The sequence below is a fragment of the Salvelinus alpinus genome, chromosome 29 (genome assembly GCF_045679555.1).
Source record: "Salvelinus alpinus chromosome 29, SLU_Salpinus.1, whole genome shotgun sequence".
Lineage (NCBI taxonomy): Eukaryota > Metazoa > Chordata > Actinopteri > Salmoniformes > Salmonidae > Salvelinus > Salvelinus alpinus.
In genome coordinates this window covers 36,046,548-36,176,724 of record NC_092114.1, presented here as the reverse complement: position 1 = coordinate 36,176,724, position 130,177 = coordinate 36,046,548, and the positions used below count along the sequence as shown (strand labels likewise).

The window sequence follows — 130,177 nt, the reverse complement described above, 5'->3', positions numbered from 1 at the left end:
AGATAACAAACTTGAGGTTAGATGTCTGAAGTCTGCCTTCTTCCAGATAGCTCTTAGATATCTTATTATTTCACAGACATTGGAGAACCTGAACTCCTCCAGCACCTCTAGCTTGGTCTCCACCTCCCCGAATTCGGGCCGCCTGATTTCGAGCACCGTCCTGGGGTTGTGCTGTGCGCTGGGCCTCCCTGGTAACATAGCTGTCCTGGTGGTCATCCTGCGCCGCTCGTCCCGACGCCCCAACTTCACCCTGTGCCTCATGCTGAACCTGGCTTCCTCCGACATCCTGTGCCTGGCCACGGTGCCCGTGTGGATCTATACTCTCCTGCACGGCTGGACTCTGGGCCGTGCTGCATGCAAGCTAGGCACCTTCCTGCTCTACCTCAGCCTGTATGCTAACGTGCTAACGGTCACTCTACTCGGTGTCCAGCGCTACCTCCAGGTGCTATACCCGCAGATGTGGAACAGGCGCAAGGGGGAGGCGGTGCTGCTCCTGGCCCTGTGGGGGCTCGCCAGTGCCCTGTCTGCCCCCACCGTTGCCATCGAGATGTGGGCGATGACGAGCTCAAGTGTGTTGGGTGGTCCATTGCATGGGGTGATGTAAGTTGGGGCGGCAGGTTGCCTAGTGGTTAGAGCGTTGGGCCAGTAACCAAAAGGTTGCTAGATCGAATCCCAGAGCTGACAAGGTAAAAATCTGTCGTTCTGCCCCTGAACAAGGCAGTTAACCCACTGTTCCTAGGCCATCATTGAAAATAAGTATTTGTTCTTAACTGACTTGCCTAGTTAAATAAAGGTTCAATATAAAAAAGTTTAACAATCAGTCTTCCAGTTAGATGACACAGGAACCTTGATATAAAACTCAGATTCACATACAGAATACCTCAGTAGTCTATAGTAAAGATCTGTGTAGCGAAACAGGAGACCACACTCTATATACAACCTACCGTCAATCATATCTTAACATTGTTGCATTGGATTAGATACAAAGTATTTAAGATGAGAAAAACATGTCTAGACTGGTTTGTCACTCTACTATCTCGGCCTTGAGCCTGTGTGACTATCAGCAGGAGCAGACAATTCTCAGCCTGAGAACTAGAACATCTCCATTTACTCAGTACTTTTCCATCATTGCGCATTGCAAGCATACAAAGGTTATCACATATATACAGTAATCATGGCACTGGTGTAGCCCCACACCTGACCCCCTGGGTAACCCCCAACATTATCCCCTTTGAGACTACCTAGTCTCATATAACCATGTACAGATATTGACGTTAGACATCTGGAACTTTTAACCATCACATATAGGTAGTATAGGAATCATCCTCTCGGTCAGTTGGGCAGCGAGAGGGTCATAGTTGGGGTCAACACCAGTGGCATCATAGTATTCATCATAGGGGGCAGGTAAAGCCAATACCATTAAACCAGGCATGGTCTTCTTTACTGCCCATTTACCAAGACAACAAAAAATCTAAACACAGCAAAAGCCTACCAATAACAGGAACTACAAATGATAATATACCCATTAAAATCTGGCCCATAACATTTCCAAGTTTCCCAGTGAACCATTTACCCATCCTTTTCAGAACATCATCGTCACTAGGGCTGAGAGTATTAGAGAGCTTAGACATATCAAGCAGGATTCTGGTCATGTTATCGGAGGAGTCAGGAAGTAAAATTACGCATTCGCCATCGAGGTCCAGTCCCAGGGCCTTACACTCGCCTCCCTGTGCTGCCAGTGTAACCGGTGTGAAATGGCTAGCTAGTTAGCGGCTTTTGTGGAGCGAAAGGTAACGATGCTTCGAGGGTGTCAGTTGTCAATGTGTGCAGAGGGTCCCTGGTTCAAGCCCAGGTAGGGGCGATGAGAGGGATGGAAGCTAAACTGTTACACCAGCAGGTAATCCAAAGCCAAACTGTGCCTAGCTGTAACTGCCTTAAGATTCTGGACATCCAGGGAGAGCTGGCTAAAACCCTTGTAGGTCAAATTAATATGAGCTTGTAGTGCGTAAGTCAAATTTTTCATCCATTTACCTAAAATGGATACACCAATGTTAGGAATAATGGAGATACCGAATATCTCAGCTGGTTTAAGGACATGGCCATACGCCTCATTGTTAATTGGAATCAAACTTTTTATATGTGTGGAAATGGGATCAGTGGAACGGTTAGTTAGTATAGCAGAGGCGGGGACTGAGAGCATTGATAAAATAGTTTCACAGAGGAAACAACACCCGGGGCAGTTATTTGGAATGACCAGATAACCTCTACTGCCGCAAATCCACATAAACCCCCAGGGTGATCCCATACCATCGTTTAGAGCAAGATGGGTCACTCTAGTAATTAAATATGAGACATCCACTAAATGCCAGCCATAGGGTGTACTAAAATGTTGCCTGCGCTCTTCTTCTTCAGGGAGGTAGCCTGCAAAAGATCTACAATGCACTGTTACACCCACAGCCAAAGAGCCATTGTTACAGATACATAATGGCGGAACACGTTCTTACTTCAGATTCTCTAAAATTGGTTCAGCCACAGTGGTCCACATGTTTTCACTCCAACCATACGTTGGGTGAGTACACATAAGCCTTTTCCTAACTATCTTCCAATTATCATCATCCCGGGGATTATGCCGTGGCCAAAACCCACGAGTTACAGTCCCTATTTTATCCTCAGCTTCTGGATTCCCATTTGTCAAACACCCTCCCCATATATTGTATCCCCCAGTTCCTTTCGATACGTTCTTATTACCCTGATCAATTAGCTCATGTCCATAAAAGAGTCCTAGGGTACAATTACGCTGGCTCTGCTTGTCTTTTGCCCTCCTCATGAAATACAACGTTCCACAGACCTGATCTGTCTCTGCCATTGGTCTACTCATTGAACCAAACAACTCCCTCATGGATTTGGGTTTAGACAAAATTAACACTGCAGTCCCGTTTGGAGACACTTTTCTACCTAAGTCTCAAGCAAACTTTACCCATGTGTTGACAGGGCCGGCTTCACCAACACAAACAAGTAGTGTGGATAGAGCCAACACAGTCAACCACCAACGACCACATGCTGTCATCTTCCCTCTCTTATACCCCCTAATAAGGCTGGAACGAATTGCAAAAATCACTGAAGTTGGAGACTTATATCTCCCTCACTAACTTTAAGTGTCAGCTGTCAGAGCAGCTGACTGATCGCTGCAGCTGTACACAGCCCATCTGTAAATAGCCCATCCAACTACCTACCTCATCCCCATATTTGTTTTTTGTTTTTCTGCTCTTTTGCACACCAGTATTCCTACTAGCACATCCTCATCTGCACATCTATCACTCCATGTTAATTGCTAAATTGTAATTACTTCGCCACTATGGCCTATTTATTGCCTTACCACCTTACTTCATTTGCACACACTGTATACAGATTTTTCTATTGTGTTATTGACTGTACATTTGTTTATCCCATGTGTAACTCTGTGTTGTTGTTTTTGTCGAACTGCTTTGCTATATCTTGACCGGGTCGCAGTTGTAAATGAGAACTTGTTCTCAACTGGCCTACCTGGTTAAATAAAGGTGGGAAAAAAAGGGTTTGTTTATTTACAACATAACCTTGCTGATCATGTAAAACAGTTGGTTCTTCAGGGCTTTGGTCTTGCCCTTCATCTTTTTCAAGTCTTTGGTCTCGACTCACATCTGCTTCTGCCTCTTCTTTCAGGCTGTCTGGCTCCATCATCTCCTGTGGGCTGAACACCTTCTGGCAGTGGGACAGGAGGTGCCAGCCAGACCTTTCCTGAACTCTGACCGCCGTTGGTGTTGCCATTGTTACCTTGAATGGCCCCATCCATCTTGGCTGGTTCCATTTTCTCTTGTGGACCTGGATAACCCCATTACTCTGGGGGTGGTAGATGGACACAAACTTCTGGTTCACTCCCATCATTATGGTTACCTGCTTCATTACATCACCAGTTAAGTGTGTACCATTGTCTGCAGATAAAACCTCAGGAACACCAAATCTAGGTATTATCTCACACACTTGTAGCTTTGCTACTGTCTTAGCATCACAGTGTGTGGTGGGAAATGCCTCCACCCACCTGGTGAACCTGTCACTAAGGACTAAACAGTACCTTTTCCTTTTTTTTCTTTCTGCAAGATCTATAAAATCCTATTTGTAATAGAACTATAAAAGTCCTATTTGGCAAGATGGACAAATGGCAAGATGGACAAATGGTTCTCTTGGTGTAGGGAAATTACCTGGTTTCAGAGGTGTTCCTTTGGCAACAGAAACTGTTTCACATGCTGAGTCAAATTTGGACAAAACCAATCCAAAGAAATTACCTCTTTCATTTCCCCCCTTGACAAATGGGCCATACCATGGGCCACTTGGCAAACAGAAGCAATAAGACAAGTTGGCAGACACGGTCTGCCAAACGGAGTCTGTCTCCAAATTTTAGAAACCGGGTCAAGTTTACAACCCCGCTGTTGCCATACCAAATAAGAACCAACATTCCAAGCCTGTTTAGATGCCAAATCATCAGTGTCTTTCCCAACAGTAGCAGAGAAGAACATGGAGTGGCAATGACACTTTGAGGCAGCCAATTTAGCAGCCTCGTCTGCCATGGCGTTACCCATACTCACAAAGTCTTTCCCCCCAGTGTGAGCAGCAACCTTCACAATAGCCAAAGCAGAGGGCAGCATCATAGCCTCCAAGAGATCTAAAACCATAGTTCTATTACAAATAGGACTTCCACAAGCATTGTGAAAACCCCTACTCCTCCAGACACCACACCAGGAGAGACAAACCCCTATTGCATAAGCAGAATCAGAGAAAATTGTAACCCTTTTCCCTTCTCTCATTTTACAGGCAGTGGTTAGCGCCAAAAGTTCAGCCTGATGAGCTGAGAAAGTATCTGGTAATGGTTGTTGTATGTGAGTGGTTCTATCAATTGTCACAATACCAAACCCTGCATGTTTCTTCCCTGTAGTTTGATCTATATATGCAGAACCGGCAACGAAAATCTCCAAGTCATCATCAGTCAGGGCAGTGTCAGAGAGGTCAGGGCAGTGTCAGAGAGGTCAGGCCAGTGTCAGAGAGGTCAGGCCAGTGTCAGAGAGGTCAGGCCAGTGTCAGAGAGGTCAGGCCCAGCCTTAGAGTCAAGTTCAATCTGTGAAGTTTGATTATTGGGTCCTTTTTCCTATCTTCGAATATGTACTGGGGACACTGGAGGAAAGGGTCTGGTTCTCTTCATTGCTGATCGTCAGGAAAATAGGAACTGTTAGTGTTCTGATTTCCTTGTCACCAGACACCTCCTCTTCCCCCTTTCTGTGGTTGATTTCTTCCGCGTCCTCCTTGGTGGCCAGGACCAGGCTGGTAACCTCCTTGTGCCTGCTGGGGAGGTCCTAGGTTTGGGGTTGCTGCTGATATCCACCGTCTTGTTGATATCCTCCTCTGAAATGTCCTCTCCCTGTTCGGTTCACTCCAGGCGTTGTAGCCCATCCTTGATATTGAGGATTTTGTGGACATTGGTTCCTCATGTGTCCAAATTTTCCACACCCCCAGCATTGCATAGGTGGCATTCTGAGTGATGGTGAGCCCCATGGTTGTGGGTTCCTATAGGTCCGAGGGGGAAATTGTACAAAAGGCACAATGGGCTGTGGTTGAGGCGCAGGTCCACTTGGGGGCACTGTAGGAGCTTTTTTTTACTGCAACATCAAGCCCCTGTTGTCTTGATTTCTCTGCTTGTTCATCACAAAGACAGTTCTGGCAGTGGTGTCTCATATAATCCTCACGTTCCCCACCCGCCTTTCTATCCCAGCCCACGACATCCCTCAGTTGCGTCTGTACTTTTTCTGGGAGGTTGCGGCAGGCTCTGTCATAAAACATGTTCTTGGTGGCTTCAGAATGGTCATGGCGCTCTCCCAATTCCTCAAGCCATTTCTGTTTCAGGTTATCTATCCAATCTCCGAAATCTGAGTCGGGTCCAAATTTATAGTCAGATAGTCTACTCATGTCTCGCATGGTAGGGAACATATCTCTCAAGCAGTCCCATAGGTGTTGTCTGCACTGGCTTAACTCCAGCTCAGCGGGTTGAGCCATTAACCCACAACGGATCATTACGTCAGTGAACTGTCCATGGGTGAGTGCCCGGGATAAAATTCCCTTCATATCTCCAAGGCAAAGGGTCTGGTGGCCGTGTCTTGTTTCAAATTCTCTTATCCAGACTTCAGCTCATTTCGACATTCTTGGTAGGGATTTAGCAGCAATTTGCAATATCTCCAAAACTCCAGGGCTTGTATTCAGCATACATTTGCCCGCCCGTGCCTTGTTTGTACACTAGAAGGAACACGCCCTTTGGGTCATCATCCGAACTTCTTGCTCTATATCCTCTACATTTTTCCTCTTCGAGTTTCATTCTTTCCATTTTCTCTTCTATATCACCTTCCATTCTTTCCTCTTCCGTGAGTTGTTCTCTTAGTTCATCATATTGTCTCCTGTTTTCCTCAGAATTGTCATCCTGTAGTTCCCTCAGTTGTTTTCGGTGTTCGTGGACTTTACGCCTCAAGTCTTTCCATTGTTCTTCGAAAACACAGTATTCTTTTACTTGTTCCAAACGTTGCTCTTCCATCATATGTCTGGCAGTTCTCACTGGTTTGTATGAGATCGTTTTCGTACTGCCTGTTTCCCAGTCCTTCTCCGGATCCCAGGGTCCACTACTGCCCTTATATGAACTGCTGGCCATATGCGGAATCTTCCTGTCTTTGTCTTTGCCTGGGTTTCCTAGAGGGGTTGACGAGGACCAGGGGGACCCTAATTCCGCAATTCGCCAATTACTGAAACTATTTTCTCCGTCTCGCTCTATTCTTTTTTCCCCCGTTTGTAGACTCTCGTCCTCTTCTCCTTCTTTCATTAGTTCCCCCTTAATAATGACCTTTGTACCAGTAGCTATTAAAGGGTATAAACCTTCTCTCACTTCCACACCTCCTTCTTTATCTTCATACGGTGGGGGAGCTGTAGGTTGAAGGGGCCCACATCCTGGGTCTCTCTTTTTCCCTTGTTCCGCCATCCATTGACTCTTCAACTGTTTCAACTGACTTTGAGCATAAAACGTCTGTCCTTCAGTCCGAATGAGTCCCAATATAGTGTCTGACAGTATGGTAACCTTCTTATTACCCTTCTTCTTACTGCCTTGCCTTCCCTTGACTATGTCAATTATCACATCACACTTAGTCTTATCAAATGTTCCTTTTCTTCTTTGTTTGTCCATTTATTCCATTTACAAAACACCCAGTCCAGGTCGGTTTCAAGTAGGGATATTTGTCCTGTAAATATTGTTTAGGACTAGTATGTTTCATTGGTGTGGGACCCACTGTCTCTGCACTGCCTTTGGTTGAACCTGTCATGGTGCCCCGTGACTTTGTTTTAATCAGGTTCTATGTAATGTGGACTGAGTGACTTATCTGTATGGTAGTGTAGAAAACACCAGTTCTATCCCCGTATACGGGTAGTAAATCAAATCAAATCAAATCAAATTTTATTAGTCACATACACATGGTTAGCAGATGTTAATGCGAGTGTAGCGAAATGCTTGTGCTTCTAGTTCCGACAATGCAGTAATAACCAACAGTAATCTAACCTAACAATTCCACACTACTACCTTACACACACACACAAGTGTAAGGGATAAAGAATATGTACATAAAGATATATGGATGAGTGGTGGTACAGAACGGCATGGCAGATGCAGTAGATGGTATAGAGTACGGTATATACATATGAGATGAGTACTGTAGGGTATGTAAACATAAAGTGGCATAGTTTAAAGTGGCTAGTGGTACATGTATTGCATAAAGATGGCAAGATGCAGTAGATGATATAGAGTACAGTATATATACATATGAGATGGGTAATGTAGGGTATGTAAACATTGTATTAAGTGGCATTGCTTAAAGTGGCTAGTGGTACATTTTTACATAATTTCCATCAATTCCCATTTTTAAAGTGGCTGGAGTTGAGTCAGTATGTTGGCAGCGGCCGCTAAATGTTAGTGGTGGCTGTTTAACAGTCTGATGGCCTTGAGATAGAAGCTGTTTTTCAGTCTCTCGGTCCCTGCTTTGATGCACCTGTACTGACCTCGCCTTCTGGATGATAGCGGGGTGAACAGGCAGTGGCTTGGGTGGTTGTTGTCCTTGATGATCTTTATGGCCTTCCTGTGACATCGGGTGGTGTAGGTGTCCTGGAGGGCAGGTAGTTTGCCCCTGGTGATGCGTTCTGCAGACCTCACTACCCTCTGGAGAGCCTTACGGTTGTGGGCGGAGCAGTTGCCGTACCAGGCGGTGATACAGCCCGACAGGATGCTCTCGATTGTGCATCTGTAGAAGTTTGTGAGTGCTTTTGGTGACAAGCCGAATTTCTTCAGCCTCCTGAGGTTGAAGAGGCGCTGCTGCGCCTTCTTCACAACGCTGTCTGTGTGGGTGGACCAGTTCAGTTTGTCCGTGATGTGTACACCGAGGAACTTAAAACTTTCCACCTTCTCCACTACTGACCCGTCGATGTGGATAGGGGGGTGCTCCCTCTGCTGTTTCCTGAAGTCCACAATCATCTCCTTTGTTTTGTTGACGTTGAGTATGAGGTTATTTTCCTGACACCACACTCCGAGGGCCCTCACCTCCTCCCTGTAGGCCGTCTCGTCGTTGTTGGTGATCAAGCCTACCACTGTAGTGTCATCCGCAAACTTGATGATTGAGTTGGAGGCGTGCATGGCCACGCAGTGAGTACAGGAGAGGGCTCAGAACGCACCCTTGTGGGGCCCCAGTGTTGAGGATCAGCGGGGTGGAGATGTTGTTACCTACCCTCACCACCTGGGGGCGGCCCGTCAGGAAGTCCAGGACCCAGTTGCACAGGGCGGGGTCGAGACCCAGGGTCTCGAGCTTGATGACGAGTTTGGAGGGTACTATGGTGTTAAATGCTGAGCTGTAATCGATGAACAGCATTCTCACATGGGTATTCCTCTTGTCCAGATGGGTTAGGGCAGTGTGCAGTGTGGTTGCGATTGCGTCGTCTGTGGACCTATTGGGTCGGTAAGCAAATTGGAGTGGGTCTAGGGTGTCCGGTAGGGTGGAGGTGATATGGTCCTTGACTAGTCTCTCAAAGCACTTCATGATGACGGAAGTGAGTGCTACGGGGCGGTAGTCGTTTAGCTCAGTTACCTTAGCTTTCTTGGGAACAGGAACAATGGTGGCCCTCTTGAAGCATGTGGGAACAGCAGACTGGGATAAGGATTGATTGAATATGTCCGTAAACACACCAGCCAGCTGGTCTGCGCATGCTCTGAGGACGCGGCTGGGAATGCCGTCTGGGCCTGCAGCCTTGCGAGGGTTAACACGTTTAAATGTTTTACTCACCTCGGCTGCAGTGAAGGAGAGCCCGCAGGTTTTGGTAGGGGGCCGTGTCAGTGGCACTGTATTGTCCTCAAAGCGGGCAAAAAAGTTGTTTAGCCTGTCTGGGAGCAAGACATCCTGGTCCTCGACGGGGCTGGTTTTCTTTTTGTAATCCGTGATTGACTGTAGACCCTGCCACATACCTCTTGTGTCTGAGCTGTTGAATTTCGACTCGATTTTGTCTCTGTACTGAGACTTGGCCTGTTTGATTGCCTTGCGGAGAGAATAGCTACACTGTTTGTATTCGGTCATGCTTCCGGTCACCTTGCCCTGGTTAAAAGCAGTGGTTCGCGCTTTCAGTTTCACGCGAATGCTGCCGTCAATCCACGGTTTCTGGTTTGGGAATGTTTTTATCGTTGCTGTGGGTACGACATCGTCAATGCACTTCCTAATGAACTCGCTCACCGAATCAGCATATTCGTCAATATTGTTGTTGGACGCGATGCGGAACATATTCCAATCTGCGTGATCGAAGCAGTCTTGAAGCGTGGATTCAGATTGGTCGGACCAGCGTTGAACAGACCTGAGCGCGGGAGCTTGTTGTTTGAGTTTTTGTTTGTAGGCTGGAATCAACAAAATGGAGTCGTGGTCAGCTTTTCCGAAAGGGGGGCGGGGGAGGGCCTTATAAGCGTCGCGGAAATTAGTGTAACAATGGTCTAGTGTTTTTCCAGCCCTGGTAGCACAATCGATATGCTGATAGAATTTAGGGAGTTTTGTTTTTAGATTAGCCTTGTTAAAATCCCCAGCTACGATGAATGCAGCCTCAGGGTGTGTGGTTTCCAGTTTACAAAGAGTCAGATAAAGTTCGTTCAGGGCCATCGATGTGTCTGCTTGGGGGGGAATGTATACGGCTGTGATTATGATTGACGAGAATTCCCTTGGTAGATAATGCGGTCGACATTTGATTGTGAGGAGTTCTAGATCAGGTGAACAGAACGACTTGAGTTCTTGTGTGTTGTTATGATGATCACACCACTTCTCGTTAATCATAAGGCATACCCCCCCGCCCCTCTTCTTACCGGAAAGATGTTTGTTTCTGTCGGCGCGATGCATGGAGAAACCAGCTGGCTGCACCGACTCCGTTAGCGTCCCTTGAGTTAGCCATGTTTCCGTGAAGCAGAGCACGTTGCAATCCCTGATGTCTCTCTGGAATGCTACCCGTGCTCGGATTTCATCAACCTTATTGTCAAGAGACTGGACATTGGCGAGTAGTATGCTAGGGAGTGGAGCGCGATGTGCCCGTCTCCGAAGCCTGACCACGAGACCGCCACGTTTTCCCCTTTTTCGGCGACGCACAGGGTCGCCGGCTGGGATCAGATCCATTGTATTGTGTGGAAGGCAAGACACTGGATCCGTTTCGGGAAAGTCATATTCCTGGTAGGAACGATGATGAGTTGACGTTAATCGTATATTCAGTAGTTCCTCCCGACTGTATGTAATGAAACCTAAGATTACCCGGGGTACCGATGTAAGAAATAACACGTAAAAAAACAAAATACTGCATATTTTCCAAGGAACGCGAAGCGAGGCAGCCATCTCTTTCCGGCGCCTAGAACCTAACATCAGATGATATACCCAACCCAGTTCTATCCCTGTATACGGGTAGTAGAACCTAACATCAGATGATATACCCAACCCAGTTCTATCCCTGTATACGGGTAGTAGAACCTAACATAGGATGATATACCCAACCCAGTTCTATCCCTGTATACGGGTAGTAGAACCTAACATAGGATGATATACCCAACACAGTTCTATCCCTGTATACGGGTAGTAGAACCTAACATAGGATGATATACCCAACACAGTTCTATCCCTGTATATGGGTAGTAGAACCTAACATAGGATGATATACCCAACACAGTTCTATCCCTGTATACGGGTAGTAGAACCTAACATAGGAGGATATACCCAACGCAGTTCTATCCCTGTATACGGGTAGTAGAACCTAACATAGGATGATATACCCAACCCAGTTCTATCCCTGTATACGGGTAGTAGAACCTAACATAGGAGGATATACCCAACGCAGTTCTATCCCTGTATACGGGTAGTAGAACCTAACATAGGAGGATATACCCAACGCAGTTCTATCCCTGTATACGGGTAGTAGAACCTAACATAGGATGATATACCCAACCCAGTTCTATCCCTGTATACGGGTAGTAGAACCTAACATAGGATGATATACCCAACCCAGTTCTATCCCTGTATACGGGTAGTAGAACCTAACATAGGATGATATACCCAACGCAGTTCTATCCCTGTATACGGGTAGTAGAACCTAACATAGGATGATATACCCAACGCAGTTCTATCCCTGTATACGGGTAGTAGAACCTAACATAGGATGATATACCCAACGCAGTTCTATCCCTGTATACGGGTAGTAGAACCTAACATAGGATGATATACCCAACCCAGTTCTATCCCTGTATACGGGTAGTAGAACCTAACATAGGATGATATACCCAACCCAGTTCTATCCCTGTATACGGGTAGTAGAACCTAACATAGGATGATATACCCAACCCAGTTCTATCCCTGTATACGGGTAGTAGAACCTAACATAGGATGATATACCCAACGCAGTTCTATCCCTGTATACGGGTAGTAGAACCTAACATAGGATGATATACCCAACGCAGTTCTATCCCTGTATACGGGTAGTAGAACCTAACATAGGATGATATACCCAACCCAGTTCTATCCCTGTATACGGGTAGTAGAACCTAACATAGGATGATATACCCAACGCAGTTCTATCCCTGTATACGGGTAGTAGAACCTAACATAGGATGATATACCAAACCCAGTTTTATCCCTGTATACGGGTAGTAGAACCTAACATAGGATGATATACCCAACCCAGTTCTATCCCTGTATACGGGTAGTAGAACCTAACATAGGATGATATACCCAACGCAGTTCTATCCCTGTATACGGGTAGTAGAACCTAACATAGGATGATATACCCAACCCAGTTCTATCCCTGTATACGGGTAGTAGAACCTAACATAGGATGATATACCCAACCCAGTTCTATTTTCTCTAACCCCTCTTCTTCTTTAGTTTCACTACATTTATTCACTAACCACGCCACTGTAAATGGTTCCACATGTATGGTAAATAACCACAATTGGTTTCAATTGTTTTTTAACTTCAGTACGGGGGTCTCCCTATCTCCTCTCTTGTGGATGTAATGGAAGAGTAAACTCACAATATGTCTTTCCCAATACGCAATTCACAAATGTATCCCTTCTTGTACTAGTCTTAAAGACTTGTTATCAATACCAGTCTAGATTTATTTCAGTACATAGAAATTATTGATATTGACTAGCATATATTCATTCACTGTTATCAAATACACTCAACTCATACAACAATTGTCCCACACCAAATCTATAACCCCACCAATTATACATATATCAAAACAAAACCAGTGTCTCCCTCAGGTAAGAACACCATACATAAAACCAGTGTCTTCCCTCAGGTAAGGACACCATACATAAAACCAGTGTCTTCCCTCAGGTAAGAACACCATACATAAAACCAGTGTCTTCCCTCAGGTAAGAACACCATACATAAAACCAGTGTCTTCCCTCAGGTAAGGACACCATACATAAAACCAGTGTCTTCCCTCAGGTAAGAACACCATACATAAAACCAGTGTCTTCCCTCAGGTAAGAACACCATACATAAAACCAGTGTCTTCCCTCAGGTAAGAACACCATGCATAAAACCAGTGTCTTCCCTCAGGTAAGAACACCATACATAAAACCAGTGTCTTCCCTCAGGTAAGAACACCATACATAAAACCAGTGTCTTCCCTCAGGTAAGAACACCATACATAAAACCAACCAACACTTTCAATCACTTGTCACCCAGTACCTCAGTACTGACTTGGTTCATCCTAATCTATAACCAAGTTCCGCACACAAGGTTCCATTAGACCCTCAGGAATTTCAAACTATTACAATTTTATTTCTGGTGTCCTTTGACAGCTCTTTGGTCTTGGCCATAGTGGAGTTTGGAGTGTGACTGTTTGAGGTTGTGGACAGGTGTCTTTTATACTGATAACAAGTTCAAACAGGTGCCATTAATACAGGTAATGAGTGGAGGACAGAGGAGCCTCTTAAAGAAGAAGTTACAGGTCTGTGAGAGCCAGAAATCTTGCTTGTTTGTAGGTGACCAAATACTTATTTTCCACCATAATTTGCAAATAAATTCATTAAAAATCCTACAATGTGATTTTCTGGAATTTTCTTCCTCATTTTGTCTGTCATAGTTGAAGTGTACCTATGATGAAAATTACAGGCCTCTCTCATATTTTTAAGTGGGAGAACTTGCACAATTGGTGGCTGACTAAATACTTTTTTGCCCCACTGTACATACAGCCGGGCTTGTACATACATTTAGGTATCGACTGTTCCTGTAATTATCAACCCCATGAGTGAGCTGCCTCTTACTGTACATTCTGGAATGAGTCATCAACCACACAGTGCTTTTTCTCATTTCAGACTTTAGGTTTAACAGGCGTCTGCTTACCTTATAATTTGATGCGCTGCACAGTGGGACGAAGATCATCCAGACGCAGTGGTCACTCACTCCTGGCAAGCTCGCCAAATGTTGGCTGGTCCTTTGCATGAGGTGATGTAAGTTTCCTTTAACAATCAGTCTTCCAGATAGATGACACAGACACAGGAACCTTGCTATAACACTCAGACAGAGATTCACATACAGAATACCTCAGTAGTCTATAGTAAAGAAACAGGAGACCACACTCTATATACAACCTACCGTCAATCATATCTTAACCAGGCACTACATAATTTTGGTTCGGTAGTTATCATTTTTGAGCAGTTAGATTAATTAAGTGATAGTTAATTGCATTGTTAGCAAATTACAAGGAAATCATATCAGAAGTAAGTGAATATTTCATTTTGAACAGCAGATACAAATCAGCTGGGCTAGACAATCTGGACCCTCTCTTTCTAAAATGATCCGCCGCAATTGTTGCAACCGCTATTACCAGTCTGTTGAACCTCTCTTTCGTATCGTCCGAGATCCCTAAAGATTGGAAAGCTGCCGCGGTCATCCCCCTCTTCAAAGGGGATGACACTCTAGACCCAAACTGTTATAGACCTATATCCATCCTGCCCTGCCTTTCTATAGTCTTCGAAAGCCAAGTTAACAAACAGATCACCAACCATTTCGAATCCCACCGTACCTTCTCCGCTGTGCAATCCGGTTTCCGAGCTGGTCATGGGTGCACCTCAGCCACGCTCAAGGTACTAAACGATATCATAACCGCCATCGATAAAAGACAGTACTGTGCAGTCGTCTTCATCGACCTGGCCAAGGCTTTCGACTCTGTCAATCACCATATTCTTATCGGCAGACTCAATCGCCTTGGTTTCTCAAATGACTGCCTTCACCAATTACTTCACAGACAGAGTTCAGTGTGTCAAATCGGAGGGCCTGTTGTCCGGACCTCTGGCAGTCTCTATGGGGGTACCACAGGGTTCAATTCTCGGGCCAACTCTTTTCTCTGTATATATCAACGATGTCGCTCTTGCTGCGGGTGATTCCCTGATCCAACTCTACGCAGACGACACCATTCTGTATACATCTGGCCCTTCTTTGGACACTGTGTTAACTAACCTCCAAACGAGCTTCAATGCCATACAACACTCCTTCCGTGGCCTCCAACTGCTCTTAAACGCTAGTAAAACCAAATGCATGCTTTTCAACCGTTCGCTGCCCGCACCCGCCTGCCCGACTAGCATCACTACTCTGGACGGTTCTGACCTAGAGTACGTGGACAACTAGAAATACCTAGGTGTCTGGCTAGACTGTAAACTCTCCTTCCAGACTCATATCAAACATCTCCAATCCAAAATCAAATCTAGAATCGGCTTTCTATTTCACAAAAAAGCCTCCTTCACTAACGCTGCCAAACTTACCCTAGTAAAACTGACTATCCTACCGATCCTCGACTTCGGCGATGTCATCTACAAAATAGCTTCCAATACTCTACTCAGCAAACTGGATGCAGTCTATCACAGTGCCACCCGTTTTGTTACCAAAGCCCCTTATACCACCCACCACTGTGACCTGTATGCTCTAGTCGGCTGGCCCTCGCTACATATTTGTCGCCAGACCCACTGGCTCCAGGTCATCTATAAGTCTATGCTAGGTAAAGCTCCTCCTTATCTCAGCTCACTGGTCACGTTAACAACACCCACCCGTAGCACGTGCTCCAACAGGTATATCTCACTGGTCATCCCCAAAGCCAACACCTCCTTTGGCCGCCTTTCCTTCCAGTTCTCTGCTGCCAGTGACTGGAACGAATTGCAAAAATCGCTGAAGCTGGAGACTTACATTTCCCCCACTAACTTTAAACATCAGCTATCTGAACATCTAACCGATCACTGCAGCTGTACATAGTCCATCTGTAAATTGCCCACACAATCTACCTACCTCATCCCCATATTGTTTTTATTCACTTTTCTGCTCTTTTGCAAACCAGTTTCACTACTTCCACATCATCATCTGCTCATCTATCACTCCAGTGTTAATCTGCTATATTGTAATTACTTTGCTACTATGGCCTATTTATTGCCTTACCTCTTCACGCCATTTTCACACACTGTATATAGACTTTCTTTTTTTTCTATTGTGTACGCTTGTTTATTCCATGTGTAACTCTGTGTTGTTGTTTGTGTCGCACTGCTTTGCTTTATCTTGGCCAGATCGCAGTTGTAAATGAGAACTTGTTCTCAACTAGCTTAGCTGGTTAAATAGAGGTGAAAAAAAAAAGAAGAAGATAATTCGATTAGATATGCATCCAAATTGAAAAAGTGATATGTGACTTTGTTTGTTGTACTCAGTCAGTTGGAAATGTGCTTAGAGTTTTGAAACATGAGCCATTTTGATGATCTGTTTTGGTTTTTATGCTTAGATTTGTGAAACTGTACCAAATACATGATTGAAAAACACCATAAAGTAAAACACCCACTTTATCATCCAAACTCCCATAACACACTGTGGTCGGTGGAGGGCGACAGAGTTTCAGTGGGAGTGTATCTGCTTCTCACTACACTCTGACTGTCAGTGTACAATAATGGAATTGGTTAGACTTGTTTATGAACTATGTTACTGTACATATCTCTCAATGTATTCTGCAAAAGAGGACATTTGTGTAAACACACTGGGACCACTAAGGAAACAGAGATGTAAGAAATGATTGATTTTGTAGGAAATGTTGAACAACATTCAGAAAAACTCTAGATGTTTGTTGAAAGTTTTGATTTAACTTCATATTATGAAAATCACCCATTTCAGTTCACAAATGCATGAATATTGACCCTGTCCAAATCCAACTTCCCAACTATTCATCACCTACTCAACTTCTATACCCCTCCAACCTTGAAAGAGTGAATACAGTCATATTGATTCCATTCAAGAAGTACTACTTTGATATCACGATTATACATATCTGTCACAAATACATTTGGTTTACATATACAAGTTCATGAAAGATCTTAGATTGAAGTCCCCTATTTGAACATTATGCAAAGTCCAGTGTAATATCTGCTTCCCCAGCCCATGTTCAGTTCTCTAGTCAAACACACAGCTGCCCCAGTCCCAGAAGATTGAGGCTGAGAGATTGTGAGCTGTGGTGGGGTTGAAACTCAGATTTGCATGGGCAGGGAACTGCCATGCTCCCAGAATAGAGCAGCACCATAGCCAGATGTTCACCTGTCCCCAGAGAGTTTCAGTGATTTTAGAGCACATGGCTTCAGTATTAGAAATATCATGAAGACCAGTGATTTTATAGCGAATGGATTCAGTATTAGTAATATCATGAAGACCAGTGATTTTATAGCTAATGGATTCAGTACTAGTAATATCATGAAGACCAGTGAGTTTATAGCTAATGGGTTCAGTATTAGTAATATCATGAAGACCAGTGAGTTTATAGCTAATGGATTCAGTACTAGTAATATCATGAAGACCAGTGAGTTTATAGCTAATGGGTTCAGTATTAGTAATATCATGAAGACCAGTGAGTTTATAGCTAATGGATTCAGTACTAGTAATATCATGAAGACCAGTGAGTTTATAGCTAATGGGTTCAGTATTAGTAATATCATGAAGACCAGTGAGTTTATAGCTAATGGATTCAGTACTAGTAATATCATGAAAACCAGTGAGTTTATTGCACATGGTTTCAGTATTAGTTTCACTGTAGATCACAGGAGGCTGCTGAGGGGAGGACGGCTCATAATAATGGCTGAAATGGAGTGAATGGAAGGGTATCAAACACATAGAAACCATATGTTTGATGAGTTCAATACTATTCCATTTATTCTGTTCCAGTCATCACTATGAGCCAGTCCTCCCCAATTAAGGTGCCACCAACCTCCTGTGCTGTAGATATCCTTTTGACTGGTACCAACTTTGGCCCAATCAGCCAAGCATTCATTGAGCGAAGCTATTTAACTGAAATGTAATAGTAAAATCCTTTTCCATGGCAGAGCTCTCCATTCCTCATGAAACTAAACAAATCACAAAGATCTCAATGTCTAACGGTAAAACTCATTAAATAATGATATCCAGGCAAACAATTTTAAAGATTGAATGTCTTTATTATCTCAACATGTCAGAACCAACAGCATTACAGCAATAAAGGGCATCACACACTTGATTAAGAAAGCCAAGCAGATCTATGACATCGGAATCAGAGAGATATGGATTCCCATACAGGGTCCAGCCCAGCAGAAGTGTGCTAGTCACAGGAGGCTGCTGAGGGGAGGACGGCTCATAATAATGTCTGGAATGAAGTGAATGGAATGGTTTGGATCACATGGAAACCATGTGTTTGATGAGTTCGATAACATTCCATGTATTCCATTTCAGCCATAACTATGAGCCCGTCCTCCCTATTTAAGGTGCCACCAACCTCCTGTGCTGCTAGTAGTGCTGGATCAGTAAGACGGCGAGGACAGAGTAAAAAGTGTAGAACAGAATAAAAACAGTGGAGTCAGAGGAGGAGCTCATTAATCAGAACACTGGTCTCTCCTCAGTGTCTCCGAGAGTGGAGTCTGGGAGCCCTGGGTGGCCTCACAGGTCACAGAGCCCACCTTCCTCCACTGGTCGACAGGGAGGGTCAGGGTGCTGCTCCAGCTGTAGTGGCCGTCCTTCTCCAGGACCCCAGGGCTCCCGGTCACCTCCCAGGTGCTGCTACTGCTCCCATCCACCTTCCAGCTCAGCTTCCAGTCTGTGGGGAAGCCCTTGTTTGCCAGGCACATGAGAGTGGCCTTCCCCTGCTGCAGCTCCACCCTGGAGGGGGGCAGGACCGTCATGGTGGGACGAACGTCACCTAGCAGACAGGTGGGAAGTTAGAGAGAGGGGAGCTGTCAATCAATCACCAGACTGATATGACAATAATGATGCAGCAGTTTTACATCTTAGCTTTAAACTAGGTTGGGGTTTTTTCAGTAGGTTTCTGTCCCTCAAACACACAGCTTCTCAGTCTTTCTGTCACTCTTTCACTTCCCTTTGAGTAGTTACTGAAGCATATTATGACTATATGAGATTACTGAAAATACATTCAACTATCTTCAAAACTGAAACTTTTTTAAAATGAAAATATTTCAGCATTCCTCTCCCTTTTTTGTAATGGGATAAAATACTAGGAATCAAACTGCATTTCATTATTCATTATTATTATTATTTTGAAGAACATTCCACAGAACGTATGACCAATTCTTAAATGATGATGTTTAAAATAATGCTGAGGAAGTAAATTCCAGTTGACCGTAACCATGTCAAAATAATATTACATTTAAAGATGCATTATGCAGAAATCACTCCACCATTTCCTGGTTGCTAAAATTCGAATAGTTCACCTAACTTCAGTTTATGTGTGTCACGACTTCCACCGAAGTTGTTCCCTCTCCTTGTTCGGGCGATGTTCGGCGGTCGACGTCACCGGCCTTCTAGCTGCCACTGATCCATGTTTCATTTTTCCTTTTGTTTTATCTGTTTACCCACCTGGTTCCCATCTCATAATTATGTTCCTTATTTAACCCTCTGGTTTCCCTTTCTGTTTTGTGCGTGATTGTCTTTCGTGTGTTGGAGTTCGAGTCCTGTTTTGTCATTGTTTTATAACAGGATTTTTTGTTACGTTCTTGGATTGAGTAAATACAGTATTCTTTTACTCTTACCTGTGTCCTGCGCCTGACTGCTTCACGATCTTCTAGATAGACTCTGACAATGTGATAAAACAAACAAGTATAGTGTAAGAGCATGGGTCTCCAACCCTGTTCCTGTAGAGCTACTGTCCTGTAGGCTTTCACTCCAACTCTGCTCCTGTATATCTACTGTCCTGTAGGCTTTCACTCCAACCCTGTTCCTGTAGATCTACTGTCCTGTAGGTTTTCACTCCAAACCTGTTCCTGTAGAGCTACTGTCCTGTAGGTTTTCACTCCAACCCTGTTCCCCTAGAGCTACTGTCCTGTAGGTTTTCACTCCAACCCTGTTCCTGTATATCTACTGTCCTGTAGGTTTTCACTCCAACCCTGTTCCTGTAGACCTACTGTCCTGTAGGTTTTCACTCCAACCCTGTTCCTGTATATCTGTTGTCCTGTAGGTTTTCACTCCAACCCTGTTCCCGTAGAGTTACTGTCCTGTAGGTTTTCACTCCAACCCTGTTCCTGTAGACCTACTGTCCTGTAGGTTTTCACTCCAACCCTGTTCCTGTATATCTACTGTCCTGTAGGTTTTCACTCCAACCCTGTTCCTGTAGAGCTACTGTCCTGTAGGTTTTCACTCCAACCCTGTTCCCGTAGAGTTACTGTCCTGTAGGCTTTCACTCCAACCCTGTTCCTGTAGACCTACTGTCCTGTAGGTTTTCACTCCAACCCTGTTCCTGTAGACCTACTGTCCTGTAGGTTTTCACTCCAACCCTGTTCCTGTAGACCTACTGTCCTGTAGGTTTTCACTCCAACCCTGTTCCTGTAGACCTACTGTCCTGTAGGTTTTCACTCCAACCCTGTTCCTGTATATCTACTGTCCTGTAGGTTTTCACTCCAACCCTGTTCCTGTAGACCTACTGTCCTGTAGGTTTTCACTCCAACCCTGTTCCTGTAGACCTACTGTCCTGTAGGTTTTCACTCCAACCCTGTTCCTGTAGACCTACTGTCCTGTAGGTTTTCACTCCAACCCTGTTCCTGTAGACCTACTGTCCTGTAGGTTTTCACTCCAACCCTGTTCCTGTATATCTACTGTCCTGTAGGTTTTCACTCCAACCCTAATATAGTTCCTGTAGAGCTACTGTCCTGTAGGTTTTCACTCCAACCCTGTTCCCGTAGAGTTACTGTCCTGTAGGTTTTCACTCCAACCCTGTTCCTGTAGACCTACTGTCCTGCAGGTTTTCACTCCAACCCTGTTCCTGTATATCTACTGTCCTGTAGGTTTTCACTCCAACCCTGTTCCTGTAGAGCTACTGTCCTGTAGGTTTTCACTCCAACCCTGTTCCCGTAGAGTTACTGTCCTGTAGGTTTTCACTCCAACCCTGTTCCTGTAGACCTACTGTCCTGTAGGTTTTCACTCCAACCCTGTTCCTGTAGACCTACTGTCCTGTAGGTTTTCACTCCAACCCTGTTCCTGTAGACCTACTGTCCTGTAGGTTTTCACTCCAACCCTGTTCCTGTAGACCTACTGTCCTGTAGGTTTTCACTCCAACCCTGTTCCTGTATATCTACTGTCCTGTAGGTTTTCACTCCAACCCTGTTCCTGTAGACCTACTGTCCTGTAGGTTTTCACTCCAACCCTGTTCCTGTAGACCTACTGTCCTGTAGGTTTTCACTCCAACCCTGTTCCTGTAGACCTACTGTCCTGTAGGTTTTCACTCCAACCCTGTTCCTGTAGACCTACTGTCCTGTAGGTTTTCACTCCAACCCTGTTCCTGTATATCTACTGTCCTGTAGGTTTTCACTCCAACCCTAATATAGTTCCTGTAGAGCTACTGTCCTGTAGGTTTTCACTCCAACCCTGTTCCCGTAGAGTTACTGTCCTGTAGGTTTTCACTCCAACCCTGTTCCTGTAGACCTACTGTCCTGTAGGTTTTCACTCCAACCCTGTTCCTGTCGACCTACTGTCCTGTAGGTTTTCACTCCAACCCTGTTCCTGTAGACCTACTGTCCTGTAGGTTTTCACTCCAACCCTGTTCCTGTAGACCTACTGTCCTGTAGGTTTTCACTCCAACCCTGTTCCTGTATATCTACTGTCCTGTAGGTTTTCACTCCAACCCTAATATAGTTCCTGTAGAGCTACTGTCCTGTAGGTTTTCACTCCAACCCTGTTCCTGTATATCTACTGTCCTGTAGGTTTTCACTCCAACCCTAATATAGTTCCTGTAGAGCTACTGTCCTGTAGGTTTTCACTCCAACCCTGTTCCTGTATATCTACTGTCCTGTAGGTTTTCACTCCAACCCTAATATAGTTCACCTGATTCTAATAATTACCTGGTTGATTAAAAAAATGAAATTAGATGTAGATGAACTTACTTCCAACATCCAGTCTAGTGCCTCCACCAAAAGTGTACCACAGTGATACAAACTCATGCAACGGTCAAACAAAAACCTTTGAAACTGTAGAGACACGGCTCTCGCTCTTTGTAAACCTACATTTATCCAAACCACTCTCAGATTTCAACAATAACACCATTGTTCGAAACTAATACACACTTTATAAGCACCTTGTTTGATATATACTATCTTGAATAGGCATTTTAATTGAACTCAATATTTTTAAATACACATTTCTACTTTCTATTTAAGGGAGTTGTAGTAGTGTTAAGAAAATGAATTGGGATTTTGATAACAGAGGTCAAGATCGAGAATTGAATACTACTAACACTCAGTTTGGTCCACCACAGTGATAGAGTCTGATTGACTCGCAGTACAAAAACCTCCAGACAGACACAGAGGGGAACGTTTTTAACACAACATGGACCTGATCAATGAATCTTACTTTGCCACTGATGCCCCCTACTGGTATAGTCTGGAACTCCAGGAGATTGGACACATTCACGTTCCCCGTTCCCCAATAAACTTCAACAGTATGAAAACTGCTGTGCACTATGTTGATAATATTTAATCATATTGTAACAAGTAATCATGAAAAGAGCTTGATACAGCAATGATGGAATGTGTCAGTATAAATACTTTTTTGTAATGACTTTCAGACAACACATGGAGGAGGATTTCAGAACTTTTCTCAATGACAGTGCAGTGATTTGCCAGGAGGAACATTTCCATAAAGAGACACTTTGCATTGGCATCACATGCTTCAGTGCTCTGGGAGTGTTTATAGCCCTGTGAGTTGAACACTTCATGACTGAGAGCTGTATTTCATTTGAACAGAACCCAAGGCAACCATGACTTTCATCACCATCTTCATCTGGACTCTGGTCTGTTATGCACAAGGTGAGAGACATTTTGAACGTTTTCAGAACACAAGCATCATGTTGTAAATGAGGAATTACGGTTGTAATCTTACAAATATTTTACCTTCCTAAATGTGATATTTTCCTTCTTTCTCTCTGCAGGGTCTTGGGGCCAGTATGTACTGACTCAGTCTGCAGCTAAATCAGTCCAGCCGGGTCAAACTGTCTCTATTGACTGTAGCGCCAGTAGTAAAGTTACTCGGTACTCTGGCTCACAGTATTTCCTGGCCTGGTACCATCAGACGTCTGGAGAAGCTCCTAAACTCCTGATCTATTTCACATCAGACAGGTTCACAGCAGTTTCCACCAGGTTCAGTGGCAGTGGGAGAGGAAATGGTGTTGACTTCACTCTGACCATCAGTGAAGTCAAGGCTGAGGATACAGGAGTTTACTACTGTCAGAGTCACCACAGTGGTCCTGTGTTCACACAGTGATTTAGAGCCGCACAAAAACCTCCCTCAGTCAGAGTCCACTGCTGCAGCTGGGACTTACTGCAGGTGCTGAGGGTGAAGACAATGACATGCGTCACTGAGTTCTACTGTACAAACACTCAACCCACTGGGCAGAAACTGGTTGAATCAACGCTGTTTCCACATCAATTAAACCAAACAAATCTTTGTGATGAAGTTGAATCAACATGGAAAACCAATTGGATTTGCAAAAAGTCATCGGTGTAAGGGATTTCGTCTTTTTTTACCCAACTTTTAACCTAAATACAATGACATGGCAACATTTGTTGTTGATTTCACGTTGAATTCACGGTTAGTTGACAACTCAACCAACTGTAAATCAAAACTAGACGTTGAACTGTTGTCTGTGCCCAGTGTGAACCTACCATTCATTATACACTGTGACCACAGGAGTATTGTATCAGATATTGCCCTACTATAGTATGATACAGCACCACTGTGGTCTCCATCTTGTACAGTAAATATACAGTGAAAAGACTATAGACAGACAGTGCAACTAGTGCTCCCATTATAAACTCAAGCCTCCTCACACACAGTCATCTAAACACGATGGGCCATTAGTAGTCAGTATTACATGCTATCTATAGATCTGCAGCAAACCTGCAAGAAACCCCTTCCACCAAATACAACTAACATTTAGCTTCACTATAAATGTTCTCTCTGTCAGGACCCGGTGCGAGAAACAGTCACTAAATCGGCAGAACCCAGAAGATGAGGCAGACACAGCAGTACTAGAGATGGTGGTTTAATAAAAAATAGATATCTTCCAAAATACAAAGAAATCCACAAAGTGGTAAAAACAGCAAGGGAAAAACAAACCTTAAAAGACTAATCCAAAATACAAAAGAACAAAACCAGAGAACCTCTGGAAAATCCAACAAGAGAAAAATATATGTTCACAACAAGGCTTGGGCTGGGGCTGGGTGCTAACATACAGGTGCAAACAATAATTAGAGCAAGGGAAAAACAAAAGGTACAAAAAAGGTGCAATGGGGACATCTAGTGACAAAAAACCAGAACAGTCCTGGCCAAAACCTGACAGAATCCCCCTCCTAGGAACGGCTCCTGACGTTCCTACCAGCCTTCTCAGGGTGGAGGGCCCTGAACTGACGAATGAGGTCAGGGTCCAGTATGTCCTTGGCAGGAACCCAGGAGCGCTCCTCGGGACCGTAGCCTTCCCAGTCCACCAGATACTGCCAGGACCGCTGCACCCGGCGGGAGTCCAGTATCCGGTGGACGGTATAAGCCGACTGGCCTCCGATGACACGGGGCGGAGGGGGAGGTCTGCCTGCCGGAATAAGGGGAGAAAAAACAACAGGTTTTAATAAAGAAATGTGAAATGTGGGATTGATTTTAAGGGATCTGGGTAAGTGCAGGCGAAAAGTAACGGGATTGACTCTCCTGGCAATCTTAAAGGGTCCGATGAATCTCTGGGACAGCTTGCGAGACTCCACCCGTAGCGGTAAGTTTTTTTGTTGAGAGCCATACTCTCTGGCCGGGGTACAGGGTAGGACCGGGACGGCGACGTCTGTTGGCTTGTCGTTGGTACTGCTGTGAGGAACGCAGAAGATTAAGACGGACCTTCTTCCACGTAAGCCGACAGCGTCTGATGAACCTCGAGGCTGAAGGCACTCTGACTTCTGCCTCCTGGTCCGGGAACAATAGAGGAGCATAGCCAAACTGACACTCGTGCGGGGATATACCAGTGGAGGAGGAGCACAAGGTGTTGTGCGCGTACTCGGCCCAAACAATGAAGGATGACCATGTGGATGGGTTGTTGGAAACCATACATCTGAGGGTGGTTTCCAGCTCCTGATTCATCCTCTCAGTTTGGCCGTTGGACTCCGGATGGTACCCTGAAGATAAACTGGCCGTGGCCCCTATGAGTTGGCAGAAGGCCTTCCAAAACCTTGAGGCGAACTGGGGACCTCTGTCGGAAACCATATCTTGCGGGATGCCAAAGACTCGGAACACATGGTTAATCACCAACTCAGCTGTTTCCTTGGCAGAAGGTAATTTGGTCAAGGGAACAAACCTGGCCGCCTTAGAAAACCTGTCGATGATGACTAGGATCGTAGTATTACCATGGGACGGAGGAAGGCCAGTAATAAAGTCCAGCGAGATATGGGACCAGGGTCGGTGGGGAATAGATAAGGGGTGAAGGAGTCCTTGAGGGCGGAGGTGAGAAGATTTGCCCTGGCAGCACACGGAACAGGCCTTGACGAAAGTGGCAACGTCTTCTTTTATGGTGGGCCACCAGAACTTACGCTGGATGAACTCCAAGGTGCGACCTACGCCCGGGTGACAGGTGAGGCGAGAGGAGTGCCCCCACAGAAGGACTTGGGACCTTGCTGCCTTGGGAACAAACAACCGATTAGCAGGACCTCCTCCAGGGCCCGGTTCGATGGCTTGAGCTTGTTTCACGGTATCCTCCACTTGCCACGAGATCGGAGCCACGATCTTAGCGGCAGGAAGAACAGTCATGTCAGTATCTTCTCGAATGGCAGGAGAGTAGACTCGTGACAAGGCATCCGGTTTGAGATTCTTCGACCCGGGTCTATAGGTGAGAATAAACTGGAATCGGCTGAAGAAAAGAGACCATTGAGCTTGTCTGGAGTTCAACCGCTTCGCCTGCTGGATATACTCCAGATTTTTGTGCTCCGTAAGCACTTGAAACGGTTGAGAAGCCCCCTCGAGCCAGTGTCTCCATTCCTTCAATGCCATCTTAACCGCTAGGAGTTCACGATCCCCCACATCGTAATTCCTCTCGGCCGGGGTAAGCCGGTGAGAGAAGAAGGCGCAAGGATGAAGCCTCTTGTCTTCACCCCTCTGAGACAGGACAGCTCCAACACCAACCTCTGATGCGTCTACCTCCACCACAAAAGGTTCATCCGCCGTCGGTAGTGTCAGGATGGGAGCAGAGAGGATGCGCTGCTTGAGTCCTTGGAAGGCCGTCTCAGCTTCTCTTCCCCACAGAAACCTTGTGTTGCCACCCTTGGTTAAAGCTGAGAGAGGGGCTGCCACCGAGCTGAAGTTCTTGATGAACTTGCGGTAGAAGTTAGTGAAGCCCAGGAAACGCTGAACTTCCTTAACTGACTTGGGGGTGGGCCAATCTGCTACCGCCCCTACCTTCTTGGGGTCCATCTGGACTCGACCGGGTTCCACTACAAATCCCAGGAACTGTACTCGAGAGGAATGGAATTCACACTTTTCCGGCTTAACGTACAAATGGCTGTCTAGGAGGCGTTTGAGCACTTGTCTGACATGCTTAGTGTGTTCTTGAAGGGAGCTCGAAAAGATGAGGATGTAATCCAAGTAAACAAACACGAAAATGTTAAGCATATCCCTAAGCACATCGTTTATGAGCGCTTGGAACACAGCCGGGGCGTTGGTCAGGCCGAAGGGCATCACCAAGTATTCGTAGTGACCAGTAGGCGTGTTGAAAGCGGTCTTCCACTCGTCACCGGGTTTGATCCGCACAAGATGGTATGCGTTCCGCAGGTCAAGCTTAGTGAAGACCACTGCTTCCTGGAGCAGCTCAAAGGCTGTGGCCATAAGGGGTAGCGGGTAGCGGTTACGGACGGTTATGGCATTAAGTCCCCGGTAGTCGATGCAAGGACGTAATCCCCCGTCTTTTTTGGCCACAAAGAAAAACCCTGTTCCCGCCGGCGAGGTGGATGGACGCATGAGGCCTGCTGCCAGAGCGTCCTTGATGTAGGTATCCATAGCAGCTCGTTCGGGAGGAGATAGGGAAAAGATCCGACCCCTGGGAGGGCAGGTGCCCGGAAACAGGTCGATGGGGCAATCGTAAGGTCTATGGGGTGGTAGTTTGGTGGCCCTCTGTTTGCTAAATACCGGTTTGAGGTCATGGTAACACTCGGGAACTCGGGACAGGTCGATGGATTCTAGAGACTCGGGAGGGGAACTCGGGGAACTTGGGAAGATACAAGTGGCTTGGCACGTAGGACCCCACTGCTTGATAGTGCACACAGACCAGTCGATGTGAGGGTTATGGCTGTGAAGCCAGGGGTATCCAAGGACGAGAGGGAACTCGGAACACGAGGTCAGATGAAAGTTCATCACTTCCTGGTGTTGGGAAACTGAAAGACGCAAGGGGGTAGTGACACGAGTGACAAGTCCAGATCCCAAAGGGCTTCCATCCAACGTAGTAACCCTTATGGGGTCACTTAGAGGTTCAGAGGGAACGCCATTCTCCTTCGCCCAGACACCATCCATGAAGTTACCTGCGGCTCCAGAGTCTACCAAGGCTTGAAGGGGAAGCTCGTGGTTGTCCCAGGAAAGGGTAACTGGAATGAGCAGGCGGGAGTTGGATGGATGAGAGGAGGTTATGTTTCCCGTTACCGTCCTCCCAGGCCTGCACGGGAGAGTGCGTTTTCCCTGGAGCCCGGGACACGTGGAGAGGAAATGGCCCGGTTTGCCGCAATATAGACAGCATCGCTCCCTCATCCGGCGGTCTCTCTCAGCCTGGGAGATGCGTCCAACCTGCATGGGTTCCGGTGGAGTCAGCGGGGATAAAGGTGGAGACTCGGAGCTGGGACCGATAGGAGCTAGGGTGAGAGATCTACGGTTGAGCTCTCTCTCTCTCAGACGCTGGTCTATGCGTGAAGCCAACTTGATCAGGGACTCGAGGTTGTCCGGTGGTTCCCGAGTGGCCAGTTCATCTTGGATGGTGTCGGAAAGACCCTTCAAAAAGCACACTGTGAGCGCCTCGTCATTCCAGCCACTCGCTGCTGCCACCGTGCGGAACTGGATGGCATAGTCCGTCACGCTGCGCCGACCTTGGCGGAGAGTCAGGAGCTGTTTGGCTGAGTCAGGACCGCTGGTAGGACCTTGAAACACTCGCTTGAATTCTTCAGCAAAGGTAGAGTAGCTGGCACAGCAGGGACTTTGGGCATCCCACACAGCAGTAGCCCAGGCTAGGGCTTTTTCCGACAGCAGGGTGATGATATATGCTATCTTGGACCGGTCGGTGGGAAATGACGAGGGTTGCAGCTCGAAGGAGAGAGAACATTGGGTGAAAAACCCCTTACAACCACTCGGATCACCTGAGAACCGTTGGGGAGGCGGCAGACGAGGTTCAGCCAGGGGGTTAACTGCCACGGGCACTTGAATCTGATGAACTGGAGCAGAAGCGGTTGCAGGAGAAAGTTGATCAGAAATCTGCTTTATGGAAGTCATCATCTCCGACAGAAGTTGAGAATTTCCAGCCATTAAGGCCTCTTGCTGAACCAGAGCAGCTTCGTGACGTTGGACAGTCCCCTCGTGGTGGGACAGCATGGGAAAAAAGTCCTGGGTACTGGCTGCCTCTGGGTTCATTTTAATGGCTCAGTGTTTCTGTCAGGACCCGGTGCGAGAAACAGTCACTAAATCGGCAGAACCCAGAAGATGAGGCAGACACAGCAGTACTAGAGATGGTGGTTTAATAAAAAATAGATATCTTCCAAAATACAAAGAAATCCACAAAGTGGTAAAAACAGCAAGGGAAAAACAAACCTTAAAAGACTAATCCAAAATACAAAAGAACAAAACCAGAGAACCTCTGGAAAATCCAACAAGAGAAAAATATATGTTCACAACAAGGCTTGGGCTGGGGCTGGGTGCTAACATACAGGTGCAAACAATAATTAGAGCAAGGGAAAAACAAAAGGTACAAAAAAGGTGCAATGGGGACATCTAGTGACAAAAAACCAGAACAGTCCTGGCCAAAACCTGACACTCTCTCGTTCAAATGATGAACCTGAGATTGTAGAGTCAGAGATGATGTTAAGTCCATAGAGAATGACGTCATCTCTTGGTGGTGATGGTCATGGAGACAATAGTGTTCCTCTGTGGAGGAGGACCCGCTCTGGTGTTGCTGGGAAACACTAGCAATAACACGTCAATAACACGTCTCTCTTCAGTCTGTGCTGCTGCTGCTCTCCTCCAGCTGCTACTGGAACAGCAATACATACAGTTAAAGTTTACATAAACCTTAGCCAAATACATTTAAACTCAGTTTTTCACAATTCCTGATATTTAATCCTAGTAAAAATTCCCTCTTCGGTCAGTTAGGATCACCACTTTATTTTAAGAATGTGAAATGTCAGAGTAATAGTAGAGAGAATTATTTATTTTAGCTTTTATTCACATTCCCAGTGGGTCAGACGTTTCCAAACACTCAATTAGTATTTGGTAGCATTGCCTTTAAATTGTTTAACTTGGGTCAAATGCTTCGGGAAGCCTTCCACAAGCTTCCCACAATAAGTTGAGTGAATTTTGGCCCATTCCTCCTGACAGAGCTGGTGTAGCTGAGTCAGGTTTGTAGGCCTCCTTGCTCGCACATGCTTTTTCAGTTCTGCCCACAAATTTTCTATGGGACTGAGGTCAGGGCTTTGTGATGGCCACTCCAGTACCTTGACTTTGTTGTCCTTAAGCCATTTTGCCACAACTTTGGACGTATGCTGGGGTCATTGTCCATTTGGAAGACCCATTTGCAACCAAGCTTCAACTTCCTGACTGATGTCTTGAGATGTTGCTTCAATATATCCACATAATTTCCTCCCTCATGATGCCATCTATTTTGTGAAGTGCACCCGTCCCTCCTGCAGCAAAGCACCCCCACAACATGGCGCTGCCACCCCCGTGCTTCACGGCTGGGATGCTAATCTTTGGCTTGCAAGCCTGCCCCTTTTTCCTCCAAACATAACGATGGTCATTATGGCCAAACAGTTCTCTTTTTGTTTCATCAGACCAGAGGACATTTCTCCAAAAAGTACTAATGTCAGGCGGTGGGTGTAGCTGGTGCAAGAAGTCAGGCGCAGGAGAGCAGAGATGAGTGAACAACGCACTATACTGAATAAATAGCACAAAGTAAACATACCAATGTGCGAACAATAACGGTTACCACAAAACACGGGTGAAAACAGCACCCGGAAAAAAACTGCCGGAAACGTACCGACCTGAACAATAAACAATCACACACAAAGACATGGGGGAAACAGAGGGTTAAATACAATACCAGTAATTGGGAAATGAAAACCAGGTGTGTGCGAAACAAAGACAAAAACAATGGAAAATGAAAAGTGGATCGGCGACCGCCGCCCGAACAAGGAGAGGAACCGACTTCGGCGGAAGTCATGACAACTATCTTTGTCCCCATGTGCAGTTGCAAACCGTAGTCTGGCTTTTTATGGCGGTTTTGGAGCAGTGACTTCTTCCTTGCTGAGCGGCCTTTCAGGTTAAGTTGATATAGGACGCTTTTTACTGTGGATATAGATACTTTTGTACCTGTTTCCTCCAGCATCTTCACAAGGTCCCTTGCTGTTGTTCTGGAGTTGATTTGCACATTTCGCACCAAAGTACGTTCATCTCTAGTAGACAGAACGCGTCTCCTTCCTGAGCGGTATGACGGCTGCATGGTCCCATGGTGTTTATACTTGCGTGCTATTGAATGTACAGATGAACATGGTACCTTCAGGCGTTTGGAAATTGCTCCCAAGGATGAACCAGACTTGTGGAGGTCTACAATTTTGTCTGATTTATTTTGATTTTCCCATGATGTCAAGCAAAGATGCACTGAGTTTGAAGGTAGGCCTTGAAATACATCCACAGGTACACCTGCAAATGACTCAAATTATGTCAATTAGCCTATCAGAAGCTTCTAAAGCCATTACATCATTTTCTGGAATTTTCCAAGTTGTTTAAAGGCACAGTCAACTTAGTGTATGTAAACTTCTGACCCACTGGAATTGTGATACAGTGAATTATAAGTGAAATAATCTGTCTGTGAACAATTGTTGGAAAATGACTTGTGTCATGCACAAAGTAGATGTCCTAACCGACATGCCGAAACTATAGTTTGTTATCAAGAAATTTGTGGAGTGGTTGAAAAACGAGTTTTAATGACTCCAACCTAAGTGTATGTAAACTTCCGACTTAAAATGTATATATATATATATATATAATATATGCCATTTAGCAGACACATCTATGTAAAGCGACTTAGTCTTGTGTGTTTCAAAGGTCCTTTTGGATCTGGGTTGAGCAGGCAGAGTAAGGTAGAGACCAAACACAAACCTTATAGGAGGGACCTGCCTGAGGGGAGGAGGGACCCTATAGCGTCTATCTGAGGGGAGGAGGGACCCTATAGTGTCTGCCTGAGGGGAGGAGGGACCCAAAGAGTCTGTCTGAGGGGAGGAGGGACCCTATAGAGTCTGTCTGAGGGGAGGAGGGACCCGATAGGGTCTGTGAGGGGAGGAGGGACCCTATAGGGTCTGTCTGAGGGGAGGAGGGACCCTATAGAGTCTGTCTGAGGGGAGGAGGGACCCTATAGAGTCTGTCTGAGGGGAGGAGGGATCCTATAGAGTCTGTCTGAGGGGAGGAGGGACCCTATAGAGTCTGTCTGAGGGGAGGAGGGACCCTATAGAGTCTGTCTGAGGGGAGGAGGGACCCTATAGAGTCTGTCTGAGGGTAGGAGGGACCCTATAGAGTCTGTCTGAGGGGAGGAGGGACACTATTGTGTCTGTCTGAGGGTAGGAGGGATCCTATAGAGTCTTCCTGAGGGGAGGAGGGACACTATCGTACCTGTCTGAGGGTAGGAGGGACACTATCGTGTCTGTCTGAGGGGAGGAGGGACACTATCGTGCCTGTCTGAGGGTAGGAGGGACCCTATAGAGTCTTCCTGAGGGGAGGAGGGACACTATCGTGTCTGTCTGAGGGTAGGAGGGACCCTATCGTGTCTGTCTGAGGGGAGGAGGGACACTATCGTGTCTGTCTGAGGGGAGGAGGGACACTATCGTGCCTGTCTGAGGGTAGGAGGGACACTATCGTGCCTGTCTGAGGGTAGGAGGGACCCTATAGAGTCTTCCTGAGGGGAGGAGGGACACTATCGTGCCTGTCTGAGGGTAGGAGGGACCCTATAGAGTCTTCCTGAGGGGAGGAGGGACACTATAGCGTCTGTCTGAGGGGAGGAGGAACCCTAATAAAGGACATGGGAGGGATCTGAAATAATTTTCTGAGCTTGTCTGATGACGGTCTATTCAAAAATAGTCTGCATGGAGTGATGTTACCTCACACCCATGACCATCAGGGCAGTTTGATAAATTGCTAATCCAGACTGTGATGCCGTATCTCAGGATTCTCTCTATGACCGCATGGTAGAATAGGAGCATTTTTTTCTGGTCAACTCCAAAATCCCTTAGTCTAGGTAGGAAATAGAGGCGTTGTTGTACTCCTTGTCCAAGTGTACACCCAGGTACTTATATGCACTAACCTGTGCTATGTTGGCATTGTGGACAACCACAGACACGTGGTCACCGACAGATTTGGGGTCAAACACCATCTCCTCCGTTATCTTTACATTAAGGATGAGATGGTGCTCATCACACCAAATGACAAACCTTTGAATCTCTGACCTGTACAAAGTAGTATCGACATTTTTATATACATCAGAAAACGTGACAATATATCTATCAGGGTTACTGCTAGTGCAAAATAAAACTAACAAACAATCAAAGAAACAAAAAGCAACAGGAGGTGGTGCAGCCCAGGAGGCAGCTGTCCATCTTGTTTGCCGCAAACTCACAAGACTCCATTTCGCACATGCTCCAGTAAACCTCGATACCTCTGGACTGCATCACCTCCCTTGGGCAGCCGTTTGGAACAGATAAACAGGAGGGTTTAAATGCGCACATCTCAAATCACATGAGATTATTATCCAATGGAAGCTCTCGCTGGGTTAATGAGGAAACTAGTCACACCTGTGACTCTCACCCACTTTTCTTGTGGAAGCACACTACACCCCCACCACGGAGCCCCCAGCTTCCTCTTCCAGGGGCCTGAGCTGGCTTACGTTCAGGAGTCACTGGTACAACTCCGCTTCCTGGTCCTTCTGTTACCGCGATGACAGCACCGGCCCGATGCGCTCCTCCTCGGAAGAGTTATGATATCTATCCGTAAATAAGTCTATTCAATTTTATCTTTCACATATATGCCTATGTCTGTATTTAATTGTCACTTTCAATATTGCCAAGCCCACCTCTCTAACCTTATGTCACATCTAAAGACATGTCTCACTATGCTTGTATCCAACAGTCTCGCTTGTTATTGTCAGGTCCATCCCTCTAACCTTATCTCCCTATCCCTATCCTCTCTTCCACAGCGCGGTCCCCTCCGTTCCTGTGCTCTTCTCCCCGCAGTCACCCTGGGCCCGTCGGAGCTGCAGCGCGGTGCAAGCGCCCTGGACCCCCGCCGCATCGCCCCCAGCTTCCTCTCCCAGGGGCCTGAGCTGACCGACTTCCAGGAGTCCCTGGAGCAACTCCACCTCCTGGCCCGCTGTTACAGTGACTTCCTCGCTGTTAGTCCATAATGATTCTATGCACTCCATCCCATCTGAATTGATGGGTCTCGATTGACCTCGACTGGTATTGACAGACCCACCTAGTCCACATTGGATCTGATCACTTTCGGACTCCGTGACTCTTGATAAGGATTGTGTATTGTGGTTGGAATGAATGGACTGGCTGTTTGAGATGGTGACAGAAAACGGTTCTGGTAAAAGGTTGAGGTTTTAACTGACAAAAGATAATAGTTGTACAATGAAACTAACTCATTCATGATGTAAGGTTCCGTACTTATTATTTTAGTCAGACTTGTGTTCTGTTTAGTTGTGTTCTTGAACGTAGCCCTGTCTTTCATTTTTGTTCATTGATTTCACCTGCGTTAGTTACTCACCTGGTCTCATCAGCTCCTTATTTAGTTCAGTTCATTCTGTTTGTGCTTGTGTGAGGTATTGTTTGTTTAGACTCTACTAAGCCTTTTCCTAGCGCGTTTGTGAGAACGAGTATATTGCCTTCAGTCCTGGTTTTGATTCACCTGCTGATGATAATACTAATATTAATAATAATATATATAATAATATAGAAAATATAATATTTTTATTTATCGACGATATTTATCGACGATGTGAGGTAAAGAAACACGATAATGGAAGTATATGTGTATCTCCAAGTAAATGTGCTTTATACAAATGTCCAGTTGTTGTCAATAGCTTCCCAAATTAAGATAACAGAAGATAGCGGTCATGGTAGATTCATGCTAGAATCTGTTGCAGGGAAGAATTGTAGTTTTTCTAGCCTTATTTTGACACTAAATGGAAGCATTAAACTTTGGTCATACATTCAAAGAGAGCCAACAACACAGAGATGGATTAAATGCATTACACATCCATTTATCTGTCAAAAGTTCAAATCATTAAAACTTTTTGCACATGATAAAATCACATTAAAAAATGATTTATTTAATGGGGAAAAAGTATATAAAAACTGTGTGGCTTGCCCCTAGACACAGCTAAAATCTAGTTTATATGTTTTGCCTATAGCTTAAAACTATCTTCTCAGTGTCATGTGACTATTTATGAGAATCAGGTTGAGTGAAGCCTTAATGACAAAATTGGAAGTATCTAATTGTTAACCACAAATATCTCTCTCTCTGACTCAGAATCTCTATCACACACACACACACACACACACACACACACACACACACACACACACACACACACACACACACACACACACACACACACACACACACACACACACACACACACACACACACACACACACACACACACACACACACACACACACACACACACACACAGCTTTGTCAGGAGGAAGCTGGCCAGAGGCAGTTAACCCACATCAGTTTCCTCATTACTACTCTATGACAAGAGAAGATAACAGACTTGTGAGGATTTCAAGAACAAGAAACTAAAGAATTAGATGTCTAAAGTCTACTGTCTTCAAGATAGCTCTTATTCTTTCACGGACAATGGTGAACATGAACTCCTCCAGCAACTCTAGCTTGGACTCCACCTCCCCGGATTCGGGCCGCCTGATTTCGAGCACCGTCCTGGGGTTGTGCTGTGCGCTGGGCCTCCCTGGTAACATAGCTGTCCTGGTGGTCATCCTGTGCCGCTCGTCCCGACGCCCCAACTTCACCCTGTGCCTCATGCTGAACCTGGCTTCCTCCGACATCCTGTGCCTGGCCACGGTGCCCGTGTGGATCTATACTCTCCTGCACGGCTGGACTCTGGGCCGTGCTGCATGCAAGTTAGCCACGTTCCTGCTCTATCTCAGCCTGTATGCTAACGTGCTAACGGTCACTCTACTCGGTGTCCAGCGCTACCTCCAGGTGCTATACCCGCAGATGTGGAACAGGCTGGGGCGCAAGGGGGAGGCGGTGCTGCTCCTGGCCCTGTGGGGGCTCGCCTGTGCTCTGACTGCTCCCGCAGTTGCCACTCGCGATGTGCGCGATGGCGAGTTCAAGTGCCAGCGACACACGGGCTCCGATGCTGAAAGAGTTGCTGTCCTCGTCTTGGAGACCCTTTTAGGGTTTGTGGTTCCGTTCTCTGTGCTGGTCACGTCCTACTGCTGCCTCCACCGGCGGGTGAACCAGACTGCGCTGTTCAGCAGTGCAAAGTTGACGCGGCTGGTCACCAGTGTGGTGGTCACCTTTTTCATCCTCTGGATTCCTGTGCACATTGTCAATGTGGTGGACATCGCCGGCATTGTGCTGCAGACATCCTGGCCAGAGGCGTCGGCAGCGCTGCTGAGCCACAGAAGCGCAGCAGCGCGTGTCGTCCGGAGCTTTACGTTTTTTAACAGCTGCCTGGACCCCTTCCTGTACGCCTTCGCCTCGCGGAGGATCCGGGAACAGCCCAAGTCGTCGTCGAGGGGCGACAGCAGGATGCAGGTCACAAATATCTGATGTCTGAAGCTGTGCTCTGCTGGTGTGACTAAAGGCCAACCCCTAATTCTAACCCTCAGCCTACCCATAATCAACCCCCCTAACCCTAACCTTAACAAATCAGGGTACTCTAAAAAAATAAATAGCTTTTTTTAGGCGTTCTTGACTTGGTTTTTAGAGCAGCCAAATTAGAGTCCCATTGCACCTGCTATTTTGTCCTCAACAAAACCTACGTTTTGGGTTGCTGACTGTATAGGCTGTACTTCTAGGTTTCCATAGGTTAGCCTAGATTTGTTATTTCGGTGATGTAAGAAATTGTAATAGATACTGGTAACTTGTTTTTACAACTTCTCAACACTAGCTATACTTGACACAACATGCACCAATCCCCCACTATACCCCCACACTTCGTACCCTTATAATAACCACAGGCCCACACACACTCCCCTCCCCCATGAACAGGCCCCTGTTAAAACAAGCGCACATGCATTCTGCTCGAGGTTGAGACTCTAAGACAAAGAACTGTGTTAAGAGCCAATGGAACGTCGACATCAGGCCCGGACAGGACTACCCACGACCCAGATCGACCAATCGGAAGGCCAGACTACAAGATCAACCTACTTTACTTGTTGCATATATAATCAGCACAAATTGTTTAGAGGTCTCTTTTCCGACGATTCCATACGAGTCAGACAGAAGGGGCCGTGCTGCGCGATTGCTAAGATATTTTTACCTGTGAATAAACTGCCTTATTATACAAATATCCACCTCGTCCTATGTCTCAACTTGATCTCCTGTCTCCAGTAAACGTTTTATCAACAGTGATCTAACGCCCTTCAAGCTTGACCTCCATTGGTCAAAGCCTAAATTGTATTGCTTCTGTCAGTTTCCCCATGAATAAATACATATATTTGGTTACCATGAATAAGTTTCTCTTACAGTACATGTACTTCTGCTTTGGTTCAGAGGAGCTCCAACTTAGTGTGTTGGAATATTTCGTCATACTTGTGAAGTTGCCTCATTGTATGTCAAAATCAGGTATTTGAGCAGTGAGCACAATGGAAAAACACACTAGATCTATGCAACAACATTTCTACCTAAATTGATCAATTAAAGCATGCATTTCAAACCTTACACCACTCGGATACCCAATATGGGTTCAACCATTTTAGTTTCAGTCTAACCCGCAACAAGTAGTGAGCCAACTTGCCAAAACCGCGGGAAAAAAATATTTTGAACCAAATGAAGGTAGAACTTACCACATGTCAGATGTAACAACACATTTGGTACACGGACAAACAACTTTATCTGCACCCAAAGGAACATGCCTTTAGGTTCAAAATGAGAGAAAAAAGCTTGAGATTAACATACTGTAGTTTCAAACATATTATGAAAGTATAAACAGTTTTTTGGGGGTTATGATCAGGTGGTAAAAATCATGAGCTGACGAACACCCAGCATTTAATGTAGAGGTGCTGACTAACTGTATAAATAGAAAGAGAGAAAGTAGTACACTCTACATAGATATGCGTCGCACACCCTGCAAATGCTCCCAACAACTGAATGGGTATATAGAGTGTAACTTTCTTTTTATACGGTTCTGGGGAACTTGCACATTTTCAGATGTAAGTGGTATATTTTCAAAACTCTTAAGTACAAATCTCGAAATTCCTAACACTTGTAATGCCCTCTATCTTATGTTCAGAACTTTGATTGTGCATTCAGTGGGGTTTCACAGGCCTTTCACTCTTGAGTCATTCAAGCAAAAAACAAGTGATGAGACCGAACAAGACAAACAGTTCCCATTCCATCCCCGAACCACAGGACTTCCCCAACCCAAAGTTAGATTAGTGGTTCACAATAGCGGTCTTTTTACAGAGTCATGTTGTGTGCCATTTCTGCCCCATGCAACATTGTGCAAAATCAGCTTCTCTACTGATACAGTATCGCCTGTCTCTCTGCTTGAAATTCATCAGCTTGCAGTGTATCAATGAAATTCAGATAATGACTGGAATATATTGTTATATACAACCCAGGTATTTCAACAGTACATTGTACACTATAATTAAGCAATAAGGCACGAGGGTGAGTGGTATATGGCCAATATACCACAGCTAAGGGCTGTTCGTAAGCACTACGCAACTCGGAGTGCCCGGATACAGCCCTTAGCCGTGGTATATTGGCCATATACCACAAACCCCCGAGGTTGCTATTATAAACTGGTTACCAACGTAATTTGAGCAAATTAAAATGGTTGATGTAGAATGATGATGTAGTATTTACATCCACATTCATATATAGTTTGGTTTTACCTTCCAACATAAATTGATGTCAAATTTCTATATTTTCTGAGGTAAAAATAAAGAAATGTACAGTGTTTAGCAGTTATACATTAACCAGCCACTACATTATTTTGGTTCGGTAGTTATCATTTTTGAGCAGTTTGATTAATTAAGTGATAGTTAATTGCATTGTTAACAAATTACAAGGAAATCATATCAGAAGTAAGTGAATATTTCATTTTGAACAGCAGATACAAATCAGCTGGGCTAGACAATCTGGACCCTCTCTTTCTAAAATTATCCGCCGCAATTGTTGCAACCGCTATTACCAGTCTGTTCAACCTCTCTTTCGTATCGTCCGAGATCCCTAAAGATTGGAAAGCTGCCGCGGTCATCCCCCTCTTCAAAGGGGATGACACTCTAGACCCAAACTGTTATAGACCTATATCCATCCTGCCCTGCCTTTCTATAGTCTTCGAAAGCCAAGTTAATAAACAGATCACCGACCATTTAGAATCCCACCGTACCTTCTCCGCTGTGCAATCCGATTTCCGAGCTGGTCATGGGTGCACCTCAGCCATTCTCAAGGTACTAAACGATATCATAACCGCCATCGATAAAAGACAGTACTGTGCAGCCGTCTTCATTGACCTGGCCAAGGCTTTCGACTCTGTCAATCATCGTATTCTTATCGGCAGACTCAATCGCCTTGGTTTCTCAAATGACTGCCTTGCCTGGTTCACCAACTACTTCGCAGTCAGAGTTCAGTGTGTCAAATCAGAGGGCCTGTTGTCCGGACCTCTGGCAGTCTCTATGGGGGTACCACAGGGTTCAATTCTCGGGCCGACTCTTTTCTCTGTATATATCAACGATGTCGCTCTTTCTGCGGGTGATTCCCTGATCCACCTCTACGCAGACGACATCATTCTGTATACATCTGGCCCTTCTTTGGACACTGTGTTAACTAACCTCCAAACGAGCTTCAATGCCATACAACACTCCTTCCTTGGCCTCCAACTGCTCTTAACTTCTCTGCGCTACGGATCCCTTTTACGGGATCACTTTCCTAAACAACCGGTAGAATTGCAGGGCGCCAAATGCATAAATATTACAAAAAATATTTATAATCATGCAATCACAAGTGAAATATACCAAAACACAGCTTAGCTTGTTGTTAATCCACCTATTGTGTCAGATTTTTAAAATATATTTTACAGCGAAAGAAATCCAAGCTTTTGTGAGTGTAGCTTTCAATGCTACAACAGCTAGCCCCAAATTAGCATGGTCACGAAAGTCAGAAAAGCAATAAAATGAATCGCTTTCCTTTGATAATCTTCGGATGTTTCCACTCACGAGACTCCCAGTTACACAACAAATGTTATTTTTGTTCGATAAATATTACTTTTATCACAAAAAAACGTAATTTGGGTTGTGCATTATGTTGAGAAAACAAAAGCTGTGTTCCGTTCGACAAATTCCAAAAAGTATCCGTAATGGTCGTAGAAACATGTCAAATGTGTTTTATAATCAATCCTCAGGTTGTTTTTAACAAACATAATCGATAATATTTCAAACGGACCATAACCTATTCATTAAGAGACAAAAGGAAAATGGGGAGCCCCTCTGTCGCGCGCAGGAAACATTCAGAGGACACCGGACTATTTTTGAAAAATCTCATTCATTTTTCAAAATAAAAGCCTGAAACTATGTCTAAAGCCTGGTCACAGCCTGAGGAAGCCATTAGAAAAGGAATCTGGTTGATACCCCTTTAAACGGAGGATAGACGGGACAGGAAACACAGATAAAAAAATATATATAACTTCCGGGTTACATTTTCTCAGGTTTTCGCATGCAGAATAAGTATTGTTATACTCACAGACAATATTTTGACAGTTTTGGAAACTTTGGTGTGTTTTTTATCCTAATCTGTAAATTATATGCATATTCTACGATCTGGGCCAGAGAAAATTACTGTTTACTTTGGGCACGTTATTTAAAATAAAAAAAATCTGACCCCTAGCGCTAAGAAGTTAAAAGCTAGTAAAACCAAATGCATGCTTTTCAACTGTTAGCTGCCCGCATCCGCCCGCACGACTAGCATCACTATGCTGGACGGTTCTGACCTAGAAAACGTGGACAACTACAAATACCTAGGTGTCTGGCGAGACTGTAAACTCTCCTTCCAGACTCATATCAAACATCTCCAATCCAAAATCAAATCTAGAATCGTCTTTCTATTTCGTAACAAAGCCTCCTTCATTCAAAGCCCCTTATACCACCCACCACTGTGACCTGTATGCTCTAGTCGGCTGGCCCTCGCTACATATTCGTAGCCAGACCCACTGACTCCAGGTCATCTATAAGTCTATGCTAGGTAAAGCTCCTTATCTCAGCTCACTGGTCACGATAACAACACCCACCCGTAGCACGTGCTCCAGCAGGTATATCTCACTGGTCATCCCCAAAGCCAACACCTCCTTTGGCCGCCTTTCCTTCCATTTCTCTGCTGCCAGTGACTGGAACGAATTGCAAAAATCGCTGAAGTTGGAGACTTACATTTCCCTCACTAACTTTAAACATCAGCTATCATCAGAGCATCTAACTGATCACTGCAGCTGTACATAGTCCATCTGTAAATTGCCCACACAATCTACCTACCTCATCCCCATATTGTTTTTATTCACTTTTCTGTTCTTTTGCACACCAGTTTCACTACTTGCACATCATCATCTGCTCATCATCATCTGCTCATCTATCACTCCAGTGTTAATCTGCTAAATTGTAATTACTTTGCAACTATGGCCTATTTATTGCCTTACCTCCTCACGCCATTTGCACACACTGTATATAGACTTTCTTTTTTTCTATTGTGTTATTGACTGTACGCTTGTTTATTCCATGTGTAACTCTGTGTTGTTGTTTGTGTCGCACTGCTTTGCTTTATCTTGGCCAGGTCGCAGTTGTAAATGAGAACTTGTTCTCAACTAGCTTAGCTGGTTAAATAGAGGTGAAATAAAAAAAAAGAAAACATAATTCGATTAGATATGCATCCAAATTGAAAAAGTGATATGTGACTTTGTTTGTTGTACTCAGTCAGTTGGAAATGTGCTTAGAGTTTTGAAACATGAGCCATTTTGATGATCTGTTTTGGTTTTTATGCTTAGATTTGTGAAACTGTACCAAATACATGATTGAAAAACACCATAAAGTAAAACACCCACTTTATCACCCAAACTCCCATAACACACTGTGGTCGGTGGAGGGCGACAGAGTTTCAGTGGGAGTGTATCTGCTTCTCACTACACTCTGACAGTCAGTGGAGTCCAGGCTGAAGATGCTGGAGATTACTACTGTCAGCAGATGTACAACGGGTTTCACTGTGTCAGAGCATCGTACAAAAACCTCCCTCAGCTATAGAGGAACTGCTCTGACTAGACAGCTGCAGAGCTACGGAGTCTCCTGTATTCTAAAGTATTCTAAACACCATTTCATCAAAATATGAAACTACAATACAACAATGGAATTGGTTAGACTTGTTTATGAACTATGTTACTGTACATATCTCTCAATGTATTCTGCAAAAAAGGACATTTGTGTAAACACACTGGGACCACTAAGGAAACAGAGATGTAAGAAATGATTGATTTTGTAGGAAATGTTGAACAACATTCAGAAAAACTCTAGATGTTTGTTGAAAGTTTTGATTTAACTTCATATTATGAAAATCACCCATTTCAGTACACAAATGCATGAATATTGACCCTGTCCAAATCCAACTTCCCAACTACTCATCACCTACTCAACTTCTATACCGCTCCAACCTTGAAAGAGTGAATACAGTCAGATTGATTCCATTCAAGAAGTACTACTTTGATATCACGATTATACATATCTGTCACAAATACATTTGGTTTACATATACAAGTTCATGAAAGATCTTAGATTGAAGTCCCCTATTTGAACATTATGCAAAGTCCAGTGTAATATCTGCTTCCCCAGCCCATGTTCAGTTCTCTAGTCAAACACACAGCTGCCCCAGTCCCAGAAGATTGAGGCTGAGAGATTGTGAGCTGTGGTGGGGTTGAAACTCAGATTTGCATGGGCAGGGAACTGCCATGCTCCCAGAATAGAGCAGCACCATAGCCAGATGTTCACCTGTCCCCAGAGAGTTTCAGTGATTTTAGAGCACATGGCTTCAGTATTAGAAATATCATGACGACCAGTGAGTTTATAGCTAATGGATTCAGTATTAGTAATATCATGAAGACCAGTGAGTTTATAGCTAATGGATTCAGTACTAGTAATATCATGAAGACCAGTGAGTTTATTGCACATGGTTTCAGTATTAGTTTCACTGTAGATCACAGGAGGCTGCTGAGGGGAGGACGGCTCATAATAATGGCTGAAATGGAGTGAATGGAAGGGTATCAAACACATAGAAACCATATGTTTGATGAGTTCAATACTATTCCATTTATTACGTTCCAGTCGTCACTATGAGCCAGTCCTCCCAAATTAAGGTGCCACCAACCTCCTGTGCTGTAGATATCCTTTTGACTGGTACCAACTTTGGCCCAATAAGCCAAGCATTCATTGAGCGAAGCTATTTAACTGAAATGTAATAGTAAAATCCTTTTCCATGGCAGAGCTCTCCATTCCTCATGAAACTAAACAAATCACAAAGATCTCAATGTCTAATGGTAAAACTCATTAAATAATGATATCCAGGCAAACAATTTTAAAGATTGAATGTCTTTATTATCTCAACATGTTAGAACCAACAGCATTACAGCAATAAAGGGCATCACACACGTGATAAAGAAAGCCAAGCAGATCTATGACATCGGAATCAGAGATATGGATTCCCATACAGGGTCCAGCCCAGCAGAAGTGTGCTAGTCACAGGAGGCTGCTGAGGGGAGGACGGCTCATAATAATGTCTGGAATGGAGTGAATGGAATGGTATGGATCACATAGAAACCATGTGTTTGATGAGTTCGATAACATTCCATGTATTCCATTCCAGCCATAACTATGAGCCCGTCCTCCCTATTTAAGGTGCCACCAACCTCCTGTGGTGCTAGTAGTGCTGGATCAGTAAGACGGCGAGGACAGAGTAAAAAGTGTAGAACAGAGTAAAAACAGTGGAGTCAGAGGAGGAGCTCATTAATCAGAACACTGGTCTCTCCTCAGTGTCTCCGAGAGTGGAGTCTGGGAGCCCTGGGTGGCCTCACAGGTCACAGAGCCCACCTTCCTCCACTGGTCGACAGGGAGGGTCAGGGTGCTGCTCCAGCTGTAGTGGCCGTCCTTCTCCAGGACCCCAGGGCTCCCGGTCACCTCCCAGGTGCTGCTACTGCTCCCATCCACCTTCCAGCTCAGCTTCCAGTCTGTGGGGAAGCCCTTGTTTGCCAGGCACATGAGAGTGGCCTTCCCCTGCTGCAGCTCCACACTGGACGGGGGCAGGACCGTCATGGTGGGACGAACGTCACCTAGCAGACAGGTGGGAAGTTAGATAGAGGGGAGCTGTCAATCAATCACCAGACTGATATGACAATAATGATACAGCAGTTTTACATCTTAGCTTTAAACTAAGTTGGGTTTTTTTTTCAGTAGGTTTCTGTCCCTCAAACACACAGCTTCTCAGTCTTTCTGTCACTCTTTCACTTCCCTTTGAGTAGTTACTGAAGCATATTATGACTATATGAGATGACTGAAAATACATTCAACGATCTTCAAAACTTAAACTTTTTTTAAATGAAAATATTTCAGCACTCCTCCCTTTTTGTAATGGGATAAAATACTAGGAATCAAACTGCATTTCATTATTCATTATTATTATTATTATTTTGAAGAACATTCCACAGAACGTATGACCAATTCTTAAATGATGATGTTTAAAATAATGCTGAGGAAGTCAATTCCAGTTGACCGTAACCATGTCAAAATAATATTAAATTTAAAGATGCATTATGCAGAAATCACTCCACCATTTCCTGGTTGCTAAAAGTCTAATAGTTCACCTAGCTTCAGTTTATGTGACAAAACAAGCAAGTAAAGTGTAAGAGCATGGATCTCCAACCCTGTTCCTGTAGAGCTACTGTCCTGTAGATTTTCACTCCAACCCTAATATAGTTCCTGTAGAGCTACTGTCCTGTAGATTTTCACTCCAACCCTAATATAGTTCCCGTAGAGCTACTGTCCTGTAGGTTTTCACTCCAACCCTGTTCCTGTAGAGCTACTGTCCTGTAGGTTTTCACTCCAACCCTGTTCCTGTAGAGCTACTGTCCTGTAGGTTTTCACTCCAACCCTGTTCCTGTAGACCTACTGTCCTGTAGGTTTTCACTCCAACCCTAATATAGTTAATCTGATTCTAATAATTACCTGGTTGATAAGCTGATCAGGGTAATTACAACTTGGGTTGGAGTGAAAACTTACAGGACGGTAGCTCTCCAGGAACATGGTTGGTGAGCCCTGGTGTAACCAAAAGTATATTATTATGAACAGCAGAACTTTGTAAGAAAACAGCACTTTGCAAAAGATAGCAACTTACTTCCAACATCCAGTCTAGTGCCTCCACCAAAAGTGTACCACAGTGATACAAACTCATGCAACGGTCAAACAAAAACCTTTGAAACTATAGAGACACGGCTCTCGCTCTTTGTAAACCTACATTTATCCAAACCACTCTCAGATTTCAACAATACCACTATTGTTCGAAACTAATACACACTTTATAAGCACCTTGTTTTATATATCATCTTGAAATGGCATTTTAATTGAACTCAATTTACTTCTAAGGTTAATAAATACAACACAAATTCTTCAAAAATAAATACATATTTCCACTTTCAATTTAAGGTAGTTGTAATAGTGTTAAGAAAATGAATTTGGATTTTGATAACAGAGGTCAAGATCGAAAATGGAATACTTACTACCAACACTCAGTTTGGTTCCTCCACCAAAAGTCCACCACAGTGATAGAGTCTGATTGACTCGCAGTACAAAAACCTCCAGACAGACACAGAGGGGAACGTTTTTAACACAGCATGGACCTGATCAATGAATCTTACTTTGTCACTGATGCCCCCTACTGGTATAGTCTGGAACTCCAGGAGATTGGACACATTCACGTTCCCTGTTCACCATTAAACTTTCAACAGTATGGAACCTGCTGTGCATTATGTTGATAATATCTAATCATATTGTAACAAGTAATCAAAAAAAGAGCTTGATACAGCAATGATGGAATGTGTCAGTATAAATACGTTTGTGTAATGACTTTCAGACAACACATGGAGGAGGATTTCAGAACTTTTCTTAATGACAGTGCAGTGATTTGCCCAGGAGGAACATTTCCATAGAGAGACACTTTGCATTGGCATCACATGCTTCAGTGCTCTGGGAGTGTTTATAGCCCTGTGAGTTGAACACTTCATGTGAGAGCTGTATTTCATTTGAACAGAACCCACGGCAACCATGACTTTCATCACCATCTTCATCTGGACTCTGGTCTGTTACGCACAAGGTGAGAGACATTTTGAACGTTTTCAGAACACAAGCATCATGTTGTAAATGAGGAATTACGGTTATAATCTTCCAAATATTTTACCTTCCTAAATGTGATATTTTCCTTCTTTCTCTCTACAGGGTCTTGGGGCCAGTATGTATTGACTCAGTCTGCAGCTCAATCAGTCCAGCCTGGTCAAACTGTCTCTATTGACTGTAGCGCCAGTAGTAAAGTTACTCAGTACTCTGGCTCACAGTATTTCCTGGCCTGGTACCATCAGACGTCTGGAGAAGCTCCTAAACTCCTGATCTATGTCACATCAGCAAGGTTCACAGGAGTTTCCACCAGGTTCAGTGGCAGTGGGAGAGGAAATGGTGTTGACTTCACTCTGACCATCAGTGAAGTCCAGGCTGAGGATACAGGAGTTTACTACTGTCAAAGTTACCACAGTGATCCTGTGTTCACACAGTGATTTAGAGCCGCACAAAAACCCCCCTCAGTCAGAGTCCACTGCTGCAGCTGGGACTTACTGCAGGTGCTGAGGGCGAAGACAATGACATGCGTCACTGAGTTCTACTGTACAAACACTCAACCCACTGGGCAGAAACTGGTTGAATCAACGCTGTTTCCACATCAATTAAACCAAACAAATCTTTGTGATGAAGTTGAATCAACATGGAAAACCAATTCGATTTGCAAAAAGTCATCGGCGTGAGGGCATTTTGCTTTTTTTTACCCAACTTTTAACCTAAATACAATGACATGGTAACATTTGTTGTTGATTTCACGTTGAATTCACGGTTAGTTAACAACTCAACCAAATGTAAATCAAAACTAGACGTTGAACTGTTGTCTGTGCCCAGTGTGAACCTACCATTCATTATACACTGTGACCACAGGAGTATTGTATCAGATATTGCCCCACTATAGTATGATACAGCACCACTGTGGTCTCCATCTTGTACAGTAAATATACAGTGAAAAGACTATAGACAGACAGTGCAACTAGTGCTCCCATTATAAACTCAAGCCTCCTCACACACAGTCATCTAAACACGATGGGCATTAGTAGTCAGTATTACATGATATCTATAGATCTGCAGCAAACCTGCAAGAAACCCCTTCCACCAAATACAACTAACATTTAGCTTCACTATAAATGTTCTCTCTCGTTCAAATGATGAACCTGAGATTGTAGAGTCAGAGATGATGTTAAGTCCATAGAGAATGACGTCATCTCTTGGTGGTGTAACGGTTGCTTTCCTCCTCTTCGTCTGAAGAGGAGGAGTAGGGATCGGACCAAAACGCAGCGGGTGATGAATACATGAAGAATTTATTTAAACAAGACGAAACACGAAGTACACTTGAATAAATTACAAAATAACAAAACGACGTAGACCGACCTGAACATGAGAACTTACATAAGACGAAGAACGCACAAACAGGAACAGACTAGACAAACGAAACAGTCCCGTGTGGTACAAACACTGACACGGAAGACAATCACCCCCCAACAAACGGTGTGAACAGCCTACCTTAATATGGTTCTCAATCAGAGGAAACGTCAAACACCTGCCCCTAATTTATTTTAGCTTTTATTTACATTCCCAGTGGGTCAGACGTTTCCAAACACTCAATTAGTATTTGGTAGCATTGCCTTTAAATTGTTTAACTTGGGTCAGACGCTTCGGGAAGCCTTCCACAAGCTTCCCACAATAAGTTGAGTGAATTTTGGCCCATTCCTCCTGACAGAGCTGGTGTAGCTGAGTCAGGTTTGTAGGCCTCCTGTCACGCCCTGACCATAGTTTGCTTAGTATGTTTTATGTTTTGTTTGGTCAGGGTGTGATCTGAGTGGGCATTCTATGTTGTATGTCTGGTTTGTCGATTTCTATGTATTTGGCCTGATATGTTTCTCAATCAGAGACAGGTGTTTTGCGTTGTCTCTGATTGGGAACCATATTTAGGTAGCCTGCTTTGTATTGTGGGTTGTGGGTTATTGTCTATGTGTTAGTTGCTTGTGTCTGCACTATTATATATAGCGTCACGTCCGTTTTGTTGTTTTGTATTAGTTTGGTTAAGTGTTCTTCTTAAATAAATAGAAGTATGTATTCACTTCACGCTGCGCCTTGGTCCTCCTCTCTTCCACATTACGACGATCGTGACATCTCCTTGCTCGCACATGCTTTTTCAGTTCTGCCCACAAATTTTCTATGGGACTGAGGTCAGGGCTTTGTGTTGGCCACTCCAGTACCTTGACTTTGTTGTCCTTAAGCCATTTTGCCACAACTTTGGACGTATGCTGAGTTCATTGTCCATTTGGAAGACCCATTTGCAACCAAGCTTCAACTTCCTGACTGATGTCTTGAGATGTTGCTTCAATATATCCACATAATTTCCCCACCCTCATGATGCCATCTATTTTGTGAAGTGCACCCGTCCCTCCTGCAGCAAAGAACCCCCACAACATGATGCTGCCACCCCCGTGCTTCACGGCTGGGATGGTAATCATTGGCTTGCAAGCCTGCCGCTTTTTCCTCCAAACATAACGATGGTCATTATGGCCAAACAGTTCTATTTTTGTTTCATCAGACCAGAGGACATTTCTCCAAAAAGTACTCATGTCAGGCGGTGGGTGTAGCTGGTGCATGAAGTCAGGCGCGGGAGAGCAGAGATGAGTGAACAATGCACTATACTGAATAAATAGCACAAAGTAAACATACCAATGTGCGAACAATAACGGTTACCACAAAACACGGGTGAAAACAGCACCCGGGAAAAAACAGCCGGAAACGTACCGACCTGAACAATAAACAATCACACACAAAGACATGGGGGAAACAGAGGGTGAAATACAAGACCAGTAATTGGGAAATGAAAACCAGGTGTGTGCAAAACAAAGACAAAAACAATGGAAAATGAAAAGTGGATCGGTGATAGCTAGAAAACCGGCGATGTCGACCGCCGAGCGCCGCCCGAACAAGGAGAGGAACCGACTTCGGCGGAAGTCGTGACAACTATCTTTGTCCCCATGTGCAGTTGCATACCGTAGTCTGGCTTTTTATGGTGGTTTTGGAGCAGTGACTTCTTCCTTGCTGAGCGGCCTTTCAGGTTAAGTTGATATAGGACGCTTTTTACTGTGTATATAGATACTTCTGTACCTGTTTCCTCCAGCATCTTCACAAGGTCCCTTGCTGTTGTTCTGGGATTGATTTGCACATTTCGCACCAAAGTACAGTGGGGAGAACAAGTATTTGATACACTGCCGATTTTGCAGGTTTTCCTACTTACAAAGCATGTAGAGGTCTGTAATTCTTATCATAGGTACACTTCAACTGTGAGAGACGGAATCTAAAACAAAAATCCAGAAAATCACATTGTATGATTCTTAAGTAATTAATTTGTATTTTATTGCATGACATAAGTATTTGATCACCTACCAACCAGTAAGAATTCCGGCTCTCACAGACCTGTTAGTTTTTCTTTAAGAAGCCCTCCTGTTCTCCACTCATTACCTGTATTAACTGCACCTGTTTGAACTCGTTACCTGTATAAAAGACACCTGTCCACACACTCAATCAAACAGACTCCAACCTCTCCACAATGGCCAAGACCAGAGAGCTGTGTAAGGACATCAGGGATAAAATTGTAGATCTGCACAAGGCTGGGATGGGCTACAGGACAATAGGCAAGCAGCTTGGTGAGAAGGCAACAACTGTTGGCGCAATTATTAGAAAATGGAAGAAGTTCAAGATGATGGTCAATCACCCTCGGTCTGGGGCTCCATGCAAGATCTCACCTCGTGGGGCATCAATGATCATGAGGAAGGTGAGGGATCAGCCCAGAACTACACGGCAGGACCTGGTCAATGACCTGAAGAGAGCTGGGACCACAGTCTCAAAGAAAACCATTAGGAACACCCTACGCCGTCATGGATTAAAATCCTGCAGCGCACGCAAGGTCCCCCTGCTCAAGCCAGCGCATGTCCAGGCCCATCTGAAGTTTGCCAATGACCATCTGGATGATCCAGAGGAGGAATGGGAGAAGGTTATGTGGTCTGATGAGACAAAAATAGAGCTTTTTGGTCTAAACTCCACTGTTTGGAGGAAGAAGAAGGATGAGTACAACCCCAAGAACACCATCCCAACCGTGAAGCATGGAGGTGGAAACATCATTCTTTGGGGATGCTTTTATGCAAAGGGGACAGGACGACTGCACCGTATTGAGGGGAGGATGGATGGGGCCATGTATCGCGAGATCTTGGCCAACAACCTCCTTCCCTCAGTAAGAGCATTGAAGATGGGTCGTGGCTGGATCTTCCAGCATGACAACGACCCGAAACACACAGCCAGGGCAACTAAGGAGTGGCTCCGTAAGAAGCATCTCAAGGTCCTGGAGTGGCCTAGCCAGTCTCCAGACCTGAACCCAAGAGAAAATCTTTGGAGGGAGCTGAAAGTCCCGAAACCTGAAGGGTCTGTATGGAGGAGTGGGCCAAAATCCCTGCTGCAGTGTGTGCCTGTGTGAGGTATTGTTTGTTTAGACTCTACTAAGCCTTTTCCTAGCGCGTTTGTGAGAACGAGTATATTACCTTCAGTCCTGGTTTTGATTCACCTGCTGATGATAATACTAATATTAATAATAATATATATAATAATATAGAAAATATAATATTAAAAAAAAAAAACGCTCATAATCGACGATGTGAGGTAAAGAAACACGATAATGGAAGTATATGTGTATCTCCAAGTAAATGTGCTTTATACAAATGTCCAGTTGTTGTCAATAGCTTCCCAAATTAAGATAACAGAAGATAGCGGTCATGGTAGATTCATGCTAGAATCTGTTGCAGGGAAGAATTGTAGTTTTTCTAGCCTTATTTTGCCACTAAATGGAAGCATTAAACTTTGGTCATACATTCAAAGAGAGCCAACAACACAGGGATGGATTAAATGCATTACACATCCATTTATCTGTCAAAAGTTCAAATCATTAAAACTTTTTGCACATGATAAAATCACATAAAAAAATGATTTATTTAATGGGGAAAAAATATATAAAAACTGTGTGGCTTGCCCCTAGACACAGCTAAAATCTAGTTTATATGTTTTGCCTATAGCTTTAAACTATCTTCTCAGTGTCATGTGACTATTTATGAGAATCAGGTTGAGTGAAGCCTTAATGACAATTGGAAGTATCTAATTGTTAACCACAAACACAAATATCTCTCTCTCTGAATCTCTATCACACACACACACAGCTTTGTCAGGAGGAAGCTGGCCAGAGGCAGTTAACCCACATCAGTTTCCTCATTACTACTCTATGACAAGAGAAGATAACAAACTTGTGAGGATTTCAAGAATGAGAAACTAAAGAATTAGATGTCTACTGTCTTCAAGATAGCTCTTATTCTTTCACGGACAATGGTGAACATGAACTCCTCCAGCAACTCTAGCTTGGACTCCACCTCCCCGGATTCGGGCCGCCTGATTTCGAGCACCGTCCTGGGGTTGTGCTGTGCGCTGGGCCTCCCTGGTAACATAGCTGTCCTGGTGGTCATCCTGTGCCGCTCGTCCCGACGCCCCAACTTCACCCTGTGCCTCATGCTGAACCTGGCTTCCTCCGACATCCTGTGCCTGGCCACGGTGCCCGTGTGGATCTATACTCTCCTGCACGGCTGGACTCTGGGCCGTGCTGCATGCAAGTTAGCCACGTTCCTGCTCTATCTCAGCCTGTATGCTAACGTGCTAACGGTCACTCTACTCGGTGTCCAGCGCTACCTCCAGGTGCTATACCCGCAGATGTGGAACAGGCTGGGGCGCAAGGGGGAGGCGGTGCTGCTCCTGGCCCTGTGGGGGCTCGCCTGTGCTCTGACTGCTCCCGCCGTTGCCACTCGCGATGTGCGCGATGGCGAGCTCAAGTGCCAGCGACACACGGGCTCCGATGCTGAAAGAGTTGCTGTCCTCGTCTTGGAGACCCTTTTAGGGTTCGTGGTTCCGTTCTCTGTGCTGGTGACGTCCTACTGCTGCCTCCACCGGCGGGTGAACCAGACTGCGCTGTTCAGCAGTGCAAAGTTGACGCGGCTGGTCACCAGTGTGGTGGTCACCTTCTTCATCCTCTGGATCCCTGTGCACATTGTCAATGTGGTGGACATCGCCGGCATTGTGCTGCAGACTTCCTGGCCAGAGGCGTCGGCAGCGCTGCTGAGCCACAGAAGCGCAGCAGCGCGTGTCGTCCGGAGCTTTACGTTTTTTAACAGCTGCCTGGACCCCTTCCTGTACGCCTTCGCCTCGCGGAGAATCCGTGAGCAGCCCAAGTCGTCGTCGAGGGGCGACAGCAGGATGCAGGTCACAAATATCTGATGTCTGAAGCTGTGCTCTGCTAGTGTGACTAAAGGCCAACCCCTAATTCTAACCCTCAGCCTACCCATAATCAACCCCCCTAACCTTAACAAATCAGGGTACTCTAAAAAAATAAATAGCTTTTTTTAGGCGTTCTTGACTTGGTTTTTAGAGCAGCCAAATTAGAGTCCCATTGCACCTGCTATTTTGTCCTCAACAAAACCTACGTTTTGGGTTGCTGACTGTATAGGCTGTACTTCTAGGTATCCATAGGTTAGCCTAGATTTGTTATTTCGGTGATCTAACGCCCTTCAAGCTTGACCTCCATTGGTCAAAGCCTAAATTGTATTGCTTCTGTCAGTTTCCCCATGAATAAATACATATATTTGGTTACCATGAATAAGTTTCTCTTACAGTACATGTACTTCTGCTTTGGTTCAGAGGAGCTCCAACTTAGTGTGTTGGAATATTTCGTCATACTTGTGAAGTTGCCTCATTGTATGTCAAAATCAGGTATTTGAGCAGTGAGCACAATGGAAAAACACACTAGATCTATGCAACAACATTTCTACCTAAATTGATCAATTAAAGCATGCATTTCAAACCTTACACCACTCGGATACCCAATATGGGTTCAACCATTTTAGTTTCAGTCTAACCCGCAACAAGTAGTGAGCCAACTTGCCAAAACCGCGGAAAAAAATTATTCTGAACCAAATGAAGGTAGAACTTACCACATGTCAGATGTAACAACACATTTGGTACACGGACAAACAACTTTATCTGCACCCAAAGGAACATGCCTTTAGGTTCAAAATGAGAGAAAAAAGCTTGAGATTAACATACTGTAGTTTCAAACATATTATGAAAGTATAAACAGTTTTTTGGGGGTTATGATCAGGTGGTATAAATCATGAGCTGACGAACACCCAGCATTTAATGTAGAGGTGCTGACTAACTGTATAAATAGAAAGAGAGAAAGTAGTACACTCTACATAGATATGCGTCGCACACCCTGCAAATGCTCCCAACAATTTAATGGGTATATAGAGTGTAACTTTCTTTTTATACGGTTCTGGGGAACTTGCACATTTTCAGATGTAAGTGGTATATTTTCTAAACTCTTAAGTACAAATCTCGAAATTCCTAACACTTGTAATGCCCTCTATCTTATGTTCAGAACTTTGATTGTGCATTCATTGGGGTTTCACAGGCCTTTCACTCTTGAGTCATTCAAGCAAAAAACAAGTGATGAGACCGAACAAGACAAACAGTTCCCATTCCACCCCCGAACCACAGGACTTCCCCAACCAAAAGTTAGATTAGTGGTTCACAATAGCGGTCTTTTTACAGAGTCATGTTGTATGCCATTTCTGCCCCATGCAACATTGTGCAAAATCAGCGTCTCTACTGATACAATATCGCCTGTCGCTCTGCTTGAAATCTATCAGCTTGCAATGTATCAATGAAATTAAGATAATGACAGGAATATATTGTTATATTCAACCCAGGTACTTCAACAGTACATTGTACACTATAATTAAGCAATAAGGCACGAGGGTGTGTGGTATATGGCCAATATACCACGGCTAAGGGCCTTTCGTACGCACGACGCAACTCGGAGTGCCTGGATACAGCCCTTAGCCGTGGTATATTGGCCATATACCACAAACCCCCGAGGTTGCTATTATAAACTGGTTACCAACGTAATTTGAGCAAATTAAAATGGTTGATGTAGAATGATGATGTAGTATTTACATCCACATTCATATATAGTTTGGTTTTACCTTCCAACATAAATTGATGTCAAATTTCTATATTTTCTGAGGTAAAAATATAGAAATGTACAGTGTTTAGCAGTTATACGTTAACCAGGCACTACATTATTTTGGTTCGGTAGTTATCATTTTTGAGCAGTTTGATTAATTAAGTGATAGTTAATTGCATTGTTAACAAATTACAAGGAAATCATATCAGAAGTAAGTGAATATTTCATTTTGAACAGCAGATACAAATCAGCTGGGCTAGACAATCTGGACCCTCTCTTTCTAAAATTATCCGCCGCAATTGTTGCAACCGCTATTACCAGTCTGTTCAACCTCTCTTTCATATCGTCCGAGATCCCTAAAGATTGGAAAGCTGCCGCGGTCATCCCCCTCTTCAAAGGGGATGACACTCTAGACCCAAACTGTTATAGACCTATATCCATCCTGCCCTGCCTTTCTATAGTCTTCGAAAGCCAAGTTAATAAACAGATCACCGACCATTTAGAATCCCACCGTACCTTCTCCGCTGTGCAATCCGATTTCCGAGCTGGTCATGGGTGCACCTCAGCCATTCTCAAGGTACTAAACGATATCATAACCGCCATCGATAAAAGACAGTACTGTGCAGCCGTCTTCATCGACCTGGCCAAGGCTTTCGACTCTGTCAATCACCGTATTCTTATCGGCAGACTCAATCGCCTTGGTTTCTCAAATGACTGCCTCGCCTGGTTCACCAACTACTTCACAGTCAGAGTTCAGTGTGTCAAATCAGAGGGCCTGTTGTCCGGACCTCTGGCAGTCTCTATGGGGGTACCACAGGGTTCAATTCTCGGGCCGACTCTTTTCTCGGTATATATCAACGATGTCGCTCTTTCTGCGGGTGATTCCCTGATCCACCTCTACGCAGACGACATCATTCTGTATACATCTGGCCCTTCTTTGGACACTGTGTTAACTAACCTCCAAACGAGCTTAAATGCCATACAACACTCCTTCCTTGGCCTCCAACTGCTCTTAACTTCTCTGCGCTACGGATCCCTTTTACGGAATCACTTTCCTAAACAACCGCTAGAATTGCAGGGCGCCAAGTGCATAAATATTACAAAAAATATTTATAATCATGCAATCACAAGTGAAATATACCAAAACACAGCTTAGCTTGTTGTTAATCCACCTATTGTGTCAGATTTTTAAAATATATTTTACAGCGAAAGAAATCCAAGCTTTTGTGAGTGTAGCTTTCAATGCTACAACAGCTAGCCCCAAATTAGCATGGTCACGAAAGTCAGAAAAGTAATAAAATGAATCGCTTTCCTTTGATAATCTTCGGATGTTTCCACTCACGAGACTCCCAGTTACACAACAAATGTTCTTTTTGTTCGATAAATATTACTTTTATCACAAAAAAACGCAATTTGGGTTGTGCATTATGTTGAGAAAACAAAAGCCGTGTTCCGTTCGACAAATTCCAAAAAGTATCCGTAATGGTCGTAGAAACATGTCAAATGTGTTTTATAATCAATCCTCAGGTTGTTTTTAACAAACATAATCGATAATATTTCAAACGGACCATAACCTATTCATTAAGAGACAAAAGGAAAATGGGGAGCCCCTCTGTCGCGCGCAGGAAACATTCAGAGGACACCGGACTATTTTTGAAAAATCTCATTCATTTTTCAAAATAAAAGCCTGAAACTATGTCTAAAGCCTGGTCACAGCCTGAGGAAGCCATTGGAAAAGGAATCTGGTTGATACCCCTTTAAACGGAGGATAGACGGGACAGGAAACACAGCTTAAAAAATACATATATAATATCCGGGTTACATTTTCTCAGGTTTTCGCATGCAGAATAAGTATTGTTATACTCACAGACAATATTTTGACAGTTTTGGAAACTTTGGAGTGTTTTCTATCCTAATCTGTAAATTATATGCATATTCTACGATCTGGGCCAGAGAAAATGTCTGTTTACTTTGGGCACGTTATTTAAAAAAAAAAGTATCTGACCCCTAGCGCTAAGAAGTTAAAAGCTAGTAAAACCAAATGCATGCTTTTCAACTGTTCGCTGCCCGCATCCGCCCGCCCGACTAGCATCACTATTCTGGACGGTTCTGACCTAGAAAACGTGGACAACTACAAATACCTAGGTGTCTGGCTAGACTGTAAACTCTCCTTCCAGACTCATATCAAACATCTCCAATCCAAAATCAAATCTAGAATTGGCTTTCTATTTCGTAACAAAGCCTCCTTCATTCACGTCGCCAAACTTACCCTAGTAAAACTGACTATCCTACCGATCTTCGACTTCGGCGCTGTCATCTACAAAATAGCTTACAATACTATACTCAGCAAACTGGATGCAGTCTATCACAGTGCAACCCGTTTTGTTACCAAAGCCCCTTATACCACCCACCACTGCGACCTGTATGCTCTAGTCGGCTGGCCCTCGCTACATATTCGTAGCCAGACCCACTGGCTCCAGGTCATCTATAAGTCTATGCTAGGTAAAGCTCCTTATCTCAGCTCACTGGTCACGATAACAACACCCACCCGTAGCACGCGCTCCAGCAGGTATATCTCACTGGTCATCCCCAAAGCCAACACCTCCTTTGGCCGCCTTTCCTTCCATTTCTCTGCTGCCAGTGACTGGAACGAATTGCAAAAATCGCTGAAGTTGGAGACTTACATTTCCCTCACTAACTTTAAACATCAGCTATCTGAACATCTAACCGATCACTGCAGCTGTACATAATCCATCTGTAAATAGCCCACCCAATCTACCTACCTCATCCCCATATTGTTTTTATTCACTTTTCTGTTCTTTTGCACACCAGTTTCACTACTTGCACATCATCATCTGCTCATCATCATCTGCTCATCTATCACTCCAGTGTTAATCTGCTAAATTGTAATTACTTTGCAACTATGGCCTATTTATTGCCTTACCTCCTCACGCCATTTGCACACACTGTATATAGACTTTCTTTTTTTCTATTGTGTTATTGACTGTACTCTTATTTATTCCATGTGTAACTCTGTGTTGTTGTTTGTGTCGCACTGCTTTGCTTTATCTTGGCCAGGTCGCAGTTGTAAATGAGAACTTGTTCTCAACTAGCTTAGCTGGTTAAATAGAGGTGAAATAAAAAAAGAAAAGATAATTCGATTAGATATGCATCCAAATTGAAAAAGTGATATGTGACTTTGTTTGTTGTACTCAGTCAGTTGGAAATGTGCTTAGAGTTTTGAAACATGAGCCATTTTGATGATCTGTTTTGGTTTTTATGCTTAGATTTGTGGAACTGTACCAAATACATGATTGAAAAACACCATAAAGTAAAACACCCACTTTATCACCCAAACTCCCATAACACACTGTGGTCGGTGGAGGGCGACAGAGTTTCAGTGGGAGTGTATCTGCTTCTCACTACACTCTGACTGTCAGTGGAGTCCAGGCTGAAGATGCTGGAGATTACTACTGTCAGCAGATGTACAACGGGTTTCACTGTGTCAGAGCATCGTACAAAAACCTCCCTCAGCTATAGAGGAACTGCTCTGACTAGACAGCTGCAGAGCTACGGAGTCTCCTGTATTCTAAAGTATTCTAAACACCATTTCATCAAAATATGACACTACAATACAACAATGGAATTGGTTAGACTTGTTTATGAACTATGTTACTCTACATATCTCTCAATGTATTCTGCAAAAAAGGACATTTGTGTAAACACACTGGGACCACTAAGGAAACAGAGATGTAAGAAATGATTGATTTTGTAGGAAATGTTGAACAACATTCAGAAAAACTCTAGATGTTTGTTGAACGTTTTGATTTAACTTCATATTATGAAAATCACCCATTTCAGTACACAAATGCATGAATATTGACCCAGTCCAAACCCAACTTCCCAACTATTCATCACCTACTCAACTTCTATACCCCTCCAACCCCGAAAGAGTGAATACAGTCATATTGATTCCATTCAAGAAGTACTACTTTGATATAACGATCACACATACAGCTGAAGTCGGAAGTTTACATACACCTTAGCCAAATACATTTAAACTCAGTTACCACAATTCCTGACATTTAATCCTAGTAAAAATTAAGTCAGTTAGGATCACCACCTTATTTTAAGAATCTGAAATGTCAAAATAATAGTAGAGAGTGATTTATTTCAGCTTTAACTTCTTTCATCACATTCCCAGTGGGTCAGAAGATTACATACGCTCAATTAGTATTTGGTAGCATTGCCTTTAAATTGTTTAACTTGGGTCAAACATTTCGGGTAGCCTTCCACAAGCTTCCGACAATAAGTTGGGTGAATTTTGGCTCATTCCTCCTGACAGAGCTGGTGTAACTGAGTCAGGTTTCTAGGCCTCCTTGCTCGCACACACATTTTTCAGTTCTGCCCACAAATTTTCTATAGGATTGAGGTCAGGGTTTTGTGATGGCCACTCCAATACCTTGACTTTGTTGTCCTTAAGCCATTTTGCCACAACTTTGGAAGTATGTGTAACGATCTCGTAATCCTCCTCGTCTGAGGAGGAGCAAGGATCAGACCAATATGCAGCGTGGTATGTATCCATATTTATTTGAATACTTTTTTTAAGACGAACAAAACAATAAACAAAACAAAACCCAACGACGCTACAGTCCTGAACTTGAGAATATATAAAACACAAATAACGCACGAACAGGAACAATCACCCACAAACAAACAGTGAGAACAGCCTACCTAAATATGGTTCCCAATCAGAGACAACGTAAAACACCTGCCTCTGATTGAGAACCATATCAGGCAAATCAGACAACCCTAAACCAAACATAGAAACACATAACATAGAATGCCCACACAGCTCACGTCCTGACCAACTAAACAAAGACTGAACAAAGGAAATAAGGTCAGGAACGTGACAGTATGCTTGGGGTCATTGTCCATTTGGAAGACCCATTTGCGACCAAGCTTGAACTTCCTGACTGATGTCTTGAGATGTTGCTTCAATATATCCACTTAATTTTTCTACCTCATGATGCCATCTATTTTGTGAAGTGCACCAGTCCCTCCTGCAGAAAAGCACCCCCACAACATGATGCTGCCACCCCGTGCTTCACAGTTGGGATGGTGTTCTTTGGCTTGCAAGCTTCCCCCTTTTTCCTCCAAACATAACGACGGTCATTACGGCCAAACAGTTCTATTTTTGTTTCATCAGACCAGAGGACATTAAACCAAAAAGTACGATCTTTGTCCCAATGTGCAGTTGCAAACCGTAGTCTGGCTTTTTTATGGCGGTTTTGGAGCAGTGGCTTCTTCCTTGCTGAGCGGCCTTTCAGGTTATGTCGATATAGAACTCGGTTTACTGTGGATATAGATACTTTTGTACCTGTTTCCTCCAGCATCTTCACAAGGTCCTTTTTTGTTGTTCTGGATTTGATTTGCACTTTTCGCACCAAAGTACGTTCATCTCTAGGAGACAGAACGCATCTCCTCCCTGAGCGGTGTGACAGCTGCGTGGTCCCATGGTGTTTATACTTGCGTACTATTGTTTGTACAGATGAATGTGGTACCTTCAGGCGTTTGGAAATTGCTCCCAAGGATGAACCAGACTTGTGGAGGTGTACCATTTTTTCTGAGGTCTTCGCTGATTTCTTTTGATTTTCCCATGATGTCAAGCAAAGAGGCACTGAGTTTGAAGGTAGGCCTTGAAATACATCCCCAGGTACACCTCCAATTGACTCAAATGATGTCAATTAGCCTTTCAGAAGCTTCTAAAGCCATGACATCATTATCTGGAATTTCCCAAGCTGTTTAAAGGCACAGTCAACTTAGTGTATGTAAACTTCTGACCCACTGGAATTGTGATACAGTGAATTATAAGTGAAAAAATCTGTCTGTAAACAATTGTTGGAAACATTACTTGTATCATGCAAAAAATAGATGTCTTAACTGACTTGCCAAAACTATAGTTTGTTAACAAGAAAGTTATGGAGTGGTTGAAAAGCAAGTTTTAATGACTCCAACCTAAGTGTATGTAAACTTCTGACTTCAACTGTATCTGTCACAAATACATTTAGTTTACATATAGAAAACCATAAATACTTTTGAGTGAAGTCCTTTATTTGAACATTATGCAAAGTTCAGTGGAATATCTGCTTCCCCAGCCCATGTTCAGTTCTCTAGTCAAACACACAGCTGCCCCAGTCCCAGAAGATTGAGGCTGAGAGATTGTGAGCTGTGGTGGGGTTGAAACTCAGATTTGCATGGGCAGGGAACTGCCATGCTCCCAGAATAGAGCAGCACCATAGCCAGATGTTCACCTGTCCCCAGAGAGTTTCAGTGATTTTAGAGCACATGGCTTCAGTTCTAGTAATATCATGAAAACCAGTGAGTTTATAGCTAATGGATTCAGTACTAGTAATATCATGAAAACCAGTGAGTTTATTGCACATGGTTTCAGTATTAGTATCACTGTAGATCACAGGAGGCTGCTGAGGGGAGGACGGCTCATAATAATGGCTGAAATGGAGTGAATGGAAGGGTATTAAACACATAGAAACCATATGTTTGATGAGTTCAATTCTATTCCATTTATTACGTTCCAGTCATCACTATGAGCCAGTCCTCCCAAATTAAGGTGCCACCAACCTCCTGTGCTGTAGATATCCTTTTGACTGGTACCAACTTTGGCCCAATCAGCCAAGCATTCATTGAGCGAAGCTATTTAACTGAAATGTAATAGTAAAATCCTTTTCCATGGCAGAGCTCTCCATTCCTCATGAAACTAAACAAATCACAAAGATCTCAATGTCTAATGGTAAAACTCATTAAATAATGATATCCAGGCAAACAATTTTAAAGATTGAATGTCTTTATTATCTCAACATGTTAGAACAAACAGCATTACAGCAATAAAGGGCATCACACACTTGATTAAGAAAGCCAAGCAGATCTATGACATCGGAATCAGAGAGATATGGATTCCCATACAGGGTCTAGCCCAGCAGAAGTGTGCTAGTCACAGGAGGCTGCTGAGGGGAGGACGGCTCATAATAATGTCTGGCATGGAGTGAATGGAATGGTATGGATCACATAGAAACCATGTGTTTGATGAGTTCGATACCATTCCATGTATTCCATTCCAGCCATAACTAAGAGCCCGTCCTCCCTATTAATGGTGCCACCAACCTCCTGTGCTGCTAGTAGTGCTGGATCAGTAAGACGGCGAGGACAGAGTAAAAAGTGTAGAACAGAATAAAAACAGTGGAGTCAGAGGAGGAACTCATTAATCAGAACACTGGTCTTTCCTCAGTGTCTCCGAGAGTGGAGTCTGGGAGCCCTGGGTGGCCTCACAGGTCACAGAGCCCACCTTCGTCCACTGGTCGACAGGGAGGGTCAGGGTGCTGCTCCAGCTGTAGTGGCCGTCCTTCTCCAGGACCCCAGGGCTCCCGGTCACCTCCCAGGTGCTGCTACTGCTCCCATCCACCTTCCAGCTCAGCTTCCAGTCTGTGGGGAAGCCCTTGTTTGCCAGGCACATGAGAGTGGCCTTCCCCTGCTGCAGCTCCACACTGGAGGGGGGCAGGACCGTCATGGTGGGACGAACGTCACCTAGCAGACAGGTGGGAAGTTAGAGAGAGGGGAGCTGTCAATCAATCACCAGACTGATATGACAATAATGATGCAGCAGTTTTACATCTTAGCTTTAAACTAAGTTGGGGTTTTTTCAGTAGGTTTCTGTCCCTCAAACACACAGCTTCTCAGTCTTTCTGTCACTCTTTCACTTCCCTTTGAGTAGTTACTGAAGCATATTATGACTATATGAGATTACTGAAAATACATTCAACTATCTTCAAAACTGAAACTTTTTTAAATGAAAATATTTCAGCACTCCTCTCCCTTTTTGTAATGGGATAAAATACTAGGAATCAAACTGCATTTCATTATTCATTATTATTATTATTATTTTGAAGAACATTCCACAGAACGTATGACCAATTCTTAAATGATGATGTTTAAAATAATGCTGAGGAAGTAAATTCCAGTTGACCGTAACCATATCAAAATAATATTACATTTAAAGATGCATTATGCAGAAATCACTCCACCATTTCCTGGTTGCTAAAATTCTAATAGTTCACCTAACTTCAGTTTATGTGTGTCACGACTTCCACCGAAGTTGTTCCCTCTCCTTGTTCGGGCGATGTTCGGCGGTCGACGTCACCGGCCTTCTAGCTGCCACTGATCCATGTTTCATTTTTCCTTTTGTTTTATCTGTTTACCCACCTGGTTCCCATCTCATAATTATGTTCCTTATTTAACCCTCTGGTTTCCCTTTCTGTTTTGTGCGTGATTGTCTTTCGTGTGTTGGAGTTCGAGTCCTGTTTTGTCATTGTTTTATAGCTGGATTTTTTGTTACGTTCTTGGATTGAGTAAATACAGTGTTCTTTTACTCTTACCTGTGTTCTGCGCCTGACTCTTTCACGATCTTCTAGATAGACTCTGACAATGTGATAAAACAAACAAGTATAGTGTAAGAGCATGGCTCTCCAACCCTGTTCCTGTAGAGCTACTGTCCTGTAGGTTTTCACTCCAAACCTGTTCCTGTAGAGCTACTGTCCTGTAGGTTTTCACGCCAACCCTGTTCCCGTAGAGCTACTGTCCTGTAGGTTTTCACTCCAACCCTGTTCCTGTAGACCTACTGTCCTGTAGGTTTTCACTCCAACCCTGTTCCTGTATATCTGCTGTCCTGTAGGTTTTCACTCCAACCCTGTTCCTGTAGAGCTACTGTCCTGTAGGTTTTCACTTCAACCTTGTTCCTGTACAGCTACTGTCCTGTAGGTTTTCACTCCAACCCTGTTCCTGTAGAGCTACTGTCCTGTAGGTTTTCACTCCAACCCTGTTCCTGTAGATCTACTGTCCTGTAGGTTTTCACTCCAACCCTGTTCCTGTAGAGCTACTGTCCTGTAGGTTTTCACTCCAACCCTGTTCCTGTAGACCTACTGTCCTGTAGGTTTTCACTCCAACCCTGTTCCTGTATATCTGCTGTACTGTAGGTTTTCACTCCAACCCTGTTCCTGTAGAGCTACTGTCCTGTAGGTTTTCACTCCAACCCTGTTCCTGTAGATCTACTGTCCTGTAGGTTTTCACTCCAACCCTGTTCCTGTAGAGCTACTGTCCTGTAGGTTTTCACTCCAACCCTGTTCCTGTAGACCTACTGTCCTGTAGGTTTTCACTCCAACCCTGTTTCTGTATATCTGCTGTACTGTAGGTTTTCACTCCAACCCTGTTCCTGTAGACCTACTGTCCTGTAGGTTTTCACTCCAACCCTGTTCCTGTAGACCTACTGTCCTGTAGGTTTTCACTCCAACCCTGTTCCTGTATATCTACTGTCCTGTAGGTTTTCACTCCAACCCTGTTCCTGTAGACCTACTGTCCTGTAGGTTTTCACTCCAACCCTGTTCCTGTAGACCTACTGTCCTGTAGGTTTTCACTCCAACCCTGTTCCTGTAGACCTACTGTCCTGTAGGTTTTCACTCCAACCCTAATATAGTTCACCTGATTCTAATAATTACCTGGTTGATTAAAAAAATGAAATTAGATGTAGATGAACTTACTTCCAACATCCAGTCTAGTGCCTCCACCAAAAGTGTACCACAGTGATACAAACTCATGCAACGGTCAAACAAAAACCTTTGAAACTATAGAGACACGGCTCTCGCTCTTTGTAAACCTACATTTATCCAAACCACTCTCAGATTTCAACAATAACACCATTGTTCGAAACTAATACACACTTTATAAGCACCTTGTTTGATATATACCATCTTGAATAGGCATTTTAATTGAACTCAATATTTTTAAATACACATTTCTACTTTCTATTTAAGGGAGTTGTAGTAGTGTTAAGAAAATGAATTGGGATTTTGATAACAGAGGTCAAGATCGAGAATTGAATACTACTAACACTCAGTTTGGTCCACCACAGTGATAGAGTCTGATTGACTCGCAGTACAAAAACCTCCAGACAGACACAGAGGGGAACGTTATTAACACAACATGGACCTGATCAATGAATCTTACTTTGTCACTGATGCCCCCTACTGGTATAGTCTGGAACTCCAGGAGATTGGACACATTCACGTTCCCCGTTCCCCAATAAACTTTCAACAGTATGAAAACTGCTGTGCACTATGTTGATAATATCTAATCATATTGTAACAAGTAATCATGAAAAGAGCTTGATACAGCAATGATGGAATGTGTCAGTGTAAATACTTTTTTGTAATGACTTTCAGACAACACATGGAGGAGGATTTCAGAACTTTTCTCAATGACAGTGCAGTGATTTGCCAGGAGGAACATTTCCATAGAGAGACACTTTGCATTGGCATCACATGCTTCAGTGCTCTGGGAGTGTTTATAGCCCTGTGAGTTGAACACTTCATGACTGAGAGCTGTATTTCCTTTGAACAGAAACCACGGCAACCATGACTTTCATCACCATCTTCATCTGGACTCTGGTCTGTTATGCACAAGGTGAGAGACATTTTGAACGTTTTCAGAACACAAGCATCATGTTGTAAATGAGGAATTACGGTTGTAATCTTACAAATATTTGACCTTCCTAAATGTGATATTTTCCTTCTTTCTCTCTGCAGGGTCTTGGGGCCAGTATGTATTGACTCAGTCTGCAGCTCAATCAGTCCAGCCTGGTCAAACTGTCTCTATTGACTGTAGCGCCAGTAGTAAAGTTTCTCAGTACTCTGGCTCACAGTATTACCTGGCCTGGTACCATCAGACGTCTGGAGAAGCTTCTAAACTCATGATAAAATATATTATGTTATGACTGACTAAGCTGTTACAAATGTTTGCTTGAATCATTGACAACAGTTCTGAAGAATGCACACGAGAGCGAATTCAGTCAGTTTATTAGAAATGAATGGTGGCAAAGATGCAAATAGTTAATGAGCCAAAAACATCAGTATTGATTCTCAATAGTGGAAAAGTGAAATAGTCCATTCCATTGAAAACATTATTTCTCTATAATAATGAGATTGATTACCTGTAGTGAATTTGATCACTGATTTAGACGGATGCAGTACCATCTAACTCACTGCTAAACCACTGTTACAGAGACCTTCAGTGGTAAGATCTTTAGAGAGTGGAATTCACAGTAATTACCAATAAATGGAGAGACTCTCTCTGTGAAATGTTGTGTGAACGTGTGTAGAAGTGTGTTATTATCAGGGTCAGAGAATGACAGCTTTCCTCTGTCACAGTCCAGATGCACTCTGATCTGCTTAGGGTTCTGTCTCAATGTGATATCAGTGGGTGGGCCAGGTGGGAATAATGCCCAGTATTTACCTTCATAATATCCGACACTCCAGTATCCACTCTTTATCAATCCAGACCTCTGGACAGAGTCTGTGATCACACCTATGGTCCAGTTTTCACTCTCCCCAACCTCAACAAGCCAGCTGTGTGTCCCTGAGTTAAAGCCCTCAGAGGCCAGGACAAACTGAAGGTGATCAAACCTCTCTGGGTTGACAGGAAGCCACTGTATAGCATCACTGTCTCTCACACTGGTCAGATCTTCAGACAGGCGGAGACGCGGATGGGCAGTATTGGGGTCCAAACTATTGGGGGCATATAGTAATGCATCAGGATTCACAGAAAGAGATTTTTGGTTTATTTGTTATGGTCTTTGATTTGAATCCTGGCCAAAGTCTTATAGAAGTTGTGTTCATTGGGCCAACATTTTATTGTTTAATTACTTACTATATTGAACAATCTCCTGCATCTTCTCCCAGACTTTGAACTGCAGGTTGCCCAGGTGCTTTGCCACATTGATCAGTGGACCTGAAACACTCTCTAGGTCCGGCATTGTGTACTGGGTTCTGCAAAACATTCAAGAGTAATTGATATTGTGCGATTGGGTTCAGAACCACAGAGAAGATAGAGAAAGAACACGACTAACTTGCCTTTTCACTGTGACCTTGTAGTTCTGTAGAAAGAAAATGAGCAAATTACCAATCAATGTAATCACTAAAGTCAATGAGATCAATTTAGTTAATCAAGTATCACAAATAATGTATACATGGATATTAGTCCTTACCTGCAAGAATGAGTTGTCTTCAGCTCTCAGGTCCTCTTCTATGGCTCTGATTGTTTCAGACAGTGATGACATCTCTCTGCACATCTCTTCAATCTTCTCCTTCGCCGTCTTATTCTTCTGCTCCTCTTCCTCCCGCAGTGCAGCTATACTCTCTGCCTCTTCATCTTTTAGAAACTGATGAAGCTTTTCAAACTGCTTCTTAATCTGCTTCTCTGTGTGCTGAGCCTGGCTCTGGAGACAGTAAGAGGGGTATTTGATAGACCACTATGTGAAGGGGTAGGTTACTGTAGTTTAACATTGTTATATTACTTAGCATTCTTACCGTAATATTTTCTGCTGCTTGATGACAGGATTGTATAACTTTGTGAAAGGCCTTCAGGTTTCCCTGTAAGGGTTTTAGTGCAGTCTGGAGTTCCTCCTAAAATGTGTAGTAGTTGTAGTGAGCTATTATTGAAATAGCCACATAAAACACGGACAACTTGTTTCACACATTTTCATGAAATGGACCGTTGAACTTTCTGACCTCAAATATAATGTACACCTTCAAAGAAACATTTCTATCAATGCAATTCCCCACAAAACACAATTAACCGCCAGTGACCAGCTTAAACCATCCAAGTTTTCATACCTTATAATTCTTAGCAGCTTTATCGATCTGACTAAGGCCGTCGTTGGTGTTTTTTTTTAAGGCCTTACACTTTAAACACAGTAGCTGTTGATCCTCCAGACAGAAAAGCTTCTCATTATGCAGATTGCAGAGCACCTCAGACACCTCAGTCGTATCTTCCCGACTCCTCTCCTGTAAGACAGCCTCACACTGCCTCTTCAGATTCAGATTAAATGGAAGCTCCAGCGATGATCTTCTTCTACAGAGAGGGCATTCCAGCACCTCTTTATGTTTCCACAGTTCCAACAAGCAGACTTTACAGAAGCTGTGTCTACATGACAGGATGACCGGGTCCCTGAAGATGTCACGGCACACAGAACAGGATAGATTCCCCTCTGGGAGAGATACTATGGAAGCCATTTTAAGTTAATCTCATCGCACATCGCCTGTATGATTACCGGTTTAGAATATCAGTGTTAATGTCAAATCCTTCTGCCGAGTCCTGCACTGAACTTTGCACCCTAACAATACAGGTTGAGGTGTGTGTGTGTGTTCTTAATTGTCATGGCTTGTCTCCAAGTTCCAACTCCAATCTTCAAGTCCACCACTGTGTCTTAACCACTTCATGGCTTGATTCAAAGTCACTTTATGCCCCAGTGCGATCAAAAAATAAATTTCCTGTCCTTATTCCTTTTTCCTGGGGTTACCTGTCCCGCATCATTCTCCTATCAACTGAGCTAGGAACTGACTAACAGGGAAGGTTGAAATGTCACCAGATTGCAAAAGAAAAGACACAACAAGGAAACCATTTGAGTAGTTTTCATTGAGGACAGGTAACCCTTTCATGACCAGGTATCTTTGGTGTGTGCATAGCCATGTATTTAGATTCTAAATACATGGCTCAGGGTGTGTATTTATTGCAGAGATCTAGAACACTGCGGCATCACAGGGGGAAGGTTTGAGCGACATTGTGGCCTGCCCCTTTTAGAACTCCTAAAGTTGACCGTGCCCAACAGAATAATGTTTTAGTGAGGGCCATTCTGTGTGGCTGCATCAAATCATATATTTGATATGGTCCCATAATAAAATCTAGTAATATTATATAATGCAAAATGAGGAGCCATACAGTACCAGTCAAACGTTTGGACACATCTACTCATGAGCCAATCAGTTGTGTTGTGACAAGGTAGGGGTGGTATACAGAAGATAGCCCTATTTGGTAAAAGACCAAGTCTATAGTATTGCAAGAACAGCTCAAATAAGCAAAGACAAATGACAGTCCATCATTACTTTAAGATATGAAGGCCAGTCAATGCGGAAAATGTCAAGAACTTTGAAAGTTTCTTCAAGTGCAGTCGCAAAAACCATCAAGCTCTATAATGAAACTGGCTCTCACGAGGACCACCACAGGAAAGGAAGACCCAGAGTTACCTCTGCTGCAGAGGAAAGTTAATTAGAGTTACCAGCCTCAGAAATTTCAGAACCAATAAATACTTCAGAGTTCAAGTAACAGACACATCTCAACATCAACTGTTCAGAGGAGACTGCGTGAATCAGGCCTTCATGGTCGAATTTCTGCAAAGAAACCACTACTAATCTCAGAACCGCCGTGTCTTTGTGAGACGCAGTGTAGGTGAACCTTGTCTGCGTCTCACAAAGCAATTATCTTCTTAAGTAACAGACACATCTCAACATCAACTGTTCAGTGGAGACTGAGTGAATCAGACCTTCATGGTCGAATTGCTGCAAAGAAACCACTACTAAAGGACACCAATAATAAGAAGAGACTTGCTTGGGCCAAGAAACATGAGCAATGGACATTAGACCGGTGAAAAGCTGTCTTTTGTTCTGATGAGTCCAAATTTGAGATTTTTGGTTCCAGCTGCCGTGTCTTTGTGAGATGCAGAGTGGGTGAACAGATGATCTCTGCATGTGTGGTTCCCACCGTGAATCATGGAGGAGGAAGTGTGATGGTGTGGGGGTGCTTTGCTGGTGATTTATTTAGAATTCAAGGCACACTTAACCAGCATGGCTACCACAGATTTCTGCAGCGCTACGCCATCCCATCTGGTTTGCGTTTAGTGGGACTGTCATTTTTTTTTCAACAGGACAATGACCCAACACACCTCCAAGCTAGGTAAGGGCTATTTGACCAAGAAGGAGAGTGATGAAGTGCTGCATCAGATGACCTGGCCTCCACAATCACCTGACCTCAACCCAATTGAGATGGTTTGGGATGAGTTGAACCACAGAGTGAAGGAAAAGCAGCCAACTAATGCTCAGCATATGTGGGAACTACTTCAAGTCTGTTGGAAAAGCATTCCATGTGAAGCTGGTTGAGAGAATGCCAAGACCGTGCAAAGCTGTCATCAAGGCAAAGGGTGTCTACTTTGAAGAATCCAAGATAAAAAATAATAAAAATGTGTATAACACTTTTTTGGTTACTACATGATTCCATATGTGTTATTTCATAGTTTTGATGTCTTCACTATTACTGTACCATGTAGAAAATAGTAAAAATAAAGAAAACCCTTGAATGAGTAGGTGTGTCCAAACTTTTGATTGTTACTGTATAAACATAGTTCACAACTGTTTTCATACTGGGGAACTTGAACGTGTCCAATATGCTGAAGTTCTATAATATACCAGCAGGGTGCATCAGTTACAAAGCAGTATTTAGACTGCTGGGTTATACATGCGTGGACCTTTTTTGGGGGGGGGTTATTCTATCAGAAAAATAACATGTTTGACTTTCAGAAAAACATGTTGGTCAAGCTCTGGCACTTAAATCCTAATAATAATAGGTGGATTGTTCACAAATGGACCATGACACATTTCTGTTCGGGACTAGTGCTGAGTGATTAGTGCTTTTTGAGGTTGGTTCGGTTTAATTTTGATTATTAAAAAAGAATCACGGTTTTATTTTTCGGGTTAAGATTCTTTGGGTTGAATGCTGTAACACAGAATAAAACAATTAATAGAACTCCCATGATGATAGTGACTGACCATTACTGCTTATCACTTAGTAACCATCATTTATTCACATTATTTTACTTTACTAAAATATTTAAGTTGTAGAGTATAATCTTTTTTATTTGATGACTTTATTATTTCATTCCAAGTCATCATCTCATCTCGATAGAGCTGCTGCCTATTCTGTCTGACAAAATAATATAGTTCTTCAAAGTAAATAAGGCATACTTTTATGACTGCTTAATACCAACTATCAATCAGTTAGATCATGTATGTTCAGGTAGAGATACCTTGAGAAGCAACATCTGCTCTCTATAGAGTACCATAGTATGAGCCATAATACCCATAGCCTTCAAACAACAAAATGTTTCCAATCGTTTTTCCACCATTCATTTTTCCCAAAGGTGATTTTAGAAACACTTAAAATAAGGGCTGTGTTTTGTGTAGGCTTACCCTGGCGTGATATTTTGATAACCGTTTAAATCTCTCTAGGACAAGTGTCACACCCTGATCTGTTTCACCTGTCCTTGTGCTTGTCTCCACCCCCCTCCAGGTGTCACCCATCTTCCCCACTTATCCCCTGGGTATTTATACCTGTGTTTTCTGTCTGTCTGTGCCAGTTTGTCAAGTCAACCAGTTGTTTGTCTCAGCGCCTGCTTTTCCAAAGTCTTGCTTTTTCCCCCTCACTCTCCTGGTTTTGACCTTTGCCTGTCCTGACTCTGAGCCCACCTGCCTGACCACTCTGCCTGAGCCCGCCTGCCGTCCGGTGCCTTTGCCGCTACTCTGGATGATTGACCCCTGCCTGCCTTGACCTGTTTGCCTGCCCCTGTTGCTGTAATAAACATTGTTAGTTCAACACAGGCTGCATTTGGGTCTTACCTGAAACGTGATAACAAGGTGACTTTTATCAACATATTCGACTGCACTGCCGAGATATTTTAAGTAGGATTGTAAAAATGAGATTTTGAATACTTTATTTAATGGGTTATACTTCTCATAGAAATTGAATAGCACCTGGGGACATTTGCAAAATTGTTATGTTACTTTCATGAGAAATCTTAATACCACTGACTGTCGGCGGGAGCACTGCGAGCCGAGCATGCTCTACCAAAGAGAGGCTACTTACTAACTCGGGTTTGATCACTAGTTTCGCCTTTCATGTGGAACTGCCTGTGCCCGTCTACAAGTCCTGCACACTAATATGGGCTGGTTAATTAGCCATACTGTAAGCAAACATCTGTACAGATTTCCTATCTTTTCATTCAAAATCTCTCAAACCGCCAGTTCTGGTTAAAGACCGCACATAGGCTACCCAGACCTATAGGGATGTATAGAGGGCACACTTGCCACTAGACAGGAAAGCCCTCAATGAGCTATCACAGAAGCCAACATCTGTCAACATTTCTCCAACCAGCCTTTCTCCACTGGCTGGAGAACTAAATGTGGAGATCGGATCATGCAAACACGCTTTTAATTGGCACAGTAACAATTACTTTTTAAAATTGGGTAAAGTGTTACTTTACTCCGTTAATCATTTAACATTACCTCCAACACTGTCTAGTGAATACAATCCCGTGCCTGGGATTTCACGTAACCCCCCCACGCTCCCTGTAACAGGTGGATTCACTTGTCATTCAGTGGTCTCCTAGCTACAGCCTACAGCAGTGTTTCCCAACCCAGGTCCTCAAGTACCCCAACAGTACAATTTTTTTTTATTTAACCCTGGACAAGCACACCTGATTCAACTTGTCAGCTAATCATCAAGCCCTCAATGAGTTGAATGAGGTATGTTTGACAAGGGCTACAACAAAACGGTGTACTGTTGGGGCTATTCAAGGACCAGGGTTAGGAAACGCTGGCCTACAGAGCCTCAACTATTTCTGGTTGCACCATAGAGATAGAGGACTCATCTTTGTATCTGTGACATATGACAGCATGGGCGGCGCCATTGAGGCGCTCTCCATTTTGAAGTACGATTGGTTTATCCATCCTGATGACCCGTTTGGACATGAATCAAACTGGATCCCAAGGAGGGATCAACCAATGAAGTTGGAAGTCCCATCCAGTTGACTATATTAAAACTGAGGAAATGTTGAAAACGTTGGTGTAGCAACAGCTGTGCTGGAATGCTAACAATATGGGTGCTACTTCGAGAACACAAACTCTCGCATCTTTCATATCAAAGAGCGAGGGAGACTGGAGGAGCAATGGTGGAAGTATTGTGCGGTTCTCTTGGCTCGAGTACAGTTGGTGAGAATGAGTGGATGATGGTGATCAGTGGTGTGAAAAGGGCTAAAGTTGGAAATTAACAGCAGTTTATGGTTGGAGTGTGATTCACAAGGATGTTTTTTTTGGGTGACCTGTTTGCGGTCTCAAAGATGGAGAAGGATGAATTGGGTAAAGGGGAATCGGTTCGATTGACGAGGCAGAAGCTACTCTTCCTGGGGTCCAGCAAAATTAAGGCAGTTTATACCATTTTAAAAACATTACAATACATTCACAGATTTCACAACATACTGTGTGCCCTCAGGCCCATACTCCACCACTACCACACATCTACAGTACTAAATCCGTTTGATAATCTGAGGACCCATGCCAAATCTTTTCAGTCTCCTGAGGGGGAATATGTTTTGTCGTGAAGAGACTGTCTTGGTGTGCTTGGACCATGTTCGTTTGTTGGTAATGTGGACACCAAGGAACTTGAAGCTCTCAACATGCTCCACTACAGCCCCGTCAATGAGAATGGGGGTGTGCTCGGTCCTCCTTTTCCTGTAGTCCACAATCATCTCCTTTGTCTTGATCACGTTGAGGGAGAGGTTGTTGTCCTTGCACCACACGGTCAGGTCTTTGACCTCCGTATAGGCTGTCTCATCGTTGTCGGTGATCAGGCCTACCACTGTTGTGTAATCAGCAAACTTGATGGTGTTGGAGTCGTGCCTGGCCATGCAGTCATGAGTGAACAGGGAGTACAGGAGGGGGCTGAGCACGCACCCCTGAGGAGCCCCCGTGTTGAAGATCAGCGTGGCGGATGTGTTGTTACCTACCCTTACCACCTGGGGGTGGCCCGTCAGGAAATCCAGGATCGAGTTGCAGAGGGAGGTGTTTAGTCCCAGGGTCGAGCTTTAAGGGCACTATGGTTTTGAACGCTGAGCTGTAGTCAATGAATAACATTCTCACATAGGTGTTCATTTTGTCCAGGTGGGAAAGGGCAGTGAGGTAGTGCGTTCTCAATTGCGTCATCTGTTGGTGCTGTATGCAAATTGGAGTGGGTCTAGTGTTTCTGGGATAATGGTGTTGATGTGTGCCATGACCAGCCTTTCAAAGCATTTCATGGCTACAGACGTGAGTGCTACGGGTCGGTAGTCATTTAGGTAGGTTACCTTAGTGTTGGGCACAGGGACTATGGTGGTCTGCTTGGAACATGTTCAGTCGTGTGGATTGACATGCATATTATTAATATTAGCTCTCTGTGTACATCCAAGGGCCAGCCATGCTGCCCTGTTCTGAGCCAATTGCAATTTACCTAAGTCCTTTTCTGTGGCACCTGACCACACGACTGAACAGTAGTCAAGGTGCGACAAAACTAGGTCCTGTAGGACCTGCTTTGTTGATAGTGTTGTTAGGAAGACAAGCATCGCTTTATTATGGACAGACTTCTCCCCATCTTCCCTACTACTGTATCAATATGTTTTGACCATGACAGTTTACAATCTAAGGTTACTCCAAGCAGTTTAGTCATCTTAACTTGCTCAATTTCCACATTATTTATTACAAGATTTAGTTGAGGTTTAGGGTTTAGTGAATGTTTTGTCCCAAATACAATGCTTTTAGTTTTAGAAATATTTAGGACTAACTTATTCCTTGCCACCCACTCTGAAACTAACTGCAGCTCTTTGCTGAGTGTTGCAGTAATTTCAGTCATTGTAGTAGCTGACGTGTTGAGTCATCCGCATACATAGACACTCTGGCTTTACTCAAAGTCAGTGATATGTCGTTTAGTAAAAATTGAAAAAAGCAAGGGACATAAACAGCTACCCTGGGGAATTCCTGATTCTACCTGGATTATGTTTGAGAGGCTTCCATTAAAGAACACCCTCTGTGTTCTGTTATACAAGTAACTCTTAATCGGTATGATTCTGATTTTGTGTGTGTCAACAGCGCAAAAGGAGAAAGCGCTGTGGCTCAACAAGATGTCGACATATGATGTGGAAAGCTATGATTTTCAGAGTAGGGCACTGGTTGTGTCATCTCTGGTGTTCGTTGGACATAGAGGCTGTGTGGTTTAGGGATAGCATTCCAGGGGTGGTAGACACACGTCGATTGAATCGAATGATAGGGTTCCTTCCTTCCGTCTATCAATATTACTGTCATTTGATGAAGTGGTTCTCCCAACTTGTGTAAAACTTGGGTGTGTGGTATATGCGGTGAGAGACCGTATGTACACTGTTGCAGTGTACGGTCACAAATGGTAAAAAGTTTGGTCACGTGGCAAGTGTTTGTCGAAGTAATAAATATGTAGTAGTTGAAGAGTCAGTTGAAGCATGTTGTTTTAACTGTGATGACAATCACGTTTCCGGAATGCCCTGTACAGATGGATGTCACAGTAGCTAGGATCAGGACCATCCAGCAGGTCTCCTATGTGGAGGCAGTGAAAATAGCTGTAGGAGTGAGTAGAGAGGAGATGGTAGTGGATGTCCCACAGTCTGCAGTGAATGACATGCAGGAGAAGGATCCCAACATACTAATAAGAATTTGTTCCGTTTATAGTGCAAATTCTAAATTGCACTAGTCAAACGAATAAAAAAATTGAAGACGCTAGACATTGTGAAGGCGGCAAATAGATTTCTGTATCTCCAGGACTTTACAGCCGGAATGTTACAGGGAGCACTGAATGAAGAGGTTCCCCCCTCCCAGGTTCCTGAGCCTGTGTAGGGATCTGAATAGTACAGTTTTTGTTTGAAATTCAGTAAGGCAGGTTTGGTTAGAATTGACTGCTGTTTAACATTGTGTGTGTTGAGTGAAATTCATATTTAAAGACATTGTAGCCATTCTTTGCATAACGCTCAGTCCAGCTATAGTAGTTTACTAAACTATGCTGTCCAATTCAGGCCTGGGCCAAAGCAAAGAAAATGGACTCTGTAGCAGACCAGCAATCTCGATTTAAGGAAGCTAAATCAAGCTACTTTTTAAGCTCCATCTCTGATACTGCTGGTGATGCTTCAAAATGTTGGAAAACAGCAAATGCACTGAAGCGTATAAATTAATCTTCTTCCCTGCCTAAGCAAGTTCTGTCTGACTCTGGCATCATAACTGAGAAGAATGGGATAAGTGATGCTTTTAATCATCATTTTATCTCGGTAGGCTTTTTATTAGAGAGAAACGGTGGTGTAGTTGACCCTGGTCAGTCAATCGACTGCTCTTTCCTCTGCCAGCTTCTAGCTGACTCGACGGTTAACCTGTCAACTTCTAGTGAATCTTTGTTTTCATTTCTACAATTTACTATCTGTGATGTGCTAGATGCCTTAAGATTGAGGTAAAACAAAATTCACTGGGGCTTACATGCTTGATCCATTTTTTGCTGCAGCTCTCTGCCCCCCTAAATGCAGAATCATTAACCCATATTCTTTACCTGACGATTATATCTGGTACTATCCCCAAGGTTTGGAAGGTGGCCCATGTACTCCCCCTTCACAAAGGGTGTGACCTAAATAATTATCGCAATATTTCTAAACTTTCTTGCCTAGCTAAAATATTAGAATCCTTGATTAATTCTCAGCTTAGATATTTTTTAAATCTTTGATATATATTGTAAATGTACATCAGTTGGGTTTTAGACCAGGTCATAGCATCATCTCTGCTGCATCCCTGGTTATAAATTAGGTGGTTAACTGTATGGATTAAAAGCAACATTGTGCTGCCCTCTTCATTGACCTGTCAAAGGCTTTTGATACTGCTAGTCACTTATTGCTAATTCAGAGGCTTTCCTCAATTGGCCATGTAACTGGTTTAAAAATTACTTGACAGATAACTCAATATGTATCTACTGATGGTGTTTAATCAGGTTTCCTGGATATTACGAAAGGTGTCCCGCAGGGGTCGATTCTGGGTCCTGTACTTTTTACTGTTTACATTAACAATAACAACTTGTCTGTAAAACATTTTAACCTGCACTTGTATGCCGATAATACTGTTGAGTATGCAAAGGTTGACCAGGCTCTATCTGAACTACAGTCTGCCTTCATTGTATTACAGAAAACCTTTATTGACCTGAAATTAGTTTTGAATGCAGGTAAATCTTAGTAAACTCAGCAAAAAAATAAACATCCTTTTTTCAGGACCCTCTTTCAAAGATAACTCGTAAAAGTCCAAAACTTCACAGATCTTTATTGTAAAGGGTTTAAACACTGTTTACCATGCTTGTTCAATGAACCATAAACAATTAATGAACATGCACCTGTGGAACGGTCGATAAGACACTAACAGCTTACAGACAGTAGGCAATTAAGGTCACAGTTATGAAAACTTAGGACACTAAAGAGGCCTTTCTACTGACTCTGAAGAACACCAAAAGAAAGATGCCCAGGGTCCCTGCTCATCTGCGTGAACGTGCCTTAGACATGCTGCAAGGAGGCATGACGACTGCAGATGTGGTCAGGGCAATAAATTGCAATGTCCGTACTGTGAGACGCCTGAGACAGCGCTACAGGGAGACAGGACGGACAGCTGATCGTCCTCGCAGTGGCAGACCACTTGTAACAACACCTGCACAGGATGGGTACATCTGAACATCACACCTGCGGGACAGGTAAAGGATAGCAACAACTGCCCGAGTTACACCAGGAACGCACAATCCCTCCATCACTGCTCAGACTGTCTGCAATAGGCTGAGAGATGCTGGACTGAAGGCTTGTAGGCCTGTTGTAAGGCAGGTCCTCACCAGACATCACCGGCAACAACGTCGCCTATGGGCACAAACCCACCGTCGCTGGACCAGACAGGACTGGCAAAAAGTGCTCTTCACTGACGAGTCGCGGTTTTGCCTCACCAGGGGTGATGGATTCGTGTTTATCGTTGAAGGAATGAGCGTTACACCGAGGCCTGTACTCTGGAGTGGGATCGATTTGGAGGTGGAGGATCCGTCATGGTCTAGGGCGGTGTGTCACAGCATCATCGGACTGAGCTTGTTGTCATTGCAGGTAATCTCAATGCTGTGCGTTACAGGGAAGACATCCTCCTCCCTATGTGGTACCCTTCCTGCAGGCTCATCCTGACATGACCCTCCAGCATGACAATGCCACCAGCCATACTGCTCATTCTGTGCGTGATTTCCTGCAAGACAGGAATGTCAGTGTTCTGCCATGGCCAGCGAAGAGCCCGGATCTCAATCCCATTGAGCACGTCTGGGACCTGTTGGATCGGAGGGTGAGGGCTAGGGCCATTCCCCTCAGAACTTGGGAACTTGCAGGTGCCTTGGTGGAGAGTGGGGTAACATCTCACAGCAAGAACTGCCAAATCTGGTGCAGTCCATGAAGAGGAGATGCACTGCAGTACTTAATGCAGCTGGTGGCCACACCAGATACTGACTGTTTTAATTTTGACCCCTCCTTTTGTTCAGGGACACATTATTCCATTTCTGTTAGTCACATGTCTGCGGAACTTGTTCAGTTTATGTCTCAGTTGTTGAATATTGTTATTTTCATACAAATATTTACCCATATTAAGTTTGCTGAAAATAAACTCAGTTGACAGTGAAAGGACGTTTCTTTTTTTGCTGAGTTTATATGTGGTTCTCTAGAGCGCATTTTTAAAAAAGCATACGTACTTTGGACAGTATCCATATTGATCGTGTCCCTGCTTGCAAATATCTGGGCATCTGGATAAATGAAAAGCTGTCTTTTTAAAAAGCATATTGATGAGTTAGTTAAGAAGCTGAGAATAGAAAGGGGCTTCTGCTATAGAAATAGGTTCTGCCTCTCACTAAATACTAGAAAGTAGATTATTCAGTCGATGTTCCTATCGGTCCTAGACAATGGCGACATCATCGATATGAATGCAGCTGCCATTTCATTAAAGCCATTAGATGCAGTTTATCATCGTGCGCTGCGCTTTATTACGGGTGACATTTTTAGTACTCATCACTGCATTCCCCACCAGAAAGTTGGAATGACCTCTTTGATGTCACATAGGTTAATACATTGCTATGTTTTCATGTATAAAGCCCTTTTACAAAAAGTCCCACTGTACCTAACATCATTACTAAATTTTAGACATATGAGTTGCCACACCCTGTCTCTGGGATGGCTAAGTCTGGAAATGTGTTTGTTCTCTACTGAGTTGGGTACATTAAAGCTTTTAGTTTTCTTGCATCTTATTTGTGGAACAATCTTCAAAAGGTTATTGTATTTGATGTGCCTCTAGGGCCATTCAGAAAGCTGATTGAGGACCTTATTACTGATGAATATGAGGAATCAAGGTAAGACCCAGATGCAGACACGTTGAATAAACAATGGGTTAATAGTCCAAGGGGCGGGCAAGAGACAGGTCAAGGCAGGCAGGGGTCAATAATCCATAGACGGGGCAAGGGTACAGGTCAGCAGGCAGGCTCAGGGTCGGGGGCAGGTAGAGTGGTCAGGCAGGCTGGTACAGAGACGGGACAGGTGAGGGTCAATACCAGGAGGGCAAGAAAAAGAGACTAGGAAAAAATAGGAGCTGGTAAAACGCTGGTAAGCTTGACAAACAATACAAACTGGTAATAGACAGACAGAACACAGGGGATAATGGGGAAAATGGGAGACACCTGGAGGAGGGTGGAGACAATCACAAAGACAGGTGAAACAGATCAGGGCGTGACAGATGAATGCGTTTGTTTTTTATGTCCGTGTTTTTCTTTCTGCTTGCTTTTTGTATTTATATTGATGTATATATTTTTAGTAATTTCTGTAATTCAGGGCTCATCTGTAAAAGAAACCTTGGTCTCAGTGTGACTCCCTGATAAAATAAAGGTGAAGTAATTTAAGTTGTTGTTGCCTCATGTGTCTCAGGCCCTTTTTGATATCAGATTCAGAATGAATAATAACAAGATTTGTGGTAGTTTGAAAAGGTTTGATTCACCTTAGGCCAGGAGTGTTTACAATTCACATGATCCGACAAGAAAAAACCCAGCCCTATAGTCATTGCACAGATGAAAAGGGAAGCTATCTATAATTTAAATGTTTTTGTCATAGCCTCCAGATAGGACCCAGAGTTTTACCTGACAAGGTAATGAGATCAGGGGGAAAAAAACGTAAGAATACCTTCCTGATATTGTGTCCGGAATATAAATATATATGTGTATGATGGTGTGTGTGGACAGTATATTAATAGGAAAGGTGTGTGAGGGTCTTTGTACAGCAAGTAAGTCAAACTCAATCACTGTGGTGGACTTTTGGTGGAGGGACCAAACTGAGTGTTGCTAGTAAGTAGTCAATACTATACACATACAACAATTTCAAAGATTTTACTGAGTTACTGTTCATAAGGAAATCAGTCAATTGAAATAAATCGACTAGGCCTACTCTGTGGATTTCACATGACTGGGCAGGGGCGCAGCCATGGGTGGTCCTGGGAAGGCATAGGCCCACCCACCTTGGAGCCAGGCACAGCCAATCAGAATTAGTATTTCCCCACAAAAGGGCTTTATTACAGACATAAATTCTCCTCAGTTCATCAGCTGTCCAGGTGGCTGGTCTCAGACGATCCTGCAGGTGAAGAACCCAGATGTGGAGTTCTTGGGCTGGCGTGGTTATACATGGTCTGCGGTTCTGAGGCCGGTTGGACGTTCTGCCACTCTAAAATGACGGAGGCGGCTTATGGTAGAGAAATGAACATTAAATTATCTGGCAACAGCTCTGCTCGACATTCCTGCAGTCAGCATGCCAATTTCACGCTCCCCCAAAACTTAGACACATTGTGTTGTTTCACGAAACTGCACATTTTAAGAGTGGCCTTGTATTGTCCCCAGCACAAGGGGCACCTGTGTAATGATCATGCTGTTAAATCAGGTTCTTGATATTCCACACCTGTCACGTGGATGGATTATCTTTGCAAAGAAGAAATGCTCACGAACAGGGATGTAAACTAATTTCTGCACAGAATTGGAGAGAAATAAGCTTTTTTGTATGCACAGAAAATTTCTGGGATATTTTATTTCAGCTCATGAAACATGGGACCAAAACTTCACATGTTGCGTTTATATTTTTGTTTAGTACAGATTTAGACATTTAATATTTTAATTAACATCCTGGGACCTTTCCGATCCCCCACCCACATAGAGCATTCCAATGTTGTCCATGATCATCCAGTTATGGGGTAAGACTTAAAACATAAGAGAAATCTCTTCTCTACTTTGCATTCAAAAGTTATGGATATGCATCTCCGCACTTGGTGTGAGATCTGTATAGGCCTTCAACAGTACAGTATATGATAGTTGTCCAACTGTATAACCAAAAGCTAGTATTCAACAGCATATAATAACAACCTATGCCAAGCATGCCTAACCAACTTGTCTTATTCTGAAATCTGAACTTAGTTTATCACTTTTCATGAATCAATCATGAATCAATCAATCGTTTAGTGTTGATATTACTGAAAGAGAGTGACCCGGCTCTACGTGTTTGTTGGTTTGTGACCCACTGACACCGCCCCCGGTTAGAGGGGAATAAGGCAACCCGAGAGTTGACACACACATTAACTTTCTTTATACACACTGGAGATGAACATGGAGGTGAACATGGGGATGGTTCTGTAAAGATACAGAGAATGAAGGAACAAAGAATATTCACATACAGGCTAGAATATGCCAGATGAGGCTCCTCAGAGGAGGAAGGGGAGGACCATCCTCCTCAGTGAATTTCAGAAAAATGTAAATAGTGAATCATAAAAAAAGTTATCCTTTTTAGATAAAACTATACTACAGTTGAAGTCAGAAGTTTACATGCACTTAGGAGTCATTAAAACTCGTTTTTCAACCACTCCACAAATTTCTTGTTAACAAACTATAGTTTTGTTAAGTCGGTTAGGACATCTACTTTGTGCATGACACATGTAATTTTTCCAACAATTGTTTACAGACAGATTATTTCACTGTATCACAATTCCAGTGGGTCAGAAGTTTACAAACACTAAGTTGACTGTGCATTTAAACAGCTTGGAAAATTCCAGAAAATGATGTCATGGCTTTAGAAGCTTCTGATAGGCTAATTGACATTTGAGTCAATTTGAGTCAATTGGAGGTGTACCTGTGGATGTATTTCAAGGCCTACCTTCAAACTAAGTGCCTATTTGCTTGGCATAATAGGAAAATCAAAAGAAATCAGCCAAGACCTCAGAAACAAAATTGTAGACCTCCACAAGTCTGGTTCATCCTTGGGAGCAATTTCCAAACGCCTGAAGGTACCACATTCATCTGTACAAACAATAGTACGCAAGTATAAACATCATGGGACCACGCAGCCATCATACCGATCAGGAAGGAGACGCGTTCTGTCTCCTAGAGATGAACGTACTTTGGTGCGAAAAGTGCAAATCAATCCCAGAACAACAGCAAAGTACCTTGTGAAGATCCTGGAGGAAACGGGTACAAAAGTATCGATATCCACAGTAAAACGAGTCCTATATCGACATAACCTGAAAGGCCGCTCAGCAAGGAAGAAGCCACTGCTCCAAAACCGCCATAAAAAAGGCCAGACTACGGTTTGCAACTGCACATGGGGACAAAGATGGTACTTTTTTGAGAATTGTCCTCTGGTCTGATGAAACAAAAATATAACTGTTTGGCCAGAATGACCATCGTTATGTTTGGAGGAAAAGGGGGGATGCACGCAAGCCGAAGAACACCATCCCAACCGTGAAGCACAGGGGTGGCAGTATCATGTTGTGGGGTTGCTTTGCTGCAGGAGGGACTGATGCATTTCACAAAATAGATCGCATCATGAGGGAGGAAAATTATGTGGATATATTGAACAACATCTCAAGACATCAGTCGGGAAGTTAAAGCTTGGTAGCAAATGGTTCTTCCAAATGGACAATGACCCCAAGCATACTTCCAAAGTTGTGGCAAAATGGCGTCAGGACAACAAAGTCAAGGTGTTGCAGTGGCCATCACAAAGCCCTGACCTCAATCCTATAGAAAATTTGTAGGCAGAACTGAAAAAGCATGTGCGAGCAAGGAGGCCTACAAACCTGACTCTGTTACACCAGCTCTGTCAGGAGGAATGGGCCAAAATTCACCCAACTTATTGTGGGAAGCTTGTGGAAGGCTACCCAAAATAGTTGACACAAGTTAAACCAATGCTACCAAATGTCAAATTAAATGTCAGGAATTGTGAAAGCCAAATACATTTAAACTCAGGTTAAGGTAAACTTACGACTGTAGATGCCAGAATGAATTATCCAGGGATCAAGCTGTTTCTATGTGGCTGCCATGAACGTTTATTTTTCATCCTTTATTTAACTAGGCAAGTCAGTTAAGAACAAATTCTTATTTACAATGACGGCCTACCCCTGCCAAACCCTAACCCGGACGACACTGGGCCAATTGTGCGCCACCCTATGGGACACCCAATCGCGGCCGATTGTGATACAGCCTGGAATCAAACCAGGGTTTGTAGTGACGCCTCTAGCACTGAGATGCAATACCTTAGACCTCTGCGCCATTCGGGAGACCAAGTGAACTGTGTTTGCATGTGATCAGGGGTGTATTAATTATGCGGATTCTGTTGAAAAAAAAATCCTAAACGGAAGCAAATGAAACGGGGGATAAACATACATGAATGTGTCCAATTGAAACTCTTGCTTGCAACTGTTGGACTAATGATTACACCCTAGATCAGCTTGATGCAGGCAAGATTGTGCAAGGCGCTATTGAATGTGTCTGTCACTTTGTCATACTCAAATTTCTCTCGACCTGTGCACCTACGTTGTAAACTTACATTCATAGGTTGGGTAGTAGCAACCTCATGATGGGTACAGGGAACATTTTAGTATCATGTAGTAGCCTAAACCTATCGATGTTACATTGAGCTGGATGAATAGAATACGAATGACGGTCATCCAATATGCTGTAATTGAAATAAGGCCATGCTCATTAAAAAAATGACCATCCTCCTTCATCTTAAACGGCACCGACCACCACTGATACCACCACTATTCATCCAGAGTACGATAATATGGGATACACTCTTAGAAAAAAGGGTTCCAAAAGGGTTCTGCGGCTGTTCCCATAGAACAACCCTTTTTGGTTCCAGTTACAACCCCTTTTGGTTCCAGGTAGAACTCTCTGTGGATAGGGTTCTATATGGAACCAAAAAGGGTTCTACCTTGAACCAAAAGGGTTCTACCTGGAACCAAAAGTGGTTCTTCAATGGGTTCTCCTATGGGGACAGCCAAAGAACCCCTTTTGGTTCTAGATAGCACCTTTTTTTCTAAGAGTGTATGGGACAGAACAACAAGGACTGTATCTAATGATGACCTAAATACCATGTATTACATAGTAACACCGGATTAATAACTAGCATGACAAAAGCACAGGAAGAATAATGGCAAGGACTGTATATTATACAAATAGTAAGCTATTGCACAGCAACACACACGCGCAAGGACTGTTTAAATATATAGGAAGTAGTAAACAGTGAATAATCACTGCAGACAATATCAGTAGTAACATAATAACAGGAATGAGAAATGTATAGAATACTGCTACTCTAGCTCATACTACACTGGTAACAACAGGGACAATTTACTTTGTAATCATGCACCTATGTCCACCCACGCCATGAGTGCATGGGAGTAGTCTGATTGGCTGAAGCCACGAGCTGGAGGTGAACGATATCTCTCACATGAGGGGGAGAACTAGACTATGCAGCGCTAGACAAACATAAACAACTACACACACGCTGGAAATTAGTCCGACAGCGTCCTTGCCAGGGAGATTCTGTAACAGCCACCCCTAAATACTGTACAGTGCCTTCAGAAAGTATTCAGATCCCTTGACTTTTTCCAAATGTTGTTACTTTACAGCCTTATTCTAAAATATATATATTTTTTAAATCCTCCGCAATCTACACACAATACCCCATAATGACAAAGCGAAAACAGATGTTTGAAATTTTTGCAAATGTATTAAAAATAAAAACAGAAATACTTTATTTACATAAGTATTCAGACCCTTTGCTATGAGACTCGAAATTGAGCTCGGGTGCATCCTGTTTCCATTGACCATCCTTGAGTTACTTCTACAACTTGATTGGAGTCCACCTGTGGTAAATTCAATTGATTGGACATGATTTGGAAAGGCACAAACCTGTCTATATAAGGTCCCACAATTGACAGTGCATGTCAGAGCAAAAACCAAGCCATGAGGTCGAAGGAATTGTCTGTAGAGCTGCGAGACAGGATTATGTTGAGGCACCGATCTATGAAGGGTACCAAAACTGCAGCAAAACTGCAGCATTGAACGTCCCCAAGAACACAGTGGCCTCCATCATTCTTAAATGGAAGACGTTTGTAACCCCCAAGGCTCTTCCTAGATCTGTCAGCCCAGCCAAACTGAGCAGTCGGGGGAGAAGGGCTTTGACCAATAACCCAACAGAGCTCTAGAGTTCCTCTGTGGAGATGGGAGAACCTTCCAGAAGGACAACCATCTCTGCAGCACTCCACCAATCAAGCCTTTATGGTAGAGTGGCCAGACAGAAGCCACCCCTCAGTAAAAGGCACATGACAGCCTGCTTGGAGTTTGCCAAAAGGCATCTAAAGACTCTCAGACCATGAGAAACAAGATTCTCTGGTCTGATGAAACCAAGATTGAACTCTTTGGCCTGAATGCCAAGTGTCACGTCTGGAGGAAACCTGACAACATCCCTACAGTGAAGCATGGTGGTGGCTGCATCATGCTGTGGGGATTTTTTTCAGCGGCAGGGACTGGGAGACTAGTCAGTATAGAGGCAATGATGAACGGAGCAATGTATAGAGAGATCCTTGATGAAAACCTGCTCCAGTGCTCTCAGGACCTCAGACTGGGGCGAAGGTTCACCTTCCAACAGGATAACGACCATAAGCACACAGCCAAGACAACGCAGGAGTGGCTTTGGGACAAGTCTCTGAATGTCTTTGAGTGGCCGAGCCAGAGCCCGGACTTGAACCCGATCAAACATCTCTGGAGAGACTTAAAAATAGCTGTGCAGCGACGCTCCCCATCCAACCTGACAGACCTTGAGAGGATCTGCAGAGAAGAATGAGAGAAACTCCCTAAATACAGGTGTGCCAAGGTTGTAGCATCATACCCAAGAAGACTCGAAGCTGTAATCGCTGCTAAAGGTGTATCAACAAAGTACAGAGTAAAGGGTCTGAATACTTATGTACTTATGTATATTACGCAATAAAATCTAAAAGCCTGTTTTCGTTTTGTCATTATGGGGCATTGTGTGTAGATTAATGAGGGGGGGAACTATTTAATCAATTTTAGAATAAGGCTAACGTAACAAAATGTGGAAAAAGTCAAGGGGTCTGAATACTTTCCGAATGCACTGTATAGGCTTGCTGTGAGTTGTTACTATGTTACGTGAGTCTGGGTAGCTAGCCTACTTTATTACACATTCAAAACAGAGATAACGTAACTATCCGCCACAGTGAAGGTGGCGTCACTTAGACATCTTCACTTTGATGCATGCCATCGATGCACAGCATCTAATTTATTCTGCCCTTGGGGTTTTAACAACGTACAGGTAGGTAAGATAATGCTTATAGGCAACCTACATTTACAAGCGTTATTTTTGGATGTCCGTGTACAGGCAGTGTGCAGGGATTATTTCAACAGCCAATTCAAATTAATAAATTAGATCAAATATAGCCTATTGTATTCACGACATGTTTTTGTATCTAGGCTACAGAAACTGCGGTCTGAAACACAGGGCGGAGCTTTAGCGCCTACTTTTTTTGTTATGATGCATTTTTGTCTGGAAGCCTATTGCTTGTACTGGTCGAGTACTAAGCCGATTCTATTTCAAGGGTAGCGAGTCGAAACGGGACATCGAGACCATGATTAAACGACCCGACGGAAACTTTGCACCCTGGGCACATTGAGAGCAGTAAGAAATCACGCCAGGAATTCATCGGGGAGCTAGCAGTAAGCTATAAACGTGTAATTGGAGGACTGTTCCCGATCAAATAATTTGACAACTTTCTACAGATGCATACTACTTTCATCGTGTTTTTTTATTATATATATATATTTTTTTACTGAAGTGTGTTGTTAGGCAACTGGAGGACACAACAAATTCGTTTAGGTCTTGGGGTAAGGGACTTTTTTAAACCTCTTTTACTACTGTATAAATATACATCTGTATAAAATAAACGACAGTTCGTATGCAAATATTTGCCATTGTTTTAATGATTGTTTTTAATGGTCCCACCAAAACGTTTGAGGAGGACAGTGCATTGTGGTGAAGAGGAGAGGGGATAAACAGTCCTTCAATGGTTAATGAATTCACAGTGCGAATGTAATGTTCAACAGGCAGTTTAGAAGGCTCTATAATATCTAGATCTATAATGTCTATTCTAGGCTACACTTGACTTGATTAGAGACATAGAATTTCATTTTTTACTTGACTTCTCAGATAACGAAAACAGGCTCACTCTGCTGGCACACAATTGCTTTCCATTGGTTTCTTTCTGTAGACCTATCTTATCCTTTTCACACTTATCTTTCTTTCTCTTTCCATTCCTAAGGCAGACTATTGGTGCTATCATCGTCAGTGCAAACTTGTGTTTGTGAGTGGCCCTAACAAAAGAGACAAGGCGTCTATTGTACAGGATCAGCGGCAGATTACTAGAATTCCTTTTCTCTCCACTCGCTCAATGGCTTCTTAGTCTACTCCATCTGGACTGCCTAAAAACCCACATTAGCAGTGGCAATAATATTTGTATGCCTTTGTCATTCTTCAGCCGTTGTTGCTGTTCAACCTTCTCACCACAGTATGTTGGACCTATAGAGAAGATATGGACAGTTAGGCAATAGACAGTTAGACCATCTCCATCCTGAGTTGTATTTCTGTATTGCAGATGTGTATCCTCACAGCATGCTGTGGAATGGTAGCCCAGGGACACAAAAACCCCACTATCAAATCTAAGTCTTGTCAAATAAAAATGGTTTGGATGACTTGCCTACTGGATAGGCCTACACTTTGAAAGAAAGCATAACAGTGTAGGCCTGATGCAGTCGAAATCAAGCTTGGCAGAATGGGATCTGATGTTTAGAGGTCTGTAATAGTAATGATGTGTATATAGATGGAGAGATATCTGTAGATGAATCTGGATGGTTGAAAAGACATACAGACAGACTATCTCCCGGCCATCAGACTGTTAAATAGTCACCACAAGCCAGCCTCCGCCCAGTACCCTGCCCTGAACTTAGTCACTGTTACAAGCTGGCTGCCACCCGGTACTCTACCGTGCACCTTACATAGTCATTGAACACTGGTCACTTTAATGATGTTTACATACTGTTTTACCCACTTCTTATGTATATACTGTATTCTAGTCAAGGCTCATCCTTAATAACTACTGCTGTACACACTATTTATATTCATATACTGTCCATAATGTCTATACACACCATCATATACAGTACAGTAAAAGCAAAAAAAGAAACATCCTCTCACTGTCAACTGCGTTTATTTTCAGCAAACTTAACATGTGTAAATATTTGTAAGAACATAAGATTCAACAACTGAGACATAAACTGAACAAGTTCCACAGATATGTGACTAACAGAAATGGAATAATGTGTTCCTGAACAAAGGGAGGGGGGGGTCAAAATCAAAAGTAACAGTGTGGCCACCAGCTGCATTAAGTACTGCAGTGTATCTCCTCATGGTCTGCACCAGATTTGCCAGTTCTTACTGTGAGATGTTACCCCACTCTTCCACCAAGGCACCTGCAAGTTCCCAGACATTTTTTGGGGGAATGGCCCTAGCCCTCACCCTCCGATCCAACAGGTCCCAGACGTGCTCAATGGGATTGAGATCCGGGCTCTTTGCTGTTCATGACAGAACACTGACATTCCTGTCTTGCAGGAAATCACGCACAGAACGAGCAGTATGGCTGGTGGCATTGTCATGCTGGAGGGTCATGTCAGGATGAGCCTGCAGGAAGGGTACCACATAAGGAGGATATCTTCCCTGTAACGCACAGCGTTGAGATTGCCTGCAATGACAACAAGCTCAGTCCGATGATGCTGTGACACACCGCCCAAGACCATGACGGACCCTCCACCTCCAAATCGATCCTACTCCAGAGTACAGGCCTCGGTGTAACGCTCATTCCTTTGACGATAAACGTGAATCCGATCATCACCCCTGGTGAGACAAAACCGCGACTCGTCAGTGAAGAGCACTTTTTGCCAGTCCTGTCTGGTCCAGCGACGGTTTGTGCCCATACGCGACGTTGTTGCCGGTGATGTCTGGTGAGGACCTGCCTTACAACAGGCCTACAAGCACTCAGTTCAGCCTATCTCAGCCTATTGCGGACAGTCTGAGCACTGATGGAGGGATTGTGCACTCCTGGTGTAATTCGGGCAGTTGTTGTTGCCATCCTGTACCTGTCCCGCAGGTGTGATATTCGGATGTACCGTCGTGTGCAGGTGTTTTTACTGCGAGGACGATCAGCTGTCCGTCCTGTCTCCCTGTAGCGCTGTCTCAGGCGTCTCACATTACGGACATGGCAAATATTGCCCTGGCCACATCTGCAGTCCTCATGCCTACTTGCAGCATGCCGAAGGCACGTTCACGCAGATGAGCAAGTACCCTGGGCATCTTTCTTTTGGTCCTTTTCAGAGTCAGTAGAAAGTGTCCTCTTTAGTGTCCTAAGTTTTCATAACTGTGACCTTAATTGCCTACCGTCTGTAAGCTGTTAGTGTCTTCAGGTGCATGATTGTTCCACGGGTGCATGTTCATTAATTGTTCATGGTTCATTGAATAAGCATGGTAAACAGTGTTTAAACCCTTTACAATGAAGGTCTGGGAAGTTATTTGGATTTTTACGAATTATCTTTGAAAGTTAAATTTTTTGCTGAGGTTATATATTTATATTCTGAACTCTGACATTGCTCCTTATGATATTTCTTAATTACTTTCTTATTCTTTTTTGATTTGTTTGTATTGTTCGGTATTACTTCACTGTTAGTATTTCGCTGCACGTGCGATAACATCTGCAAATATGTGTATGCGATCAATAACATTTTATTTGAATTGACAGACAAAGACAGACAGATATTCTAGGCAGACAGATTTAGACCAATATTGTAGGTAGACATGCAGGCAGATATATATATCTAGCGAGAGATATTCTACTACCACCGCTCCCTACACACACACACACACACACACACACACACACACACACACACACACACACACACACACACACACACACACACACACACACACACACACACACACACACACACACACACACACACACAAACACCATCCCCCCGTGTGTGGCCAACATGTGGAGAGGTAATCCGCTGCTATTAGGGTAATCTTCTCAGCATGGCCATCAATGGGGAGTATGCTCAGCAACTATCCGGCAGGCAGAGTATCGTCATCCCCGACAAAATTAGGGCCAAGGAAAAATGATTTAATCATACAGATTAAGTGGGAGAGACATGGGGGGGGGGGACATGGGAGAGACATGGGGGGGGGAGACATGGCGGACAGAGGTTGTTTGTTGAGATTTTTGAGTTATATGGTTTATCTTGAAAAAGTTGTTTTTTAATCATGTAGGAAGGTAGGCTCTTGAAATCATGTAGGAAGGTAGGATCTTGAAATCATGTAGGAAGGTAGGATCTTGAAATCATGTAGGAATGTAGGATCTTGAAATCATTGCATTCATGTGCTATTCCCATGATGGGGGTATTCATGACGTTTAGTGCTACGGTCAATGTATGATACCGGACAACCTGCTATGCTACAGGACAACCTGCTATGGCACAGGACAACCTGCTATGGTACAGGACAACCTGCTATGCTACAGGACAACCTGCTATGCTACAGGACAACTTGCTATGCTACAGGACAACCTGTTATGGTACAGGACAACCTGTTATGCTACAGGACAACCTGCTATGGTACAGGACAACCTGCTATGGTACAGGACAACCTGTTATGCTACAGGACAACCTGCTATGCTACAGGACAACCTGCTATGCTACAGGACAACCTGCTATGCTACAGGATAACCTGCTATGGTACAGGACAACCTGCTATGCTACAGGATAACCTGCTATGGTACAGGACAACCTGCTATGCTACAGGACAACATGCTATGCTACAGGACAACCTGCTATGCTACAGGACAACCTGCTATGGTACAGGACAACCTGCTATGGTACAGGACAACCTGCTATGCTACAGGATAACCTGCTATGGTACAGGACAACCTGCTATGCTACAGGACAACCTGCTATGCTACAGGACAACCTGCTATGCTACAGGACAACATGCTATGGTACAGGACAACCTGCTATGCTACAGGACAACCTGCTATGCTACAGGACAACCTGCTATGCTACAGGACAACCAACTTGCTATGCTACAGGACAACCTGCTATGGTACAGGACAACCTGCTATGCTACAGGACAACTTGCTATGCTACAGGACAACTTGCTATGCTACAGGACAACTTGCTATGCTACAGGACAACCTGCTATGGTACAGGACAACCTGTTATGCTACAGGACAATCTGCTATGCCACAGGACAACCTGCTATGCTACAGGACAACTTGCTATGCTACAGGACAACCTGCTATGGTACAGGACAACCTGCTATGCTACAGGACAACCTGCTATGCTACAGGACAACCTGCTATGCTACAGGACAACTTGCTATGCTACAGCACAACCTGCTATGGTACAGGACAACCTGCTATGCTACAGGACAACTTGCTATGCTACAGGACAACTTGCTATGCTACAGGACAACTTGCTATGCTACAGGACAACTTGCTATGCTACAGGACAATCTGCTATGCCACAGGACAACCTGCTATGCTACAGGACAACTTGCTATGCTACAGGCAACCTGCTATGGTACAGGACAACCTGCTATGCTACAGGACAACCTGCTATGCTACAGGCAACCTGCTATGGTACAGGACAACCTGTTATGCTACAGGACAACCTGTTATGCTACAGGACAACCTGCTATGCTACAGGACAACCTGCTATGCTACAGGACAACCTGCTATGCTACTGGACAACCTGTTATGCTACAGGACAACCTGCTATGGTACAGGACAACCTGTTATGGTACAGGACAACCTGCTATGCTACAGGACAACCTGCTATGGTACAGGACAACCTGTTATGCTACAGGACAACCTGCTATGGTACAGGACAACCTGCTATGCTACAGGACAACTTGCTATGCTACAGGACAACCTGTTATGCTACAGAACAACCTGCTATGCTACAGGACAACCTGTTATGCTACAGGACAACCTGCTATGCTACAGGACAACCTGCTATGCTACAGGACAACCTGCTATGCTACTGGACAACCTGTTATGCTACAGGACAACCTGCTATGGTACAGGACAACCTGCTATGGTACAGGACAACCTGCTATGCTACAGGACAACCTGCTATGGTACAGGACAACCTGTTATGCTACAGGACAACCTGCTATGGTACAGGACAACTTGCTATGGTACAGGACAACCTGCTATGGTACAGGGCAACCTGTTATACTACAGGACAACTTGCTATGGTACAGTACAACCTGCTATGGTACAGGACAACCTGTTATGCTACAGGACAACCTGTTATGCTACAGGACAACCTGCTATGGTACAGGACAACCTGCTATGGTACAGGACAACCTGCTATGGTACAGAACAACCTGCTATGGTACAGGACAACCTACTATTGTACAGGACAACCTGCTATGGTACAGGACAACCTGCTATGCTACAGGACAACCTGCTATGGTACAGGACAACCTGCTATGGTACAGGACAACCTGTTATGCTACAGGACAACCTGCTATGGTACAGGACAACTTGCTATGGTACAGGACAACCTGCTATGGTACAGGGCAACCTGTTATGCTACAGGACAACTTGCTATGGTACAGGACAACCTGCTATGGTACAGGACAACCTGTTATGCTACAGGACAACCTGTTATGCTACAGGACAACCTGTTATGCTACAGGACAACCTGTTATGCTACAGGACAACCTGCTATGGTACAGGACAACCTGCTATGGTACAGGACAACCTGCTATGGTACAGAACAACCTGCTATGGTACAGGACAACCTACTATTGTACAGGACAACCTGCTATTGTACAGGACAACCTGCTATGGTACAGGACAACCTGCTATGGTACAGGACAACCTGTTATGCTACAGGACAACCTGCTATGCTACAGGACAACCTGCTATGGTACAGGACAACCTGCTATGGTACAGGACAACCTGTTATGCTACAGGACAACCTGCTATGGTACAGGACAACCTGCTATGCTACAGGACAACCTGCTATGGTACAGGACAACCTGCTATGGTACAGGACAACCTGCTATGGTACAGAACAACCTGCTATGGTACAGGACAACCTGCTATGGTACAGGACAACCTGCTATGGTACAGGACAACCTGTTATGCTACAGGACAACCTGCTATGCTACAGGACAACCTGTTATGGTACAGGACAACCTGCTATGGTACAGGACAACCTGTTATGCTACAGGACAACCTGTTATGCTACAGGACAACCTGCTATGGTACAGGACAGCCATTGCTAAATAGCTCATATAATCTATAGCCTGATAGGAATGGTTAACCACCATCTAAGGCATTATTACTATGCTAAATCGAAGTAGAATCCAATCTACAGTATACATTTTTACTACTTTTGAAAAAGATGTAGAAATGTACTGCACTCTAATGTAGGGACAATTTTATTGAATGACATTCCTCACGTGTCAGGTGCAGGGTACTGTAGTGGCATCAGTAGTATGCAAATACACTGTTTTCACAGCTGCTGTGCAACTGTGGACGACTAACTGAAAAACACTATTCATAGTCAAGAATGACAGTTGAGCATAATATTGTTGAAATGCTTCATACTCAATGTGAGTGTGCTTTTGCTTAAAGTTCTTTGTATGATAATGTGTGTAAAGGCTGTAGAGAAAATAAGAGTGGTTTTGGTGTGTGTGTGTGGAGAGTGCTCAATTGCGGTAGCTGTGTTTAGAACACACATGCTGGTGTCTGGTGAAGAGCTTGGCTCTGGTCAGTTGGCAATGCCACAGCTGAGAGCAATGTGGGCAGAGGACTCTGTTCTGGCATGGTGTGTGTGTGTATTTGTTTGTATCCGGTTAGTGTGTGTGCATGAGTGAGACATTTTGCTGAATCTGCATCTCTCTTTGGATGTTGGTACTAAACAGAGCGACACAGGAGGATCTACTATCTAACCATAGAGGCTGTTCATGTGACTGTCTTGCCAGCAAACAGTATGCCTACTGTCCCTGTTTTTGACTTTCTAATTTGGGGATAGTTTGAGCATAACCATGCTTCAAATGAAGAGCAATCAATCAGGCTAAACAAATAACAAATGGGTTTGAACAAAATGTATATACAGTACACAACAGCACTTAGGGGCCAATATTAGGCATCTTTAATAAAACATTTTCACTAAAGTCTCCCACTCTATACAGATGGGAAACATGTTCCCTGATTAGTGAATGGATATACAGTACCAGTCAAAAGTTTGGACACAACTACTCATTCCAGGGGTCTTCTTTATTTGTACTATTTTCTACATTGTAGAATAATAGTGAAGACATCAAAACTATGAAATAACAAATATGGAATCATGTACTAACCAGAAAAGTGTTAAACAAATCAAAATATATTTTATATTTTGGATTCTTCAAAGTAGTCACCCTTTGCCTTGATAGCTTTGCACACTCTTGGAATTCTCTCAACCAGCTCCATGAGGTAGTCACCTGGAATGCATTTCAATAAACAAGTGTACCTTGTTCGTTTGTGGAATTTCTTTCCTTCTAAATGCGTTTGAGACAATCAGATGTCTTGTGACAAGGTAGGGGTGGTGTACGGAAGATTACCCTATAAGATTACCCTATTATGGCAAGAACAGCTGAAATAATCAAAGTGAAATGACAGTCCATTACTTTAAGACATGAAGGTCAGTCAATGCGGAAAATGTCAAGAACTTTGAACGTTTCTTCAAGTGCAGTCGCAAAAAACATCAAGCGCTGTAATGAAACTGGCTCTCACGAGGACCGCCACAGGAAAGGAAGACCCAGAGTTACCTCTGATGCAGAGGATACGTTTATTAGAGTTACCAGCCTCAGAAATTGCAGCCCAAATAAATGCTTTACAGAGTTCAAATAACAGACACATCTCAACATCAACTGTTCAGAGGAGACTGTGTGAATCAGGCCTTCGTGGTTGAATTGCTGCAAAGAAACCACTACTAAAGGACACCACAAAGAAACACGAGCAATGGACATTGGACCGGTGGAAATCTGACCTTTGGTCTGATGAGTCCAAATTTTTTATTTTTGGTTCCAACTGTGTCTTTGTGAGACACAGAGTAGGTGGACCAATGATCTCTGCATGTGTGGTTCCCACCGTGAAGCATGGAGGAATAGGTGTGATGGTGTGGGGGTGCTTTGCTGGTGACACTGTCAGTGATTTATTTAGAATTCAAGGCACACTGAACCACAATTGGCTACCACAGCATTTTGCAGTGATACGCCATCCCATCTGGTTTGGGCTTAGTGGGACTATCATTTGTTTTTCAACAGGCCAATGACCTAACACACCTCCAGGCTGTGTAAGGGCTATTTGACCAAGAAGGAGAGTGATGGAATGCTGCATCAGATGACCTGGCCTCCACAGTCCCCCGACATCAACCCAATTGAGATGGCTTGGGATGAGTTGGACCTCAGAGTGAAGGAAAAGCAACCAACAAGTGCTCAACATATGTGGGAACTCCTTCAAGACGGTTGGAAAAGCATTCCAGGTGAAGCTGGTTGAGAGAATGCCAAGAGTGTGCAAAGCTGTCATCAAGGCAAAGAGTGGCTACTTTGAAAAATCTAAAATATATTTTGATTTGTTTAACACTTTTTTAGGTTGCTACATGATTCCATATGTGTTATTTCATAGTTTTGATGTCTTCACTATTATTCTACAATGTGTGTCCAAACTTTTGACTGGTAATGTAGGTGCCAATGTGTTTTTCCATGTGATTATTCTACAAATTAGGCCTATTCATTTAAGTAAACTACATTGGGAGACATTTTGGGACTATATGAAGAATTGACAAGTTAAATAAATTTGAGTTTTCCTTTACTGATTGATTTGCTGGGAAAACTCATACTCCCATGGTTCTCCGCTCTCCTCCCACTCTTGCTGTAGTAGTGACCCCTTAGATTCATTGTCTTCCGAAAGGTGGCGTCACTCCTACGCGACGCTAGTACTTCAAACGACCTGTTTTGTGGGACGTGGAACTCATTAGTGCTCGGAATTGCCAGGGACCTTACGATACGATATTATCACAATACTTATGTGCCAATAAGATATGCGATGCTCGCAATTCTATATTAATTTGCGATTCGATACTGGGATTTTATTGCTATTCGATGTTCCAGACATATCGCTCACCATATGTCTGCTGCAGAGGGACAAGAGAGAGCCATGAGAAAATTAGTTTTGATCAGTCATGGAAATAAAAGCGCTGAAAACAAATTGGCTCCCTATTTAAAATGAAGATGGAAAACAAGCTATAATGGAGAAAATACTGGAGTCTTATTTCAGACATTGGTATTGTCAAAACAATACAAGATTAAATATTGTCAAAAATGATATCCCGATATGTAACTGTATCGATTTTTTCCACGATCACTCAAACTCATCCTAAAATGTTTGTATTCCAGAGTGTCCGCCATTCAAAAATGAAAACATAGTTACTAATTTGTGATATCCTGTCACATATTCTCCCTCTCCAGCCTCTAGGTCATCAGGCTGCTGATTATCCCGCACACCTGTCACAATCGTCTTGCGCACCTGCGCCTCATGACACTCACCTGGACTGCATCACCTCCTTGATTATCTTCCCTGTATCTGTCACTCCCCTTGGTTCTTTCCTCAGGTGTTATTGATTCTGTTTTCATGTCGGTGCGTTGTTTGTGTTTCGTGTTCATTGTTTCTTTTATTTATTAAAACACTCACTCCCTGAACTTGCTTCCCGACTCTCAGCACACTCATTACAGAATAACACCTCACCATCAGGAAGTGTTTATTTTATTTAAAACATTTGTGTCAGAGTAATGACGTCGGGTCCGAACTGCTACAGGCTCTCATACCTCAACCAGATCACCAGGCTTCCCGGTGTCAGCCGGCTCGTCAGGCTCTCATGCCTCAGCCGGATCGCCAGGCTCCCCTGCCATAGCCGGCACGTCGGGCTTTCATGCCTAAGCCAGTTCGCCAGGCTCCCCTGCCTCAGCCGGCTCGTCGGGCTTTCATGCCTTAGCTGGATCGCCAGGCTCCCCTGCTTCCACCGGCTTGTCAGGTTCTCATACCTCAACCGGATCGCCAGACTCCCCTGCCTCAACTGATCTGTCAGGTTCCCGCGCCCCAGTTGACTCCACAAGTTCCCGTGCCTCAGCTGGCGTGACAGGTTCTCGCGCATCAGCAGGGGTGACCGGTCCACTCCTGATCCCCGGGTTTGGCCGGAGCCGCACATTCGGTAAGGGGGTACTGTCACGTATACTTCCTCTCCGGCCTCTAGGTCATCAGGCTGCTGATTATCCCGCACACCTGTCACCATCGTCTTGCGCACCTGCGCCTCATGACCTGGTCTGCATCACCTCCTTTATTATCTTCCCTATATCTGTCACTCCCCTTGGTTCTTTCCTCAGGTGTTATTGACTCTGTTTTCATGTCGGTGCGTTGTTTGTGTTTCGTGTTCATTGTTTCTTTTATTTAAAACACTCACTCCCTGAACTTGCTTCCTGACTCTCAGGGCACTCGTTACATATCACTGCGGTCTCGCATGACTCTCCATGAAATAGGCAGAATTACTAGCAAAATTATTAAACTTTGTGACCATGATTTAATAGTTTGCAATTGTGAGAAAATAAAAACAAGGCGGTGGCTATCTCCTGCAAAAATTCTGTGCCAGGATGTCGGTCTCCAGTGACTTACCTGACCAGCTGCTTACTGCCATAGCTGGCTAGCTAGCTAGCTCTGCATAAACATTTCTTAGCCTTTTTAAATTACCCTAAAGTTGTAGACTTGCGGCCCCAAATTTAAGAGGGACTGTTATCAGAAATCAGTCTGTAGATCAGCATGTTTCCCCGTGATCGCTAACGTTGCTTTATATCGTTGGGTAGGCTGAGCACAACATCTCACAACAGCTGACTCGGGAGGCTACTGCAATGAGTCGCGGCAGAACAGCTCATCCCTGAAAACTCATAATAAAGAATTAGCACTACTACAGTATCTTGCCAACTAGCTTTTTTTGGAAGATTCAACAATGTGTGTTAAGCACTAAATTAGTAGCAGGTTGGTCAGCAGCATCATTTCACTGACTGGCTCAGATAGCAAGCTAATGTTCTAAAAATGTATGCTAGCATTAGTACTCATAGTCAACTCATTGAAGCAAAATAATCCTTAGCTAGATGTAAAATGGTGTGACGTCCTCACAAAAAAGAATCTACATTGTTGACATTTTTTTTTATCTTAGATTAATTCTGATGGTTTTGAGGGAGAAATCAAATTTTATTGGTCACATATACATGGTTAGCAGATGTTATTGCAAGTGTAGCTAAATGCTTATGCTTCTAGTTCTGACAGTGCAGCAATATCTAACAAGTAATCTAACAATTTACGCAACTACATAATACACACAAATCTAAATAAAGGGATGGAATAAGAATATGTACAAATAAATATATGGATGAGCAATGACCGAGTGGCATAGGCAAGATGCAATAGGTGGTATAACATACAGTATATACATATGGGATGAGAATTGCAAGATATGTAAACCTCATTATTAAAGTGCCATTAATAAAGTAACTAACTATTTGTTAGTTGCAATGCAGGACATTTTAAACTTATAGTGTATTTTAGGTTTAAAAAGTCTTCGAAGTTTGTAATTTCCATTTGAAATGTCTAACTTGATTTACCCTTATGAAAAATGTATCAACCCTTACAAAAATGTCTATTAATTATAATCCACAAAAAATAATTACATTTTCCTGTTGCTGCAGGATTATTTTCCTGCTATAGCAAACTGGCTCAAATTAAGATCTCACATCTGTAGGTGAAACATTGTTAATTTGTCCAGATGGGAGATGAGGAGACAAGGCAGACCCAGATCCCTTCTGTTCAGCCCTCTGAGACAGGGAGAAGAAGACATGATTAGATGGGTCTCAGGGTGTCCGGTTACCTATAGCCTATACTGTAGTCTCCCAATGAGGCGGTGTTGAGATGCTGCACCACCTCAGGGAACCTGATCCCGATTCTGCCAGCTGTCATTAGTTGCACACAGGAAATGAGGACATATTGGATAGCACTTCATTAGAATGGTCCTTCACAGATGATGTCTAGATGCTCAAACTGTCAACAAACAATCTTTTATATAATTAAAATGCCTTTATTTGTATGGAATGTTCAATGGAACAAAGATTTTTTAAACTCTGACGTGTTTCGGCAGCTTGGCCTTCGTCAGGGAGTACACAGATGTATGTTGTACTCCCTGACCAAAGAGCACCTTCTATTTACAAAAATGCCTACCATTGTGTAACCTAGCAGTGCTTCCCTTCCTTATTTTTTCTACAAACTATCGGTTTTATTTAGTGATTGATAGACTGCAAATAATTTAATGATAGGCCTAATTACTTGTTAAAAACAGTCTAACTACTGACTAAATAATGTTTGCTGTGAAAGGTGGTGATAGACTGGGTGGTGATATAATTGTTTTTAAGGGGGAATTTGTCTGTAAAAAATAATTCAGATATGGCCTTTTATCCTATTTGAAAGAATCCTGTCCTACATATCAACAATAGGATTTCATGGTTTGGTTTATTTCAAGTTGAATTCACATTTGTTGACAACTCAATCCAATGCCAACCAAAATTGGATGTTAATCTGTTGTCTTTGTGGGTAGTTACTTCCTGGATAAAGTTACATAAGAGTGATAGCTCAGATGTAGCCTACACAGCCTTAGGCGATACGTTTTACCGGCTTTAGACTGCATGCCTTTCATTTCATAATTATATAAGCTTTCCTTACTCTACTCTTTCTATGACGGAGATGCATCTGGAAATATTGTGCTTATTGCCAGGCTATACGATACTAGGATTATCACCATGTTTAGCATCATTTCATCATCAAATTCCACAAATTTCACCTACAATTGTATCAATCAGCAAATTGACACTTGTTCTACTAAGGGTATACAATCAGCAAATTGATACGTATTGTAATCTCTGTGTAATGACACTATCATCGTTTGATCTACTAAACATTAGCCTGCCAGGCTGCCACTAATTAAATGTGAAAGATGTGCTGTCTGTGAAATGAGATGGACTTGGATGAGATGGATCATATGTATTGGACATGTTGACTGTATTTCTTTAGACGCTCTCATTTTGATATTTAACCCTTGTATCGTTCCAGATTATTTTTTACACTGCGTTTGACAGAGCAACAGACAGAGGGTTGGATGGAGAGAGAGAGAGTCTGAGCTGACTTTACCATGATAATCTAATCCCTGTCGAGAGTGCTTTTTTTAGAGAGCAAGTTAATGCCACCAGATTATACTCCTGTGTCCCCCACACCAACCAATCCAGGCTGCAGAGATGGAGAGAGAGGTCTGTGCTCCGCTGTCAGGTGCACCAGGAAAATAGAAGAAGCGCCACCTCATATACACAACATTCTGGAATTGCTCCAAATCGTGCCTTAAACTCACGTAGGGGAGCTATACAATGCGTTTGGAAAGTATTCAGACCCCTTTCGTTTTCCCACATTTTGTTATGTTACAGCCTTGTTCTAAAATGGATTCAATCTACACACCGTATCCCATTAAAACATGTATGTAGTTCTGTCCCTGAGCTGTTCTTGTCTATTAATGTTCTGTATTATGTCATGTTTCATGTGGACCCCAGGAAGAGTAGCTGCTGCTTTTGCAACAGCTAATGGGGATCCTAGTAAAATAACAAAATACAATGTAGAGAAAACAGGTTTTTAGAAATCTTTGGAAATGTAGTAAAAATAGAAACAGAAATACTTTATTTCCATAAGTATTCAGACTCTTTGCTATGAGACTTAAAATTGAGCTCAGGTGCATGATGTTTCCATTGCTATGGAATGTTGAGATGTTTCTACAATTTGATTGTAATTCACCTGTGGTAAATTCAAAATGCAAATTAATTACTTAAAAATCATACAATGTGATTTTCTGGATTTTTGTTTTAGATTCCGTCTCTCACAGTTGAAGTGTACCTATGATAAAAATTACAGACCTCTACATGCTTTGTAAGTAGGAAAACCTGCAAAATCAGCAGTGTATCAAATACTTGTTCTCCCCACTGTATGTCCACATTACCAGTAAAACATCATCAAAACCTACTTCTTTCATTTACTTGCTGTGCTGTTTTGTTGTTCATTTCTTCAGTCGTTTCATTCTCAACCAGGATTTCTATGGAACGCCGTTTGGGTCTTTGCGCGTCAAAAAAGATACACGTCAAATAACACTTTTTGACGTGTCAAATAAGCTTGTTGACCAATCAGGATCTGAATATGACTGCACGTCACATAATAATTTAACGCATTCATACATTTTTTACTTAGTTATTACACATTGATTACTCTATCACTCATTTGCATCACTGTCAATGACATACTTTTATTTTGAAGGCCATCCGCAAATTCCACTATTGTGCCTAATCCTTATTGTGGCTAGCTTCACAACACATAACCCGGTCCGGTCGAGCCTCACTAACCAGATGAAGCTAGCTGGCTGCTTATAACATTAGCTTTGGGCAACAGGGTTAAGTAGCTGGCTAGCTATTTATTTTCATGAACTGAACTTCAATTTCAGTAGGCGAACAACAAGTGGCAACCTAGCTAATACTTACTCACAAGGATTCCTAAATCATTGCTAAGAATAATGAAAATGACTGCAGTTTCTACTGGTCATTGTTTTCAGGCTGGTTGTATTGGTGCTAGCTAGGGACCAAGCTAAAGCTAGCTACCCCAGAAGTTGCAGTCGAACCAATAATGCTTTATTACCAATGCTGTATTGTAATCACATCGTTCGTGGGCGGTGTTTGCTTGTTTGCAGACTTTTTTGTACAGCTTTGACAGTGCTACTGCATCTTTTTTTACATGCAAAGGCCCAAACGGCGTTCCATAGTATGCATGTCGTGAAGCTAAGAGCTGTGACGCTGTTACTGTGTAACTCCGTTAGGGGAACATCTGAAACATAGCGCATTTGGTAGTGTGTACCGGTGCTCGACCAGTCGGCGAAAGCCAACATCACCCATGACAGAGAACGGTTGATTGTCAAGGACAATGAGTTCCATTATCTTGGCTTTAATGGATTTTGCCTTTGAGTTGTCTTGCTGAAATGTTCTTTCTCTTTCAAATGACTGCTCGATCCACACAGCAGGCATTGTGGGCTAGGTTAGGAATGCTGTGTTGCACGTGTAGCGCAACATTTTACGTGGCGTCATTACATCATGTGCCTACGTTATGTAGGTATGCACGGCAGCTTTGACATCTGTTTTTAACATCGCCGTTATACTAGACATCGGGCCGATACCGATGTTTGCATTTTTCCCTAATATCGTCCGATTCCGATATGTTCACTGATATATTGTGCATCCCTAGTCTGAATACTTTCCGAATGCACTGTATGTCCTCATATCCTACGCTTTCTAATGCGACTAGCCCCTTTTCCCCCTGCCCCGCTACAAAGTTTCTCCCTGCAGGCGGTCACTGAGTCTGTGGGGCTAAAGAAGCTCCTTAAACTTGACCCCCCAAAACTTCTTGCAGCCCCTATCATCGCCAAGCCTATCTCTGACCTTTCTAACCTGTCTCTCCTCTCTGGGGAGGTTCCCATTGCTTGGAAGGCAGCCACGGTACGTCCTTTATTTAAAGGGAGAGAGATCAAGCTGATCGTAACTGTTATAAGCCAATTACTTAGGAGTATGGCTAGACAGTACAATGTCCTTCTCTCAACACATATCAAAGCTCCAGGCTAAGGTTAAATCTTGACTTGGTTTCCTCTATCGTAATCGCTCTTCTTTCACCTAAGCTACCAAACTAACTTTGATTCAGATGACCGTCCTACCCATGCTAGATTACGGAGACATAATTTATAGATCGGCAGGTATGGGTGCTCTCGAGGGCTAGATTTGCCACCAATGCTCCTTACTGCACTCTGTACTCCTCTGTAAACTGGTAATCTCTGTATACTGGACACAAGACCCACTGGTTGATGCTAATTTATAAAACCCTCCTAGGCCTCACTCCCCCCTATCTGAGATACCTACTGCAGCCCTCATCCTCCACATACAACACCCGTTCTGCCAGGCACATTCTGTTAAAGGTCCCCAAAGCACACACATGCCTGGTTCACTCCTCTTTTCAGTTTGCTGCAGCTAGTGACAGGAACGAGCTGCAAAAAACACTCAAACTGGACAGTTTTATCTCCATTTCGTCATTCAAAGATTCAATGATGGACACTCTTACTGACAGTCGTGGCTGCTTCGCGTGATGTATTGTTGTCTCTATCTTCTTGCCTTTGTGCTGCTGCTTGCCAGCAGAATACCACCCTGCATTCCACTGCTGGCTTGCTTTTGAAGCTAAGCAGGTTTAGTCCTGGATGGGAGCCCAGATGCTCCTGGAAGTGGTGTTGGAGGGCCAGTAGGAGGCACCCTTTCCTCTGGTCTAAAAAAATATCCCAATACCCCAGGGTAGTGATTGGGGATACTGCCCTCTGTAGGGTGCTGTCATTTAAAATTTTAAACAGGTGTCCTGACTCTGTGGACACGAAAGATCCCATGGCACTTATTGTAAGAGTAGGGGTGTTAACCCTGGTGTCCTGGCTAAATTCCTAATCTGTCCCTCATACTATCGCAGTCACCTAATCATCCCCAATTTATAATTGGCTCATTCATCCCTCTCACATGTAACTATTCCCCAGGTCGTTGCTGTAAATGAGAATGTGTTCTCAGTCAATTACCGGGTACAATAAATAAAATGTTTGTGCCATGTTGTGTTGCTACCATGTTGTTGTCATGTGGGGTTGCTACCATGCTGTGTTGTCATGTGTTGCTGCCATGCTATGTTGTTGTCTTAGGTCTCTCTTTCTGTAGTGTTGTGGTGTCTCTTGTCCTGGTGGGTGTTTTGTCCTATATTAAACGTTTTAATCCCAGCCCCCGTCCCCGCAGGAGGCCTTTTGCCTTTCGGTAGGTTGTCATTGTAAATAAGAATTTGTTCTTAACTGGTTTGCCTAATTAAATTTAAAAAATGAAATGTGCGTTTTGCATGTGTTTTCTTCATTCCTTCAATTTCCGTGCTCAAGATCCCTCCCTGGTTTACCTCCAGCACATTGCAGCGGTGTAGCAGGCCTGGGATGTTAAAAGGAAGCTCATTGAGCAGCTCATCACATGCTATCAAGGGTAGTCCCTGTGTATTTGTTGTGTAACAGGGAGGGAGAGTTGAACAAGGAGGGCGATGGGAGTGTGATGTGTGTTTGCTTTCTTTCCCTCCAAAATGCGCACACACACACACACACACGCACACGCACACGCGCACGCACGCACGCACGCACGCACGCACGCACGCACGCGGCGGCAGCAGCAGCAGCATAGCCACACCAGCTGCCGGAAGCCTTAAGGGCCAGACATGCTGTGTGTTTGCACGAGTGCACATTTGGCACCTCTTATGCCATAACTGAATGCTTAAACAAAGCATGAACATGAGACTTCATCCTATGTCTTACTCTTATTTTAACAATTACTTTCACCTTTTTGCTTTTTTGTGGGATATATTACTAGATCTTTTTTGTGGGATATATTACTAGATCTTTTTTTTGTGGATTTGGGAGAGTGGTGTTATGGGAATGGTGACGAGACATCCTTCCTCATATGTCTGTTTAGCTGATTGACATCTATAAACAGTATTTGTAACACCCCCATCGTGTGGAACACATCCATACAAAGTGAATTGACGTAACACATCTATATACAGCGTTTCTTACACAACTGCACTGTTTTTCGTGCAAATGTACCAAGTGTTTCTTACCCGTTTACACAGTGTTTGAGACACATCTACCGTGTTTTCTGACACACCTATATCCAATATTTCTTACGTACTGTATCTATCCATGACAGTGTTTATACATGTCATTAAGCAGGATTTTAGACAATGTGTGTAACATATCTACACACTGTTCTGACACATCTTTAAACAGTGTTTCATACATGTGTTTCTGACATGTTTCATACATGTGTTTCTGACATGTTTCATACATGTGTTTCTGACATGTTTCATACATGTGTTTCTGACATGTTTCATACATGTGTTTCTGACATGTTTCCACACAATATTTTCTTGCACACAGTGAGTCTGTGTCTCTTGCACGTCTACACACAGTGAGTCTGTGTCTCTTGCACGTCTACACACAGGGAGTCCGTGTCTCTTGCACGTCTACACACAGTGAGTCTGTGTCTCTTGCACGTCTACACACAGTGAGTCTGTGTCTCTTGCACGTCTACACACAGTGAGTCTGTGTCTCTTGCACGTCTACACACAGGGAGTCCGTGTCTCTTGCACGTCTACACACAGTGAGTCTGTGTCTCTTGCACGTCTACACACAGTGAGTCTGTGTCTCTTGCACGTCTACACACAGGGAGTCCGTGTCTCTTGCACGTCTACACACAGGGAGTCTGTGTCTCTTGCACGTCTACACACAGGGAGTTTGTGTCTCTTGCACGTCTACACACAGGGAGTTTGTGTCTCTTGCACGTCTACACACAGGGAGGGAGTCTGTGTCTCTTGCACGTCTACACACAGGGAGTTTGTGTCTCTTGCACGTCTACACACAGGGAGTCTGTGTCTCTTGCACGTCTACACACAGTGAGTCTGTTTCTCTTGCACGTCTACACACAGTGAGTCTGTGTTTTGTATACATCTATAACACAGTGTTTCTGACACGTCTTCACACAGTGGGTCTCCAGGAATGTGGATTAGTCAGTGTGGCGGACGTTCGAGCTGCAGTACGGCCTGGTAAACAAAGCCTAATTTAAACGGCCTCTACACTGTGACCTAACCGCAACAGACGTCTGTCACCGTCGTCGCTTCTGTAGACAAAACAGGGGCACTTTGGGACCAAAGAGGCTCCCTTTGTTATCAAAGTGGAGGCATCCCCCAGCCTATCTCTGTTGCTTAATTTACTATCGCTCTCTGTTGTATTTTAAGTTGTCTTGTCTCCTGTTTTGTCTGCTATTTTATACCTTCCACCTACAAAACAATCAAGGTGAAACCTTGGGCTCCCGAGAGGCGCAGCAGTCTAAGACACTGTATCTCAGTGCAAGAGGCGTCACTGCAGTCCCTGGGTTGAATCCAGGCTGCATCACATCCGGCCATGATTGGGAGTCCCATAGGGCGGCGCACAATTGGCCCAGCATCGTCCAGGTTTGGCCGGGGTAGGCTTATATCTCCCTCACTAACTTTAAGCATCAGCTGTCTGAGCAGCTTACCGATCGCTGCAGCTGTACACAGCCCATCTGTACATAGCCCATCCAACTACCTACCTCATCCCCATATTGTTTTTATTTACTTTTTTGTTGTTGTTTTCTACTTGCACATCATCATCTGTGCATCTATCACTCCATGTTAATCTGCTAAATTGTAATTACTTCGCCACTATGGCCTATTTATTGCCTTACCTCCTTACTCCATTTGCACACACTGTATATATATTTTTCTATTGTGTTATTGACTGTACTTTTGTTTATCCCATGTGTAACTCTGTGTTGTTGTTTATTGTCACACTGCTTTTCTTTATCTTGGCCAGGTGGCAGTTGTAAATGAGAACTTGTTCTCAACTGGCCTACCTGGTTAAATAACGGTGAAATAAACAGATTCTAACACTGGGATGCATTCACCCAATCCCAAATGGACCCCGACCCTCCATGAAACAAAACAATTAGATAGGAGTAAGCAATATCACAATAACTGCACCTTGCCCTTTGATAAACTCACAGTAATGTTCACCTCATTGTGTACGCCTATCCAATCCTTACAGATCTAGGAGGGAGTAGGGCAGAGTTTCCCAAACTCTCCTCAGTGCCCCAAGGGATGCATTTTGGTTTTTGCCCTAGCACTACACAGCTGATTCAAATGATCAAAGGTTGATGATTAGTTGATTATTTGAATCAGCTGTGTAGTGTTAGGGCAAAAAACAGAACGTGCACCCCGTGGGGTTCCCGAGGACCGAGTTTGGGAAACCCTGGAGTTGGGGGCTAGAGGTTGATTTGGGATTGGGCAAAACACTAATTTGGATCACTGACCGAAGCACACTGTATAGCATAACATTAGCATAGGAACTGTCACATGCTAGCACTAGTGGCTGTGTTGGCACAGTTTGCGGTTGGTCGAGAGAGCATATGTGGATGACTTCATCACGTACTCACATACTCAGACATGGGTGCACTGGTGCGTGCACACAGCCACACACATACATGTATTCGCTTACTGTCGCTCTCTTTCTCTCACTCACCACACAAACACACACACACACACACACAGGCTCTTAGCTCAGCAGCAGAGCCCTGGCCATGGGGAGTTTGTGCTGAGCTGGTTTGGACGTGAGTACAGCTGACTGGACATGGCTATTCATCTGTCAAAGAAAAGAGGGGGAGAAAAGAGAGAGGGAGAGAGGGTCTGTAAAGAACAAATTCAGCCCAGAGCAACATGTTTGGCTATCTGCGCCTGTGTGTGTATCCTCCATCGGTTTATCCTGTTTTTTGTTGGTGTGTGTGTGTGTGTGTGTGTGTGTGTGTGTGTGTGTGTGTGTGTGTGTGTGTGTGTGTGTGTGTGTGTGTGTGTGTGTGTGTCTAAAGCATCACACTTCCAGTATTTTTTTATTGAATGTGTTATCTAGCTAAGCTATAGCCTATATCAGGGTTCTCCAACCCTGTTCCTAGATAACTACCTTGCTGTAGGTTTTTGCTCCAACCCCAGTTGTAACTGACCTGATTTCAGGTTATCAACCAGCTAATCATTAGAATCAGGTGTGCAAGATTAGGGTTGGAGTGAAAACCTACAGGATGGTAGCTCTCCAGGGACAGTGTTGGAAACCCCTAGCCTATATTGCCTTCCTCATGTAGACCAATTGAGGGAACACTGCCCCTCTCATCTTCAATAGAACTTACCTCTTTGAAAGGTTCAACATAGAGTTAATAGATCTTTAGAGGCACACTTACATTTGTTTTGAATTGTAAATACTGCAGATTGTACTTTTTGCCCTTAGTTTCTATTGGCATGTTGTCTATTGCACAAATCAATGATCATTCAAGATCATGGTCTTCTGTATTAGGCCCATTTCTGTTTAGTTTGGGCTTTTGAAGAACACAGAGATTCATACGAACAGTGACTAATAAAGGAACAGCCAGAGGTTAGAGAGGTCGGAACACACAACACACTCTGTCAGACGCCTTCTCGCTCCACTAAATGACACAGCATGTGTTTTAACCCCCTCAAAGAAAGCCTCTTTTTGTTTTGTGTGTGTGTGGGTGTTTGAGTGTGTGTGTGTGTTCTATTCAGGAAGGTTTGGTGGAGTTGTTTAGTTTCTAAGTATGTCTAGATGTCTGTCTTACATTTTTGTAGCTTGTTCTCATTGGTCCAAAATGATGGGAGCACTATGCCGAATTGAATTTGAGAGTTTCAAAAAAGATGAAGCAATTAGGCTAGTCAAGGTTGCTATATGGATTTTTAAGACCCAAGACCTAACAATTCCCTCAAGAGTGCCTAGTTGGAAATACTACATACACACACTCGTTATGTTCTTTTATCCTCGTGGGGACCTAAATGTATTTCCATTCAAAATCCTATTTTCTCCAACACCTAACCCGTAACCTTAAACCTAACCCCTTACCCTAGCCATAATTCTAACCCTAATTGTAAACCTAACCCTAAACCCTAAGCTTAAAATAGCCTTTGTCCTCATGGGGATGTGGGAAATGTCCCGATGAGGGAGAATTCTTCTTGTTTTACTATACTTGTGTGGACTTTTGGGGATTTTAGGTCGCCACAAGGGTAGAAGAACACACACACACACACACACAGGACTGATGGCCTCCACTACCATCTGTTGCCTCCTTTCGCTCTGACATCATCCCACCATCCCCCTATTGTGTTAACCCCTCATCACCCGGCCTTCAACTTAACCTCTTAATTACCACTAACCACCCCCCTCCCTGTCCCCCCCACCCAGAGACACTGTGCCACTCGGCACGTGCACTAATCCGTCAGCGTCTGCCCTCTTAACACCTGCCGCCACACTCGTCTAACTCAACTCCCATTCTGGAGCCCATGCCAGTTTCTTCTCTATTTCGCTGGTAGAGCACGCACAGCGAAAAGCCTAAAGTGGCGCGCACACACACACACATGCTGAGACACACACGGCTGAGAATAGATAGGTCTCTTTTGTCATTGTCCCCCCCCAACTCCACTGCCCTCCCACCCCCAGACATCTTTTGCAGGGCGCTGATGTGTAGGGCGCTGTGCCTATTGTCCAACAATGGCCACCGTAGGACCCCAAGGACCCCCTGGTGATAGGTGGAGAGCGAGACGTGAGGAAATGTGACAGTTCTGGTGCAGCTGACACAATGATGTTTCTTTCCCGCGGCTGGCTGCCTGCCCTGCGTTGGCTATAAGAGAGCCTGGGCACTTTTCTGACTGTTGTAGTTTTCGAGAAGGAAACCAACATCTTCTGCTGTGGTCTGGAAACCACAATTACTTGGCTGTAATGAATGTGTGTATATCATCCACAAAAATAAAAAAACAGCTTGGAACCGATGCCCCTTCACAAAGATAAATACTTATCTTAGACATGAATAATGATTTTTCTGAAGATGTTTGATATAGGAACACATTTTGTTTTATTTTACTTTAGGGTATCTATTGTGCTGGAGGTTGATTACGAAAACAGGTTTATCATATATTCTCGTGATTATACTGACGCTACCTGCCCCTTTTCATTATTTTCTATCTTTGCTTTTCTCTCAGGGTGTCTTGTAGGAGTGAGGTTAACTACTGCTTGTTGATGATGGCACATTTAGTCATTTCCCTTCATATTACTAACACTCTCAATGTGACCTTGGCATTCACTGTCAGTATTGGGATTGTGTGAGTGCGTGTGTATGTGTGTGTGAGTCTCAGTCTGCGTGTGTGAGTGTGTGTGACTGTGTGTGTGTGTGTGTGTGTATGAGATGGAGAGAAATAAATGTAGTTTGTTGATAATGGCGTATTGATGGGGTTTGGAATGGACTGGCCCTGAGGCCTCATCCTGACTGGTCAGGACTGAATGCACCTCTTCATGCTTCACTAAACACACTCAATTAAGGCATGGGGAACAGAGGACACGAGGGCACACACACACACACACACATACTTTCAGTATAAGCTTCCTTTAAGGACAACCGTCAATCATCCTGTTCGGGACAATAGCCATTCCAAAATCAGTGTCATGCAAATTCTCTCCTCTTTCTTACTTTCTTATTCTTCTCCTCTTTCTTACACACACTGTTACATTTATAAAACTGAAATATGCACAGACGTAACACCCTCTTACATTGTGACAGTGAAACATACACAGTGAGAAACGGACTATGTAGAAAGTAGGATTTTGAGTAATAATGCTCATACTTAAACACATTGCACTGGGGCCCAGTGGGAGAAGCTTTTTCAAATGATTGCAAACTGTGTTTAGGGTGTGGTAAAAATGATTTTATTAACTGAGCGTACCAGGGAACGGGATGTGTATTTTCTATTTATTAGCAACCATCATTCTAGAGAGGCTCGTCTTTTAGACAAAGGTCCTTTGTTGTTGATGACTGCGGCATGATAGCATTTCCTCTCTATTTGACCTCCTGGTGACTGTGCCAACTGGGTTCTTTCTGTCTCTGGGTTGAAAATATAGCCCACCAGATGTCAGTTACTGCATTGGTTGTGTGATTATCATATAACCTATTATTAGATTCTAAATGTTTTCTAATCGTTTTTTCTTGTTGTGTTTTCAGGTGTTTTTCAATGATCATCTCTCCAGTCTTAATGACGGTTAAAGACAATCCCTCCAACAACAGAAGTAAAGCAACATCTACAAACATGTCCCCCATCGCAATCACTATGAGAACCTTATGACTTTGGAACGCACGGGTCAGTTTTCTTCATCAGGGATCAACAGACACTTGAGCTACCACAGCCCTGCGGCCGGAAATGGAGGTGGAGCCGAAGCAGGAGCAGGCGGTCCAAAGCAAGGCCGACGCTGTCAAGAGTGACCAGGTGGAGGACGAGGCGACGGCCTCTGGCCACACCTGTGGCCTCTGTGGACGGAGCTTCCCTCTCCTGAGCTCGCTGTCCCAGCACATGCGCAGGCACACTGGGGAGAAGCCCTACAAGTGTCCCTACTGTGAACACCGGGCTGCTCAGAAGGGCGGCCTGAAAGCCCACATCCGCAGCCACAAGCTGGGCCTGCTCAGCCGGAGCCTGGGCAAGTTGGACGGTGAGGAGGGGGTTGGGGAGCAAGGACAAACACGGGGGGACCCTAAGAAACTGGATAGTCCCGCTGACAACATCGCCAATGGCACCTCGGCTAAGAAGCACAAAGTCAACGGCAAGACGAAAAATAAAAGCTCCAAGAAGAAAGGCGAAGAAGCAGTCGTCCAGGATGACGGCAAGGAGGACGAGCCGCAAACCACGACTGAGGGCGACTCACTTCCGGGAGGGACCTTCTGGGTGGACAATGGGGACGGTGCGGGTTCCTTTCCCTGCGGCTCTTGCAGCCAGGTCTTCCCCCAGGCCCTGCTCCTCAAGGCCCACATGAAGAAGCACCGCGGCCTCCTGGACCACGGTTGCCGCATCTGCGGCCGACGCTTCCGCCAGGCCTGGTTCCTCCAGAGCCACATGCGGATTCATCGGGCCAAGAGTCAGCTGCGGGGTGGGAGTGGCGACAGCAGCGAGTCTCAGACCACCCTCAACGGGGTCCCCCGGGAGCCGGCGTCCCTGGTGAACGATGACTGTCTCTACGAGCTGTGTGCCGGCTGCGGCAACTTCTTCTACGACCGCAAGGCCCTCCGGCTGCACGAGAGGGTCCACAAGCAGAGCCACGCCCCCAGCAAGCCGCCGCAGCAAGACCCCGACAACAGCTCTTCGTCACCTGCCGCCAAGAGGCGCTTCCTGGAATGCCTTAACCTCAGGGCAACCGGGGCTGGAGAGGCAGCTATGGAGGGGAGTCTTGGAAGACGGATCCCCGAGCTGGACCCGGTATGCAGTTACCATGCCTGGCAGTTGGTCACCAGAGGGTGTGTGGTGGAGGTGACAGATAAAAGCCTCGGCTGGGAAGAGAGGCTGGTGGATGCCGAGGTGGCGTTTGCCCGGGAGAAGGGCGAGTATGTGCCTCTGAAACAGGAGAAGCGGAAGAGGCAGCTGGACTCCTCCCAAAGCAAGAAGAAGAAAGGAGCCCAGGATGTTGTCATTAATGGTGGCAGCGGTGGGATCTCCCTCCAGCAGCGTGACAGTAGAAATAGCCGCACCTTATTGAATGGGCTCAGCGCAGAGACGTTTGGGATATTGCAGAAAAAGAAGGTGAAAGATGGTCATCAGTCCAGCAAGCAAGGCACTAAATCAAACTCTGCCAGTCAGCCCAGCACACCAAGACAAGAAGATTCTCTATCTTCCTCGTCCATAAAGAGGAATAGTATCAAGAACACAACCTATGAAGGTAAGACAAAAAAACACCTAGATTAGCAACAAGAATTAGATTTTCTTTAAATGACATGACAAAAGGCATCTTGGTCGTATTCACACTTAAAATCCTGATTGAAAAGGGAACATTTTGCTTACTACTACAGCAATAACAATGAAAATATCCCCCCCAAAGTTCAGACATTACCATACCAAATTCCATTCCCATACTATATTCTTTGATGTAAATCATAGTTTTCAGAGTGATTCAGTCATGTTTGTTTTGGTTTCTATTGCTACTCAGTCCTGAGTTATGGTCAATCTATTTTCACATGGTAAAAGGGAGACCTCACCTCATGTATTGATTCATCAATTTACACATCTTAGCATAACTAAACGCCTCTGTGTATGTGGGCACGTCTCTCCCGAGCTGCTGAAGTATGTAGCATACTTATTAGCATAGTAGACTGCAGATTGAGCAGTATGTCAAACGGAGACCTGTTCTTATGTTATGGTTAAAATGTCTGTATTCATGTACATCAACTGATTATTGGAGACAGTCTGAAAAGTGATGCTGCTTTGACTGTTAAACTGATAGGATAATAAATGTTTCCCTTCCGAGTCCTCTTGATAACAGTATTAACCAAGAACCGTAAGTACATGGTAAATATGCCCATATCGAGCAACTCAGAAGTTTGTAATAGGCTTTTAATGTTTGAAATTGCACTCATGACATTGACAAGCAAACAAGATAGATATAATTATGAATTCTGTAGCACTTTTAGTTCAGTTTTCCAGTTAAAAGCTGGTCTTCAGTTGCCATGGAGCAGTACTCATACAGGTAAAGGGTGTGTTTAGCAGTTGCCTTTAGGTTGCCACTGCAAATTAAATGGTGTTATGGCACCATCCTGTGGCATGGATTGCCCATTGCACCCTTCACCCTACATAAAGAAATATGAAAGGCCTTTACATCTGGTACTTTGCTAAATGAGGCATAACCCTTTCTGTACCATTCATATAGCTTGACATTTGTTTATTAGTGTTTTCTGGAATATTCTGTATGACTTTCTTAAACCTTAAAAGGTATGTTGGATGTGAAAACAGTTAAATTTAGCATATATGGTAAATAGTTTAGTTGTTAGGGTAAATGACTGAAAAATGACTTATGGAGAGTAGCATGACAATGTCCTCCTTTCTCATCCACGTGTTTGTTAAATCATGTTAGCGCTTATTAAATCTTCATACTTTGCTGAAGCTCATTTTCTTAAAATGTCTGTTTTTCAATATGAGCTTAGTCTAACTGTACTCTGCAATCCACAGATACCAAGCCATACTTCTGCGAGCACTGTGACTTCCGCACCAGGGACCCCTCTTCCTTCACATCCCACATGCACAAGGACGTCAGGGATGCACATAATCACATACTGGGAGCTATTATGGAAGACCCGAGCCACGGCGCTCCCAAAGCCTCAGGTTATGTGGAATATCTCCGGCTGAAGAGCACACTGCTCAGCCAGCCCTATACAAATCCCTACATCTGTCCTCCTGGCCAGGAGAGGGCGGCATCGAGCTGCCAGTCTGAGAAGTCGAGGAGCCTAAAAGTCAAAGGGCAATCCTCTCAGGATGCCATCATCTACGCCAGCCTCCTCAACCTGTCTGCCCTGCCCGAGGGCCAGGAGGAGGATGGCGGTGTGAACCCTGTGGCAGCAGCGTCTGAGGGTAAGCTGGTCAGACACCAGTGTCCGTTCTGCGCCCACACAACCCATTACCTGGAGGTGCTGTGGATCCACCAGCGTGTGGCCCACAGGGTGGACAGTGGCAGCTCCCTGGCCCCCAAGTGGGCCCCCTACGTCACCGGCTTCAAGGGCCCCAAGGCTGCTGGACGGCGCACGGGGCCCCCGCCCTTTCTGGAGGGCAAAGACTGCCCGGCACTCTCAGTCCCCCGGGCCCAGCGCACACAAGCCCCAGGTTCCACCGCCACACAACCGTCAGGTGGAGGTACCAAGAGGCCAAAGACATACACAAGCAGTACAACTGCTACTTCCCAGCCCAACACCAGCCAGGCCATGGTGTCAGCGTCGCGTACCTCCACAAGGTCTCCCCCTGGTGGTGGGAAGTCACTCCTACCTCAAAAAAAGAAGTCGAGCCGCCCAACCCATACGGAGGAGGTGGCCAATAAGAGCGTCCGATCTAAAACGAAAGCCCACCCCAAAGCTCCTGCCGCCACCACCACCGTCTCAACCAACATTCAAGGCTTCTCCCAGCAGTCGACAAGCAGCCCCAAAACCGGACATTATCGGACGGCTGCCGAGGGAAGCATGCTTCCGCAAGAGGGCCTCGGCTTTATTCTCGCCAGGAACCATGGCAGGACCGACCACGCGTCCCATCTTACCCCAGACAGAACTCACCTCCACCCCCAGCCCCATCCACACCCCCACAGCCATCCACGGGATCCACCTGCAGCCCTGAAAGGTCAAGACCTGTGGTCAGTCACAAACATGGTTGCGGCGCAGGGCAGCAGCGGGTACCAGGCACCCACCACCCTCCTCGGCCACGGGAAGAGGGAGTCGACTGCTGGGGACAGCAGAGACACCCCGATGGACATGGGCATCCTGGGTCTGTTGAAGAACTACAACCCCCACGAGCTGGCAGCTCTCTACCAGCACTGGGGCTTTGTAGATCCCAGGCTTGAACCACAAGGTAAGGAGAGATTGAGTGTTGTTCACCACAGCCCTACATAATTCAGCATGTACACAGACACACTGAGAGGGAGAGAAAGATAGACAGACATTCACAAAACTGACCATGTCCTTTACACTAAGGTCATTTTGAGAGTAGCAACTCTAACCTGCAGCTTGTCGTCGTAGATATCATCATCGTCCTCTTTAGCCCTTTGAGTCACATTTAATAACGTGACCTTTAAAAATATATATATATATATATATATATTTGTCCTCCACCTTTTCTCTTTTTCTATGAGTGTTTTGGCATGAATGCTAATAGCTTGGGGAAACATGTTTACCAAGGCCGACAGAAGGACATGTTTCTGCCGGTGATAGTACCAGTCAAGGAATAGGTCTCTGTCTAGTGTTGACCTGTGTGTAGGTCCTGGGTTGTGTGTGTGTCTGTCAGTATGTGCATGCATGGATCACAGTGACACAGATGGGCAGTGGGCACACAGTGATAAGGGGATAAGGGTGGGTGTGTGTGTGTGTGTGTGTGTGTGTGTGTGTGTGTGTGTGTGTGTGTGTGTGTGTGTGTGTGTGTGTGTGTGTGTGTGTGTGTGTGTGTGTGTGTGTGTGTGTGTGTGTGTGTGTGTGTGTGTGTGTGTGTGTGTGTGTGTGTGTCTGAGAGAGAGAACGAGAGAATGATAGAGGTGGCAAGTCCACACACACACAGTCAATTCCATGGCCAGGACATCAGAGAGACCTGACACAATTGGAGTGACAGCGGGGGAAAGCTCAGCAAGCAAGTACAGGGAAGGAGAGAGAGGAAAGAGAGGGAAGAAAAGGCAGTGAAAGAGTGACCTAGTGAGAGAGATATACAGACATGGAGAAAGAGCGAGAGGAGTACACCTGACATGTGACACTGGAGCGCTGGCCAAGGGCACATCAAAGAGGCCCGGCAATTTAATTTGCAGTAATTTATGCGCTACTTCCCAGGCTGCCAGGGGGTGGGTCAGGGCTGTCGGAGGCACACCACCACGATTTGGTACGAAAGTTGCCATCCACTGCCTTGAAGGAAGCTCCACCCCCCCATCTTAATAGCACATCAGATGTACTAATGAGCCCTGTACTTTGTGGCTGAGGTGGTCTAGCGGTTGGCGTCGCCGCTTCCAGCACACATGTATACCTGTGTCTGCGCCGATTCAAATCTGACCCACAGCCCCTTGACACTGACTCCTATTCTTTCCACGCTATCACGATATGACTTAATTCTGTTCAATTACAATCTGGAAGAAAAACACAATGAACTAACTAGCCAGCTACTGTTTTTGCATAATACATCCCCACTGCACAGTGCCGGTGTGTAAAGATTGGATAAGGTAAAATAGTGTGAGATAGTTGTCACTATTTTCATGAATGGAACAGGTTAGCTACCTATCAAACACTGCAATTAGAGCTAGCTGGCTCGCTAACTGTAACATACTGTAGCAGGTCAGCTGCAATGTAGGTCAGCTAGCTAGCTAGCATTTCCTTCATAAATGAAGCAAACTATCTAGCTAGCTATCAACCAAGAAAAATAGAGGCAAGAGAGTGGTGTTGAACTACCAGACAGCTTTGTTTATAAACATTCTGATTTGGTCTATACTCATTCACTCCCCCAAATTCCAAATAATTGGATTTGTGCAAGTATAGGCTGAATGGACTGGTGCGAGTACAGATTTGCACACACACACTAATGATGAAAAACCATTAGTTCTTTACGAAGTGTTTTTTTGTGTGTTTGCATGCATGTCTGCCCTTGTATATGATTTTGTCCTTGGATGGCAGTCCTTCAACTTTGAACAAACACATTTGCTTGTGACACTGACCTGTGAAATGTTTTATACATTATTAATCAGATGTCAGTTATGGGTATGTAATTGGTGTGTGTGTGCATGCTAATAAGATGCCTGGCCACCAGCACAATGACCATTGATCCTCTGTAGCTCAGTTGGTAGAGCATGGTGCTTGCAAAGCTAAGATGGTGGGTTTGATTCCCGGGACCACCCATACGTAAAATGTATGCACGCATGACTGTAAGTCGCTTTGGATAAAAGTGTCTGCTAAGTGGCGTATATTATAATTTGACCACAATTCAATGGGAGACTAAAAAATAGAACAAGCAGAAAAGCCGTCACTTTTTCCCCTGCATGTCACTCCAAGGCAATATTACCCTGACATCCAAACGGAATATTGCCCTAGAAATATAGAACCAGTACCTTAACTGACTGTTGTATTATTAGGTTCAGTTCTTTGGTTGTGAAGGTCTTGGGATTCTAAAGTGTTGCCATGTCTCTTGTTTCTACAGGGATACTGCAGTACAACGGACATTTTGAAAATGAAGTCCATTCCTCCACAGAGGCCTCCAAACAAGTATGGTACTTTCCTTGTTTGGGTTTTGTTTTGCTCTGACCGTTCTCACCCCTTATAATTCGTCACCTGTGCCAGAGTCTGGTTGAGTGTTAATGTTCCCCTATATGCCCCCTGGCCCAATTTATCTATCTGGATTTCAGTTATCGGATAGGATTCAATGCATAGAAATAGAATCTGTCTCCTTACTGTATGTGCTTCTTTTATATGTGTTTTTCTCTCTTTGCGTTCCCGCTATCCTGTCAATAAAAAAATACTAAAGGTATTTAGACCTTTAAAAAAATCTCTCGCCACTCCTTTCTGCTCCCAGCTCCGAGAATCCAAAAGAGAAATCAGTGTTTGAAACACTAAAGGCGAGGCAGTGATACTTGGGCGTCTGTGTCAGACGGCTCTTTCTCTGCTTGGTACGAGGAGCTGACAGGAAAACAAAAAATAAAAACATCTTGACGTCCCCCTCGGGGTAAACAGTCGTGCGTCTCCATATGGCATGTCAACATCCTGCCAATCATGACCACATGCAGGCCCTCCTGGACACTCTCTACCTGCCTGTCTGTTCGCTTTACTTTCTTCTTCTTCCTCTGTTGCCTTTGTCACTCGTGAGACGTGAGGACACACTGACACACACCGAAAGATGAACTCACGCACTCTCGCACAAACTGGCATTTTTGCACATTCAGAAACACATAGTCGGAGTTATACTTGCACACACACAAATACACTCATAGAAAGACAACTGACACTCAGCAACACGCACACACACACAAACGTGTCTTGGTGTGATCTGTGGTCTGACTCCATTTTGCCCCTTGTCTCTGTCTGCAGGTGATCGGCTGTTCCGCTACTTCAACAGCCTCTCTCAGCAAGGGGACATGAAAACTCGACTTCCCAAAATGCACTGTTGCAAGATGAAAGGCCTGCAGTCTCTCACAGGAACCAAGCCATGACTACAGGAGCTCTTCACTTTAGGGGCCCAATTGTCTCAAGGGACACTGTTTGTTTACAACTAACTAACTAATCCACCCAGACTAAAGGAGCTACCATAACATGTGGACGTGACAGAGTGGAAATTCTTCCCCAACTGGAGTGTAAACTCACAACCATCTGCACTGTAACTCAACAAGCACCGTCAATACGTCGGACCCAGAAAGGCTAAGGCACGTCTGCATCCAGAGCGACAGAACTTCTCAGGAAGGTAGTAGCGATGCACTGAACCATCTGCTACATCACACACTGGGCTTAGATCACAGGAGGTTGGTGGCACCTTAATCGGGGCGGATTGGTTCGTGGTAATGGCTGGAGCAGTATAAGTGAAATGGTATCAAATGCATCAAATACATGATTTCCATGTGTTTGGTGCCATTCTGTTCGCTCCGTTCCAGTCATTATTATGAGCCGTCCTCCCCTCAGCAGCCTCCACTGGCTTAGATGTTTCTGTGGTGAAAGTCTACTGATCTAGAGATGGTGCCGTTGTTGAGCTCGTGATGATTGAGGTCAGGTTGGGTTAGATAACTGATCCTAAATCAGTTGTTAAAGGGCAGGAACCCAGGATCCCACAGGATGTTTTATGTAACCTTTAAACCCTTTAAATCCATGTCAGATAAAAAAAGCAGACTGAAACTTTCATGTTATAGCCCTCCAGAGAATTGTTAGAAAAATGGTGAAGTAATCGGATTGGTATGTGTATTTACTGTGAATGTGTGTTAGTGTTTTAGTCATCTGTTTATTTGAGCTTTTGACGCTTTTTTTGTAGTATTTGGAAACGGTTTGGAATGGTCAGGTCAGCCAGCTCACACAAGCAAAGTTACTACCTACCTTTAAAGCTGGAATCCTTAATGGTGAAACAGCCACGTCCGTTTGTGATATTACAACAGCTAAGAAGGTTTCCCTTGGACATCATTGTGCGATGCTCCCCAGGCTCTGCTTCTTCCCAAAAAACTAAAACTATAACAAGGTCTGTGGGGCGGACAGTGGCGCGGTTTCCCCCACGTATTATTCCATCTTTAAGCAACAATAATGAAGCATCTGTTTGTGACTTACCAGCCATCTCCAGCTATGTTTACATGAACAACAAGCATGCTAGACTCTGCTGACCTGGGATGTAGTGGAGGGTAAATGCACGTAAACGTTGGCAGGTAGCCTCGAGGTTATACTGTTGGGCCAGTAACAGGGGACGCAAGCAGAGAGAGGTTAGTACAGTGTTTCCCACACTTGGGGTCGGGGCCCTATGTGGGGTCCCCTGAGAAAATCTGTACTAATCTTATTAAACAAATTTAAAAACAAAAAATATTGTTCAATATTTCCCCATGTCCTACCTTCCCTATAGGCCTACATTAAAATCCAAACAATACAGTTATAAAAATGTCATACGTTATAGTTTATATAGGTGGTTGTTCGTCTTATCTCGATCGCCCACTGGAGTTCACAGTTCAACCACCTTTTTTTTAACCTCTACATCACAGCTTCTGAATAGCACCTAGATGGAGTATGCATGTTCTATTTTAGTTCTGTTGCGTTAAGTCTTTATGTCCACTCAAGTTGATATCCCAACGTTGAAAGAATGGCTTCTCCGTGTTAAAATGAAATAGATTCCATCGCTAGGGAACACCGACGATGCGGAACATGTTTCTCAGACCTCCGAAAATTGTGTTCTGTTGAGATAATTCCACGTCCCAGGCCGTCTGATCCAGTTGGAACTGAAAAGGAATCCAGAATGAATGGGGGAAAAAAGCACTATGTAACTTACAGATTTGCAGTGCTTCATGCATATAGTTGGATTGACACAACCGATGGTTGTGAACTTGAACAGAAGCCCACTTTTGAGGTTTGAGAACAGAAAATGTCCCTTAGAAGGTAGATGTGCAGTTTGACTCCATGAAAATGACTACTCTTCATTGAGGAGGATTGTGGGTTCGGTCTTGGACTGTCTGTGTTTAGTTCCTTTATGCAGTGTTTTGTTTTGGTGTTTTGCTGAATCACTGGGTATCTCTATCGTAGAAATGGCTTCTGCAGTGTTTTAAAGTTATTTTAGCTGCCCACAAGGAAAGAAAGCCATCCATGTTAAACAGTACCAATCTGATGTTATTACTACGTTATTTATCGAATTGTATATGATAGTTATCCACCTTGATCGATTGTCGTATGTAAAAAAATATATATATATATAATTTATGATTTGAAGTCAGAATTATAAAACGGTAGACTTTTGTAAAAAGAAAAGGTTGGTGCTTTAGAGGGACATGTATTTCTCAGAATGCTTCACGAAGACTAGCTATGTTTGCTCATGGCAAGTGCTCAGATATTCTTTTAGGACTTTAGATGATGGAGTTGTATTTTCAAAGTATTTATATTGCATAATACCTGTTAGTACAAATAAAACTTGATATATTTACATGGGCATGGTTTTGGTCATTTTGTTATCCTTGAGGCACTTTCGTCAGCCTTTGAGGTGATATGTTTATGACAAAACACACATGATTGTGATTATGTAACATGAAAATAGTTGTTTAACAGTGCTTAGTAAAGCCTTCACACCATTTATTATTTCTAAATTAGCTGTTTTATTAGAAAGTAAAAAGTGTTACCAAGCAATATGGAAGGAATTTGACATTCATTTTTTTGAGAGGAGAATCCAGGTGTACAAAACATTAGGAACACCTTCCTAAATTGAGTTGCACCCCCTTTTGCCCTCAGAACTACCTCATTTTGTCGGGGTATGGACTCTAAAAGGTGTCAAAAAGTGTTCCACAGGGATGCTGACCCATGTTGACTCCAATGCTTCCCACAGTTGGCAAGTTGGCTGGATGTCCTTTGGGTGGTGGAACATTCTTGATACACACGGGAAACTGTTGAGTGTGAAAAATGCAGCAGCGTTGCAGTTCTTGACACACTAACACCTGTGTGCCTGTCACCTACTACCATACCTCGTTCCAAGGCACTTAAATATTTTGTTTTGCCCATTCACCCTCTGAATGGGACACATATAATCCATGTCTCAAGGCTTAAAAATCCCTCTTTAACTTGTCTCCTTCCCTTCATCTACACTAATTCATGTGGATATAACAATTGACATCAATAAGGGATCATACCTTTCACCTGATAATGTCAAAGTAAAAAATAAATAAAATCAAAAATAAATGAATGGAAAATAAAATGTATATGTTTTGATTAGATAAGTATTGAGTCAATACATGTTACAATCACCTTTGGCAGTGATTACTGCTGTGAGTCTTTCTGGGTAAGTCTCCAAGTGCTTTGCAAACCTGGATTGTACAATATTTTCCCATTACAATAAAAAAAATCCTCAAGCTCTGTCAAGTTGGTTGTTGATCATTGCTAGACAGCCATTTTCAAGTCTTGCCATAGATTCTCAAGACGATTTTAAGTCAAAACTGTATCTTGGCCACTCAGGAACATTCAATGTATCTTGGTAAGTAACTCCAGTGTATATTTGGCCATACATTTTAGGTTATTGTCTTGCTGAATGTGTCTGTTGGAATCAGACGGAACCAGGTTTTCCTCAAGGACTTTGCCTGTGCTTAGCTCTATTTCTTTTCATTTTATCCTAAAAAACTCCCTAGTCCTTGCCGATGACAAGCATACCCATAACATGGGCTCCCGACTGGAGAAGCAGTCTAAGTGTCACGTTCCTGACCTGTTTTCTGTTGTTTTGTATGTGTGTGATGGTCAGGGCGTGAGTTTTGGGTGGGCAGTCTATGTTTGCTGTTTCTATGTTGGTTTTGGGTTGCCTGGTATGGCTCTTAATTAGAGGCAGGTGTTTTGCGTTTTCCTCTAATTGAGAGTCATATTAAGGTAGGTTGTTCTCACTGTTTGTTTGTGGGTGATTGTCTTCCGTGTCTGTGTCTGCGTACCACACGGGACTGTAGCGTTTGTTCGTTCGTTTGTTATTAGTCTGTACCTGTTCCTACGTGCTTCGTGTTTTATGTAAGTACTCATGGTGTAGGTCAGTCTACATTCGTTTTTTGTTATTTTGTAATCCTTCCCAGTGTTTGTTTTCGTGTCTCGTCGATTGATTTAATAAATCATTATGTATTCAAAACCCGCTGCATTTTGGTCGAATCACTACTCCTCCTCTTCGTATGAAGGGGAGGAGGAACATCGTTACAGAATCACCCACCAAACCCAGATCAAGCAGCGGGTTAACGGACAGCCACGACAGCAGCAGTGGGAAAAGGAGGATTGGACATGGGAAGAGATCCTGGACGGTAAAGGACCCTGGGCAGAGCCAGTGGAGTGTCGCCGCCCCAAAGCGGAGCTGGAGGCAGCGAAAGCGGAGAGGCGACGTTATGAAGAGGCAGCACGGAAGCAAGGCTGGAGGCCCGTGAGTAACACCCAAAAATTTCTTGGGGGGGGGGCTAAGGGGAGTGTGGCGAAGCCGGGTTGGATACCTGAGCCAACTCCCCGGGCTTGCCGTGGAGTAAGAGGGCGTCGTACTGGTCAGACACCGTGTTATGCGGTAAAGCGCACGGTGTCCCCAGTACGCGTGCTTAGCCCAGTGCGGGCTATTCCACCTTGCCGCACTGGGAGGGCTAGGTTGGGCATCGAGCCGAGTGCCATGAAGCCGGCCCAACGTATCTGGTCTCCAGTACGTCTCCTCGGGCCGGCGTACATGGCACCAGCCTTACAGGTGGTGTCCCCGGTTCGCCTGCATAGCCCAGTGCGGGCTATTCCACCTCGCCGCACTGGCAGGGCTACGGGGATCATTCAACCTGGTAAGGTTGGGGAGGCTCGGTGCTCAAGAGCACGTGTCCTCCTTCACGGTCCGGTATATCCGGCGCCACCTTCCCGCCCCAGCCTAGTACCACCAGTGCCGACACCACGCACCAGGCTTCCAGTGCATCTCCAGAGCCCTGTTCCTCCTCCACGCACTCTCCCTATGGTGCGTGTCTCCAGCCCAGTGCCTCCAGTTCCGGTACCGCGCACCAGGCTGTCTCTCCGTCTCCTCCCTACAGAACTGCCCGTCTGCCCAGCGGCGCCTGAACTGCCCGTCTGCCCAGCGGCACCTGAACTGCCCGTCTGCCCAGCGGCGCCTGAACTGCCCGTCTGCCCAGCGGCGCCTGAACTGCCCGTCTGCCCAGCGGCGCCTGAACTGCCCGTCTGCCCAGCGGCGCCTGAACTGCCCGTCTGCCCAACGGCGCCTGAACTGCCCGTCTGCCATGAGCCTGCAAAGCCGCCCGTCTGCCAAGAGCCTACAGAGCCTTCCGCCAGACCGGATCAGCCAGAGCCTTCCGCCAGACCGGATCAGCCAGAGCCTTCCGCCAGACCGGATCAGCCAGAGCCTTCCGCCAGACCGGATCAGCCAGAGCCTTCCGCCAGACCGGATCAGCCAGAGCCTTCCGCCAGACCGGATCAGCCAGAGCCTTCCGCCAGACCGGATCAGCCAGAGCCGTCCAGCCAGGACCTGCCGGAGCCGTCCAGCCAGGACCTGCCGGAGTCCCTCAGCCAGGACCTGCCAGAGTCCCTCAGCCAGGACCTGCCAGAGTCCCTCAGCCAGGACCTGCCAGAGTCCCTCAGCCAGGACCTGCCAGAGTCCCTCAGCCAGGACCTGCCAGAGTCCCTCAGCCCGGTGCTGCCCCTTATCCCGGTGCTGGCCCGTATCCCGGTGCTGCCCCTTCATTTAGGTGGGTTTAGTTGGAGGGTGGTCATTGGGAGGGGGATACAGAAACGGGGAGTGACTATGGTGGTGTGGGGACAGCGTCCGGAGCCTGAGCCACCACCGTGGTCAGATGCCCACCCAGACCCTCCCCTGGACTTTGTGCTGGTGCGCCCGGCGTTCGCACCTTGAGGGGGGGGTTCTGTCACGTTCCTGACCTGTTTTCTGTTGTTTTGTATGTGTGTGATGGTCAGGGCGTGAGTTTTGGGTGGGCAGTCTATGTTTGCTGTTTTGGGTTGCCTGGTATGGCTCTTAATTAGAGGCAGGTGTTTTGCGTTTTCCTCTAATTGAGAGTCATATTAAGGTAGGTTGTTCTCACTGTTTGTTTGTGGGTGATTGTCTTCCGTGTCTGTGTCTGCGTACCACACGGGACTGTAGCGTTTGTTCGTTCGTTTGTTATTAGTCTGTACCTGTTCCTACGTGCTTCGTGTTTTATGTAAGTACTCATGGTGTAGGTCAGTCTACATTCGTTTTTTGTTATTTTGTAATCCTTCCCAGTGTTTGTTTTCGTGTCTCGTCGATTGATTTAATAAATCATTATGTATTCAAAACCCGCTGCATTTTGGTCGAATCACTACTCCTCCTCTTCGTATGAAGGGGAGGAGGAACATCGTTACACTAAGGCACTCCATCTCAGGCTAGAGGCGTCACTACAGAACCTGGTTCGATCCCAGGCTGTATCACAACTGGCCGTGATCGGGAGTCCCATAGGACGGCGCACAATTGGCTCAGCGGTGTCCGGGTTAGGGGAGGGCATCATTGTAAAGAATAATTTGTTTTTAACTGACTTGCCTAGTTAAATAAAGGTTCAATCGAATAAAATAACATGATGCACCATGCTTGAAAATATTAAAAGTGGTATTCAGTGATGTGTTTTGTTGGATTTCCCCCAAACACAATGCTTTGTATTTAAGACAAAAAATGCATTTCTTTGCCACATTTTTTGCAGTATTACTTTAGTGCCTTATTGCAAATATGATGCATGTTTTGGAATATTTTTAGTCTGTATAGGCTTCTTTTTTTCACTCTGTCATTTAGGTTAATATTGTAACTACAATGTTGTTGATCCATCCCTCTCTTGGCAGGTTTTTTGTTATTCTTTCCATTTTTTAATCATGGATTTAATGGTGCTCCGTGGGTTATTCAAAGTTTCGTATGTTTTATATAACCCAACCCTGATCTGTACTTCTCCACAACTTTGTCCCTGACCTGTTTGGAGAGCTCCTTGGTCTTCATGGTGCCACTTGCTTTGTGGTGGCCCTTGCTTAGTGGTGTTGCAGACTCTGGGGGCCTTTCACAACAGGTGTATATATACTGAGATCATGTGATAGATCATGCGACAATTAGATTGCACACAGGTGTACTTTATTTAACTACTTATGTGACTTCTGAAGGTAATTGGTTGCACCAGATCTTATTTAGGGGCTTCATAGCAAAGAGGGGTGAATACATATGCACGCACTACTTTTCCGTTTTTACATAAAATAAAATACATTTTATTTTTTTCATTTCACTTCACCAATTTGGACTATTTTGTGTATGTCCATCACATAAAATCCAAATAAAAATCCATTTAAATTACAGGTAGTAATGCAACAAAAAAGGAAACGCCAATGGGGATGAATCATTTTGCAAGGCACTGTACCTACTGTAAAATATGGTGGTGGATCTTTGATAATATGGGGCTATTTTGCTTCCACTGGTCCTGGGGCCCTTTTTAAGATCAGCGGCACAATTAACTTTACCCAGTACTAGGACAGTTTATCCAAAATCCTTGTTTCCCATTCTAGGAGGCTGAAACTGTCTGCAAGTGGATATTCCAGCAAGACAATAACCACAAATAAAATCAAAAATCAAAATCCACAAATAAGTCAGACCTTATCCAAGAGAGAGTAGTGTGTTAACCCATAAGAGTCTAAGCCCTAAGCTATATGGAATTGTTTGAATTTGTGTGCATTTGGATCCTACCCTAACCCTATCTTCATGTCTAGCTTCCAGTTCAACCCTAACCCTAGCCTCAACCCTAACTCCACCTTCCATGTCCACCTCCCAGTTCAACCCTAACCCTAGCCTCAACCCTAACTCCACCTTCCATGTCCACCTCCCAGTTCAACCCTAACCCTAGCCTCAACGCTAACTCCACCTTCCATTTCCACCTCCCAGTTCAACCCTAACCCTAGCCTCAACCCTAACTCCACCTTCCATGTCCACCTCCCAGTTCAACCCTAACCCTAGCCTCAACCCTAACTCCACCTTCCATGTCCACCTCCCAGTTCAACCCTAACCCTAGCCTCAACCCTAACTCCACCTTCCATGTCCACCTCCCAGTTCAACCCTAACCCTAGCCTCAACGCTAACTCCACCTTCCATGTCCACCTCCCAGTTCAACCCTAACCCTAGCCTCAACCTTAACCCTGCCTTCCATGTCCACCTCCCAGTTCAACACTAAACCGCTAAACGCAGTCATAGTGTAAGTACAATTTCTATCAGGAGATGGCGCACAATACCAAGGATTGGGTGGAGAAGAGTTCAGCTGCAAAGGATGAAACACATCAAATAGTATTACTGTCCATTCATGGCTCATTTATAGACAAAATGTAGATAACGTCACCACACCACATACATAATACAAGGAATATAATTGCCATAACAATGTTAATAAAAGTACAGATTGTTAATTGTGGATTGTCAAAAGACATAAACAACAAACCTCTGTATAGACAGCCGTTGAAACAAAGGCAATAGATGGGGCAGCTAAGGACAAATCAGTTTTTCTCTTTCACCTAAAACGATTGAGATTGGGTTTAAGCTGAAGTAAACTGGCCCCCCACAGCCACACTCAGGTGTGAAAAATCAGGTAAAACCATTTTGGTTTACTGAGCACAAAACATCCTAAATCTAAATTAACGGTTTCAGTCCATGCCTCGAAACTTTACATCCGTTCGGTTCAGTTGCTTCCTCTTGGATCCACTCTGTGAACGCATTCGTCCGATGCCCTTTGAACAGACACACACACACACACACACACACACACACACACACACACACACACACACACACACACACACACACACACACACACACACACACACACACACACACACACACACACACACACACACACACACACACACTGCCATAGTAGAGTGTAACTATCACATCCTGTTTGTCAATGGGACCGCATCATCTCTAGGCGTGGTGACAGTGTCAGTCATCGGCCTAAAATACACAGATCATGGCCAGAGCCACGAGCAGAGCACCAGTGAGAGTCATGTTGGCCATAGGGCCCGAGAGTAGATCATGTCACCAGTCTGGCTGGGAGAAGGAGATGGGTTGGCATATGTTCTTTGACAGGAAACTGCCTCGCTTTGGTTCCCCCCTTTGCAGGCAAGAGGAGAGACTGACTGGTGGCTGATCGGAGTGACAGGCTTCTCCTGTCCTGTTGGTCCATGTGAGGTGGATCTCTGTGTGTGTGTGTGTGTGTGTGTGTGTGTGTGTGTGTGTGTGTGTGTGTGTGTGTGTGTGTGTGTGTGTGTGTGTGTGTGTGTGTGTGTGTGTGTGTGTGTGTGTGTGTGTGTGTGTGTGTGTGTTGGGGTCATATGCACACTGCTCGATTACTGCAGAGATAAACCGTCTACTGTGGGAGGTAATATCACACACACACGCACATTTTAAATAATTTATTTGAATACACCAATCAAATTGACAAAAAAGGATCCAAACATTTCAAAGGTCCCTGTATGCATGGCACTCAAGGGTACAGAAGCACCTCCTACAAAGAGCTAGGCTGCCCACGACAGCTGAAACAGAGCAGTACCTAGCCAATTGCTTTGCCCTAGTTTTTGTCAGGCCCGCAATCTGGAGGCCACACATACACACACACACACACACACACACACACACACACACACACACACACACACACACACACACACACACACACACACACACACACACACACACACACACACACACACACACACACACCATTAAGGTAGTCCATCGTATCCAATGATGAATTCCACTACTGCTTGTGGGTTCGCTGATGACTGTATAATCCAATGCAGAATGCACATTCTCTGCCACAGACAGGGCACACAAAGGCCTGTCTTGTTGAGGCCGGTGCAGGCATGGTCATATTTCTTCTCTGTCGCTTCACCAGGCGACATTCAGTCCTTTTTTCCTCGGCCAACTGCACTCCTTGAAGGTCCTCAGCAACAGTCTGGAGGGAGGCGCGGTTTATCCCCAACTTCTTTAGTGATGTCTTCAGTTGGTCCTTTAGCCGCTTTTTCTGCCCACCTGCATAGCGACGGCCCAGTTATAGCTGTCCGTATAGCATCTTTCGCGACAGGCCAAGCCATCTCAGCTGGTGGTGTGTGATGGACACACCAATGCTCATGCAGCTGGTTCTCTTTAGGATCTCTGAGTGCGGAACACGGTCCTGTCCGATCAATTTCAAAATGTTCTGGAGGCATTTTATGTGAAAGGACTGTGTCAGCTGTAGACTGTCCATGTTCAAATCAAATTGTATTGGTCACGTACACATATTTTGCAGATGTTATCGCAAGTGCAGTGAAATGCTTAGTTGTGACTATTTAACAGTCTGATGGCCTGTAGACAGAAGCTGTTTTTCCATCTTCTGGTCCCAGCTTTAATGCACCTTTACTGTCTCTGTTTCACATCCATAAAATGAGTGTAGATACACAACCAAACTTCTGCACCTGACTCCATCCTGGACCAAGCACACACCCTTGCCTCACACCCTTGCCTCACACCAGTGCCAACTCCAAAGAATTTAGATTCCTGATGACCAATTGTTACTCTGGCACCATCCCCTTGTGAAACTGAGGCAGGATGTTCACAAATTTCCCTGGGCAGCCCTACTGCAGGATAACCTTGCACAATGTCGGTGCACAATGTTGATGGCTTTGGAGAGGTCCACAGAGGCCATGAACAGGTGTTGTTTCTGTTCACAGCACTTTTTCTGCATTTGGCGTGCACTGAAGATCATGTCCACCGTGCTTCTGTTCTTTCTTAAGCCGCACTAGGACTCCGGTAGCAGGTCTTCAGTGATGGTGACGATGAGTCTGCAGACTTTGCCAGCAACTGCAAGGAGGGATATGCCCCTGCTGTTGCCGCATATGGATTTGTCTCCCTTGTTGTATGTGGTGACATTGATTGCATCCCTCCATTGATGGGGGATGCTGGGGGATGCTCTCTAGTCTCCATATCTCAGATGATGAACAGAACAACTCCTTTGATCTCAGCAGGGATGGAGTCAGGTCCAGGAGTTTGGTTGTTCTTCAGTGACCTGATGGCAGCGCAGACCTGGGTGGGCGATTAAGGTTCTGGATGGTGGGCAGGGTTGTGAGCTCCTCCAGCACTGAGTAGTCAACTGGGTCGGCTGGTTTAAGAGGGCTTCAAAGTGTTTTCCACCTCTGTAATATCTTAGTTTGGTATTTTATGAGAGTGGACCAATCTGCACTTCTGAAGAGAGAGAGAGAAGAACTCCTTGGGCCATGCATGGGTGGTCTTCAGTGCATCATAAAAGTTGTGCATGTCATATCTGTCTGCACAAGATTGGATTTCTTATGCTTTGGAGATCCACCACTCATTTTGTAGATATCGTAGAGCACTCTGTGCCCCCTTCTGCTCCACTTGTCATTGCTTTTTGAGGGACTCAGAAGTAGGCTTGTTGAGTTTTCATTGAACCATTCCTGGTGTTTCTTTCTGTTGTAGCCAATGGAGTGGGCTGCTGACTCATAGAATGATGTTAGGAATGACAATTTGTCATCAATCGCACAGTCTGCATTCAGGAGAGTCTCAATGGTCTCTAGTTTTTCTGATAGAGAGCGACTTAGGTTGTTACGTGCCTCTGTTTCCTGAAGTCGAGCACAGTGCTGCCTTTTTTCGTGGACTTCTTGAAGTGGATGGCTGGGCGAACCTTCATTCTGAGCTTGGTTAACATAATCCGATGATCTGTCCAGCACTCCGCTCTTCACATGGCTAGCGTAATGATCGTGGGTGCATCCAGGAGGTTTTGTATTGGCATGACCAACGCCGTGCTGTCCTATCACTCCACTCCATCTCACAATCTCTCCCCACTCTTGCGTTGGGTACATTTTTGGGTACTCTGTGGAGGGCCTCGTCCAGAATCTTGTAAAGGTGTAGCCCTCGCTAATGCCGGTCTTTTGCATCATCTTCTGATGGTCGAGTTGGTGCATAAGCACTGAAGAGAGTGGCATGCTGCTTTTCAACGAGGGGAATGCGGAGTGACATTAGCCTTTCGCTAATGCCAGTTGGTGTTTCTGTGAGATTTGACAGGAGGCAGTTCTTCATGGCAATGCCCATATCCTGCAGACGTTGTCCTTCTGGGTGGTATCCCTTCCAAAAGAAGGTGTAGCCCCTCCTTCCTCCCTGAGCGACCCAGGAGTCTGGTCTCACTGAGAGCAGAGATGTCGATGTTATATCGCTTCACCTGCTGCATTGAGTGCAGTCCTCCTCCTGTCGGCACCCTGGCTCAAGTTCAAGAGAGTCCTTATGTTCCATTTTGCAAGTCATAAGGGGACATATTTAATCTTGTTTAGGTTTTGACCGCTGAAATGAAATGTTGTGATAGGTGCGGTGGCCTATCCAGGA

At 44.2% G+C, this 130,177-nt stretch overlaps 4 protein-coding genes, 1 long non-coding RNA gene, 1 pseudogene and 3 gene segments (V, D, J or C); 5 read left to right on the top strand and 4 right to left on the bottom strand.

Annotated features, from left to right (window-relative positions):
• Positions 1-18,052: 18,052 nt before the first annotated feature.
• LOC139558605 (Ig kappa-b4 chain C region-like) lies at positions 18,053-18,897 on the bottom strand. The segment is given in 1 exon segment: positions 18,053-18,897. A coding segment is annotated over 1 exon segment (306 nt).
• Positions 18,898-22,811: 3,914 nt separating this feature from the next.
• Positions 22,812-34,628, top strand: LOC139558607 (protein misato homolog 1-like). Its single transcript, XM_071373831.1, has 3 exons — positions 22,812-22,918; positions 23,041-23,611; positions 33,568-34,628. The coding sequence occupies exons 2-3, from the start codon at positions 23,576-23,578 to the stop codon at positions 33,772-33,774; spliced, it is 243 nt and encodes an 80-aa protein (XP_071229932.1). The 5' UTR covers positions 22,812-22,918; positions 23,041-23,575; the 3' UTR covers positions 33,775-34,628.
• Positions 34,629-34,988: 360 nt separating this feature from the next.
• LOC139558604 (leukotriene B4 receptor 1-like) lies at positions 34,989-37,074 on the top strand. Its single transcript, XM_071373830.1, has one exon. It carries the CDS (start codon positions 35,241-35,243, stop codon positions 36,177-36,179), a length of 939 nt encoding a protein of 312 aa, XP_071229931.1. The 5' UTR covers positions 34,989-35,240; the 3' UTR covers positions 36,180-37,074.
• A 6,102-nt stretch (positions 37,075-43,176) lies between these two features.
• Positions 43,177-45,762, bottom strand: LOC139558603 (Ig kappa-b4 chain C region-like). The segment is given in 2 exon segments: positions 43,177-43,929; positions 45,373-45,762. A coding segment is annotated over 1 exon segment (306 nt).
• A 5,128-nt stretch (positions 45,763-50,890) lies between these two features.
• LOC139558602 (leukotriene B4 receptor 1-like) lies at positions 50,891-52,682 on the top strand. Its single transcript, XM_071373829.1, has one exon. It carries the CDS (start codon positions 51,323-51,325, stop codon positions 52,301-52,303), a length of 981 nt encoding a protein of 326 aa, XP_071229930.1. The 5' UTR covers positions 50,891-51,322; the 3' UTR covers positions 52,304-52,682.
• An 8,215-nt stretch (positions 52,683-60,897) lies between these two features.
• Positions 60,898-63,820, bottom strand: LOC139558599 (Ig kappa-b4 chain C region-like). The segment is given in 2 exon segments: positions 60,898-61,652; positions 63,659-63,820. A coding segment is annotated over 1 exon segment (306 nt).
• A 645-nt stretch (positions 63,821-64,465) lies between these two features.
• Positions 64,466-65,265, top strand: LOC139558601 (uncharacterized). Its single transcript, XR_011671608.1, has 2 exons — positions 64,466-64,580; positions 64,703-65,265. It is a non-coding gene; the product is annotated as an uncharacterized lncRNA (long non-coding RNA).
• On the bottom strand, positions 65,161-67,186 carry LOC139558600 (nuclear factor 7, ovary-like; annotated as a pseudogene).
• Positions 67,187-85,370: 18,184 nt separating this feature from the next.
• Positions 85,371-120,256, top strand: LOC139558598 (zinc finger protein 516-like). Of its 2 annotated transcripts, none has more exons than XM_071373827.1 (5): positions 85,371-85,497; positions 110,131-111,830; positions 113,114-114,493; positions 116,807-116,871; positions 117,691-120,256. In XM_071373827.1, exons 2-5 carry the CDS (start codon positions 110,327-110,329, stop codon positions 117,739-117,741), a joined length of 3,000 nt encoding a protein of 999 aa, XP_071229928.1. In that variant the 5' UTR covers positions 85,371-85,497; positions 110,131-110,326; the 3' UTR covers positions 117,742-120,256. The 2 variants fall into 2 exon arrangements, with proteins under 2 accessions (XP_071229928.1, XP_071229927.1); XM_071373826.1 differs by lacking the exon at positions 85,371-85,497 and adding an exon at positions 85,518-86,066.
• The last annotated feature ends 9,921 nt before the right edge of the window (positions 120,257-130,177 follow it).

Excerpts from the sequence above, each read along its gene's own strand:
- LOC139558607 (XM_071373831.1), top strand. The coding sequence starts at position 23,576 with ATGGAAAACCAATTGGATTTGCAAAAAGTCATCGGT. Across the intron at positions 23,612-33,567 it reads ATTTGCAAAAAGTCATCGGT|CGCGGTCCCCTCCGTTCCTG; the intron begins GTAAGGGATTTC and ends TCTCTTCCACAG.
- LOC139558604 (XM_071373830.1), top strand. The coding sequence starts at position 35,241 with ATGGTGAACATGAACTCCTCCAGCAACTCTAGCTTGGACTCCACCTCC.
- LOC139558602 (XM_071373829.1), top strand. The coding sequence starts at position 51,323 with ATGTCTACTGTCTTCAAGATAGCTCTTATTCTTTCACGGACAATGGTG.
- LOC139558598 (XM_071373827.1), top strand. The coding sequence starts at position 110,327 with ATGGAGGTGGAGCCGAAGCAGGAGCAGGCGGTCCAAAGCAAGGCCGAC. Across the intron at positions 111,831-113,113 it reads CAAGAACACAACCTATGAAG|ATACCAAGCCATACTTCTGC; the intron begins GTAAGACAAAAA and ends TGCAATCCACAG. Across the intron at positions 116,872-117,690 it reads CCACAGAGGCCTCCAAACAA|GTGATCGGCTGTTCCGCTAC; the intron begins GTATGGTACTTT and ends CTCTGTCTGCAG.